We start from the raw sequence: 144,179 nt of genomic DNA on the forward strand, positions 1-144,179 counted from the left end.
CATTCATTCATTCATCAGGAGCGCTAGTTCCAGCAGGCGTCGGGTGCTGCGGTGCGAAGTGCAGCGGTGCGGCGTGCGGTGCCCTCTGGTCCCGGTGTGAGCAGCGGCTTGGTGGCGGTGTCAGATGGCATTGTCGGTGAGACCAGGGTCACGGTGTGAGGTGAAGGCGGTGCTCGTCAGGGTGCTGGCAGGTCACGGTGCAAGCAGCGGCGTCGTCGTTGCTAAAGCGCTGTCATTGGCTGACGAACGGGTGTCAATGGTGCCGGCGTCGGTAGGCCAATGCTGCGGTGAGGGATGAGGGCGGTGCATCGTGTAACTTTACAAGCAGTGCCTCCGTACCATGGTGCAAGCAGCGGCATCGATTTTGGCATAGAGCGGCGGCGTTGGGGAGGCCAAAGTGTCACCGTGAAGCGAGGCGGTGCAGAGTGCGGTGCCCACAGGTTGCGGTGCGACCAATGGATCGGTGGCGGCGTCAGCAGGTATCGTCATTGAGACCAGGGTTGCGGTGCGGCGGTGCTCTCTGCGGTGCCGAGGCTTCAGCATGAAGCAAGGCGGTGCAGAGTGCAGTGCCCACAGGTCGTGGTGCGAGCAGCGGCTCCGTGGCGGCATTAGCAGGCATCGTCGGTGAGACCAGGGTCATGGTGCAGCATTGCGGCGGTGCCCTCTGAGGTGCCTTCAGGACACGGAGTCGGCAGCGGCGTCGTAGACGTCGTCGAGTTGCTTTTCTTCTGTTGCAGCACAAAACACACAGTCCCCAGTGCTGAGGGCAGAAGGGCTTGAAGTCTATGCTGTTACTGAGACTTCTTGAACAGGGGGCAAGCTCTACCTCAAGCCCTTGGAGAAACTCACAAAAGTAGATTGCAGAAAGTTCAGTCCAGTCCTTTCACTGCCCAAGACAGAAGCAGCCACTGTAGGCCAACACAGCAAAGCACAAAGCAAAGTGGTAGTCCTCCTTAAAGCTTCTACAGCTTATCTTCTTGGCAGTCTTCTTGATCCAAAAGAGTTCTAAAGTTCAGGAGTCTGGGCCCCAGTATTTGTATCCAAAAATCCTTTGATCCTCTAGGCCATGGGTACTCACAAACTTTCTCTCGGGGGCCAAATTTACAATGTTGTATGTCGCCGAGGGCTGCACCGGTGGGGGCGGGGTCAGTGGGGGAGGGGGCGGAATTAGAGCACCAAAAAAACTGTGACCATGAGGTTGAACACAGGTCCCTGCAGCGGACGCCTTCGTCCACTGAGCCACCAGACCCGGCATACACACATCTCTCTCTTTCTCTCTGTCTCCCTCCCTCTCTCTATCTGTCTCTCTCCCTTTCTCTCTCTCTCTCTCCCTCTGTCCTGTCTCCCTCTCTCGCTGCCTCCCTCCCTTTCTCTGTCTCCCTCCCTCTCTCTCTCTCTCTCTGTCTCCCTCTCTCTGTCTCCCTCTCTCTCCTTCCCTCTGTCTCTCTCCCTCTGTCTCCCTCTGTCTGTCTCCGTCGGTCTGTCTCCCTCCCTCAGTCTCCCTCCCTCCGTCATCCTCCTCCCTCTGTCTGTCTCCGTCTGTTTCCCTTTGTCTGTCTCCCTCTGTCTCCCTCTGTCTGTCTCCCTCTGTCTGTCTCCCTCTGTCTGTCCCCCTCCCTCAGTCTGTCTCCCTCTGTGTGTCACCCTCTGTCTCTGTCCCTCTGTCTCTCTCCCTCTGTCTCCCTCCCTCTGTCTCCCTCCCACAATCTGTCTCCCTCCCTCTGTCTGTCTCCCTCTGTTTGTCTCCCTCTGTCTCCCTCTCTCTGTCTCCCTCTCCCTCCCTCTGTCTCCCCCTGACTCCCTCTCTCTGTCTCCCTCTGTCTCCCTCTCTCTGTCTCCCTCCCTCTGTCACCCTCCCTCTGTCACCCTCTGTCTCCATCTCTCTGTCTCCCTCTCCCTCCCTCCCTCTCCCTACCTCCCCCTGTTACCCTCCCTCTGTCACCCTCCCTCTGTCACCCTCCCTTTGTCACCCTCCCTCTGTCGCCCTCCTCCCTCTGTCTGTCACCCTCTGTCTCCCTTCCTCTGTCTTTCTCCCTTTGTCACCCTCCCTTTATCTCCCTCCCTCTGTCTGTCTCCCTTTGTCTCCCTCTCTCTGTCTCCCTCCCTCTGTCTTTTTCTCCCTCTGTCTCCCTCCCTCTGTCTCTGTCTCCCTTCCTCTGTCTCTGTCTCCCTCCCGCTGTCTCCCTCCCTCTGTCTTCCTCTCTCTGTCTGTCTCCCTCTGTCTCCCTCCCTCTGTCTGTCTCCCTCTGTCTGACTCCCTCTGTCTGTCTCCCTCTGTCTGTCTCCCTCTCTGTCTCCCTCTCCCTCCCTCTGCCTTGCCTGACTCCCTCCCTCTATCTCCCTCTGTCTCTCGCTGTCTCCCTCCCTCTCCTTCCCTCTGTCACCCTATGTCTCCCTCCCCTGTCTCCCTCCCCATCCGTCTCCCTCCCTCTGTCTCCCTCCCCTGTCTCCCTCTGTCTGTCACCCTCTGTCTGTCACCCTCTGTCTCTGTCCCTCTGTCTCCCTCCCTCTGCCTATCTCTCTCTGTCTCCCTCCCTCTGTCTGTCTCCCTCTGTCTCCCTACCTCTGTCTCCCTCCCTCTGTCTCTCTCTCTCTGTCTACCTATCTCTGTCTCCCTCTGTTTCCCACTCCCTCTGTCTCCCTCTGTCTGACTATGTCTCCCTTCCTCTGTCTGCCTCTCTCTGACTCCCTCCCTCTGTCTCCCTCCCTCTGTCTCCCTCCCTCTGTCTCCCTCCATCTCCCTCCCTCTGTCACCCTCTGTCTCCGTCCCTCTGTCTCCCTCCCTCCATTTCCCTCCCTCCCTCTCCCTCTGTCTCCCTCCCTCTGTCTTCCTCTCTCTGTCTCCCTCCCTCTGTCTCCCTCTGTCTGTCACCCTCTCCTTCCCTCTGTCTCCCTCCCTCCCTCTGTCTGTATACCTCTCCCTCTCTCTCTCTCTGTCTCCCTCTCTCTCTCTCTGTCTGTCTCCCTCTCCCTCTGTCTCCCTCCCTCTCTGTCTCCCTCTCTCTGTCTCCCCCTCTCTCTCTCTCTCCCTCCCTCTCCCTCCCTCTGTCACCCTCTGTCTCCCTCCCTATTTCTTCCTCTCCCTCACTTCCTTTCCCTCCCTCCCTCTCCCTCTGTGTCCCTCCCTCCCGCTATCACCTCTCCCTGCTTGTGTGTCAGCTCGGGCTGAGACAGCTTCCCGGGCACCCACACAGCCGTACCTGAGTACTTCATAGGTCGTAAAAAGTCCATTTACTTGTTAATGAGGCTTTGTTGTATTTCACCTCTTCTTAGCGCCCCTGCATCTCCACCCCGACTATGGCTGGAAAGGTCCAGCCCCCACAGAGTAGAGTCTCTCAGCGTTGCACTGCTGCAACCGGCAGTGTTTGCGGACACTCTTGAATAAAAAAAAAAAAACACAGGTATGATGTCTGCAAGGTCCGCAGGCCGCCAAGTAAGGTTTGCCGGGCTGCAGGTGGCCCGCGGGCCATACTATGAGTGCCCATGCTCTAGGCAGAGGGTGTCTGTCCCCAGCCAGAACCAGTTCTGCCTTCTCTGGTGTGATTTCCCCGCAGGGGGTGGAGACTGCATTGTCAGAGGCAGACCAGGCGCTTTGAGGTGCAAGGAAATCTCCTCCCTCTTCCCCCATCGCAGCCAGGTCTAATCAGACCGTTCCTGACCTACCTAGACTATCTGGAGCCACTCCTGCTCCCCAGCCTTCTGTCATCCAAAACCCAGACAGGCAATCCACATTCCAGCAGAGGCATACGGGATGACTGAGCAAGAAAATACCTACTTTTTAAAAGTAGTATTTTTAAACACAGAATGTAAAAATCACCTTTACTAAAAGATGCATCGTTAAATTCTGAGTTTAGGCATACTAAATTTTAATTTCCAACCTAGTTCCCAGGGCCAGTTATGTTTATAAGATGTTATAAACAAACTTCCCATTCTGCCCTATGGGGAATAGGTAGCCTTGCAATAGTGACAAGCATTGGCATAGCCAATAGGTCTCGCCTTTGGGATCTTATAAGTGTTTAGCCATGCAACAGTTGATGTTATTGCAGCAAGGATATTGTGCTGCGTAACTAAATACTTATAAGGTCCCAAAAGTGAGACCTATTGGCTATGCCACTGCTTGTTTTCTAAACGGGTTGGTCAGACAGCTCCAGAGGCTGGCCTTTGACTGTTGAGCTCTAGACACTCATTGGCTTTAGAGCGGAGGTAGCTTAGCAGTTTTCCTTGAAAGACGAGTAAATGTACAGGATTGAGAAGGGGAATACAGAGCTGGAGACAACTGCTATGAAAATTTCAGTCACTCCCTTCAAGACGATTGCTCATTTTCCATAAACGTCAAATGTCAGTTTTAAAAACCAATAACAAGGCTCTGTTGGCTAGAGGCGGGGAGTGCATTCACTGGAACAATTTTACCTTGTGATTTCTTCAGTCTCCGAAAGGCGCTGCTTTCTAATCTCGGCGATACCCAGTGGCCGTGAGAGCTCGGAGTGCTTGTGTTTCTGCTGCGCTGTCAGCAGTTCTGAGTTTGAAACAAGTGCAGTTATCAACACGACTGTGTGGATTATAAATTCAGGGCAAAGACAATTAAATATATAAAAAGGGAGATACAAAAAGATACCACTGTTTTTGACATACATTGCAGACAGGTGTGAACAGCTGAAATCACACGTGGGGTTTTGCTTGAACATTTTATCACTTCCTGCGATCTTCTGGTGAGAATAGGGCTTTGGGGGGGGGCGGCCGACCAGCGGGAGGCTGGCCAACTGGGGGGTTTTGGGCCGGGGGGGCAGCTGGAGCACAGGGGCGGGTTGGGCTTGATTTGGGCTACTTGGGCCAGTTGGGCTCTGGTTGGGCTCCTTTTGGGCTGGTGGGCTATGTAGCCGGCCATTTTGTGTGGCGACCCACCATTTCGGTGGATCGTGACACAACGGCCGGCTCGGTGGTTGGCACGAGCTTTGTCGCGAGCTTGGTTGGGCCTAGGCGGTTTGCAGTTGGCGCTTTCTGGGCAATTGTCCTGCGAACGGAGCGACGCCCGGAGGATACGGAGGCGGCAGAGTGACAGGTCGAGTCAGCGTGTGGTGCAGCGGTATGGTGCGTCAGGACGACCCGAGGGTGGTGGAGGCCCTCCGCCTCCTTGGTGAAGCGGGCCGCACTGATTTGTTGCGGCCCGACGCGAAGGTGAGGCCTCAGCGGCGCGCGGCTAGCGAAGTTGCCGCGTCGATTCTCGCGTGTGATCTGCCGCGCGCCGGGAAGCGGGTGGCGGCGGGGGGGCGCGGCCGCGTGGGGGCGGCAGCGGCACCGGCACGATAGAAGCGGGGGGCGGAGGGGCACCGCGGCCCGTGCTGCAGTTTGTTCGGGGTGGGGGGGATCACCGTGCGCGTGGGGGGCAGGCGTTGGCAGGAGAGGTGGTGCAAGCGTGCGCGTGGGGGGCAGGCGTTGGCAGGAGAGGTGGTGCAAGCAGGGGGAGAGGGTGCCCGGGATGAAGGCTTGCGGCTGGGGGGGAGGGGGGAGGGACGGCGGTGGGGAGTGGGGGTGGGTCCTCACTATTATTGATAGAGAGCTCAGAGGAGAGGGAAGGGAGGAGCGGGGGGAGCCCTGCGGCCAGCGGGGGGGTGCGCGGGTGGCGAGGTTGCAGAGCCTGGGGGGAGGAGCAGGATGGGGGGTGCCGGGGGGGCTGGTAGCAGTGGTAGAAGGGTGGGGGGTGGGGAGAGGCAGGGGGGTGGTCCCGGAGGTGTCACGTGGGAGGGCCGGCGGGGTGGTGGGGGGGAGGGACCTGGAGTGGAGTGGGGGGTGCTTGGGGGAGTGGCCTGGGGGGTACCGGCGGGGTCGGCGGGGGCCGGGGGTGGGGTGGAGGGGCTGGATGCGGTCTATGGGGGTGGGGCAATACGGCGGGAATGGGATTCACTGGAGTGGAGTGAAGGGAAGGAGGGTGCGGGAGGGTGGGGGCGGGGGGGATGCTGGTGGCGGGGGGTGGGACGTGGGGGCATGTCGGTCATCTCATGCGCGGTGGGGGGGTCATTCATCCTGGGTCGGGAGGGACGGGGGAGCGTGGGGGGATGCGGGAGGGTGGGGGGCGGTGGCGGGCCACTTTAACCCCGGCATGTTGGACTCCACCTATTTGTTTCACAGGACAGGTTGGTGAAGTGCTTGGGAGAGCTGCATGCGGCTCCAATCCGCCGAGGGGATGGGCCGGCTCTGCCTTATGCGGGCGGTCGCGCTCCAGCGAGGGACCTGGCAGCAGTGGCACAAGAAAGGCGGGGCGGTAAGTCCCCGCCAGCCCCACCCCAACGGGTAGATGCGGCCACTGGGGGACGGGGGCAGCGGTCCGTCTGCTTAGATCGGGACGCCGAAGAGTGGCATACCAAGCGGCGGAGGGAGAGTGTGGATCTTAGTGAGCTGCTACACACATGTAGGGAGCAGGCTGGTTTGAGCAGGCTGGAGCCCGCAGAGGGCGGCGTATGGCAGGACCCCGGGGTAGATTATGAGGATGGGGGAGTGCCACTGGATTATGAGGAGGAGAGTGAAGAGGAGGGGGAAATACGCGAGCGGGGGCGGGGGAGGAGCGGGGGGAGGGGAGCGGAGTAATGCTTTGTCTAGTACCTTAAAGGAGGCGCCCCGTCGGAGCAAAGCAGCGAGAGTGACGGCCCCCCCTGTTCCACTGGTGAGGCGGCGGGATCCGGTGCGGACGCCGACCTTGATGCCAGGTAAGGCAGAGAACGGGGCAGGAAGGGGTTCAAGTGGGGACATGCGCACAGTCTCGATTGGCACGGATGCGGGGGGAGGGGGGTGCGTCTGAGTAAGGGCACATACGTGTGTGACGCGGGGGTGGGACCGGACGGCGCGGATTCGGGGGGGGGCTCAGCGGCTCCGGACAAGGATGGGGAGAAGGGGAAGGGTGGTAAGGAGGGGAAAGAGAGCCATGAGCTGCCGGTGGGCAAGCTGCCTTATATGGGCATTACGAAACCTTTGGAGCGCATTCGTCATTGGCCACTAAAGAAAAGATCTGGAAAGGGGACTACGTGGACATCCTGAAGCTCCTGCATAGGGAGCTGATGACGAAAGAGGGGTCCAAAGAGGAGGAACAGGAGTTAGCCAAGCGTCTGATGGTGCCCCTGAATATAGAGAATTGGTCCGCGGGGTTTTTGATTTTCGCCAGTGTTTACTGCGAAAAATATCCAGAACGGTCCGTCGCCCTTTTTAAGTACATGGATGTGGTCCGGAGGGCACAGGTTACCTATGGGGGTTACGCATGGTCCCATTACGATGAGGAGTTTCGGGCGCGTTTGGCCTGGGATCTGGAGGCGAAATGGGGGGAAATCGATTCGGATCTGTACCAGCAGACCATGGGGGGGCGAAGGTTGGCAAGACAATCTATAAGGCGAGCGGGCTGCCCCTTGCGCCCCGCCCCTTTCCCAGCCGCCCCACCCGTGGGGGGGGTGGGGCAAGGTGACAATACCGGGGGACCCCCGGTGGGGGCATGCTGGGACTTCAACAAAGGCCTTTGTACGCGGCAATATTGCAAGTTCAGGCATGAATGCTCCAAATGCGGAAAACGTCACCCGGTGGTGCAATGCTGGGGGACGGGAGGCAACCAAGGGCAGCAGTCCGCTCCGGGGGGACATCAGGCAGGCAGTCGGGGAGGTCTGGGGGGACAAGGGACTGTGGGAAAGAGCTCGTACGCCGGTTAGACAGGATCGGTTGGAACCCCTGCTGGCGTCTTATCCACGGACCAAGGACGCGGGGCTGATACGGCGGGGTTTCCAGGAGGGTTTTCGCATAAGTCGGTGGTCCGGGAGAAATTGGACAGGGAGGTACGGGAGGGGCGGATGGTGGGGCCGTTTGGGGAGGCGCCGATCCGGGATCTGATAATCTCGCCCATCGGATTGGTGCCAAAGAAGGAGCCGGGACAGTTTCACCTGATCCAGCATCTGTCCTGGCCGGAAGGGGCGTCGATCAACGATTACATTGCGGCGGAATTGTCGACAGTATCTGTTGGACAGGCCACATGAGGGGCTTGCTCCCCCCCCCGCATGACAAGGCCCGAGCCCCGGACTCCCAGGTGTTACCCACAAGGGCAACCCGCACCCCGTCTCCCAACGGAACTCCTGCCCCCGGACATCCATGTATCATGGGGCCGAACCACTACCGGCTCCCCCGGCCGGATCAGCCGCCATCTTGGACACTGCGCCACGAGGCCGCGTGGCCTCAGCCCGACCCTAACCCTGGGCCTGGCCCGGCCCCGACATCCCGGCACCACCATCCACCCAGGAGGTGAACGGACCACTTGGCAGGTCAATGGGAGAAAGAAGTGTCGATGGCTCTCCCCCGCCAGGTGCCGATCGCCCTCCAGCTCCCCCAGGCGCTAGCTCCACCCCCTGCTGGGTGTCTGGACTCCCTCATCCCGGACCCCCCGACCTCCAAGTGCGAGGGTCCGGACATCAAAGGGCGCCAGACCTATAACTAGGGCGGCTCCAGAGCAGGAAGGCAGTTGTATCCTGGAGTCGAGAGACACCGAGAAGAACTCAGCCTTGACGGACTACCGGCGCTGCCGTAACCCTACCTTGTGAACTATCGTCCTGCCTGCTGGCGCTGCCGCGGCCTTCTGCATCCTCCTTCCTCGTCGGGACCTGCTGGCGCTGCCGCGGACCGTTGCAACAACACCTTCATCGGGACCTGCTGGCGCTGCCGCGGACCGTGTAACGACCACCTTCACCGGGACCTGCTGGCGCTGCCGCGGACCGTGTAACGACCACCTTCACCGGGACCTGCTGGCGCTGCCGCGGCCCGTCCAAGCTAGAACATCGAGCTCAAGGATTGTGAGCTATCCACCATTCCATCTCAGCTACCAGATTGGTAATCAGACTGTCCCGCTACCCCCTTTCCCCAACCAAGAGACTAGAATCGAGGGGACCCCTGAGTCCAGACCTCCTTGTACCATTCCATCGTACCTTAAGAAATCGCTTATAAAGAACGTTAAATCCTATCCTTGTGTGGTGTATGTCTGTGGGGGGGAAGTTACTCATCTGTACGATCGCTGGAGACGGCTCTCCCCGGAGACCTCTCCCCTTGTCCTCGGCCGACCCTCCCGGTCCGTCTAACATTGGTGGCCAGCGGCGCGATCCGAATCAACGCGTAATCGTACAGAGAGTAGCTCACCCCACGACAAAACCACGATGTCAACCAAAGAGAGCGGATCCACCGAGAAATTCCAGATGGATAAATTGGAAGAGTATAGCCATCGCGAACTGAAACAATTCTGCATGGAACTAGGCATTGCTACCACCGGCCTGAGTACCAAAGACGATCTTAAGCACGCCATTGAGTCGTGGGCGGAAACCGGGGTCGCCGGATCCCCAGACCAAAACGGTGCAGCATCGGAGAGGAACGCCACGGCTCCCGAAGAACGAGGAACGGGCCTCTCGCAGGAAGAGATCCAAGAAAGAGAAAAAAACAGATTACATGAATTGGAAATGGCACGACTCAAAATGGACGGTGAACTAAAAATAGCCGAGCAAAAACTGAACCTAGAACATCTGCGACTCCGAGAAGAACGGGAAGAAAAACAGAGGCAGAGAGAGCTCGAAGAAAAAAGACTAACATTCGAACACGAGCGCAAACTGGCAGAAATAGAACTACGGAAGCAGAACAAAGAACCGGAGGTGCCCGAGCGACCGCGCACCCCGGGAGCAACCGAAAAAAAAGTCCACATCCCCAAGGATGTTGTCCGAGAGTATGTCCGAGAGGACGACATACAACAGTGGTTCAAAGCCTACGAGATCGCCATGACCTCCCACCGGATCGATCGGAGTGACTGGGGAGCCGGCCTATGGGGGAGGTTCGTCAACGAAGGCCGCGATGCCCTACTGCAGCTCCCAGACCATCAGATGTCATCCTATGACCACATGAAGGCTGCCCTCCTCACCCGATATGGGCTCACACCCGAAATTTACCGCCAGAGGTTTCGGGGCTGCACCCGGATCCCGGGTACAACGTGGGTGGAATATGTCAACTATTTCAGCCGAGCCTTCGAGGGTTGGATCAAGGGAAGCCACGTAACGACCTACGAGCAACTTTTCAACCTCATGGTGTGGGAGCACCTGTCTAACAACTGCTTCGTTGAGCTCCGGCAGCACCTCCTCGACAGTAAATTAACTGACCCACGGCAACTCGCCGCCGAAGCTGACCGGTGGGAAAGCACCCGAGTGGGCCGGAGAGGGCCACACGAGCAAAACCGGAACAACCAAGGTCAGCACCGTCCCCGAGGAGGAGGAGGAGGCCAGGGGCGAGGGAGAGACACCGTCCCGGCCACTCCCGCGGCCAGCACCCCGCCCCCGGCCGGCCGGGGCAACCCCCCGATGCGCCCGGGGTTCCGAGCCAACGTCACGTGTCACCGATGCCAGCGAGTCGGCCACTACGCCAATGACCCGAACTGCCCGCAGAACCAAACGCCAAAACCCCGCCAGGTAGCTGCCGCCGCCCTGGGGGGAGAACAAATCTCCGAGGAACAAGAAGAATATGAGCAGGCACAACAGGAGTGGGAACCGGCCGCCATGGTTCTAGCGTGCCTAGGGGGAAAAGACATGGTCCCGCGGGCTCCCCTACCCGCCAACACCAGAAAATATAGCCAGTGGGTGAACATTAATGGGCGCCGGGCCGAAGCCCTACGTGACACAGGGGCCAGTGTGACAGCTGTCCGCTGTCACCTGGTAAAACCAGAGCAGATCCTGCCGAACATTCTCTGCCCCGTCCGCTCAGCCGACAATTCCGAGAGTCTATGTCGGATGGCCTGCGTCCCCTTCGAATGGGGAGGGGTCTCCGGCATGTTGAAGGTGACGGTCCGGGATGATGCCCCCGTGGACTGTCTCCTGGGGAATGATCTTGAGAGTTCCCCGTGGGCCGCCGTCGAAAGAAGAGAGCACCTGGGGATGCTGGGCCTCCCGGACTGGGCGTGCGTAACCACCCGGTCCATGGCCGCCCGTGCCATCCCCCGACCAGAAGAACCAGAATGGCCTGCACCTCCTCCACCGATCGCTCCAGTAGAGGACACCGACGATACCGACCCCCCAGAGCCAACCCCCGAAGGGGTCGCCCAGCCCCAGGACCTTCCCGACCTGGCTCAGTGGCGTCAAGAAGGGGGGCCCACCCAGGAACAGTTCCGCCAGGAGCAGAAGACCTGTCCCTCCCTCGAGGGACTCCGCCAGCAAGCCATCGCCCAGAGCGCAGGGGACTCCACCGGAGCCCATTGGGTCTATTGGGATAACGACCTGTTATACAGTGAACAAAGAATCGCGGAGTTAGGGGCCAGTCGAGTGCTGGTGGTGCCCCTCCGTTTCAGAGACTTCCTGCTAAATCTGGCCCATGATGTCCCCCTGGCTGGACACCTGGGCCAGGACAAAACCTACAGTCGCCTGGTGACCCACTTTTTCTGGCCGAGGATGCGAAACGACGTCCTCAACCACTGCCGGTCCTGCCCCACGTGCCAGGCCAGCGGGAAGAGCGGCCGCAAGCTCAAAGCACCTCTGCAACCCTTCCCAGTGGTCACCACCCCGTTCGAGAGGGTAGGAATAGACATTGTGGGGCCCCTGGACCCCCGCACAGCACAAGGACATCGGTTCATCCTGGTACTGGTGGACCACGCCACCCGCTACCCCGAGGCTGTGCCCCTGCGAACTGTAACAGCTCCGGTGGTCGGCCGGGCCTTAATGGGGATCTTCTCCCGGGTGGGCTTCCCCCGAGAAGTCGTCAGCGACCGAGGCACAAACTTTATCTCGAAATATATGAAGTCCCTCTGGCAACAGTGCGGGGTCACCTACCGATTCACGACCCCCTATCATCCTCAAGGGAACGGACTAGTGGAGCGATTCAACCGCACCCTCAAGGGAATGATTGGGGGATTGGAAGAGCCCCTCCGTCGCCAGTGGGATGTATTACTTCCGTGCCTCCTCTTCGCCTATCGGGAAGTTCCCCAGAAGTCCCTCGGATTTAGCCCTTTCGAACTCCTGTACGGGCACCCTGTGCGAGGGCCCCTCAGCCTAGTCAAAGAAGAGTGGGAGATGCCCCCCCTAAAGACCCCTCCAGACGTCTTCAAGTACCTCCTGGCCCTACGCAATCAGACCCGGCGATTCAGGGAAATGGCAAAAGCAAATCTTGAGGCCAGTCAGGAGGACATGAAAAAATGGTACGATCAGAATGCCTCCTCCGTCGAATTTGAACCTGGTCAACAAGTGTGGGTGATGTCCCCCACCGAACCATGTGCCTTGCAAGACAAGTGGACGGGGCCCTTCAAAGTGGTCGAACGCAAGAGCCCCGTCACCTATCTCATCGATATGGAGTCTCCCCGGAACCCCCTCCGGGTCCTCCACACCAACAGACTCAAACCCCACTTAGTGCGCTCGGAACTCAGCCTCCTGATGGCTACAGACAGTGGGGCAGAAGAAGACTCCGAGCCTCTCCCTGATCTCCTGAAGACTCAGGAGAAAGACGGTTCCGTGGACGGAGTCCGGCTCTCCGATGCCCTCACCCCAGAGCAACGCCAGGGCTGCCGGGACCTCCTGCTGCAGTTTGCTCCTCTAATTTCCCTCACCCCAGGGGTCACCCCCTGGTGCTTGCACGACGTGGACACTGGGGACAGTCCCCCTATCCGACACCGGGCCTACCGCGTACCAGATCGGGTGCGGGCCTGCATCCAAGCGGAAGTGTCCAAGATGCTCACGCTCGGGGTCATCGAGCCCTCGGACAGCCCCTGGGCCAGCCCGGTCGTGTTGGTCCCCAAAGCCGCTGCCCCCGGCACCACTCCTGAACTCCGATTCTGCGTCGACTATCGGGGCTTGAACGCTGTCACCAGGACCGACGCTCATCCCATCCCCCGAGCGGATGAATTGATCGACCGAATGGGGGCTGCCCGCTACCTCAGCATCTTCGACCTGACAGCGGGCTACTGGCAGATCGGTCTCACACCCCGAGCCCAAGAACGGTCCGCCTTTTCTACCCCCGATGGCCACTACCACTTCAAGGTCATGCCCTTCGGCATGAAGAATGCCCCAGCTACTTTTCAGCGACTAGTGAACCAGGTCTTGGCGGGGCTCGAAGAGTTCAGCGCCGCCTACCTGGACGATATCGCTGTGTACAGCCGCCACTGGTCCGACCACCTCCACCACCTCCGAGAGGTCCTGCAAGCCCTCCAGCGGGCCGGCCTCACAATCAAGGCCGGCAAGTGCCAAATTGGTCAGGGGTCCGTGACCTACCTCGGACACCAGGTGGGAAGCGGTCTGGTGGCCCCTCTGCAACTCAAAATTGCTGCCATCCAGTCCTGGCAACCCCCAGTCACGCAGACCGAGGTCCGAGCCTTCTTGGGACTCACCGGCTACTACCGGCGGTTCGTGAAGGACTATGGCAGCATTGTGGGGCCCCTCACGGGTCTCACGTCCAAAAACCACCCAAAGAAGATTAACTGGACCCCCGACTGTCAAACGGCCTTCGAGAAGCTGAAAACCGCCCTGTGCACCGCCCCGGTGCTCCAGGCCCCCGATTACAGTCGGGAGTTCATTGTGCAAACGGACGCCTCCGACCACGGCATCGGGGCGGTTCTCTCCCAGCTGAACCCCGAGGGTCTTGACCAGCCGGTGGCCTTCATCAGCAGACGCCTCCTGGCCCGAGAGCAGCGCTGGAGCACAATCGAGAGGAAGGCCTTCGCAGTAGTGTGGGCCCTCAAAAAGCTCCGGCCCTATCTCTTCGGTACCCACTTCCAGGTGCAAACCGATCCTCGACCCCTGCAGTGGCTAATGCAGATGCGGGGGGAAAACCCAAAACTATTGCGCTGGTCCATCTCCCTGCAGGGGATGGACTTCACTGTGGAACATCGACCGGGCCAAGACCACGCCAACGCAGATGGCCTGTCACGCTTTTTCCGCCTCGACGAGGAGAGTCCCCAAGAGGATGGGTGACTCTCCCCGCCTTCAGCTGGGGGGGACGCATGTTGGACAGGCCACATGAGGGGCTTGCTCCCCCCCCGCATGACAAGGCCCGAGCCCCGGACTCCCAGGTGTTACCCACAAGGGCAACCCGCACCCCGTCTCCCAACGGAACTCCTGCCCCCGGACATCCATGTATCATGGGGCCGAACCACTACCGGCTCCCCCGGCTGGATCAGCCGCCATCTTGGACACTGCGCCACGAGGCCGCGTGGCCTCAGCCCGACCCTAACCCTGGGCCTGGCCCGGCCCCGACATCCCGGCACCACCATCCACCCAGGAGGTGAACGGACCACTTGGCAGGTCAATGGGAGAAAGAAGTGTCGATGGCTCTCCCCCGCCAGGTGCCGATCGCCCTCCAGCTCCCCCAGGCGCTGGCTCCACCCCCTGCTGGGTGTCTGGACTCCCTCATCCCGGACCCCCCGACCTCCAAGTGCGAGGGTCCGGACATCAAAGGGCGCCAGACCTATAACTAGGGCGGCTCCAGAGCAGGAAGGCAGTTGTATCCTGGAGTCGAGAGACACCGAGAAGAACTCAGCCTTGACGGACTACCGGCGCTGCCGTAGCCCTACCTTGTGAACTACCGTCCTGCCTGCTGGCGCTGCCGCGGCCTTCTGCATCCTCCTTCCTCGTCGGGACCTGCTGGCGCTGCCGCGGACCGTTGCAACAACACCTTCATCGGGACCTGCTGGCGCTGAGGCGGACCGTGTAACGACCACCTTCACCGGGACCTGCTGGCGCTGCCGCGGACCGTGTAACGACCACCTTCACCGGGACCTGCTGGCGCTGCCGCGGCCCGTCCAAGCTAGAACATCGAGCTCGAGGATTGTGAGCTATCCACCATTCCATCTCAGCTACCAGATTGGTAATCAGACTGTCCCGCTACCCCCTTTCCCCAACCAAGAGACTAGAATCGAGGGGACCCCTGAGTCCAGACCTCCTTGTACCATTCCATCGTACCTTAAGAAATCGCTTATAAAGAACGTTAAATCCTATCCTTGTGTGGTGTATGTCTGTGGGGGGGAAGTTACTCATCTGTACGATCGCTGGAGACGGCTCTCCCCGGAGACCTCTCCCCTTGTCCTCGGCCGACCCTCCCGGTCCGTCTAACAGTATCGTACTCATCAGTGGACGTGGCGCGGCGTTTGGTGACGGCGGTGGGGCTCGGCGCACTCATGGCAAAGTGCGATATCAAGTCGGCGTTCCGGTTCTTGCCCGTCCACCCGGATGATTATCAACTGTTGGGAATACAGTTCGACTGCGCCATTTTTGTGGACAAAGCACTGCCAATGGGGCGTTCGATTTCTTGTGCTTTGTTTGAGCGCTTTAGTACCTTCTTACAGTGGGCATTGTCATGGCACACGGGGTAGGCAATGATGACGCACTACCTGGATGACTTTTTCCTGGTGGGACTGCCCGGTTCGGCGGACTGCCAGCAACAGCTGGACAGTTTTACGGAGCTCATGGGCTACCTGGGTGTGCCCCTGGCACCAGAGAAGACACAAGGTCCCAGCACGGTGCTGTCATTTTTGGGCATTGAGCTAGACTCGGTGGCCATGGAGTTGCGGTTACCGGAGGAGAAGAAGTTGTGCATGCTGGATTTGGTGGACGACATGCTGGGGCAGCGGAAGGTGACGGTGCGGGAGGTGCAGGTTCTTTTGGGACATTTGAATTTCGCTTGCTGGGTGGTGCGGGCAGGGCATACGTTTTGTAAACGGCTGGGGCGGGCCCTGGCGGGAGGTACATTGCCGCATCATCATATGCGATTGTCAGCGGGCACAAAAGAGGATCTGTGTATGTGGCGGGCTTTCTTGGCGCATTTTAATGGGATCCCGATGGCGCCCCCAGAGGACTGGGAGTGGGATGTCACCATCTCTTTGGATGCGGCGGGAGTGGGTGGCTTCGGTCTCTTTTGGCAGGGGAGGTGGTGCTCGGAGGAATAGCCGCCGCATTGGCAGGGCGGAGGGAGGAGCATCGCGTTTTTGGAATTGTTCCCGTTGGTGGTGGCAGTGATGGTGTGGGCGCGGGAGCTGGCACACAAACGTGTGATTTTCAAGGTGGACAATATGTCAGTGGTACATGTCGTCAATCGGCAGTCCGCTAGGGATCTGCAGGTGCTCAAGTTGTTGCGGGTGTTTGTGCTGTGTTGTTTGGAGCATGATATCTTGTTTCAAGCACGGCAGGTGCCGGGGGTGGACAATGACATTGCGGACGCTTTGACTTGTTCACAGTGGCAGAGGTTCCATGGGCTAGCCACGGAGGTGGACGAATGCAAGATGCCAGTGCCAGCGGGGATGTGGTCGGTAGGAGGGAAAGGGTCGTACAACTGGTAAGAGGGTCGGTGGCCAGGTCAACGTGGAGGGCATACGAGCAGGCGTGGCGGGAGTTCGTAGATAGTGGGGCGGGGTGGCAGGGTGAATGGGGGGTTCGGTGTGAGCAGGTTGTGCAGTTCATGTTGACATTGATGGACAAGGGTATGTCGAAGGCGACGATTGCTGGAGAGTTGTCGGCCATAGCGTTTATGGGGAAGTTATGGTGGGGCTATGCGCCGTCAGCGGGGGAGTTGGGCGCACGCTTACTGGAGGGCTGGGTGCAAGAACGAGGGGCCACGGCTCATCAGCGTCGTACTATCACAGGGCGCATGCTAAGGGATGTGCTATAGCGCCTGCCTGGTTTCTGCCATAATCGGGAAGAGATTCTTTTGTTTTCCACTCTTATGTTGTGGATGTATTTTGGGGCCATCAGGGTGTCCGAGCTGGTGGGGCAGAGGGGGAAGCCAGGGGTGTGCTGGGAGGCCGTGGAGTTGCGGGCCGGGGAGGTGGCGGTTCGCTTGCAGCGCTCGAAGACAGATCAGCGGGGCGAGGGGACCTGGGTGTTTCTGGGGCCCGCGTTGGAGCAGGACATCTGCTCGGCGGTGTGGGGGGGGGGCAGTTGGCATCCTGGTTGCGGTCGGTGGAGGGTGAAATATTTCGCCGGGTCGCGGGGGAACGGGTGACGGCGGCCCAACTGTTGTGGGTCCTGCGGCACGCCCTGCTCGGCATGGGTGAGGAGCCAAAATTTTTCTGGACGCATTGCTTTCAGATAGGGGTGGCAACGGATGCGGCTCGCCAGGGGTGGGGGAGGGAGGACATTATGCGTTTGGGGAGGTGGAAGTCGGACTGTTACCAGACATACGTTCGGTCGCAGGCTTCAGGGGGGGGAAAGTAGGCGGAGTACTTACTTTGTGCTGACATGTGTCTCTTTCCAGGTGTGGTGGCGGGGCCGGACATGGCTGGGTTGTCCATCCTCATCCTGGGCCACTCTTTCGTCAAGCGAGCGGAGCGATATGAATGGGACAAGAGCAGGAACCTTAATTTAGAATTGGATCCTAGGTTGTTTCGATGTCAGTGGCAGGGCCAAGGGGGTATGAGATGGCAGGAGCTTTTTCCGGTGCTGAACAGGGCTGTAAAGGGGGGAGCGTGTCTTGATGTTTTGGTCATACATTTAGGGGAGAATGATTTGGTGCAGTGCAAAGGCCTGGCGTTGTTGAAGCAGATGAAAAGGGATCTGCAGGAGATTCGAACACAGTGGTCAGGTTGCTACGTTATTTGGTCAGAATTCATTCCGCTGAGAATTTGGAGAGGGGCGGCGCGCCCGGCGGCCATAGATAGGGCACGCTGGAAGATTAATAGGGACATGCTGGTTTTTTGTGACAGGGAGGGGATAGGTAGGATGGAACACCCGGAATTACGCTATGCGGCAGTGTATTTTTTTTAGAGAAGACGGGGTGCGTTTGTCTCGGTATGGCATGGAGTTATATATTATTCAGCTGAAGGAGGCGTTGGACAGGGCAATGGGTGTGTGCAGGTACCCGAGGCGTCAGGAGGCCTAGAGGGGGGGTCGAAAGCCGGCAGTTCCGACTTTCGAGTGGCGTTTTTCCTAGGTCATGGGGGACATATACTGAGTTATGGTTACGGTGGGATAGAACATAAGAAGTTACCTAGTTAGGTAGGGTAGGAAAGTTAGGAATTGTAAGTTGTGTTATGATTGTTCCAGGGGGGGAAACAATTTTAGGGGAGGGGGTGGGGGGCCAGATAGGAAGGCTATATTTAGTGAGGATTAGTTTTGTACGGCACAGGCCAAGGTATGTTTTATGTAAGGTGCACCTGTTTCCAATAAAGAGGCCTTTTTCACACCAACAAGCTAGCCTTTGGTCTGTGCTGCCCCCGTAGGGCCCAATAGGGCTTTGGGGGGGGGCCGACCAGCGGGAGGATCGCCCCCCCGGGGGGTTTTGGGACGGGGGGGCAGCCGGAGCACGGGGCGGGTTGGGCTAGATTTGGGCTACTTGGGCTGGTTGGGCTCTGGTTGGGCTCCTTTTGGGCTGGTGGGCTATATAGCCGGCCATTTTGTGTGGCGACCCACCATTTCGGTGGATCGTGACACAACGGCTGGCTGGGTGGTTGGCGCGAATTTGTCCCGCCCTCCCTCCCTAAGAGTTTGTGGGCGCCCCACCCCTCTTTTGGGGGTGGGGGTGTCGGTTCTGGCTTGGCAGTCGGGGTGGTTTTCTTGGGGACAGGTGCATTGGGGGGGATTCTTTGTTTGGGGTTGTCGCTGGAACAGGTGCTGGTGTGGTGCGCAAGGATTTGGGGGGCGTTTTTCCTAGGTCATGGGGGACATATACTGAGTTATGGTTGCGGTGGGATAGAACATAAGAAGTTACCTAGTTAGGTAGGGTAGGAAAGTTAGGAATTGTAAGTTGTGTAATGATTGTTGCAGGGGGGGAAACAATTTTATGGGAGGGGGTGGGGGGCCAGATAGGAAGGCTATATTTAGTGAGGATTAGTTTTGTACGGCACAGACCAAGGTATGTTTTATGTAAGGTGCACCTGTTTCCAAAAAAGCGGCCTTTTTCGCACCAACAAGCTAGCCTGTGGTCTGTGCTGTCCCCCGTAGGGCCTAAAGAGAAAACACACATAAACAACAACACACCTCCTTATATTATAAATGTGGTAATACAGGTTGGATTTCTCACTGGCAAGGAGTGCAAGGCAGTAAAATTGTACGGAAAATGGTCACGTTGTAATTAGAAACAAGTCAACAATGTCGTTCAACTCGGATATTTAATGATTTTTTAGCAGTTGTCAACATATTTGAAAGAAGCAAAAAACACACTGTTTTCTGCAAATACCGAAGAGCAAACAGTTCTGGCGCCTGTGGGTGCCCTGCGAGACACCTCATGCTGCGGCTTCCCAAGAGCAAACAGTTAATCATCTCAGAGAACAATACAAAACAAGAAAATAAAAGTAAAAATGAAACACAAACCAAAGAAGCGCCCAGTTGCTAAATAATGTCTGTGTTTCTTCTAGGCAACCTGCGCTGCCCTGCTGTTCACGCCAAGCCGGGCCAGAGAACCATGCTGGGTGGCTAATTAAAACAATTACAGACACAAAGGGGGTATCAATGGCATTCCAAGTGGCAAACAAGGGGATATTGGCTGCGCGGGCGCCGAATGTTAAAGTGATCGCGTTCGCGATGCACTTAATTACCCGTGACGGAGAACAGACGGATGGCGGCTGCGCGCGTTCACGCTCACATGCACGCAAGCTTGAGGCCAGCAAAAAGCCTCTGGCAGCACTTTGAAATCCCCCTTACTATAAGTCCAGCAAGCTCGACCTAAAAAACGGAATGGGCTTTAATTCACTATCAGGATATGCCACACACATCAGGGCATGTCCTACTTTTCACATACACTGCACCCTGCCCACAGGGGTACTAAGGGCCTACCTTAGGGGTGCCTGACATGTAAGAAAAGGGAAGGTTAGGGACTGGCCAGTGCGTACATGTTCCAAGTCGACATGACAGTTACAAACTGCACGCCGACTCTGCAATGGCAGGTCTGAGCTACCTTTTCTAGGCTACTCACGTGGGTGGCACAATCCGTGCTGTAGGCCAACGCACAGCATTTGATTTCCAGGTCCTGGCACACTCAGTGCACTTTACTAGGGGCTGAGAAGAAACCAAACAGCCAATCATGGAAACACCAATCCATAACATACTCTACCACAGGAGCACTTGCAGTTTACCACTGATCAGCAGTGCGAAAAGTGCGCAGAAACACCACGCCAGCAAAAACAGAGTCAAAACCAGGAGGGCAGAAAGCAAAAACTCAAGGGAAACATGCCAAAAGATTCCAAGTCTAACATCACCCAAATGTACAGAGCCACATTGTGGCCTATGCCAGCCGAAGCCTATCTGAAACAGAACATGCCTACTCTTAGCCGGAGCTGTGGTGTGGGCCTGCGCACATGTTCATGTATTCCTATATGGGAATAGTTGCTCACTAATTTTAAAAACCTAAAGGCCAAGATGCCCCCTCGCATCTAGAGGAGGGGTTCAGGTTGCAAGCATACAAATATGTCATCATCATCATAATCTTTATTTGATTTTATAGATGAAATCACAAAATGCAGATCATTTAAAAACAACATACAAAATATCGGTGCGATAGTCATTCATATTTTAAAACTCCCACCAGAAAGCACACATGAAAAAAGCAGGTAAAAGGTGAATTCAGCAGCTGTAAAAAAAAAATAGGACTGACCTAACTTGGTTAAAATTGAGCGGTAATAAAATTGGGCATATGAATTTTTGTGTGTATAACACACGAAACACAGGGGGTCTAACAGCCAAATTTGAGAGGCTACACTGTCGATACTGAGTCAACAAGATCTCAAAATATCTTTATCGCACACACATAACGTATTAATAAAGATAAAGAAGGAAAAAAGGCTAACACTACATGCATAGCGGAGACCGGTACATCATCGATTATTCGTAAAATGGCTGATTAATCCACAACAGATTGTAAAGGGTTTCCATCAAATTAGACTCAATGATCAGTCCTATCATTTGGCCAAACCCATGTGCAAATGAGGCTGGTCCCCTGATCAGTGGGACACTCAGCTCCGCACCTTATTGTTGTATCAGGATTTGGTCCACCAAATACACAAACCGTCCATGATGTAACGTAGCATGTTGTAAGGGAACTGAGACATCATTTCCATAAAAATTTAAATTGAAATTTAGGGGGATTTGTGGTGATGTTTTGCGTGCCTGCTGGGATGAAATGGTAAGTATTATTGCTTTAAATGTTGCTATAAGCTAGGAAAATACTAATATATAAAGGGATTAGTGTGGGTTTAAACATTAAAATCTTCATTTCCGTATAGTAATTATTCTTTATGTTTATTTCGCTTAAGTTGGTATTCGGGCCTACTAGGCCGCGACATCCAAAATGGAGTTCGGAAGTGGCCACCGTCGTGTGAGCGCGATGTCTACTGCGCAGACTCGGATGGCACTGAAGATCTCCAGGCGTCCTTTGACCGAGTCACAGTGTTCCTCGTCAAGGATAGGAACGTGGAGGACTGCCAAAGCCCGACTAGTGTGACTGACAGAGAAGACAAAGGACACCTGTCTCTAACAGCCGAAATATTGATACTTCGGACCCTTTCGCATGAGAACTGTCCCAACCATGGGATGACATCTTCAGTAGAGCATGAGAAACAAGGAACTTTGTGAATACGGTCTGAAATTGCAAATTTTGATGGCTTGGCCGATCAGAGCCATTTCCAATGTAGCAAATGTGGCATGTTACCCAAAATTCATTATAAGAGGGGGTTACTAGAAGGGGTGGGTGGTTGCGTTCCAGGAGTGTGATCCGAATCCCGTTGACCGATTTGCTTGCACGAGTGCTGGGTCCCCGGAGAGCTTTGGGACTGCGTCGTGCTGAGCGAAAGAACTTGTTCCCGGACTGATTGGGGTTGTAGCCTGCATTCGATTGGAGGGTTACACCGGAAGAGATTTGATTTTTGCAGGGCTGATAGGTTGTGGGAGAATGGTCGCCAAAATCAGAGATTAGGTCAAAATAATTGTCATACTGATTTATGCCAATGTTATTAAGATTTTGATTGATTATAATGACGATCATGCCAATGAAGGTGAATTGATTAGATAAACCAAACATTTATTAATAGAGAACGAGTTTGTGATTCTTTGAAGGGTATTAATTAAAGATTCTGAGACTTTAAATGTGTTTTAGGCGGTTCTAAATCACCATCAACCAGTCCAACTAATTGGTCCATCGACCGAGTGCTGGAGTGCCTTGATGCTAAGGTTAGGATTCTAGAAGTGCAGATGTATAATATGTAAATACTGTAAATATTTCTTTCTATAGGTAATAAGGTACCCCCCACATGTCCAGCGCTTCTCTTCTCCTGTGTCCAGATTCGAGTGAGACGTATGAGTGTTGGTGTTATGGGCCCCACCATTGGATGCGTGCGTGAATGAGTTAATGTGTGCAGATTCGAGGGAGACGTATGAGTGTTGGTGTTATGGGCCCCACCATTGGATGCGTGCGTGAATGAGTTAGTGTGTGCAGATTCGAGTGAGACGTATGAGTGTTGGTGATATGGGCCCCACCAATGGATGCGTGCATGCGTGAATGAGTTAATGTGTGCAGATTCGAGGGAGACGTATGAGTGTTGGTGTTATGGGCCCCACCATTGGATGCGTGCGTGAATGAGTTAATGTGTGCAGATTCGGGTGAGACGTATGAGTGTTGGTGTTATGGGCCCCACCAATGGATGCGTGTGTGAATGAGTTAGTGTGTGCAGATTCGAGGGAGACGTATGAGTGTTGGTGTTATGGGCCCCACCAATGGATGCGTGCGTGAATGAGTTAGTGTGTGCTGATTTGAGTGAGACGTATGAGTGTTGGTGTTATGGGCCCCACCATTGGATGCGTGTGTGAATGAGTTAGTGTGTGCATATTCGAGTGAGACGTATGAGTGTTGGTGTTATGGTCCCCACCAATGGATGCATGCGTGAATGAGTTAATGTGTGCAGATTCGAGGGAGACGTATGAGTGTTGGTGTTATGGGCCCCACCATTGGATGCGTGCGTGAATGAGTTAGTGTATGCAGATTCAAGTGAGACGTATGAGTGTTGGTGTTATGGGCTCCACCATTGGATGCGTGTGTGAATGAGTTAGTGTGTGCAGATTTGAGTGAGACGTATGAGTGTTGGTGTTATGGGCCCCACCATTGGATGCGTGTGTGAATGAGTTAGTGTGTGCAGATTCGAGTGAGACGTATGAGTGTTGGTGTTATGGGCCCCACCAATGGATGCGTGCGTGGATGAGTTAGTGTGTCCAGATTCAAGTGAGATGTATGAGTGTTGGTGTTATGGGCCCCACCAATGGATGAGTGCGTGAATGAGTTAGTGTGTGCAGATTCGAGTGAGACGTATGAGTGTTGGTGTTATGGGCCCCACCAATGGATGTGTGCGTGAATGAGTTAGTGTGTGCAGATTCGAGTGAGACGTATGAGTGTTGGTGTTATCGGCCCCACCAATGGATGCGTGCGTGAATGAGTTAGTGTGTGCAGATTCGAGGGAGACGTATGAGTGATGGTGTTATGGGCCCCACCAATGGATGCGTGCGTGAATGAGTTAGTGTGATGACGGGTCTGTGACGCAGGGAGGATATGTAAATGTACCCTTTCCCGCTGGAGCAGAAGCTAAGACTTCCGATCAGTAACAAGTGGCCTGTCTGGGGTCCATGTGTCAGGTTGGTTTGCGTCCTTCCATTTCTGGAGTGTAGCAGCAGTTTTACGATCTTTTTAGAGTTTCTTGTTGCTCAGATGGGTCTAATTTCTAATATTTATATGTTTCAATCGTCTTCATTGCTCGGTTTTGCTCGCAGGAAAGTGTCACTCGTAGTCATTGAAATGTCACTCATAATTGCACTGAAATTATGAAAATGTCACACACAGCAAATCTGAACCCTTGGCAGGTATGCTTTACAGAATGTAATCACAGCGCCAATGCTTGTTTGTATCCTCTTCTCACAGCCAGGAGTATTGGACTGTCCGTGGCAGAGCTGCAGCTGTGAGAGGGTAAAATATCCGCATCGGGAGCGCTCTCTGGGGGCTGTTTTCAGCTTTTCTTGTCTCTGTTCCCCCCGAGCAGCCGCCGAACATATCTCTGTTTCTCTTTTAGAAATGACCCGGGCTCACTCACGCCTGTCAATCAGAGAGTGAGGGGGGCTGGGGGCGTGTTAGGAGATCTGCCTTAATGTATAGAATGTATCTTTAATGACACCTTAACGCTTATTCCTGAATTGTTTTAATAACGACAAACTTGTTTGTAGGCTCCGCCTCTTATCCTCCGTCCTGAAACCTGTTACCCGAAACGGGTGGGGGTGGTTGGAAGGTGTGCTGAGGCTGCCCCCGTCTGACCCCTCCCCATGCCACACTCTGACGTCACTGGTAATGGCAGGGGTGGGGCGACCACACATGCCCTGGATGCCAGCCATAGAGTTACTTTCATCTCGAAGTGCTGCGTGAAGTGCGCGCGCCGTGTGATCTGCTGCAGGTGAGTTGTGGTGCCGTGTGAAGAGAGCGCGCCGTGTGATCTGCTGCAGGTGAGTTGTCGGTGTGGGAGGACTGGAGCCGGGGAAGGTACTGAGTGAGAGGGGTTTTGTTTCCCCCCTTCTGTCTGCGATGTAATTGTGGCGTAAGGGCCTGACCTGCCGACTCTGGAGCTGGGAGACCAGGTTGGAGTTTCGGCGTCTGTTCCATCTCCTGTGATTCTGGGCAAATCACTTATCCTCCCCCTAAAAAAAATGAATGTACCCTTGTGTAATGTAACTGATGCTCGTGGCGGCTGGTATTAAGGGGCGGAGGGGGCATTGCCTCACCTACGGAGAAAACGAATGGGTTTCAAAGGGGGCGATAACCAGGGCGCGGTGAGTGGAGCGGCATTGAGGGCAAGGGTCAGGGCAGGGCGGCTGGCAGTGCAGGGAGGGGAGGGGAGGGGGGGGGGTAACACTCGCCGCACTCCTTCTCATTTCTGGCCCGGGAGTGCCTCTCCCTTTAGTGTGTTTGGCCGCAGCTCCTCTTTCCGGCAGGGCTGGGGTTGTTGCCGGAAGAAGGCGCCCGCAGCCCTGGTTTCAAAGGACACGACACCGGTGCAGGTGAGCCTTTTCCCTTATCTGAACCCCAGGACTCGGCAGACCTGCTGTTAAAGGTCGGACCCGGAGTCCGGAGCCCCTCACTGCACACGAGAGCCCCTCACTGCACACAATCTACCCAGGAGCCCCTCACTGCACACGAGAGCCCCTCACTGCACACGATCTACCCAGGAGTCCCTCACTGCACTCGAGCCCCTCACTGCACATGAGAGCCCCTCACTGCACATGATCTATTCAGGAGCCCCTCACTGCACACGATCTACCCAGGAGCCCCTCCCTGCACACGAGAGCCCCTCACTGCACACCATCTCCTCAGGAGCCCCTCACTGCACACGAGAGCCCCTCACTGCACTCGAGAGCCCTTCACTGCACGCGATCTATTCAGGAGCCCCTCACTGCACACGAAAGCCCCTCACTGCACACGATCTATTCAGGAGCCCCTCGCACTGCCTGCTTCTAAGCCACACACTGTACTCCTGCTGCTCTCACTGTACACATCCTCAGCGTGTAATCCAGAGAACCTCACTGCACACGAGAGCCCCTCACTGCACATGATCTGTTCAGGAGCCCCTCACTGCACACGAGGGACCCTCACTGCACACGAGGGCCCCTCACTGCACACGATCTGTTAAGGAGCCCCTCACTGCACACGAAAGCCCCTCACTGTACACGATCTATTCAGGAGCCCCTCACTTGACACGATCTATTCAGGAGCCCCTCACTGCACACGAGGGCCCCTCACTGCACATGATCTATTCAGGAGCCCCTCACTGCACACAAGAGCCCCTCACTGCACACGATCTGTTCAGGAGCCCCTCACTTCACACAATCTGTTCAGGAGCCCCTCGCTGCACACATGATCTGCTCCAAAGTCGGAGCCCCTCCCTGTGCTATGACGTGCTCTCTCACTGCACAGAGTGCACACACTGCCTGCTTCTAAGCCGCACACTGTTCTCCTGCGGCTCTCACTGCACACATCATCATCGTGTCATCCCAAGAACCTCACTGCACACACAGTCTACTGCGGATCCTCTCACTGGACACATAATCCGGAGCCTCTCGCAGATCACGTGCACTGGCTGATCTGAAGCCTTTCACTGCACACATAGTCTACCAAGCCTCCTACTGTATCCACCTACTCCCGGTCCGCTCACTGCACATACCTACCATCTGGTCTTCTAACTGCCAAAGCGCACCTCTGCCCCTCTCCCTGCCCATACAAACTGTGGCACCACCCTGCCAGTGCCACAGCCACTTCAGCATGAACTGGCATCCCTCCCTGCACACCCCGTCATAACTCCCTGCGCATGCGGTGCCTCTCCCATCAAACGCCAGCATCAGCCAGTGGCGTGTAAAGGAAGGGAGAGGCACCGACCTGTACGGAGGGCTCAGCCCCACAGGGCCCGCACTGGTGATGGTGTCACTGGGGGTGCCCCTGTTGGCACAGCTCCGGGACCGTTCCTGCAGCTCCTTAGACTGGTGGGGCCGTGCACTTCCTGCAGTGACATATCGGCTAGAACCAAGCTGCTTCCCGAAAAGCATTTGAGATTCAGGCAATAGTCAGGGGTGGATATGAATGCGATCTGTGATTGTGTCTAGATTAGAGTGTCCTGCTCAGGAAAGCATGACTTTTCTAGCGGTCCTGGGAAGGGTAGGAGACAATTCCTTTTTTACTAACGGACGGGTCTTCAGATTTCAGTCCCACTTGGATCAAAGCATCATCTCTGAAAGTGTGTAAGGTTTTCATTTGGATGACTCCATCTGTGACACTGTGATACATAACGGCAAGATTGGGGTGGGTGGGTGCGGGGGGGGGTCACACTTAGGCCTATCCCGTAGAAGTCTTGCCAACATTACTCAGGCAGTCCTAGAAGCGTTATTAGGGAATGAAGTGCCCTTTGGAGCCTGTGGAAAACTCAATAATCCTGAATCCTTCCTGCTCCAGAGACTTCTATCGAAGCATCCTACAGAAATAGTCTGCGGCAGCTTGATAGGAACACCCTGTAGTTGGCATTTTGTGATTTCTGATATAAAGCACACAGCGTAAGAACAATTTCACTTGTTCTGCTGCATCTCCGGAGAGGTTTGTAACATTAGCTCTTTCTGAGTTTCTTAGCTTCTGTAGGACCAGGTTCTACACCATCGCGCGCTGTGCTTACTTTAAGACGTGTTTGTAATTTTAAAATCCCCTGTTTTGTATTTTCGTTGTTTTTAGGTTAGCCTAGGTCCTTTTCCCCTGTTTTTATTCACCCTCCGCACTGCTGCACTGTAATTGTGTCCCTCACCGCTTTTTGGCGGCTCTGGCCCTCGCGTTCTGATCGTATTGGGCGCCATTTTGGGTTGGTTTCAGGGAAGCTCTCTCCTTCCCCGGCGCTCTAGCAGTCAGGTGGTTGGGGCGGAGCCCTATTTGTACTGGTCATTATGACGCGCAGCGTTAGCGCGCAGCGTGAGCGCCACAGTGACGCCAGAGTCACGCCAGAGTCCAGCCCGTCTGCGCCCGTCCGCGCTGAGGACGGGCTGTCCGGCTGGACATCAGGTCAGTGCAGGGAAAGTTTTACATCCCGTTCATACTCTATGAGTGACTTACTTAGGCTAAAACCCCCCAGACTCCCATGTTCCCATAAGACCACACCGGATAAATTTGTACTTCCTTTGGGTTGTGGCTGTTCACTGGTAGGATCGGGAGATTTGATCCTCCCTCCTATCTCCCATGTGTCAACACATAACACCAAGGTTGAAATCAATTTGATGGGAGAAGACTGCATTCTTATCAATGCTCGCTCATTGATAAAAAACAATACGTCTTTCAAGGAGCTTGTATTGGACAGGAAACCCTCATGGGTCTTTGTTACGGAAACATGGGCTAGGGACTCCTCTGGTCCTGATTTGGTGGAAGCGGTCCCTATGGGCTATTGTCTGTCTCGGCAGGATAGAATTGGTCGTGTTGGAGGAGGTCTGGCGATTTTGTATAAAGACACTTTCTACTGCCACACTTTATCTTTATCAGACCCTAAAGATAATTTTCAGGCTATGTACTTTTACCTAAAGGCTGCTCATGAGTCCACTTTCAATGGGATTTTGATTTATCGTCCCCCTGGTCCCAGAGGGGACTTTGGTCATCAGCTACTCCACATCTTAGAACCCTATTTCGGTCGCAAAAACCTTACGGTTCTGGGAGACCTAAACTATCACTTAGAATCACTGGAGTCTACCGATACTCTCTCCCTGCTGGAAGTTATGTCAGCCTGTGGATTGACGCAATTGGTCAGAGGCATTACCCATCGAGCGGGTCATACGCTTGATGGGATCTTCTCGAACGATGAGCGGTTGGGAGTAAGGGACCCCTTTTTCCTCTCTTGGTCCGATCATCTGGCTGTCCCGTTTGTGGTGTCTTGCCCGACTATGAACAGGCATGATAAAGCTCCTAGCAGGATGGAACTCCGTAGGGATTTTAGGAAAATTACGGATAGCTCCTTTGCTCCTTGGGCTTCCAGCCTGGCTGTCTCTCAAGAGGAGAATGTTCAGGGGGCGGTAACGCTATTTGAAAAGGCTGTTACTGACGCACTGGATGAGTTGGCGCCTATCCGGGTGCGTTATTCAGCGAGAAAAAAGCCTTCTGCCCCTTGGTTTTCGGAGCATCTAAGATCTCTCAGACAGGAAGTTAGGAGACGGGAGCGGCTCTGGCATTCTAGTTGGGATTGGAGGAACAAGGAAGCCCATAGAATCTTGATGAGGAAGTATAAGCAGGAAGTGATAAGGGCTAAACAGGAATACTTTACGGCCCTTTCCTCCTCTCTTTCCTCTCCTAAAGAGCTTTTTAGGATAGTGGACTCTCTTATGTCCCTTCAAACTCCGGACCCTGTTACTGCTTCGCAGCAACTCTGTGACAGTATAGCTGTCTTTTTCCAGACAAAGATCTCTGACATTTATTCCACCTTGGAGTTGCAGAGGACTTCGACCATTGAGCCCCCGGTATTCAGGGATGTGGCTCAGGTTCCCATTGCTCTAATGGATAATCCTTCTCGGGGACATTTGGAATCCTTTCCTCTTCTCTCCCTCCAAGATTTAGAGATCCTCCTGACTAATACTAAGTCTGGTTCACCTCTGGATATTTGTCCCCTTAAGATTCTTAAGCAATACAGGGAAACCTTCTTGCCTCCCCTTGTTGACATCATGAATAGGGCCATAAGGGATGGTATCTTCCCTCCTCAATGGAAAAGGGCTGTAGTGAAGCCCCTACTCAAGAAACCATCTCTTGATCCTGGGGTCTTAAAAAACTTCCGCCCCATCTCACTGCTCCCTGCCCCTGCGAAGATGTTAGAAACTCATCTCAATAAACATCTCGCAGCTTTTGTAGAAAGCTCTGGCTGCCTGGATCATTCCCAGCATGGCTTTAGGAGGGAACACAGCACCGAGTCGGCCCTCACCATAGTGCTAGATAATATCCGCACTCGGGTAGATGGGGGTCAGACCACCCTCCTTATCCTACTGGACCTTACGGCAGCCTTTGATACCCTATCTCCCTCAGTCCTGTCATCTCGTCTGAGGGAGATTGGGGTTGATGGAGCAGCTTTGTGTTTATTGACCTCTTTTCTTGGTCAAAGAGAGCAAAGAGTGAAGCTGGGGGAGTTTCTATCTCCATCCACGTCTGTGCAATGTGGGGTCCCTCAGGGGTCAGCTTTAAGCCCAACCCTTTTTAACATATATGTGACCCCCCTTGCCAGACTTATAAGATCTTTTGAGATGGAGGTAGTCTCCTATGCAGATGACACACAGATCCTCGTCTCTCTCTCCCAGTCAGTTATGTCAACTGCCTCCAACTTTAGATCTAGTATGGAGGCTGTAGGACAATGGATGATTCACAACTCACTGAAACTGAATGGGGAGAAGACGGAGGTGATGGTGTTTGGCAGAAAGGAAAAGGTCTGGTCACATGATTGGTGGCCTGATTCATTGGGAATGTGCCCTGACCCCACCTCGTCGGCCAAAAATCTAGGCGTTCTGATCGACCCTACCCTTAACATGTGTCAACAAGTTAATAGAACGGTCTCTACCTGCTGGGGCATTCTATACAGATTGAGAAAAATTAGACACTATCTCTCACAACAGGCAAGGAAACAAGTGGCTGTTGCTCTTATCGGTTCTCGGCTGGACTACTGCAATGCGCTTTATGCGGGACTTAATAGAAGTCTGCTGCAGCGCTTGTAAGTAGCCCAGAACGCAGCAGCTAGGTTTGTCCTTGATCTGCCTAGGTATGCCTCGGCTACCTCTGCCAGAAAATTGTTACACTGGCTGCCCATAGAGGATCGCATACTCTTTAAGACCATGTGTATGACCTATAGGGCTCTAGCTAGGGGCAGCTCTTCTGGTGTGGGTGCTATTCTGTCCCATTATAGCCCCTCCAGGAACTTGCTTTCCTCTAACAAGCTTCTCCTACTGGTTCCCCGTATCCGGAAAGTGAGATGGGGAGGCAAAGCCTTTTCCTTTCTGGCACCTAAGTGGTGGAATGATCTCCCAATCGAACTTAGGTCTCTTCCCACTTTACAGCTTTTCAGAGCTGCCTTGAAAACTCATCTTTTTGTAAAGTCATACTTGTAGTGGTGTTTTGTTTTCTGGTTTTTGATCTGTTTGGTAGGCGCCTTGATGCCTTCGGGTTTTAGTTGCGCACTATAAATTTATTTCATTCATTCATTCACTTTCTACATTTAGTGTATTCACTTGCTTTACACAGGATTACTTTCCAACGACAAAAAACAAGCAATCCTTCCTCAATGCCTCGGGGCACAGACCATATCTCTGTAGTGCCATTTCAAGCACCGCTCTCTTGCAAGATGTAGCTGTAATATAGAATCCAGGGTAGAGAAGGCCAGCACAACACAAAGGACAGACTTCAAGGCCCAGAGGGGCATTTACAGCCTGACAGCCACAAGTCATGCTGCTGTGAAGCAACAGAGGGCCTCCCCAACCTATCTACTCTAAGCAGGATTTATTTGGACACATTTACATTACTATGTTCGCTTTACTCTGTGCACTTTTAAAAATCCCATTTCAATGCATCGCATAAACACACTCTCCAGCCATACGTGCACCTTTATTTATTTACCCCTTCCGGTACATTTGAGGTAACCATTCCACAAACCTGCCTTATCTTAGTGTGCAGTGCACCAGGCTCTTGTAGGAATGTGGCTTATCAGCTTCAAATGAGGGTACTGAGCCTCTAACCCAGACTCACCACCACTTAGCCACATTGTGTGATCCTGGCAAGAGTTTTATTTTTCTGGTCCTCCATTTCCTAATCTTGCAAGATTAGTAGTGCTCACTTAAAGGTTAACTCATTTTAACAAGAGCTACCTAAAACAACAGTAAGTTGCAAAACAGCACAGGAGCACTGTTATTAACCCTAACTTTAATAGTGTTTGCAGGGGGTAGTAGGGACAAGAAAAGCTTTCAGAGACTTCCGTGTTATTGTTGTAAATTAGGTAAAATGTGGGATATTGAAATGGCTGCAAGCACGCCTGTTGTCAGTCACACCAGAGCTATAGCCAGGGCCACTGGAATTATGTGGCAAGAGAGGACAAAATGATGTGGCAAGGTTGAGTAAATTATGCAGCAAGAAAAAGCAAACATAATGCAGCACATTTTGTAATAGTATTAGTTCATTATTCCATCATTTTTAAGCTTGGTGACACCCTGTGGGTATTGTTTGCAACTCATTAGTATTGGTTGAACATCCAAATACAGCAATAAGCAACAGAAAGGTGACCAGTCCAGCTTTGCAAAGAGGCTTCCACTGCGCAGCAAAACGCATCGTCGCTTTTTTAGTAACTTTTTTAACCGTTTGAGCTAGAAACAAATATTTTTTTTTAAATCTGGGTATTATGCAGCCGATGATGTATTATGTGGCAGATGCGGCAAATATATAATTGTGTGAAAATCGCCGCAGACGTTCAATCCCATAATTCCAGTGGCCCTGGCTATAGGCTCTGTGACGGCGTGAGGTCGCATCACGTAGCAGATGTTCATGGATGGCTTTTGTCCTGACTTAAAAAAAGACCCTCAGTCTAGCGCCCAGTGCTGCTTTTAATTCATGCTTGGCGCTGCACAGAACAGTATATAAAGCCTCTCATAGTTTCAAGTGCAAGAGTTTGGTGATATCGTATCGCAGACAGTAAGGCTTAGGTTTTTAGTTTGTGGTAAATATATCCCTGCAATCCTGCCTTCTAGTAAACTTGCCCCTTCTGTTTTCTTTTTCTGGCCTCCGATTCCTGGGTGCTTGTGAAGGAATAAATGCAGAGCCATAGGGGGGAGAAAAGAGCGTAGTGCAGGCACTGGTTTAGAAATTAGAGGCTCGTGAAAATGAAAGCAATAGGGGTGGGTCTGTGGGATGCACGACAGCCCTACAGGGAAAGTAAGGGCTTTGATGTAGACTTGGTTGAGACAGTAGAGACGGAGCCATCAAGCACAGACGGCAAGCAGTGTGTGAAGGGAGGGGCCCAAGAACTGCATGACAAGAAATCCGAGTACTTTACTGCAAGCGTGGGGGGGGGGAGCGACCTGGGTTCAGCACGAGAGGCCCAAGGGTGGAGGGCAGGATCAGAAGGGTGAATAAAGTTAAAGTCTGGTAGAAGCAAGAAGGAGAGAAGCCAGTTTCCTACCTGCCATTGCTGGGAGTGTTCAAAGCTCCATGTCCGCCCCGTGATCTAAGGAAATACTACAGACCATTCGCTCTTGAATGTGCTGGTTTTGAAAATTCCGAGCTGCACAAACTTCAAGCTGTGCTTTTACATTGTGAACACACTGCACTTAATTGAAAAAGGTCTCAGATCTTTTGTGTAGTTGCGTGGTTTACCCCGCACGCACAAGAGACAGAGCTCGAATTTTTAAACTCCCTGTGCACTCTCGTCACTGTGATTTCCTGAGTATTAGACCCAAAAGCTGTGTCCAATGTACTATAAGCGGTAAACAATCACCGCCTGCATCACAACTCACCATTTACTACAGTCGGTACCTGTGGTGAGCAGAGACCTTTATCACTCATTTCACCTGGCTTCGCTCGATAGCCCAGGCGGGCTCCGTAATCGAAAACAGGCTTTCTGCACCCTGCTGTAAATTGTGTCATGTGTGCGTGGGTTACATGATTACACTGTGGGCGACACACACTGACAATTTGAAGAGGTCTCAGTTTAGCATAATTTACTGCCTACTTGTCCTTCGGACAAAACAGTAATGAAAACTTCTTGCCCTTGCAATAGATCTTAATGTCTCGGGCGATATGAATTACCCACCCCTGCATTTTGCCACCTCTGTGCATTATGATTTTATTTTTCCTCACTGATGGAGGTTTACTGGGCGGGGTGAGACTGTAGTCATAGCCAGCAGGGGAGGAGTGATTGGGGCATTCAAGTGCGCATGATGATGTGGCCGGCCGTCTTTGGTGACAGAAGCGTTGTGATTGGCTTAGGGGAGCCTGTGTGTGCTTCCTGCTTCCGGGAGGAACAGACGAGGGCGGAGCTCGACTGAGGTGGCGGCTGGCAGCCAGATAAGTATTGTTATTGATTTTTCTACCCCCGCCCACCCGTACTTTTCGGTGGCAGCTGCCACTGCATTTTTGCATTAAAAAATCTTTCCCTCTGAAATACATTCTGAATGAAGCTAGATGTGCTTGGAGGATGTATACAAGGAGAGGAAGCGTGCATGGGTCGTTCCTGGATGTAAAACAAGAAACAGAACTACTACAAGCATCAGAAAGCACCCTATACCCGGCACTAACCTTTGGAGACACCTTGCAAATCTGCATATGGTTGATTTATCTGACAGGTCTGCAGGTCTTGGGTAGTGAGCTGCAATCTGCCTCCATCTCTGGCAAACTGTATCTTTACAAACCCAGGTCTGTTTAGGATCGAGAGAGATATATCTGTATATACGTTAGTATTGCGCCACCCACATTTTTTTTTGGGGGGGTTTCCCAACTCCTTTCCTGTGGCGCACTCCACCACTGTTATGGCAAAGAGGCATTTCAACCCCTTAGCTGCTGAGGCTTTCCTGCCCCAGTGATTGGCTCTTTTTTTATATTTGGGGTAATTTGCGCTTACTCCTTCATAACTCTTTTTTTCCACATAAAGTATCCATGCCAAATATGCTTCCTTTTTTTCCAACATCCTCTGGATCATAAAGATACTCAGGGTTTGAACATTCCTCTCAAGTCCACTGTGAAAGTAGCCAAAATAAAGATGCTTTTTGGTTTCTTGGGGAGCAGTGGAATGGGGGAATGTGTTGGATAAGGAAACAGTTTTGTCTAAAAATGGCATCAATTAAATATTTCATATTCCTACTTCCAGGAACAAGCAGTGTTGTATCAAAAACATTTTTACCACAGCTTTTGTATTTTTCAAAGAGCTAATCAATTTCCCTAATCTTAGTGGTTTTAAACAACTTGCATTTCGGGATGGAAACAGATTTAAAAAACATGGGTGATCTTGGAAAGCTATATATTTCTGAAAAGAAGAATTTAGATTTTTTTTGTATTTCTTTATTGATTTTTACAAATTAACAACCAAGATGTTTGCACATCATTCAGGAGGGAGAGGTAAAAGAGACATCATTTTTATCACCAACAACTTAAATGGTTAAATATTCAATACTCCGTTAATCATTTCAGGTATATGTGTGTTTCCAGGTCATAGTAGTGGTAATCTGGAAGCATGCAGGTACATCTCATATAGGACATTAGTCAGTCTAGTGCGGTCATGGAGTGGGGCCTTACTCAGTAGTTTCTGACTCTATTGACCGTAGGAAGACATGGAAAGGTGACCAAATATCCCCAGGGCACGCGGCGAGAGACTGGCAGTGTGCATAATCGTCGCCCACTCTCTCACATCGGCTCATGCTCCCAAGCCATTCCAAGACAACCGGGGTGCAAGCGCTTCCCCAGTACAGTGCTATCTCCCGTTTACCCAGCAGTTATGCCAGGGAGACCAGTCAGCGATTAGAACATGATATATTGAGGGTGTAGCACAGCAGTGCCACCAGGGGATTGGGCACGAGTTCAATGTCAGTCATGGCAGAGTTATGTTTGAACACTGCTACCCATTAGGCACGTACAATCGGACAAGTCGAAGTAAGGTCAGCTCCCTCCCCCTTGCACTTCATGCAGTTATCAGGTCTAGTGTGGTTGAATGTTGTAATAGCATCAGGCAATAGGTAGTAACGGTGCAGAAATTTAAAGTGTAAGAGATTGTGTCTCTGACATTGATGTGCTCCGCGTTTGTGTGCAACAGTATGTCCACATTTTATCAATTATCGTCACCCCTAGTTCCGCTGCCCATATCCCTCGCACCCGCCCTGTAGTGTCAGGCCTCAATGAAATACATGCTCGATATATTCTTGAGGTCATATGGTCTCTCAAGTGTCTACCATGGTCAGTGTTCACGGAGAGAAGTCTTTGGTGGGTAGTGGATAGATGGGTACCAGCGATCTCAGAGTGTTACAAAGGCGTCTAAAAATTAAACAGTCCATATATGACATGTCCCCCTCCCATGGGCCCTCCACCAAGGGCGCAACATGCCTATATGGGAACAGGTCCCCTCTGGTGTATTAGTTATGCCGGTGTAGTGTACATTGTACTAGTTTCTCCCGGGTGAGCGGGAGCCAAGGATTGTCATGTATCGTAATAGCATTGGAATAGTGGGGGCCGCCCCCCAGCATACGTCGCAGGCACCGCCATGTCCAGCACGTGGGTGATACAGTCTGTATGTCTGCAGTGTCTAGTGGTATGCCTTGGATAAGATCTGAGAGTGTAATATTCCCTCCAGCAGCGCCCGCTCTGGGCGCAGGTAAGGTATCAGGGCATCTGAGTGGTACCAGCGATACGTGTGGTGGCATTGGGCTGCTAAGTAGTAAAGGTGTAAATCCAGGGCTCCAAGGCCGCCTCATTCCAGGGGGAAGTGTGAGTGTATCCCACCGAATAGAGGGGCGAGCTCCTGCCCAGATCAGTCGTATTAGGATTCTGCAGAGTGTATGGAAGAAGAGTTGTAACCGGGGTACTGGGATGTTAGTGAAGAGGTACAAGAAGGGGCCAGGACAATCATTTTTAGGTCTCGCAGACCTGCGTTGTAGCGCGCATGCAAGGCTTCTTGTAATCGAGCTGATTTCAGAAGTGGAGTGTAGGCTCCGCCCCTTTTCATTGGCTGCCGTCATAGTTCATGCTAAACGCTGGCTTTCGATTGTGAGGCTTTTTAGTCCCTCCTTATTACCGCCCTGTCTCCTTTTGACCCCACCCACCCAGACTGGATCTTTCACATGTGGGTAAGCACTCTGTTTGTGTTCATTCCGCGCTTCACGGGCCACCATGTACCGCGCCCTAACACAGCGCTTTAAAAAAAAAAAAATGTTTTTATATTGTGTAATGCTTTTTATTATTTATTTATTTACTTTCTTTTCACTTTGGCCATGTTAAGCTAAAGTGTGGGTGCCACGATTGTTGAAAAAGTGAACGAATAGATGTTTTTCTATTTGTTTACTTTTGCTACAATTGTGGCACCCGCGCTTTACTTTAACATAGTTAAAGGTAAAGCGCGGGTGCCGCGATTGTAGCAAAAGTAATTAAATAGAAAAAAAAGAGTGGCCTGCCATTTTTTTCTATTTGTTTACTCTTGTTTATAATGCAATAGGTTGCAAACTCACAATTGCGACACCTATAGCATTGTAAATGCTTGTTTCTTTTGCCTACGTCTCACCACAGGGCAATATGCACCTAACCAATGTACAGTGGTAGGATTTGATTTTGCGAAAAACTTTCTACTACTCCTCCTCACCCCACTTTGTTAAAGACTTCTGCTTTACCCAAGCTTGACTTCCCACACTGACTCTCTACCTGCAGTAGTGCCTGCCCCAGTTTGCCTAGTACCTCTATGCCCCCCACAAACATTAGCCCTCCTTACCCCTTTTCCCCATGTTATAGAAACCACCCACCAGACCTCCAAACCAAAATTATTTTTCCTAACTGGCCCTTCACTTTTCATCACAATGTTCTACCCATGGCCTGACAACTGCCTCCATTTCCCCTTTCCCCTCCAAACCCCCTGGTTACCCCGCTGTCGTCTTCTCACAATCGCCAGCTTGAATTTTGCAGCCTTTTGGTGGCTTAACCCCGTGCCATTCTCTGACATCCTACAGGAGGCTTTAAGCAGGCTGTAAAATATTCATAGGCCAGAAGCAGGCCGCCTATGTGATCTCCAGAGCTGATGTCATCTGACATCACTCTGAATACGGAGGCTGTAGCCTTAGCTCTGTGCTGCTTCTATTGGTTCAATAAAAGATTCCCAGGACGGCGGATCTTATTTTGCCACGCTCCTTGTAAAACGCCTGACTGTGTTTATGGTGGCAGCGGCGGGCCCCAGGGGCCACGGTCTGTCCAGATGATTCAATTGCTGTTTCGTGCGTCGCTGTTTATACATATTATATATAGTAGAGAGCTTGTCTTTACTGGATGATTTTAATATTCGAACCTTCCAGGCTTACATGCGAGACGAGATAGCTTCTACTCCCAAACGGTTTTTTAATTTTTGGGGATGTGTGAGGTTTTCCCTCGCGTGACGGAAGAAATGAAGTCCGATCTTTCCATAGAATGATGTACCATTTTCTTTATTGAAAGTCAAGAGGTTAGGTTTGGACAATTGTCCTTGTCATTTGATATATATTGGTCAGACTTTGCTACCAATTAAGGTGCGGGTCAGTCAACATCACAGTAGAATAAGATGCAGAGTACTGAACTCACCCTTGGTAACACACATTCCGACAATGGGCCACACTGCTGATGAGATCAAATGGCAGGTGATCGACGTGGCCACCATACCGGAAAGAGGTGATAATATTAACGAGATTCTCCGAAGACTAGAATGCCGCTAGATAGAACGGGTGGATTCTATCACCCGTTGACTCAATACCGTTGAATTGTGTGGTTTTGTGACCACTCTGAGCAATTAGATACATTTACCAGATGGACAATTCCAAATCATCATGTACCTCCCCTTCTCTCTCACTCCCTTTTTTTGCCCTTTTTCTTCACCTCTTCCCTGATATGGATCCAACGATGTGGCAGAAGATTTACGATCTGATAAGTATGGCTCATACTTGGTGTTCACAACCTGCCTAAAAATAGCTGTACTCTGATACGCAATATGTAAATTATGACAACAGCAACATGATAAGCCTTCTCTGGTCAAATGCTGTGAACACAATATTGTAGCGGAAGATTCACCGTCTGAGAAGCATAGCAAATACTAACTGTATACAACCTGCTTATAAACAAACATACCCAAGTATTTGAAATATGCAAAATTCTGATTAAGCAAACACACTGGCTGTCATCATCATATGAAAACTACATGATGATGTTTTAAACATGTATATGTTTTGTAATATACAACTAAACATAGTGTTTCTTTTGATTTTATAAGACATATTGGCCCCACGCCTCCCCCTACTATTCTACCACAGCTTCGTCTATCTAGACGAAACTCTTTTATACAAATATTGACTTATGGGTCAAGACTTTTTACTATATACTCTACTCATTTTTCTATGCTTCCTTCTTTCTGGGTTCTGTATAGAATTTATCCCATCCCCACACCGCAATGGATGGTGACACTTCACTCCACAGGGGCTTTTTGGCGCGGCTTCCTAATTAGTGAGAAGCGCGCGCGCTCCGGCAATTGACTCATTGCAGCATCCTCTGCGGGGGAGAAAGATGCATCACCGCCCTCCTCCCTCATGACCGGCTGACATCTGCTGCCGCCCCTGACATGGCATATCTGCTTAATCAGGCAAGCCCCTTTAGGTCAGATTTCCAAATGGCATCTACACGCCTCTCATTCCTGCTTGGGTGGGGGGGTATCTTGTATATCAGGGGGATTCGCCATGTTCTATATTCTTTCCACTCAGGCATCCAGCGAGGCTGACGTCTACACGCCGGTCGCCTGGTTACATGGCGGGAGCGTTTTTAACATGGATGTAACAACGCGTTGGGAGCAATGCCCCGGGTTGTGATTGGTTTTATTTCTTTAGCTTAAAGGCACACATAGAGGTTTGCGATCTCGGACCTCTATTCCCCCTTTGAATAATTGCCTCACCACCAATGGTTTTACCAGCCACATAGCGTCCACAAGTGGACAACGGGCAATCATAATAAATACAATTAATGGGCCTATATGGATCCCTTGATCTGTACTCTTCAACGGCTGCGCTGCTCATGGATACTGTACACTTTTAGAGCCCTTTTCACCAGATACCTCTATACATCATTAGTATGACTTCTTGCAGCGACGGTGTTTGTGTTTATTATTAAGCTGCTAACGACCCCCCTACCCATGAGAGATGGCTGTGGTTGTTTCTCCGCACCTCCATCACACAGCTTATCAACCACAATTGTGGTAGAGATGGTCACTCCCTATATCGCCTTTCACATAGGTCTGAATCCGGTGACTACTGCCCGTGCAGTGCTGACCCTTCGTATCTATGACCAAGGTGGGACTTTCCCTGGTTGGGAGGTAACCAACCCCGTACCACGATTGGAGGGACCTTACACAAATACCGAACATGACTGCTACTCCCCCCTCACCATGAGTGAGTACCTCCGATAATATACATCTGCATGCGTCATCCAATGTAATTCCTATACTCAACTGTTGCTTTTCTCTCTCTTACTAACAGTGCCCGGCTGTGCCCCACTGTGAGTACTCATTTTTCTTCTCTTTCTCACTCCAGTCTTGAGCCACTTAAATCTGCTGGTGTTTTCCACTGAGCACATTGGCAGTCCGATGGCACGACTCAGGTATTTTTCAAATAAGCGCTAACTGAGTTATTCACCCCCCCCCCCCCCCGATACTGTTTTGTCAGTTCAAGTCATTCTCCCTTATCACTTTACTCCAGGTGTTCCATATCATAAGGTCCTGATGAGACCCCCTCATTGCTCGTGGGGTCGAAACGTCAATACTCTACAAACGACCCACCTTCACAGACCCTTAGCATTGCTCTAGAGGACTGATTGATGATCTGAACATATTGTATTGTGCTTGTTTGTTGTACATAGAAACCTTCTTACCACTCAGTCACACCCCGTTCCCTTTATAAGGTTCTATTTCACTTGGGGAATCCGCGCACTTATATGTGTAAATGTTTTGTGAAAAATATTATCACTCAGTAAAATTGTCTGTTTTGATAACTGCATCTGGTGTGTGATCCTGATTCTCCTTCTGACATTCACCGCCCACACAAATATTTGCCATTGGGCGTCCTACCTATGAAGTATCCAGACGCATAGGCCACATAATCTGTTGTTCTGTTTTACAATACTGATACCCTGGATCCTTGTGAGAAGGGTAACCCTTGTTTCAGATACATTTGACCCATCTAAAGCATCAATTGCTTGTATTACTACTTCCAAAGTTAGAGGTTCACACATGAATTGCCTCTAGCTGTCTGGATGCCATACCACTGCGATGTCTGCGAGATATGAAGATTTTGCATCGGGGTCATAGGAGGTACGAGAAGCGTAAAATTCCTGGTAATATGACCAGAATCTAGCCATAATGCGCTCCCCACCCGTGACAGTCTCCCTGTCCTTAGTTCGGAGCTCCACCACATAGTTAAGTGACCAATTGGGGTGCATTATACGTGCCACGGTGCAACCTGGTCTCTCTCCTCATATCGACGCACTTGAGCGAGTTTGCCCATGTATGCTATTTCTCTCTTTACTAAGTCCTAGTATTTGGCCAGGGGCTCCACCCATTTATGCAACTGGTGATCCCCCGTCGGCTATTGCCTCAAGCTCTAGGTCCGGTATTTTCCCCTGAACTCAGCTGAGTTGTGTGCGGATATCCCTTAGGATACCCACATGCTTGGAAATGCACAAGTCTCCCTCCCCCGGACATATGCCCTGAAGGCCTCTCACATGGTGGCCTGTGTGGATGCAGTTCCAGCGTTAATCTCAAAGTATTCAAGGTTGGAGCTTTGCAGTTCGCTATGGAACACCTGGTCCCAGAGCGCATCGCTATGGAATCGCCAGCTATATTCAAGGCAACAGCCGTGTGGTATCCGGAGTTTCAAAAGGACAGGGTTGTGGTCTGAAGGTGTCTGTGGAAGCACGGTGATCTGACACCCACATGTGGGAAGTGGCCGACAGGAACCACTAATCTAACCGTAACCAAACAGAGCGGGGCACCCAGTAAAATGTGAAGCTGGGGGTAGTGGGGTGATGGGTCCACAATATGTCATATAGTGCATAAGTATCAAAGCTATGCCTAAATACCTCCCTAGCCCAAGGTTTATCTGTTGGTTTTGTGCTAATGGAGTCAGTTCGCAGGTGGTGTGGCATATTAGGGTCCCGTCTATTATTAGATGCTTCACTTCGAAACCATCCAGTCGGGTATAGAGGTCTCTGGAAGAAATTGAGGTCATCAGCGTTTGGAGCATAAATGTTTACGATCAAAATGCTTTAGTCCCAGAGTGTTCCCTGCAATAACAAATATCAGCCTCCTGGTTCTGAGTACTGGGAATGACAGAGGAATGGTATTGTTCTGTGGATTAGAATACAGGTACCTCAGGAGTATGTGCTATAACATGAAAAATAGCGGTGTGTGCCCCAATCCTTGGCGAAGGTGTGCTCCGAGCTGGAGAAAATGTGTCTCCTGGAGAAAGGCACTTTTAATGGAGTGCCTATTAAGATAGGACAGTACTTGCTTCCCTTTTCGCTGGTTATTGATGCCACGTGTGTTCCATGAGATGACTGATAAGTCCATTGTTTTAGCCATACTATAAAGCAGATTTTTAGAGATGTATCTCAGGCCTTAAGCCCGAGCAGTATGTGGCGATGAGGGCATTGTGTATAAAAACGTGATGTGCATCGTCCGTTAACCTGTCAACCCCAATGAAGTTACCCTCTAACAGTCCCCCCCCCTCCCCCCCCCACCCACAGCAGATTTAAGAACATCCAATGAATCCCATTTAACCGGTTAAAAAAGAAAACGTAACCCCCGAGTAATAAGAGTTGGTAAACACCATGAAGGCGTGGTGACAACACGGACATCGGCAGTACCAAAAAGAAAAGTTATATACACTAGTAAAGTGTAGTCCCCGTTGTAGGGTACGTTAACTTTGGCTGGGTGCAATATCGTGAGCAACAGTGTCTGACACGCGTGTCTATATCTTCAACATTCCCAGTTTCTCAATATAGAGTCAGGCCGTTTCACGTAGCTTCATCTCGAGAGGTCGATGGAGGGCTCTCACATCTCCCGGGTTCGTCACAGCCACAGGTCGCAGGGTATCTAGCACGGATAGATGTACAGAAAGACTCTGCAGCAGCTGGGGTATCCAGGATCTTAACACGCCTCTCGTGTTCAACCCTTAAGCGAGCCGGTTAGAGCATGGAATAACGAACCCCTTGCTTGCAAAGTGCATATTTCACATTGTTGAATTTCCTCCTAGCTTCTTGTACAGTTGGGGTGAAATCAGGTGACATAGAGATGTTTGAGCCCTGCTACTGCAAGGGCCCCTTTTCCCGGGCCATCCGGAGTGCGATATCTCTGTGTCTATAATTAAGGAGGTGGGCTATAAGATATCTAGGAGGTGCTCCTTCAGGGGGCGCTGCCCCAAGGAGCGATGCATCCGCTCTACTGCAAAGGTTGCCGAGAAGCTAGAGCGCTTGAAGAGGGTAGTTAGGAGTCGCTCCACAAAGTCCTCTGGTCTTCCCATGTTGGTAGTTTCCGCTATACCAGAGATTTGGATATTGTTTCATCTGGAGCGGCCCTCCAAATATTCATTTTCTGATTGCTACCTGTTTCAGGATCCGCTCCATTTTATCTAGGCGTTTCTGTAGCATTGTGGTGTTATCTTTCAGGCTGGAGATTCTTTCCTCTGTGCCATCGATATGGGCCCCCTATCTGTCCATCCGCTCACCCATCTTGTCCATGCGGCCCGCCAGTGTGTCAAACCATGCTTCAATGGCACCAAAGCCAGCCCTTAGTTCAGTCATTACTGCGGATATGTCACACGGGGGCCTCTGCAGTGTCACGGCTATAAGCCTCTTCAGAATCCGACTGGCAACACAGGGTTCCGACAGAGCCCGCGTGGTCGAAAGTGAGCCTCGTCTGAGTAGGGTCTGAGCAGCCAATTCTGGGGTCCCAATGAAGCAACGCCCTCACAGTACAGGCAATGGCACATGAGTAGTGTCAGGTTTTTACTCTCCTCTCCTGCCCTCCCTATGCAAAGAAAAGGATTGGGGGACCAGGCTGTGAGCCTAGCCCCGGACGTTCAAAGGAGTGCACCTCTGATGAGCAGCTATCCTGCCCGGGGGTTCAACTGTCTTGTACCCCCAGTTGGGGCGGTGTTAATGGAGAGTGGGCAGTAGGTAGATGCAGCGTGTATTGCACTTGGTCGTATGTTTCAGTCAGCAGGGGGCAGTAGAAAGTTCACTCTCATCCAGTGCTGCAGCACGGTAGCCGAGGCCATGAGGGCCTTATAGCACTGGGCGGGCCTCAGCGGGTAGTGGCGGTCCGCCACAATCTCATCCTTGCCACACTCACCCCAATTTTGAAGGTGTTGCTCTGTCCACACAGCTGTCTCTCTGGGGCCTGGTGCGTCTGCAGAGAGTGGGTCTTGGCTTCAAATTCTGGCCGGTATTGGGCAGCCCGCCACTCCCACATAGGGCCCGGTCGCATCCGGCTCCATCTCCCTGGTAGGCTGCAGCTGTCTCCCACCTCGTGGGCCTCGAGAGGGCAGTTCTTGTGCCCCGAGAGAGGGGCTGCCTGTTCGCGCAGCTCAATGTAGAGACTAAGGAGGGAGGGTTCCAGCGACTTACGAGGTTGGGTGACGTCTGCCTCAGACCTGCTGCCGCGGAGCTTCCGACGCTGTGTCGGCCGTGCGTGGCCTGCCTTTCCCCTCTCCTTCAAATGCAGTCCTTTGACCCGGCACAATTTCCACGGTCCTCTGGTCCCTGGCTTCCTAGCTAGTTGGGCATGCTGATATGTAACTGCTTCTGCAGCAGCAAACGGCAAGTAGGTAAATGCCCGAGCCGGAGCCTCAAGTTGTGGCCATCTTGGTAGCGGTTGTGGCCTCGCCCCCAGGTAGACAAAATTCTTAATTCAGAAAGGGGTCATTGTGTAGATTGCTCAAAACTTTCCCAAAGAAACTAGTTGTTGAATTAAAAACCTATTGAAAATAAGTGAAAAAAATATATAAACAATTGATGACCATGTTTTCATCTGTTATTTTTTCAGCACAATGGCAGATTTACAAAAGCAATATAATATCAAATCTATCAGACCCTACTTTTTGCAGGGATATATAGGGGTTCTAGGTTTTCCAAAAACACAAGATACGCAGAGCCAACAACACAGCTGCAGCTTATAATGATTTTTCATTGTGTACCAACAATGCAGCAATTCATCTGGCAACATCTAATCAAAGAAAAATGGGTTTGAAGGAAAGCTAGTTTTTTCGGAAATGTGCTCAAGTTGTTGAGTTTACGAATAGTGGTTATTAACAGACCATTGATTTTGGGGTAGCAAAATTATCATGTGGTTCAGGAGCAAAATGTGTTCTCCAATTGGTGATAACAAAACTTCCACTACTCTATGTTCGCACACAACTCCTGAATCAAACACTTGTGTGACTGGGCCTAGTACACTAGAGATACAAGTATCCCAAAACGACAAGTAACGATATTCCATTTCACAAATCAAAACTGAGCTTTTTTGTTTTTTGCAAAGTGTGTACCTGCAGAATTTGGGCCCTTGCTCACTTGGCACCCATCCACTAACTTACCAAACCCAGACATTTTGGAATGTAGACACCCTGGGGAGTTCAGGGAGGTGTGATTTGCATTGATTCCATGATGCTTTTGTACCACAAAGGCCTTGCAAACCTCAAACATTGGCTGCAAACACCCATTCTCCTCAGATGTCTGTGAGAGACCTTACTGGGAGCTGCGGGGACCCACAAACTTCCTACCTCTTTTTGTTCCCACACATCTCCCGATAAAAACAGTACCCCACTTGCTTGGATGGAGCTAGCACCCGCAACTAAAAATGCCCCAAAAAGCAATCTGAAGAAATCACTTTTTGCCTTTTTAAAATCCACGCTTTTTTTGTGGAGTGTAGCTGTGGAATTTGGGCCCTAGTTCAGATGCCACCCAGGGAAACACATCAAATGCAGATATTCAAGAAACGTAGATACCCTGGGGAGTTCAGGTTGGTGTGACGTGTGGATCCCACTGTGTTTTTCTTTTGTTTGCTCCCCCCCCCCCCCCCCCCCCCCCCCGAAAGGCCTTACAAACCTCACACTGAGCTGAACTGCTTGGAGCTCAAGCTTTAGTAAATTCTACCACTTACCCTCCCTCCCCAAAAACTTATATTTTTTTATTTCTATATTTCCGAATTGGAGATCTACATCAAAAGAATATATAAGGAACTACTATTCCTTGAAAATAGCTTTTTCTAAACATGCCCCAATGATTATCAGATTTGGTGCAGGAAATGCGCATCTGAATAATCTTGTGGCCATGGATAAAAAAAAAAAAAACAAGTTAACACAATAATAATATTATTGAGTGCCATCTGCACAGATGAATTTTCTTCCAAACTAAATGGATGCCTTTTGATTTTTTGCAGCAAGTCAACATGTAAAGCTCACAGCATACAATCACCAAGCACAGGATGCAGTGCACTTACCTAGAGGAGTTTATCGGAAGCATTAACAAGCGGCATACTTTGTTAAACAAACATTTCCAGAAGTGGTTCAGAAATTCTATCCTGTGCTGGTGTCTTAGGACAAGACACGTTATCTGTGAGTGGCTGGGTGCTAGAGAGGAGAAAGAAAGAGAGGGAGAACGGGAGAACGGGAGAGAGGGAGAGAAAAATAGAGAGAGAGAAAACTAGAACATGGTATTTGTTATACAGTGTTTTAAATTGTCTGCTTTGCCTGTGGGCTGGAAACATATGTAGGGTTATTTAGTGAAGTGAAGAGCATAAACCAGCGCGGGCAGACAAGAAAAACAATTTTAAAGAGTGAAAACTGCTAAAACACCACTTGACCTTTCTGGGTTGAAAGCTCTTTGCATGTTTGTGTGTTGAAAGGCGGCTGCTCCATTTGCCGCCAACTAAATGAGGGTGATGTTGCAAAGGACTGTGGGTAGTCAGATTAATCTGACATTATACAAGGAGGCCTAAACCTGCACCTAAAGACCCTACAATTCAAGCCCTATTCACCCTCCTGGAAGCGAACAATCTTATCCAACACTACAACAAACAAACGCACAATAAGGGCTCGAAACTTGACGCCGTCATCTCTAAACACAACACTCTAGTCCTCCCCTCTATCCAACCATCCTACTGGACTGATCATCATCTAATTCTATTCAATCTCCATACCAACCAACCAAAGGCCCCCCAATCTAGACGTCCCAAGCACTGGGTGAGGAACATGCGTCGAACTCCACATACTGAATTAGAAAAATTGGTCCGTTCCCAGATCACACCTTCACCCATCTTCTGTTCTGCCGAAGACCTTACAGACGACTACAACAATATAGAAACTTGTCGAGGCATTCGCCCCCCCCCCCTAAAAGTCATGAAACCAAGAAGCATCCCCTCCAGATCTTGGTTCAACACAGACCGTAACAAGGAGAGACGACAACTCCAATTAGTCAAAAGAAATTGGAGACCGCAGCCCTCGCTAAACAATCACTTTGATCCTACGGGCAGAATGCCTAAAATAACAAAAAATACATCTTCAGTAGGGGTGGCGGAGATACACTATGCGGAATTCTGCGGAGTTGAATAAAAACTCCTTGGAATTCTGCTCCACGTAGGTCTCAGAGGCCCTGCTACATGAATTTAAGAAGGCTTTCATGACTCTGTTTTCCTGCCTTTACTTCGTCCCTCTTGCTGCTCCAGGTGTGTGATCTGCTCCCGCTGTGGCAGCCAGTGGACGGCGCTTGCTGTTCTTTCCCTACCATAGCCTGTTCCTCGGAGGTCAGCTGTCCCTCGCAGTGCAACAATGAGTGAGGGAGGGACTGGCCTCATGCAGCCGGTCCTCCGACCACCAGCTCCGTCCGGTCTCCCTGCAACGACAGCTCGTCTCGATGCCTCCCTCAGCAGGCCTGGGTGAAACAAGCGCAATGCCCCATCAAAACAAACACAAACCACAAGCACAATCTGTGAAAAAAGACCAAAACAAGGCCAGCCCTGCACAAAATTAATGTAGATTACAAAATTAAACATGGACATATGCAAATGACTCACTGTGACAAACCATGTTTGTAACTTCTAACAAATTTAATGCCTGGGAAACTGCCATAGTGTGATGTTTTGGGCTGGCGCCAGTAAACTCCGTTCCGCTACGCAGGAGGCAGAGTTTTTCCCTGAACTCCACATTTCAAGTAGAGCGCAGAGTAAAAAAAACTTTGCACGCTCTGTCAGTGGAGTGGAGTTCACCTCCTATCCCTAAGCTTCAGAGAAGAAGCCTTGTTTTTCTGAGACCAACTTGACCGGTCTAGAAATAGACCCAAAGACCTCTTCAACATCAAAGACCAAATCTCCTCTCTGTCCCAACACTCAACTAATGACTTCTACGCGCTGCAAAGAATTCCTAAAATATTTCTGCTGAAGGAGGAGTCGGGAAGAGGAGACAGCTGCGATCACCGCCAAGCAGCCTGGTCCTCGCAGTCCCGGTTTAGGTTGGTTGAGGTAAGTAGCACCCCCCAAGCAGCGTAGCGTCCTCGTGCAGAGCCCACAATAGTCCAGCAACAGTGGCAAGCCTGCGAGCGGCCCCCGCGAAGCGGGGGCCGCGAGGCGTCAAGTACCTGCTGAAGGAGGAGTCGGGAAGAGGAAACAGCTGCGATCACCGCCAAGCAGCCTGGTCCTCGCAGTCCCGGTTTAGGATGGTTGAGGTAAGTAGCACCCCCCAAGCAGCGTAGCGTCCTCGTGCAGAGCCCACAATAGTCCAGCAACAGTGGCAAGCCTGCGAGCGGCACCCTCTTTTGTAGAAAGTAGGTTTCTGGTGATGGTGCACACCAACATTGAGGAGGAGCAGTCCCTTTATTACTCGGAAGGTGTCCATGTGTCCTTTCGAGGTCATTGTATTATTTGTATTGGAGTTCTGTTTCACTGGTGCCTACTCTTTATTCTAGCACTGTTCTGCCCTTCTGTAGTTTTGTTGAAGCGCTATACAGCGAGTGACAGCAGTGAATCACCAGGGAGGAGCGGGTCACCTCGGAGAGTATCCCAGAGAGCAGGGGCTCTGTCCTAGGGCCGCCTCGGAGGGTAGCGCTTTCAGCGGCGTCGGAGCGTAGGCTCTGCACATTCGGCGGTGGAGCGGGCGAAGACCGTGCGCTGTCCACTGTCACCGATTATGATTTTATTTTTCCTCACTGAGGGAGGTTTACTGGGCGAGGTGAGACTGTAGTCATAGCCAGCAGTGGAGGAGTGATTAAGGCATTCAAGTGCGCATGATGATGTGGCCGGCCGTCTTTGGTGACAGACGCATTGTGATTGGCTTAGGGGAGCCTGTGTGTACTTCCTGCTTCCTGGAGAAACAGACGAGGACGGAGCTCGACTGAGGTGGTGGCCGGCAGCCAGATAAGTATTGTGGTTGATTTTTCTACCCGTGCCCTACCCGTACTTTTCGGTGGCAGCTCCCACTGCATTTTTGCATTGAAAAATCTTTCCCTCTGAAATACCTTATGAATGAAGCTAGATGTGCTTGGAGGATGTATACAAGGAGGGGAAGCGTGCATGGGTCATTCCTGGATGTAAAACAAGAAACAGAACTACTACAAGCATCAGAAAGCACCCTATACCCTGCACTAACCTTTGAAGACCTGTGAGAAGTTGGCCTGGTATATGATGTTCACTAGTTAAAGTGACCACCTTGTACCATGCCAAGCAACCCTTATGGTGTGGTTGTAAGTCAACCTTTTCGGACTAGCTGCCCTAGTGGTAGCGTAGGCTAAGCAGTCTTTGAGGCTAAACTCGTGAAGTGTGTTAAGCAGGCTGTTTTACCAAATGTAACCCCCTTTTATACCAATGAAAGGACACCACACAGATATATATTCAAAATATATATGTATTTATTTCTCAAAGTAACCCCTAGTCTCTTTATGAGCACAGGAGCACAAATCGTCAAACAAGATTACAGTAGAATACACAGAAGTTGCACTTTATATGGATAGGCCCTGGTGGCCGCTCAAACCATATACTAAAATAGTGGTATAAGTACCACGAACAGAAAAGGGAAAAGGCCTAGGGCCTCTAGAATCGCTGGGCCTACAAGGAGCTAACTTCAGTTAGTGACCAGGAGGTCCACGGGTTGCGTGTGCAGAGCCAATAGTCACACGTGAGCTCCCATAGGTTTTCAATGGGTGCGTAAAAAGTACAAAGTTACTGCAAAAGGAATCTTCCGGATGGACTAGGAACTTAAGATTGGAAACACAGACACTAGAGATGATTCTCTACACTTGGGCACCGGAGTGCCAGCTTTACCTCACCCACAGGAAGCGGGTGCATAGGCGTCGAAGTGCGTCGGGTTTCTTCTATCTGTTCAATGGAGCCTGTAGATAAAGATGCTGCAGGCAGTCGCCCCGGAAGAGATGCGGTGGATCCAAGAGTGGATCGGTGATGTTGAAGACCTGTAAGCAGAGGGGACAGTGTTCACAGTCACTAGCCAGTGACCAGCGTGGCACCAGGTGGGTACCAGGCGATGTCGGGTGCAAACAGGAAGGAAGGTGTAGCTTGTCTCTGCAGCCACCTGGTCCCTGAAGGTCGACGACGTCCAGGAGCTGTCCCACGCAGGCTCTCGCTGTCGGCGGTGTCGGCGACTTGATCGAAGCAAACAAGCCTTGGCAAAAACAACTGTTGTAGGAGATGAAATAAGCTGATGGTTCTGACCAGCAAGGTCAGAGGGACTGCTCCTTTGGAGGGGAGCAAGGGCCAGTCTGGAGCAACCAGACCAGCAGTGTATTTCGTGAAGTTCGTCGCCAAGATGGCCACTAGCCAGCGGGCCAGCAACCGGTTAGGCGCGTCGAGTGGCAAAATGCAGAAGGGCCCCACGCAGATCGTGGAGATGCTGGAGGGCTCACCTTTGGTGCAGATGCTGCTCGAGGGTTGGGCTTCTCAGATCCCAAAGCACAACTTGGAGGGAGCCTCGGTTGTTGCACTGGTCAGCTTGTCGTGGTCGTTTCAAGATGGCTGGCTCCACGTGTCTCGGTGCCTCCACGGGTCTCCTCTTTTCAGGGACTGTGGATCGGGCGGTGAGAGGTCTGGAGGTCCAGGTCTTGTCAGTCTCTGGGCTCGGGCTCCGGCGGGAGGCGGCGGCTAAGCAGACGTTGATTCGCTGGATGGTGCTTGCGTTAGCAAGGTGGTCACTCCCTGACCACAGGGGAGATAGGCTTCAGTCCTCTGTGCGGAAGAGCGTCGAAGTTCCCGTCTTCTTCTTAGTTTCAAGTTGATTCCAGGATGTCTGAAGTCTTAGGACACAGCTCCTACCTTTAAGCGGATTCTAGGGGCCGGACTACCTGCTAGGTCCCTCCCTAAGGGTGGGACCAGGAAGGGGGGTGGTTACACCCCCAATCCTTTGTCCAGCTCGCCCCAGGCCCGGGACTGGTGTGCCCCAGGACCGGATTGAACTGGCATATGCACCGAGGCTCCTTGTGAGCCTCAGGCATGTCTGGTTTCTTTCAAGCCCTACCTGACCAATACACAAAATCCTGTCTGGGGTGGTGCACGCACCTCCCCTGGCAGGAAACCCTTTGTCCACACCTCCCAAGCTGGAAGGACTCCCAGCAGCAGGAGGGCAGACTTGTGTCTGTGGTGGCAGCATCCATTTTGTGGAGCTGAGGCTATGTCTGATTTTACCCGGGTTTCAGGTACTGTACATGTCGTGTCCCTCTAGAAGGGTGGAATGCTAACCCCGTCGCCAGAATTGGCGAGGGGTTAGTATTCCAAATCGTATGACACCTTACTCGACATGTTTTGATAAAGCCAAACCAAAGTTAGCATTTAACCGCGAGGTTCATAATGCACTAAAGAGTATATGGTATGACGATATCTGGAAACAGTAGAAGGAAGTTGTTCCGACCACTGCAGACAGGCTCAGCTCATGCCAGAGCACCATCTCACATGGAACCAAACACTCTGCCTTCAGGATTGTTAAGGCCTGCCATAGGAGTGACTTATAGGTTAACATGTGTTCCATTTAAGGTTAGGTATAGGTATACTACACCTAAGTAAGAGGTGGTTACACCAACTTACCCCAGCTGAGTGATCAGCCAGTTGTGTCAAATTTGTTAGGCCAAGCCTGGGGTGGCATAATACATGCTTCAGCCCCTGGCAGGCCTTAGATACACCAATGCCCTGGGTACCTAGTGTACACTGGTACAGGGGCTGACAGGGTGATCCACTTCCAATTGGTTATGCACCTAGGGTGCATAGTTTTAATTTAGTAGAGAGAACAGCAGGCTGGGGGTCTGATTGGCAGGCCCACAGCCTCAATATGTCAAAAACCAGTGAAGCAAAAAGCAAAAATTTGGGGTGACCATAGGATAGCAGACCCTACTCTCCTACACACCCCCCCCCCCCCAAACGCTGGGACATTAAACTAGCCTTGACCAGTCTCGTCTTCATGTCCTAAGTGGAAGTACCTGGAGAGACCATCTGCATTCCCATGGTCAGTACCTGGCCGGTGCTCCACTGTAAAGTCCATACCCTGTAGGGAAATGGACCACCTAAGCAGTTTGGGATTTTCACCCTTCATCTGATTTAGCCACAAGAGGGGCTTATGGTCGGTCTGAATCTTGAAGTGAGTGCCAAACAAGTATGGCCTCAGCTTCTTCAGGGCCCACACCACAGCAAAGGCCTCCCTCTCAATAGCTGACCAATTCTTCTCTCTGGGGGTCAACCTTCTGCTAATAAAAGCAATGGGTTGGTCTTGACCATCTACATTAAGTTGTGACAGCACAGCTCCCACACCCAACTCAGAAGCATCTGTTTGGACAATAAACTCTTTGGAGTAGTCAGGACTTTTCAGGGTAGGTGCAGAGCACATGGCCTCCTTCAGGTCATCAAATGCCTTTTGACAGCTTACTGTCCACTGAACCTTTTTGGGCATCTTCTTGGATGTCAGATCATTAAGAGGAGTCACAATGGACCCATAGTTCTTAACAAACTTCCTGTAGTACCCAGTCAAGCCCAAGAAAGCTCGAACTTGAGTCTGGGTGGTTGGAGGGGACCAGTCCTTTATGGATTGTATCTTACTCTCCAGTGGTTGAACTTGGCCTCCACCTACAAGGTGGCCCAAATATACAACCTTACTCTGCCCTATCTGGCACTTAGTAGCCTTGATAGTGAGGCCTGCCTTTTGCAGAGCCTCAAGTACCTTCTTCAGGTGGATCAGGTGATCCTCCCAGGTGGAGCTAAAGACAGCAATGTCATCAAGATATGCTGCACAAAAGTCATCCAACCCAGTAAGGACTTGGTTCACCAACCTTTGGAAGGTGGCAGGTGCATTCTTCAGACCAAAGGGCATCACCACAAACTGATAATGCCCACCTGGGGTTGAGAATGCTGTTTTTGCCTTAGACTCCTCAGCTAATCTGATTTGCCAATAGCCAGCTGTTAAGTCAAATGTGCTCAAAAACTTTGCAGAAGCTAGTTTGTCTATGAGCTCATCTGCCCTTGGAATAGGGTGTGCATCTGTCCTGGTGACAGCATTGAGACCCCTGTAGTCCACACAGAACCTCATCTCTCTCTTGCCATCTTTGGTGTGAGGTTTGGGAACCAGAACCCCTGGGCTAGCCCAGGGGCTCTCTGAGGGTTCAATGACACCTAATTCCAGCATTTTATGTACCTCAGCCTTTATACAGTCCCTGACGTGGTCAGGTTGTCTGTAAAGCTTGTTCTTTACAGGCAGACTGTCACCAGTGTCCACCACATGGGTACACCAGTCAGTTTGACTAGGTATCAAGGAAAACATATGTGAAAATGATTGTAGAACCTGTCTACATTCAGTCTGCTGATGGGCAGTGAGGTTGCCTCCAAGGGTCACTCCTTCAACTGAGCCATCTTCAGGGTTCTGAGACAACAGGTCTGGGAGAGGGTCACTCTCTTCCTCCTGTCTCTCATCTGTAGCCATGAGCAAGCCCATGTCTGCCCTGTCAACATATGCTTTAAGCCTGTTAACATGGAGTACCCTGTGGGGACTCCTGGGAGTTCCTATAGGTCTACCAAGTAGGTGACCTCTCCCTTCTTTTCCAGGATTGTATGGGGTCCAGACCATTTGTCTTGGAGTGCTGCTGTGGCCACTGGCTCCAACACCCATACCTTCTGTCCTGGCTGAAACTCAACCAAGACAGCCTTTTGGTCATGCCAAGCTTTCTGTAAGGCCTGGCTTGCCTCAAGGTTTTTGGATGCCTTCTCCATATACTCAGCCATCCGGGAGCGGAGACCAAGTACATAGTCCACTATGTCTTGTTTAGGCTTTTTGAGAGGTAACTCCCATCCTTCCTTCACTAAACACAGTGGGCCTCTTACAGGGTGCCCAAACAACAATTCAAAGGGGCTGTAGCCAACCCCCTTTTGTGGGACCTCTCTGTAAGCAAACAGAAGGCAGGGTAGAAGGATGTCCCATCTTCGCCTGAGCTTTTCAGGTAATCCTTTGATCATACCCTTTAGGGTCTTGTTGAATCTCTCAACAAGCCCATTGCATTGTGGGTGATAAGGGGTGGTGAACTTGTAGTTGACACCACACTCCTTCCACATAGCTGTCAAGTATCCTGACATGAAGTTGGTACCTCTGTCAGATACTACCTCCTTAGGAAACCCCACTCTGGAGAATACTCCCAGCAGGGCCCTGGCCACAACAGGTGCTGTAGTGGTCCTAAGGGGAATTGCCTCTGGATACCTGGTGGCATGATCCACTACCACCAGTATAAATCTGTGCCCAGATGCAGTGGGAGGATCCATGGGACCCACTATATCTATTCCCACTCTTTCAAAGGGGACCCCCACCACAGGTAGTGGTATTAGGGGGGCCTTTGTTGTGCCACCTGATTTGCCACCGGCTTGGCAGGTCACACAGGAGCGACAAAACTCCTTTGTATCTTCATTCATATGAGGCCAGTGAAAGTGAGGGACAAGCCTGTCCCAGGTCTTGTTCTGGCCTAAGTGTCCTGCTAAAGGAATATCATGGGCCAAGGTAAGAAGGAAGCCCCTAAATTGCAGAGGTATAACCAACCTCCTGGTGGCACCAGGCTTGGGGTCTGTAGCCTCTGAATAAAGGAGCCCTTCATCCCAATACACTTTATGGGTACCTTGAGCATTTCCAGCAGCCTCAGCAGCAGCCAGCTGTCTGAGGGGTTCAAGAGAGGGACAGGATAACTGAGCCTGCCTCAAGTCAGCCCTTGAAGGTCCCCCTGTCCCCAGAAACTCAACCTGATCAGGTTCAAGCTCTTCAGGGACAGTTCCTTCAGGGTTCTCTAGATCAGCTTCCTGGGAAGGCTGATCATCACTCTGAGGCAGGGGGGAAGGCACAGCCTTGACCCTCCTGTTCTTCTTCTTGGTAGGTGCTTGGTCCATTGTTCCAGGATCCAAGACCCGAGGTTCAGTAAGGCACTTTTTGGCCTGTGACCTGGTCACAGCAAGGACATGTGGTGATATACCTAACATCTCTGCATGTGTCCTGTACTCCACTTCAGACCATAGAGAACTCTCTAGGTCATTGCCCAACAAACATTCTACTGGGAGGTCTGCACTAACCACAACCCTTTTGAGGCCAGTTACCCCTCCCCATGAAAAGTTAACAACTGCCACACTATGAGAAGTAGTGGCATTGCTGGCATTGGTCACCAGGTAATTCTCACCTGGTATGTACTGTCCAGGATCCACAAAGCCTGGTGTCACCATAGTGACACTGGCACATGTGTCCCTGTAGGCTTGAGCCACTTTGTCATTAATTAAAGGAGTCTGTCTGTACTTGCCCAGGTTACTGGGGCTCACAGTCAGGGACAAATCAATGTCCCCATCACAGATCAAGACTGCCTGTGTCAGGGTTCTGTCTAGGTCAGAATCTCCTTCAGTTCCCATAGTGATTCCCACTACACCCTTTGTCTGGGGACCAACACTGCTAACAGTAGTACTGGGAGCAGGTGCCTTAGGGGGAACAGTGTTGGGGGCTCCACCCTTTTTGCAATCACTAGTCCAGTGAGTTGTATGCTTGCAATGATTGCACCAGGGTTTCTTTTGACCTTCTTTCTTCTTTTTGGACTGTTGGGACCCACCCTCCTTAGCAGTAGTTTGGGGCCCTGTTGAAGACTTCTGGTCTTTAGGTTTCTGATCTCCACCCTTTTGGTCTGTTTTCTTCTGATCACCCCCTTGGCCCTGGTTCTGGTTCTTTTGCTTAACCCTGGTTCTGACCCATTTGTCTGCCTTCATTCCCAATTCTTGGGGAGAGGTCAGATCAGAGTCAACCAAGTGTTGATGCAGTTGCTGGTTTTGACAGTTATTTAAAATCTGTTCTCTCATCATCAAATTATACAATCCTGTAAAATCAGATACCTTACTTCCCAGCAACCAACCCTCCAAAGCCTTAGTGGCACATTCAATGTATTCAGACCAGTCCTGAGTCTGTGTCTTTTGGGTGTCTCTGAACATTAACCTGTACTGTTCAGTGGTTAAGCCTAACCCATCAACTAGGACACTCTTCAGGACTCTGTAGTTTCTGACATCCTCTTCTCTAACAGTGAGGAGTCTGTCTCTGCCTCTTCCTTCAAAGGAGAGCCAGAGGATTGCTGCCCACTGGTCTTCAGGAACCTGCTGTACTTTGCAGGCTCTCTCAAGAGCAGTTATCCATTTGTGGATATCATCCCCACTTTTGTAGGGGGGCACAACCTTAGACAGGTTCCTATTATCAAAGACCCTATTTTTGTCCTTAGGGACAATGCTGCCACCAGTGGGTATAGACCCACTCTCTCTAGGTTGCCTAGCTTTGTTCAGTTTCTCTTCCATCAGGGCTACTTCTAGCTCCTGCTTCCTGATCCTCAGCTGGGCTTCCTGCATTCTGGCCTCATGTTCCCTCCTCTGAGGGGTGGTCATCCTTTTCCTGGAGTGACCTTGAGAGCCTCTAGAGCCATGAGAAGCATTGGATTCACCTGAGCGATTCCTTTGCCTCCCAAGCCCTGTGTTAAGTCCACTGGGGAGATCCAATGGGGTAAACCCACTGTCAGTCCCCAATAGCCTTAGTTTAGCTGGGCCAAGTATAACACTTGGCACTGGGCTAGTTCTCCCTTCATCCTCACTCACATCTGTATCCCCACCACTTTCCTCCTCTGTAGTATGGTGTTTATCTAAGGGATGGTTATTGGCAAGGGGTACCTCAGTGGCATCTTCAGAAGGGGGGCCTCCTGTTCCTGTCCCTAAAGGGGCTAACTGGGAAGCTTTCTTGAGCTCTCCTTGATTTTCATCATTCTGTAAGAGTTCTCTGAGCTCAGCAGAGGTAGGGTTCTTGGGCTGTTTAAGGCCTCTAAGAGTTGCCAAATGCCTGAGCTCATTCTGATTAAGGGTAGCAAAGATGGATGGTGCCCTCTGGGGGTCACTCTCAACAGAGATGGGTACAGTGGACCCCTCTGCCCCAGCCACTGCTCTTAAGTGTGGGTGGATGTGTTGCAATCTACCTACACTTGGGTTTACCTACTAAACCTATCTAGTAGTTGTAGTCAGGGTGTGCTCCTCCCTTTGCTCTACAACAACTAAGTTCAGTAGAACTTAAGTATATCTAATCTTGTTTTATATGTACCTACAGGTACCTATGTGATCTTTCAATTGGTAACCAAGAGATTACAATGGTAAAACACAGCAAGCTCAAATCCAACCGCTGCTCACCAATGTGAGAAGTTGGCCTGGTATATGATGTTCACTAGTTAAAGTGACCACCTTGTACCATGCCAAGCAACCCTTATGGTGTGGTTGTAAGTCAACCTTTTCGGACTAGCTGCCCTAGTGGTAGCGTAGGCTAAGCAGTCTTTGAGGCTAAACTCGTGAAGCGTGTTAAGCAGGCTGTTTTACCAAATGTAACCCCCTTTTATACCAATGAAAGGACACCACACAGATATATATTCAAAATATATATGTATTTATTTCTCAAAGTAACCCCTAGTCTCTTTATGAGCACAGGAGGACAAATCGTCAAACAAGATTACAGTAGAATACACAGAAGTTGCACTTTATATGGATAGGCCCTGGTGGCCGCTCAAACCATATACTAAAATAGTGGTATAAGTACCACGAACAGAAAAGGGAAAAGGCCTAGGGCCTCTAGAATCGCTGGGCCTACAAGGAGCTAACTTCAGTTAGTGACCAGGAGGTCCACGGGTTGCGTGTGCAGAGCCAATAGTCACACGTGAGCTCCCATAGGTTTTCAATGGGTGCGTAAAAAGTACAAAGTTACTGCAAAAGGAATCTTCCGGATGGACTAGGAACTTAAGATTGGAAACACAGACACTAGAGATGATTCTCTACACTTGGGCACCGGAGTGCCAGCTTTACCTCACCCACAGGAAGCGGGTGCATAGGCGTCGAAGTGCGTCGGGTTTCTTCTATCTGTTCAATGGAGCCTGTAGATATAGATGCTGCAGGCAGTCGCCCCGGAAGAGATGCGGTGGATCCAAGAGTGGATCGGTGATGTTGAAGACCTGTAAGCAGAGGGGACAGTGTTCACAGTCACTAGCCAGTGACCAGCGTGGCACCAGGTGGGTACCAGGCGATGTCGGATGCAAACAGGAAGGAAGGTGTAGCTTGTCTCTGCAGCCACGTGGTCCCTGAAGGTTGACGACGTCCAGGAGTCGGGTCACGAGCTGTCCCACGCAGGCTCTCGCTGTCGGCGGTGTCGGCGACTTGATCGAAGCAAACAAGCCTGGGAAAAAGCAATTGTTGTAGGAGATGAAATAAGCTGATGGTTCTGACCAGCAAGGTCAGAGGGACTGCTCCTTTGGAGGGGAGCAAGGGCCAGTCTGGAGCAACCAGACCAGTGGTGTATTTCGTGAAGTTCGTCGCCAAGATGGCCACTAGCCAGCGGGCCAGCAACCGGTTAGGCGCGTCGAGTGGCAAAATGCAGAAGGGCCCCACGCAGATCGTGGAGATGCTGGAGGGCTCACCTTTGGTGCATATGCTGCTCGAGGGTTGGGCTTCTCAGATCCCAAAGCACAACTTGGAGGGAGCCTCGGTTGTTGCACTGGTCAGCTTGTTGTGGTAGTTTCAAGATGGCTGGCTCCACGTGTCTCGGTGCCTCCACGGGTCTCCTCTTTTCAGGGACTGTGGATCGGGCGGTGAGAGGTCTGGAGGTCCAGGTCTTGTCAGTCTCTGGGCTCGGGCTCCGGCGGGAGGCGGCGGCAAAGCAGACGTTGATTCGCTGGATGGTGCTTGCGTTAGCAAGGTGGTCACTCCCTGACCACAGGGGAGATTGGCTTCAGTCCTCTGTGCGGCAGAGCGTCGAAGTTCCCATCTTCTTCTTAGTTTCAAGTTGATTCCAGGATGTCTGAAGTCTTAGGACACAGCTCCTACCTTTAAGCGGATTCTAGGGGCCGGACTACCTGCTAGGTCCCTCCCTAAGAGTGGGACCAGGAAGGGGGGTGGTTACACCCCCAATCCTTTGTCCAGCTCGCCCCAGGCCCGGGACTGGTGTGCCCCAGGACCGGATTGAACTGGCATATGCACCGAGGCTCCTTGTGAGCCTCAGGCATGTCTGGTTTCTTTCAAGCCCTACCTGACCAATACACAAAATCCTGTCTGGGGTGGTGCACGCACCTCCCCTGGCAGGAAACCCTTTGTCCACACCTCCCAAGCTGGAAGGACTCCCAGCAGCAGGAGGGCAGACTTGTGTCTGTGGTGGCAGCATCCATTTTGTGGAGCTGAGGCTATGTCTGATTTTACCCGGGTTTCAGGTACTGTACATGTCGTGTCCCTCTAGAAGGGTGGAATGCTAACCCCGTCACCAGAATTGGCGAGGGGTTAGTATTCCAAATCGTATGACACCTTACTCGACATGTTTTGATAAAGCCAAACCAAAGTTAGCATTTAACCGCGAGGTTCATAATGCACTTAAGAGTATATGGTATGACGATATCTGGAAACAGTAGAAGGAAGTTGTTCCGACCACTGCAGACAGGCTCAGCTCATGCCAGAGCACCATCTCACATGGAACCAAACACTCTGCCTTCAGGATTGTTAAGGCCTGCCATAGGAGTGACTTATAGGTTAACATGTGTTCCATTTAAGGTTAGGTATAGGTATACTACACCTAAGTAAGAGGTGGTTACACCAACTTACCCCAGCTGAGTGATCAGCCAGTTGTGTCAAATTTGTTAGGCCAAGCCTGGGGTGGCATAATACATGCTTCAGCCCCTGGCAGGCCTTAGATACACCAAAGCCCTGGGTACCTAGTGTACACTGGTACAGGGGCTGACAGGGTGATCCACTTCCAATTGGTTATGCACCTAGGGTGCATAGTTTTAATTTAGTAGAGAGAACAGCAGGCTGGGGGTCTGATTGGCAGGCCCACAGCCTCAATATGTCAAAAACCAGTGAAGCAAAAAGCAAAAATTTGGGGTGACCATAGGATAGCAGACTCTACTCTCCTATAAGACCCCTTTCAAATCTGCATATGGATGGTTTAACTGAAAGGCCTGCAGGTCTTTGGTAGTGAGCTGCATTCTGCCCCCCATCTCTGGCAAACTGTATCTTTACAAACACAGGTCTGTTTAGAATCGAGAGAGATATATCTGTATATACGTTAGTATTGCTCCACCCACGTTTTTTTTTTTGGGGGGGGGTTTCCCAACACCTTTCCTGTTGCGCACTCCACCACTGTTATGGCATAGAGGCATTTCAACCCCTTAGCTGCTGAGGCTTTTCTGCCCTTGTGATTGGCTCTTTTGTTATATTTGGGGTAATTTGCGCTTACTCCTTCATAACTCTTTTTTTCCACATAACGTATCCATGCCAAATGTGCTTCCTTTTTTTTCCAACATCCTCTGGATCATAAAGATTCTCGGGGTTTAAACATTCCTCTCAAGTCCACTGTGAAAATAGCCAAAATACAGATGCTTTTTGGTTTCTTGGGGAGCAGGGGAATTGGGGGAATGTGTTGGATGAGAAAACAGTTTTGTCTAAAAATGGCATCAATTAAATATTTCATATTCCTACTTCCAGGAACAAGCAGTGTTGTATCAAAAACATTTTTACCACAGCTTTTGCATTTTTCAAAGAGCTAATCAATTTCCCTAATCTTAGTGGTTTTAAACAACTTTCATTTCGGGATGGAAACAGATTTAAAAAACATGGGTGATCTTGGAAAGCTATATATTTCTGAAAAGAAGAATTTAGATTTTTTTGTATTTCTTTATTGATTTTTACAAATTAACAACCAAGATGTTTGCACATCATTCAGGAGGGAGAGGTAAAAGACATAATTTTATCACCAACAACTTAAATGGTTAAATATTCAATACTCCGTTATCATTTCAGGTATATGTGTGTTTCCAGGTCATAGTAGTGGTAATCTGGAAGCATGCAGGTACATCTCATATAGGACATTAGTCAGTCTAGTACGGTCATCGAGTGGGGTCTTACTCAGTAGTTTCTGGCTCTATTGACCGTAGGTAGACATGTAAAGGTGACCAAATATCCCCAGGGCTCGCGGCGAGAGACTGGAAGTGTGCATAATCGTCGCCCACTCTCTCACATCGGCTCATGCTCCCAAGCCATTCCAAGACAACCGGGGTGCAAGCGCTTCCCCAGTGCAGTGCTATCTCCCGCTTACCCAGCAGTTATGCCAGGGAGACCAGTCGGCGATTAGAACATGATATATTGAGGATGTAGCCCAGCAGTGCCACCAGGGGATTGGGCACGAGTTCAATGTCAGTCATGGCAGAGTTATGTTTGAACACTGCTACCCAATAGGCACGTACAACCGGACAAGTCGAAGTAAGGTCAGCTCCCTCCCCCTTGCACTTCATGCAGTTATCAGGTCTAGTGTGGTTGAATGTTGTAATAGCAGCAGGCAATAGGTAGTAACGGTGCAGAAATTTAAAGTGTAAGAGATTGTGTCTCTGACATTGATGTGCTCCGCGTTTGTGTGCAACAGTATGTCCACATTTTATCAATTATCGTCACCCCTAGTTCCGCTGCCCATATCCCTCGCACCCGCCCTGTAGTGTCAGGCCTCAATATAGTACATGCTCAATATATTCTTGAGGTCATATGGTCTCCCTCAGTGTCTACCATGGTCAGTGTTCACGGAGAGAAGTCTTTAATGGGTAGTGGATAGGTGGGTACCAGCGATCTCAGAGTGTTACGAAGGCGTCTAAAAATAAAACAGTCCATGTATGACATGTCCCCCTCCCATGGGCCCTCCACCAAGGGCGCAACATGCCTATATGGGAACAGGTCCCCTCTGGTGTATTAGTTATGCCGGTGTAGAGTACATTGTACTAGTTTCTCCCGGGTGAGCGGGAGCCAAGGATTGTCATGTATCGTAATAGCATTGGAATAGTGGGGGCCGCCCCCCAGCATACGTCGCAAGCGCCGCCATGTCCAGCACGTGGGTGATACCGTCTCTATGTCTGCAGTGTCAAGTGGTATGCCTTGGGTAAGATCTGAGAGTGTAATATTTCCTTCAGCAGCGCCCGCTCTGGGCGCAGGTAAGGTATCAGGGCATCTGAGTGGTACCAGCGATATGTGTGGTGGCGTTGGGCTGCTAAGTAGTAAAGGTGTAAATCCAGGGCTCCAAGGCCGCCTCATTCCAGGGATAGTGTGAGTGTATCCCACCGAATACTGGGCCGAGCTCCTGCCCAGTTCAGTCGTATTAGGATTCTGCAGAGTGGATGGAAGAAGAGTTGTAACCGGGGTACAGGGATGTTAGTGAAGAGGTACAAGAAAGGGCCAGGACAATCATTTTTAGGTCTCGCAGACCTGCGTTGCAGCGCACATGTGCTGCTCGCTCTGCAAGGCTTCTTGTAATCGAGCTGATTTCAGAAGTGGAGTGTAGACTCCGCCCCTTCTTTTCATTGACTTGCGTCCTAGTTCATGCTAAACGCTGGCTTTCGATTGTGAGGCATTTTAGTCCCTCCTTATTACCGCCCTGTCTCCTTTCGGCCCCACCCACCCAGACTGGATCTTTCACATGTGGGTAAGCACTGTGTTTGTGTTCATTCCATGCTTCACGGGCCACTATGTACCGCGCCCTAACACAGCGCTTTAAAAAAAAAAAAATGTTTTTATATTGTGTAATGCTTTTTATTATTCATTTGCTTTTTATTATTTATTTACTTTCTTTTCACTTTGGCCATGTTAAGCTAAAGCGTGGGTGCCACGATTGTTGAAAAAGTGAACAAATAGATGTTTTTCTATTTGTTTACTTTTGCTACAATTGCGGCACCCGCGCTTTACTTTAACATAGTTAAAGCTAAAGCGCGGGTGCCGCGATTGTAGCAAAAGTAATTAAATAGAAAAAAATGGCAGGCCACTCTTTTGTTTCTATTTGTTTACTCTTGTTTACAATGCATTAGGTTGCAAACTCACAATTGCGACACCTATAGCATTGTAAATGCTTGTTTCTTTTGCCTACGTCTCACCACAGGGCAACGTGCACCTAACCAATGTACAGTGGTAGGATTTGATTTTGCGAAAAACTTTCTACTACTCCTCCTCACCCCACTTTGTTAAAGACTTCTGCTTTCCCCAAGCTTGACTTCCCACACTGACTCTCTACCTGCAGTAGTGCCTGCCCCAGTTTGCCTAGTACCTCTATGCCCCCCACATACATTAGCCCTCCTTACCCCTTTTCCCCATGTTATAGAAAACCACCCACCAGACCTCCAAACCAAAATAATTTTTCCTAACTGGCCCTTCACTTTTCATCACAATGTTCTACCCATGGCCTGACAACTGCCTCCATTTCCCCTTTCCCCTCCAAACCCCCTGGTTACCCCGCTGTTGTCTTCTCACAATCGCCAGCTCAAATTTTGCAGCCTTTTGGTGGCTTAACCCCGTGCCATTCTCTGGCATCCTACAGGAGGCTTTAAGCAGGCTGTAAAATATTCATAGGCCAGAAGCAGGCCTCCTATGTGATCTCCAGAGCTGATGTCATCTGACATCACTCTGAATACGGAGGCTGTAGCCTTAGCTCTGTGCTGCTTCTATTGGTTCAATAAAAGATTCCCAGGACGGCGGATCTTATTTTGCCACGCTCCTTGTAAAACGCCTGACTGTGTTTATGGTGGCAGCGGCGGGCCCCAGGGGCCACGGTCTATCCAGATGATTCAATTGCTGTTTCATGCGTCGCTGTTTATACATATTATATATAGTAGAGGGCTTGTCTTTACTGGATGATTTTAATATTCGAACCTTCCAGGCTTACATGCGAGACGAGATAGCTTCTACTCCCAAACGTTTTTTTCATTTTTGGGGATGTGTGAGGTTTTCCCTCATGTGACGGAAGAAATGAAGTCCGATCTTTCCATAGAATGATGTATCATTTTCTTTATTGAAAGTCAAGAGGTTAGGTTTGAACAATTGTCCTCGTCACTTGATGTATATTGGTCAGACTTTGCTACCAATTAAGGTGCGGGTCAGTCAACATCACAGTAGAATAAGATGCAGAGTACTGAACTCACCCTTGGTAACACACATTCCGACAATGGGCCACACTGCTGATGAGATCAAATGGCAGGTGATCGACATGGCCACCAAACCGGAAAGAGGTGATAATATTACAGAGATTCTCCAAAGACTAGAATGCCGCTGGATAGAACGGGTGGATTCTATTACCCGTTGACTCAATACCTGTCAGGATGTCAGCAGGCCAAAAAAGAATATATACAGCCCACTAACCTCTGCGTAGCAGCCAGCAGGGACGATGTCGTGAAGAATAGGATTCCTTCGCCCCCGAATACCTTCACCCCAAAGTGTAATGATTTTACAGCTCTGAGGGAACGCGCCCGGGGGACAAGGAACAGCACCTTGGTCTTTAGGGTCTGAGGGCAGGGGGTCTGGTCGGGGAGGCGCTGCAACTGCCTGAAAGAACAAGAGGAGACTCACCATTAGTGAAGGGGGAAGGCACCCTTCCTTCTCAATTTCCCTCTTGACAGTAACGTACCTGAAAGGGATAACCCTTCCGCGCACCTGTTTCCCAGACACTGTCTCGAGTGGCTCCTCTGTATGTCGTCTCTGTTGAAGTCACAGGGACCGGCAATAGTTCGCCTCAACTTCCCCAATGTTTAGGAAGCCGGCCGAAAGTGCTGAACTCGGGAACATAAACAATAGGGCAGAGCAGAGTAACTCTGCGGGGATTTGCTCTGAACTCGGGGATAATATCCGGGTCTGGGGAGGTCTAAGGAAGACACGGGATTCCCAATTGTACTCACGTCTCCACTGGAACAGTAGGGATTGCCAAATGAAGGAAATCGGAGGCTCCGGGGGGAAGGTAGCCCTCCGCTCTTTTGAAGTCCTCACGGGATAACGGGAACAGAACGAGACTGGAAAATCGGAGGTCCCAGTTGGAATCCCTCCGCTCTTTTGAAGTCCTCACGGGATAACGGGAACAGAACGAGACTGAAAAATCGGAGGTCCCAGTTGGAATCCCTCCGCTCTTTTGAAGTCCTCACGGGATAACGGGAACAGATATCCGATGTTCGCTTCCTCACACCGTCGTTTGCGGGAAAGAAAGCGTCCGCTTGAAGCCAGGGTCCGGAACGGATTGTCAAGCGCCGTTCCTAGGTCCCGGAAGTGTTTTTATGTGCTTCCGACGCCGCAGAGTCCTGCCCCCTCGGAGACGGCTCTGCCTCTGGGAATTGTAGTCTTTTTGCCTTTGTGGCGACGGAACGGGAGGAATCGACCTTCGCATCTTCGTCTTCCGCATAGTGAGTACAGGAGCATGACAATACCGTTGAATTGTGTGGTTTTGTGACCACTCTGAGCAATTAGATACATTTACCAGATGGACAATTCCAAATCATCATGTACCTCCCCTTCTCTCTCACTCCCTTTTTTTGCCCTTTTTCTTCACCTCTTCCCTGATATGGATCCAACGATGTGGCAGAAGATTTACGATCTGATAAGTATGGCTCATACTTGGTGTTCACAACCTGCCTAAAAAATAGCTGTACTCTGATACGCAATATGTAAATTATGACAACAGCAACATTTTAAGCCTTCTCTGGTCAAATGCTGTGAACACAATATTGTAGCGGAAGATTCACCGTCTGAGAAGCATAGCAAATACTAACTGTATACAACCTGCTTATAAACAAACATACCCAAGTATTTGAAATATGCAAAATTGTGATTAAGCAAGCACACTGGCTGTCATCATCATATGAAAACTATATGATAATGTTTTAAACATGTATATGTTTTGTAATCTACAACTACACATAGTGTTTCTTTTGATTTTATAAGACATATTGTCCCCACGCCTCCCCCCTACTATTCTACCACAGCTCTGTCTATCTAGACGAAACTCTCTTTTATACAAATATTGACTTACGGGTCAAGACTTTTTACTATAAACTCTACTCATTTTTCTATGCTTCCTTCTTTCTGGGTTCTGTATAGAATTTACCCCATCTCCACCCTGCAACAGCCGGTGACGCGTCACTCCACAGGGGCCTTTTGGCGCGGCTTCCTAATTAGTGAAAAGCGCGCGCACCGGCAATTGACTCATTGCAGCATCCTCTGCGGGGGAGAAAGATGCATCACTGCCCTCCTCCCTCATGACCTGCTGACATCTGCGGCCGCCCCTGACATGGCATATCTGCTTAATCAGGCAAGCCCCTTTAGGTCAGATTTCTAAATGGCATCTACATGCCTCTCATTCCTGCTTGGATGGGGGGGGTATCTTGTATATCGGGGATTCGCCATGTTCTATATTCTTTGCACTCAGGCATCCAGCGAGGCTGACATCTACACACCGGTCGCCTGGTTACATGGAGGGAGCGTTTTTAACATGGTTGTAACAACGGGTTGGGAGCAATGCCCCAGGTTGTGATTGTGTTTTTTTTTTTTTAGCTTAAAGGCAGACCTAGAGGTTTGCGATCTCGGACCTCCATCCCCCCTTTGAATAATTGTCTCGCCACCGATGGTTTTACCAGCCACATAGCGTCCACAAGTGGGCAACGGGCAGGCTAACCATAATTACACTTTTAGAGCCCTTTTCACCGTATACCTCTATACATCATTAGTATGACTTCTTGCAGCGATGGTGTTTGTGTTTATTATTCAGCTGCTAACGACCCCCCCCCCTACCCATGAGAGATGGTTGTGGTTGTTTCTCCTCACCTCCATGACACAGCTTATCAACCACAATTGTGGTAGAGATGGTCACTCCCTATATCGCCTTTCACATAGGTCTGAATCAGGTGACTACTGCCCGTGCAGTGCTGACCCTTCGTATCTATGACCAAGGTGGGACTTTCCCTGGTTGGGAGGTAACCAACCCCATACCACGATTGGAGGGACCTTACGCAAAGACCGAACATGACTGCTACTCCCCCTCACCATGGGTGAGTACCTCCGATAATATACATCTGCATGCATCATCCAATATAATTTCTATGCTCAACTGTTGCTTTTCTCTCTCTTACTAACAGTGCCCGCCTGTGCCCCACTGTGAGTATTCATTTTTCTTCTCTTTCTCACTCCAGTCTTGAGCCACTTCAATCTGCTGGTGTTTTCCACTGAGCACATTGGCAGTCCGATGGCACGACTCAGGTATTTTTCACATAGGCGCTAACTGAGCTATTCACCCCCCCCCCCGATACTATTTTGGCAGTTCAAGTCATTTTCCCTTATCACTTTATTCCAGGTGTTCCATATCATAAGGTCCTGATGAGACCCCCTCATTGCTCGTGGGGTCGAAACGTCAACACACTCTACAAATGACCCACCTTCACATACCCTTAGCATTGCTCTAGAGGGCTGATTGATGATCTGAACGTATTGTGCTTGTTTGTTGTACATAGAAACCTTCTTACCACTCAGTCACACCCCGTTCCCTTTATAAGGTTCTATTTCACTTGGGAAACCGTGCACTTATATGTACATTTTTTGTGAAAAATATTATCACTCAGTAAAATTGTCTGTTTTGATAACAGCATCTGGTGCGTGACCCTGATTCTACTATTGACATTCACCGCCCGCACAAATATTTGCCATTGGGCGTCCTACCTATGAAGTATCCAGACACATAGGCCACATGAACTGTTGTTCTGTGTTACAATACTGATACCCTGGTTCCTTGTGAGAAGGGTAACCCTTGTTTCAGATACAATGGACCCATCTAAACCATCAATTGCTTGTATTACAACTTCCAAAGTTAGCGGCTCACACATGAATTGCCTCTAGCTGTCTGGATGCCATACCACTGCGATGTCTGCGAGATGTGAAGATTTTGCATCTGGGTCATAGGAGGTACGAGAAGCGTAAAATTCCTGGTAATATGACCAGAATCTAGCCATAATGTGCTCCCCACCCGTGACAGTCTCCCTGTCCTTAGTTCGGAGCTCCACCACATAGTTAAGTGACCAATTGGGGTGCAGTATACGTGCCACGGTGCAACCTGGTCTCTCTCCTCATATCGACGCACTTGAGCGAGTTTGCCCATGTATGCTATTTCTCTCTTTACTAAGTCCTAGTATTTGGCCAGGGGCTCCACCCATTTATGCAACTGGTGATCCCCGTCGGCTATTGCCTCAAGCTCCAGGTCCGGTATTTTCCCCTGAACTCAGCTGAGTTGTGTGCGGATATCCCTTAGGATACCCACATGCTTGGAAATACACAAGTCTCCCTCCCCCCGGACATATGCCCTGAAGGCCTCCCACATGGTGGCCTGTGTGGATGCAGTTCCAGCGTTAATCTCAAAGTATTCAAGGTTGGAGCTTTGCAGTTCGCTTTGGCACACCTGGTCCCAGAGCGCATCGCTATGGAATCGCCAGCTATATTCAAGGCAACAGCCGTGTGGTATCCGGAGTTTCAAAAGGACAGGGTTGTGGTCTGAAGGTGTCTGTGGAAGCACGGTGATCTGACACCCACATGTGGGGAGTGGCCGACAGGAACCACTAATCTAACCGTAACCAAACAGAGCGGGGCGCCCAGTAAAATGTGAAGCTGGGAGTAGTGGGGTGATGGGTCCACCATATGTCATATAGTGCATAAGTATCAAAGCTATGCCTAAATACCTCCCTAGCCCAAGGTTTATCTGTTGGTTGTGTGCTAATGGAGTCAGTTCGCAGGTGGTGTGGCATATTAGGGTCCCGTCTATTATTAGATGCTTCACTTCGAAACCATCCAGTCGGGTATAGAGGTCTCTGGAAGAAATTGAGGTCATCAGCGTTTGGAGCATAAATGTTTACGAACAAAATGCTTTAGTCCCAGAGTGTTCCCTGCAATAACAAATATCAGCCTCCTGGTTCTGAGTAGTGGGAATGACAGAGGAATGGTATTGTTCTGTGGATTAGAATACAGGTGCCTCAGGAGTATGAGCTATAACATGAAAAATAGCGGTGTGTGCCCCAATCCTTGGCGAAGGTGTGCTCAGAGAGCTGGAGAAGATGTGTCTCCTGGAGAAAGGCACTTTTAATGCAGTGTCTATTAAGATAGGACAGTACTTGCTTCCCTTTTCACTGGTTATTGATGCCACGTGTGTTCCATGAGATGACTGATAGGTCAATTGTTTTAGCCATACTATGAAGCAGATTTTTAGAGATGTATCTCAGGCCTTAAGCCCGAGCAGTATGTGGCGATGAGGGCATTGTGTATAAAAATGTGATGTGCATCGTCAGTTAACCTTTCAACCCCAATGAAGTTACCCTCTAACAGTCCCCCCCCCTCACCCCCCCTCCCCACCCACAGCAGATTTAAGAACATCCAATGAATCCCATTTAACCGGTTAAAAAAGAAAACGTAACCCCCGAGTAATAAGAGTTGGTAAAAACCATGAAGGCGTGGTGACAACACGGACATCGGCAGTACCAAAAAGAAAAGTTATATACACTAGTATAGTGTAGTCGCTGTTGTAGGGTACGTTAACTTTGGCTGGGTGCAATATCGTGAGCAACAGTGTCCGGCACACGTGTCTATATCTTCAACATTCCCAGTTTCTCAATATAGAGTCAGGCCGTTTCACGTAGCTTCATCTCGAGAGGTCGATGGAGGGCTCTCACATCTCCCGGGTTCGTCACAGCCACAGGTCGCGGGGTATCTAGCACGGATAGATTGACAGAAAGACTCTGCAGCAGCTGGGGCATCAAGGATCTTAAAACACGCCTCGTGTTCAACCCTTAAGCGAGCCGGTTAGAGCATGGAATAACGAACCCCTTGCTTGCAAAGTGCATATTTCACATTGTTGTATTTCCTCCTAGCTTCTTGTACAGTTGGGGTGAAATCAGGTGACATAGAGATGTTTGAGCCCTGCTACTGCAAAGGCGCCTTTTCCCGGGCCATCCGGAGTGCGATATCTCTGTGTCTATAATTAAGGAGGTGGGCTATAAGATATCTAGGAGGTGCTCCTTCAGGGGGCGCTGCCCCAAGGAGCGATGCATCCGCTCTACTGCAAAGGTTGCCGAGAAGCTAGAGCGCTTGAAGAGGGTAGTTAGGAGTCGCTCCACAAAGTCCTCTGGTCTTCCCATGTTGGTAGTTTCCGCTATACCAGAGATGTGGATATTGTTTCATCTGGAGCGGCCCTCCAAATATTCATTTTCTGATTGCTACCTGTTTCAGCATCCGCTCCATTTTATCTAGGCGTTTCTGTAGCATTGTGGTGTTATCTTCCAGGCTGGAGATTCTTTCCTCTGTGCCATCGATATGGGCCCCCTATCTGTCCATCCGCTCACCCATCTTGTGCATGCGGCCCGCCAGTGTGTCAAACCATGCTTCAATGGCACCAAAGCCAGCCCTTAGTTTAGTCATTACTGCGGATATGTCACACGGGGGCCTCTGCAGTGTCACGGCTATAAGCCTCTTCAGAATCCGACTGGCAACACAGGGTTCCGACAGAGCCCGCGTGGTCGAAAGTGAGCCTCGTCTGAGTAGGGTCTGAGCAGCCAATTCTGGGGTCCCAATGAAGCAACGCCCTCACAGTACAGGCAATGGCACATGAGTAGTGTCAGGTTTTTACTCTCCTCTCCTGCCCTCCCTATGCAAAGAAAAGGATTGGGGGACCAGGCTGTGAGCCTAGCCCCGGACGTTCAAAGGAGTGCACCTCTGATGAGCAGCAATCCTGCCCGGGGGTTCAACTGTCTTGTACCCCCAGTTGGGGCGGTGTTAATGGAGAGTGGGCAGTAGGTGGATGCAGCGTGTATTGCACTTGGTCGTATGTTTCAGTCAGCAGGGGGCAGTAGAAAGTTCACTCTCATCCAGTGCTGCAGCACGGTAGCCGAAGCCATGAGGGCCTTATAGCACTGGGCGGGCCTCAGCGGGTAGTGGCGGTCCGCCACAATCTCATCCTTGCCACACTCACCCCAATTTTGAAGGTGTTGCTCTGTCCACACAGCTGTCTCTCTGGGGCCTGGTGCATCTGCAGAGAGTGGGTCTTGGCTTCAAATTCTGGCCGGTATTGGGCAGCCCGCCACTCCCACATAGGGCCCGGTCGCATCAGGCTCCATCTCCCCGGTAGGCTGCAGCTGTCTCCCACCTCGTGGGCCTCGAGAGGGCAGTTCTTGTGCCCCGAGGGAGGGGCTGCCTGTTCGCGCAGCTCAATGTAGAGACTAAGGAGGGAGGGTTCCAGCGACTTACGAGGTTGGGTGACGTCTGCCTCAGACCTGCTGCCGCGGAGCTTCCGACGCTGTGTCGGCCGTGCGTGGCCTGCCTTTCCCCTCTCCTTCAAATGCAGTCCTTTGACCCGGCACAATTTCCACGGTCCTCTGGTCCCTGGCTTCCTAGCTAGTTGGGCATGCTGATATGTAACTGCTTCTGCAGCAGCAAACGGCAAGTAGGTAAATGCCCGAGCCGGAGCCTCAAGTTGTGGCCATCTTGGTAGCGGTTGTGGCCTCGCCCCCAGGTAGACAAAATTCTTAATTCAGAAAGGGGTCATTGTGTAGATTGCTCAAAACTTTCCCAAAGAAACTAGTTGTTGAATTAAAAACATATTGAAAAAAAGTTTAAAAAAAAATATAAACAATTGATGACCATGTTTTCATCTGTTATTTTTTCAGCACAATGGCAGATTTACAAAAGCAATATAATATCAAATCTATCAGACCCTACTTTTTGCAGGGATATATAGGGGTTTTAGGTTTTCCAAAAACACAAGATACGCAGAGCCAACAACACAGCTGCAGCTTATAATGATTTTTCATTGTGTACCAACAATGCAGCAATTCATCTGGCAACATCTAATCAAAGAAAAATGGGTTTGAAGGAAAGCTAGTTTTTTCGGAAATGTGCTCAAGTTGTTGAGTTTACGAATAGTGGTTATTAACAGACCATTGATTTTGGGGTAGCAAAAGTATCATGTGGTTCAGGAGCAAAATGTGTTCTCCAATTGGTGATAACAAAACTTCCACTACTCTATGTTCACACACAACTCCTGAATCAAACACTTGTGTGACTGGGCCTAGTACACTAGAGATACAAGTATCCCAAAACGACAAGTAACGATATTCCATTTCACAAATCAAAACTGAGCTTTTTTGTTTTTTGCAAAGTGTGTACCTGCAGAATTTAGGCCCTTGCTCACCTGGCACCCACCCACTAACTTACCAAACCCAGACATTTTGGAATGTAGACACCCTGGGGAGTTCAGGGAGGTGTGATTTGCATTGATTCCATGATGCTTTTGTACCACAAAGGCCTTGCAAACCTCAAACATTGGCTGCAAACACCCATTCTCCTCAGATGTCTGTGAGAGACATTACTGGGAGCTGCGGGGACCCACAAACTTCCTACCACTTATTGTTCCCACACATCTCCCGATAAAAACAGTACCCCACTTGCTTGGATGGAGCTAGCACCCGCAACTAAAAATGCCCCAAAAAGCAATCTGAAGAAATCACTTTTTGCCTTTTTAAAATCCACGCTTTTTTTGTGGTGTGTAGCTGTGGAATTTGGGCCCTAGTTCAGATGCCACCCAGGGAAACACATCAAATGCAGATATTCAAGAAACTTAGATACCCTGGGGAGTTCAGGTTGGTGTGACGTGTGGATCCCACTGTGTTTTTTTTTTTGTTTGCTCCCCCCCTCCCCCCCGAAAGGCCTTACAAACCTCACACCGAGCTGAACTGCTTGGAGCTCTAGCTTTAGTAAATTCTACCACTGACCCTCCCTCCCCAAAAACTTATATTTTTTTATTTCTATATTTCCGAATTGGAGATCTACATCAAAAGAATATATAAGGAACTACTATTCCTTGAAAATAGCTTTTTCTAAACATGCCCCAATGACTATCAGATTTAGTGCAGGAAATGCGCATCTGAATAATCTTGAGCCATGGATAAAATAAAAAAAAAACAAGTTAACACAATAATAATATTATTGAGTGCCATCTGCACAGATGAATTTGCTCCCAAACTAAATGGATGCCTTTTGATTTTTTGCAGCAAGTCAACATGTAAAGCTCACAGCATACAATCACCAAGCACAGGATGCAGTGCACTTACCTAGAGGAGTTTATCGGAAGCATTAACAAGCGGCATACTTTGTTAAACAAACATTTCCAGAAGTGGTTCAGAAATTCTATCCTGTGCTGGTGTCTTAGGACAAGACACGTTATCTGTGAGTGGCTGGGTGCTAGAGAGGAGAAAGAAAGAGAGGGAGAACGGGAGAACGGGAGAGAGGGAGAGAAAAATAGAGAGAGAGAAAACTAGAACATGGTATTTGTTATACATGAAGAGAGTGTTTTAAATTGTCTGCTTTGCCTGTGGGCTGGAAACATATGTAGGGTTATTTATCTAAGTGAAGAGCATAAACCAGCGCGGGCAGACAAGAAAAACTATTTTAAAGATTGAAAACTGCTAAAACACCACTTGACCTTTCCGGGTTGAAAGCTCTTTGCATGTTTGTGTGTTGAAAGGCATCTGCTCCATTTGCTTCCAACTAAATGAGGGTGATGTTGCAAAGGACTGTGGGTAGTCAGATTAATCTGACATTATACAAGGAGGCCTAAACCTGCACCTAAAGACCCTACAATTCAAGCCCTATTCACCCTCCTGGAAGCAAACAATCTTATCCAACACTACAACAAACAAACGCACAATAAGGGCTCAAAACTTGACGCTGTCATCTCTAAACACAACACTCTATCCCTCCACTCTATCCAACCATCCTACTGGACTGATCATCATCTAATTCTATTCAATCTCAATACCAACCAACCAAAGGCCCCCCAATCTAGCCGTCCCAAGCACTGGGTGAGGAACATGCGTCGAACTCCACATACTGAATTAGAAAAATTGGTCCGTTCCCAGATCACACCTTCACCCATCTTCTGTTCTGCCGAAGACCTTACCGACGACTACAACAATATAGAAACTTGTTGAGGCATTCACCCACCCCCCCCTAAAAGTCAAGAAACCAAGAAGCATCCCCTCCAGATCTTGGTTCAACACAGACCGTAACAAGGAGAGACGACAACTCCAATTAGTCAAAAGAAATTGGAGACAGCAGCCCTCGCTAAACAATCACTTGATCCTACGGGCAGAATGCCTAAAATAACAAAAAAAATCTTAAGTAGGGGTGTGTGGACATGGCGGAGATACACTATGCGGAATTCTGCGGAGTTGAATAAAAACTCCTTGGAATTCTGCTCCACGTAGGTCTCACAGAGGCCCTGCTACATGAATTAAAGAAGGCTTTCATGCCTCTGTTTTCCTGCCTTTACTTCGTCCCTCTTGCTGCTCCAGGTGTGTGATCTGCTCTCGCTGTGGCAGCCCCTGGACGGCCCTTGCTGTTCTTTCCCTACCATAGCCTGTTGCTCAGAGGTCACCTGTCCCTCGCAGTGCAACAATGAGTGAGGGAGGGACTGGCCTCGTGCATCCGGTCCTCCGACCACCAGCTCCGACCGGTCTCCCTGCAACGGCAGCTCGTCTCGATGCCTCCCTCAGCAGGCCAGGGTGAAACAAGCGCAATGCCCCATCAAAACAAACACAAACCACAAGCACAATCTGTGAAAAAAGACCAAAACAAGGCCAGCCCTGCACAAAATGAATGTAGATTACAAAATTAAACATGGACATATGCAAATGACTCACTGTGACAAACCATGTTTGTAACTTCTAACAAATTTAATGCCTGGGAAACGGCCGTAGTGTGATGTTTTGGGCTGGTGCCAGTAAACTCCGTTCCGCTACGCAGGAGGCAGAGTTTTTCCCTGAACTCCACATTTCAAGTAGAGCGCAGAGTAAAAAAAACTTTGCGCGCTCTGTCAGTGGAGTGTTGTTCACCACCTATCCCTAACCTTCAGAGAAGAAGCCTTGTTTTTCTGAGACCAACTTGACCGGTCTAGAAATAGACCCAAAGACCTCTTCAACATCAAAGAACAAATCTCCTCTCTGTCCCAACACTCAACTAATGACTTCTACGTGCTGCAAAGAATTCCTAAAATATTTCTCTAATAAAATCTCTAACATTGAACACTCCCTTGAGCCTCCCAACCCTTTACCCTGCACCAAGGATGCCCCCTTCACACAAAGGGCCTAACCAAAGCCCTACATTCAAAGTGCAGCTGTCCCCCTCTCAGCAGCACAGTCCACCAACGCCAATCCCTTGCAATTGGAAAATAACGCAACCTGGACCAAATTCAACGTTATCCCGGAAGAAGAAAGCCCAAGTTACTCGCTAGTATAAAGCCGACCGCACACATCTCCGACCGCTTCACTGCGGCGCTGGTTTAAAAATCTCAGCTACATCATCTCTCCTATTCGGACTAAAATCATTAAGTCTTCCCCCTCAAATTCCTCCAAGTCCCCCCTCATCAAAAAAAACAGACGCGGACCAGACCGACCTTAATAACTACAGACCTATAGCTAACCTTCCTCTCCTCGCCAAAGTCATTGAAAAATGTGGACTTGCACAACTCAACAGCCACGTAGAAAAATACAATCTGCACGACCGCTTCCAATCGGGAGTCAGGAAAGGCTGCAGTACAGAGACTGCGATGCTGAACATCATACACAACCTACACAGATACCTAAATGATGGTCATGCCTGCCTTCTAGTCCTCCTGGACATATTGGCTGCCTTTGACACCGTCCGCCATGGCACCCTCATAAGCATCTGTGCACCATGTGCAGGCATCAATGATAAGATCCTTAAATGGTTCACATGTTTTCTTGAGCCAGCGCTTACAGATAATCAAACTTAACATCTTGGCTTCAAAGAAACACCAGTCCCACAAGGAGTGCCCCAAGGGTCAATCCAGCCCTATGCAACCTCTATACAGAACAATGATCCTGCAACAAGCCAACATTGCTTATCTCTATGCAGACGACACCCAACTCTACCTGAAAATCTGGTCATTTAAAGACATCCAGCACGTAAATAGCACCCTTACCACAGTTTAGTCCTGGCTGCCAACCAACCACCTTAAACTCATCCACAACAAAACCGAATTCCTTTTCATTCAACCCAAATAAAACTCTTTCCCGTAGATCTCTGGCCCGACAACTTCACCGCATTAAACTGAAAACTATCAAACTCCAATTCTATGAAATCCCTGGGGATTACACTTGAGCGTCATCTGAGCATGAAGGAGCATATAAACGCCTCAGCCACAAAGTACCTCTTGGATGCTAAAATCCCTATAAAAAGTCAAACCCTTCATCCCCTCAGTAGACCTACAGACTGTGGTGCAATCCTTCGTCCTCACAAGTTAGACTACGGCAGCGCAACGATCATGGGCACCCCCAAAACAGACCTTGAACCCCTGAAAGTCACACTCCACGAATAGGCCAAACTTCTGTCCAGGGAGAATCGCTTCGACCACATCACTCCTGCTCTCAGGAATCGTAACTGGCTACGAACTAAGGCAAGAGCTAAATTCAAAACTGTGTGCATAACCCAGAAAGCGCTCTACACTGAAAACCCAATCTACCTTACACATAAATTAATAAAAGCTGTACAAACGAGAACCCTCCGAAGCTCTGTCTACTCCTGATTCCACCAAAATTTAAGAGAGAGAAATCCTGCACACGTTGTTTCTCCGGAAACGCCCCCAGAATTTGGAACTCACAACCTCAAGATTTACGGGACAATCCGTCATTCCCTCCCGTGAAGAAGAAACTGAAACTGCTACTCTTCGACTAATATCTAAACTCCCCCCTTAAAGCATCAGTTTAAACTGTTTGCCTCCATCCCACACCCTCTAAACAAATCTGAGCATTACTACCTTCGGGTAGGACAAAGCCCCGCTCTCCCCACCTCAACTACACCATACCTTGGTTACCTCAGACCTTACATTGGTCATCTACACTACGGTTCGTCGTCTACAACGAAGATTAAATTCCTCTATTTATTGTTATTATGTAATCTTTTCTACTCCTCATGTAACCTTTGTTATCGCTGCTGGTCTAATTCTGTCTAGCGATTTACATATATATATAAATTCACTGAAAAAACCATAGGTTTCAGGCCTGTTATAGTTAGGAATTAGCATTTAAAAAACCTTAGAAATTCACTGAAAAAACCATAGGTTTCAGGGGCGTTCTAGTTAGCTGGACTTTTCACTCATACAAAACCATTGAAATTCCCCCGTTATAGTTAGTTCAGCTAATTATAACTCGCGTGCCCGCAATGCACTGCTGATGATGTCACATATTACATCACTCATGACATGGTCAGTGACATCACTCATGACATCACTGATGACGTCATCCAGTGAATGTGTGTTTTTCTGAAAATTATGTTTTATATATGTATATCTCAAGGTCGATGGAAGAATAAACGGGTATATAAGTGTCTAAATGGATGATTTGTTTTTGAAAATTGATTGTATAACTGACTGATTAAGTGTATCTTAGTGAATACATGGCTTAGTGAGTAATGTTTAAATGTGTAAATATCTGTATCAGTCTCTCACTTTGTGTATAAGTGGCTGCATGGGTTGGTGAGTAGCTACATGAGTGTCTAGGTTATTAGTTGGTTTTTTGAGTATCAGTATGAGTGTCTGAGTGTCTGTATGGTTCGGTGGGGGGTATTACATAGTGCATAGGTGCATGAATGAGTGACTCACTGTATGTGTTGAAGACAGCATGTGTGCAGGAGTGTGTGCATGGGTGTGTTAGTGAGTGATAGACTGTCTCAATAGTGTCTTTATGAGTAACTACATATGTTTTAAACTAGTATATGTGACTATTGGTGTATATAAGTGAGTATATGTGAGAGTGAGAGATTGAAAGAGTTCCTGTATGAATAAGTATGTCTTTCTATAAGTGATTGTTTAAAAGACTAAGCTTTTGTAAGTTTCTGTAGAAGTAAGTGTGGTGGTGTGTGTATAACTGTATATGCAAGTAAATGGATGTTTGATTCTTTATTAGCATGAGTGACTATGTGTGTGAGTAACTCTATGGATGAGTGGCGTTGTGTAACAGGATGTATAGGTGTGTAAGTACATATGATGAGTGAGTACATGTATGAGTGACTGTATAGGACTGTTGGTGAATGAGTGGATGTGTATGTGGATCTTAGAATTACTGAATATGTTGTTGTAACTGGTATTGGTATGTCCATTGTTTTGAAAATGTTAGATTCTATTTTTGAATGTGTGTATCACAGGTTATATTAGGGGAAGAGGAGGTCTGCCACTCTATCACAAGGATGATGTAATTATTGATGTCATTAGTGATGTCATTTGAGATGTCATGAGTGATGTCATGAGTGATGTCACTGACCATGTCATGAGTGATGTAATATGTGACATCATCAGCAGTGCATTGCGGGCGCGCGAGTTAGTTAGCTGAACTAACTATAACGGGGCAATTTCAATGGTTTTGTACGAGTGAAAAGTCCAGCTAACTAGAACGCCCCTGAAACCTATAGTTGTTTCAGTGAATTTCTAAGGTTTTTTAAATGCTCATTTCTAACTATGCCTACAGAGATAGGACATGTGAAGAAAGAAGAAAAAACGCACAAAGAAAAAAAGAAATGCAGAAAGAAGCAACAGAAGTCCTCAAAGACGAAGAAAAGTGCAGGAAGAAGGATAACGTGCAGAAAGAACAAACAGAAGAGCAGAAAGAAGCCTTGTTGCAAAATCATCCTGTACCCTCAACTTTTTCAGACGGATACTGGTGGTAACTGAGTCTGACTAACCAGTCCTAGAGCCAGTGCTATGTTAAAAGACACTCCGAATACAGTGAAAACACCTACATACACTAGGGAACACTATGCGTTGGGGTCCCCCTGTGATCAGCATGACCTCCTCTGTAAGCCCCTAGTATATAATAGGGCAGGGGATTAAAACTACCTCCTTAAAACGCGCCACAGGGCGTGTTTGCACACGTCACCTCAGGCCCCGTCCCCTCACTTCCCCACTGTGTAAACACACCCTGTGGCCGTTTTAAGTTGGGACATTAAGTCCCCTTGAATCCTTAGGGTCCCTAGGGTCCAACTAGACCATTAGGTACCTCCAGTAAGTGCCACAGAGCTGCGTTGCAGAGAGATGTAAAAAGGGGCACGGCCTAGACCTCCTGTCTGCAACGCAGCTCCCTGGCGCATACTGGAGATACCTGTTGGGCTAGTTGGCCCTCAGGGACCCTCAGTATTGAAGGGGAATTAATTCCCCAATTTACAACTGGCCAGGGGGCGCGTTTGCAGAGTGCTGCAAGGAGGGGGCGTGGCCTCCAGCGCGATGCCGGTCTTTCATTTATTTTATGTTTTTTTAAGAAGGAGGGCTGTGTGGCCCCCCTTCTTTTTCTATTTTACTGGCCCTGGGGACCCTATCCCCCAGGGCCTGCACCCTAATTTTTTGTTGTTGAAAAAAATTAATTTGGCCCTCCCAAGGCCTTAATCGGCCCCGGAGACCCCAACCCCCGGGTCATGGCCTTTTTTATTAATTTAAATTCTTTAGGAGGGGGCTGCGTTGCCCCCTCCTCAGGCCTCTTATGGCTCCGGGGACCCCATCCCCCGGGGCCGGCCTTTGTTTTTTATTATTTTAAAAATATATATATTTATAGAAACACCCAAGACATGCTGGACAAACCGTATGTACCTATCACCATGACGATTTGCGTGATATTCATTAAAAGGCGACTATGCATAGAATGAATCCACATGGAATGTATTTACACCGCTAGTGAAGCTCTGACGTGTCTGACGCCCTACCGTGCCAAATCCCGGGGCCCCCGCCGGTGGGTACTCTCCAAGTAGACACCCTTGTCATTTATTTATACAAACATGGGTAGCTATTGACGGGCACATTTAATATACACGCACACCAAGCCATTCAAAGGGGACTCGACAAAAATTCGACCACACTATGCAAGAAACCCCCCTCACAGTTAATAAAAAACACATCCACCGCCGGATGTGTAATACTTTTTATTTTACTCTCTGGCACGGAGACGAACCTCACTTGAGAGTCACAGCGTGCTCCTGGCTGAGCCCACTGCTGTGTTACACCCACCAGTGCCCGCCGATTGCCTCACACCTCTGTGTTGTATTCCACCAGCTAGTGCGTATGCTATGACACTCTCTAGCCCATGTGCACTGTAACACCACCCCGTGAATATGTCATGCCATACTTGCCTTCGCACGGGTTATATTGCCCCATCTAACGTGCCTTCCTCGATGTGTATGTTATAACGCACAGCGCTATGCCATACATATTACAATCTGGGATCCATATCTTTGTCACAGTGCATATGCAACGTTACACTCCCCAGCACATATTTTATATTACAACTTTAGAGACTAGTTATGTTACACAACACTGCCCTGTGCATATTACACTCCAAGGCGCATATCGCATAGCACGCGCTAGTGCCTGTGCTATCTCGCGCTCTCCAATGAATCTGTCATTGCGCACAATGTATTGCATATTATATTTCACGCCCGGTTCATCTTATCACACTTTTTGGTGCATAGTTTATACCATATACTACATCTAGTTTTCATTTTCAATCGTGCTCTCAGGACTATGTTCTATATAACACTGTGTCCACCTACCCTTTTCACGAGCATTACATTTTGCGATGGGGGTGGAGGGTCAGGGGGTGTTTCTGCCAAGTGAGCCCGGAGTCACAGTCACAAACGTCCTCTTCTTCCTGAATAAAAGTGAGATTATGCTGCATACTTGTTCATATATTAAGTAGTTCGCACAGACACACATTTTAAAAACAAAGTTCCTAATACCCACCTTCTCTGAACAGTTAGCTTGCTGCCCCATCCACCTCCTCCCTATCCTCTGTTGTCTGAATCCATGGACTAGCCTCCTCCCTCCTGCCATGCATGGTCTGATGTGCTGCCACTGCCCTCCATTTAGCATGATGTACCAGTCCACTCCTCCTGCCCACCATTGCCCAATTCTATGGCCCATCATTGACCTCCTGCTTAGCCTCTGTGCTTTGCTTGCTGCCCCTATTCTCCTTCCCCCTGCCCTCCGATGTCTGTGTGCATGCTCCTGCTCCATCCTTTTTGCCCACTATGTTCCATGGGCCTGCCACTCCTATCTACTCTGAGTGTTCTGTTGAGCTGCCACTCCCCTCCCACCTGTCTAGCATTGTCAGATGACTGTAACCTGTCCCTTCCACCTCCACCCTGCCTGTCCACATGCCATGCCCCTATCCCCTTCCTCCTGTCCTCCATGGTCCATTTTACTGCCACACTGTGGTAAATTTAAATTACCTAGACTTAATTTATGCGGTAAAATTCAATAAGAATAACTCAGTAAAAATAAGAGGCAGAATCCGTGGTATTTGAGGTTATAAAAGGGATTTTATTCCTTACAAAGGAATTGGTTCGAACCAGGCAATCGGATTCCGTCACCACGAAGGTTCAGGAAGGGATAGGCAATACATTATTGACAGGTTATCATATATATAGTCAATGCATTACAGTAAGACAGATGCAGGAGGCGTAACAGCTGATAGGAAAGATAAGAATACACATACGTAATGAAAAAGGCGTTACAATAGGCGTGCATAAGGGCGTATACTAGAAACGTCATTATGAGGATGTCACAGGTAGGTGGATCCATAAGAGAATCCTGCAATGTCAGCAGAAATATATGGCAGAGATGCGCGCACAGCTGCATGACGTGTGATTGACGTGTAACTGGAGGGTGAAGAGGACTTGACATTTAGCCCTACATGAGGAGACAGAAGTCTGGGATGTCAGAACAACCTAATCCCAAATCGTATCTAATATCTTGTGTTTAAAGAACTGTATTATCTGGAAGGAAAGGTCTCTCGGGCAAGAGCTATTCTATACTGACTGCTAGTGCGTGTATAAGCGTCTATGTGTCTACATGAGATGCGAGGGGGCATGGGCCTACCATGGTAACAGGAGCTATGAATTACTTGCACGGAGACAGTGAGGCCGGGCCCTTTGCTCTGCAGCTAGAAGGATGTTTACCTAAACTACTAGACAGGAATGTATTGGTTGAAGAGCGGAGCAGATAACTTGAAGGCGAAATACAGTCTTGGCAGGCAACAGGCCGAGCCAGGCACCGTTAGCCGCGCAGGGAGAAAAACAAAGGTCATGGATACAGATGCAGGCTCAGGCTGGAGCTTTCAGAGGCAGAAGGCAGGAAAGGGCTTGATGGCAGAATTCAGGGCCTACTCGCCAGAGCTGTAAAACGTGAAAGGTGCACCATATAAAGTCGGTGGCCAAGCATACTTAGGAACGGAATATCCGACCCATTCATGGTGGATCTGAAAGAGGGCATGTTAACGTTGGACGCACATGTATTTGCGTCTTCATAGCTGGAAGTGGAGGGAACATACATGTACATGTAGCACGTACATGGAGCCGTTGGGGTCTAAGATAGGGGACACAATTGATCATAAAAATCCATATTTCCTCATTCCCTCCTTGTCCCCTACGGACCCTTCATGAAATATCGATCTTCATTAATCCATCAATCTGTTCATATAACATCATTTGCTCTTCTTTCTTCTTACGGGATCTTGAATGAAAACTTGAATGTGGAATACACGATGTGGCACACAGACCACAAATCGCTGGCCCACATTGTAGACACAGGCAACAGCTGAATATTATGAGAAGGCCAATACCTAGGAAGGATAGGACCTTCCATCCCCAGGCTGACAACACGCTCCAGAACCAACCGGACCAAGTCCAGGTGCCTGGATTTTGGTGTATCTGGCTTACAATCTTATGAAGACGAGTTATGGCTTTATATACTGATGGCGCGTGTTCTGGAATGAAAACACAGCAACTCGATCCGATGACTCTACAGGCTCCGCCCCTATCGGCCAGGATGACGTCAAGGACAAGACGATTTTGAAGAACAACAATCCGCATCGCAGACTGCTCCTCTGTTAAGTTGCCTAGGGCGGAAGTAGTTTCATTCACTACTGCTTCAAGGGTTCTGGTTAATCTACGTATCAGTTTACTATTAGTGACAACACCTATGTAGGGAAAGAAACCTTTATTGAAATCTGTGTATTGCTCCCATGCCGTTTCAGTGTAGTCGACAATCGGGAGATCCCTTTGGGGTCTATTGTGTACTAGATGGGTATTTCTATGATAATCAGGAGGGGCTAGGAAAACAGGTGGCAGAAGGAATGCAATGTAACAGGTACCATCCCAATCTAGAGGTAAGCGTATATATGCGGTATGACCACATATGAAGTAGGAATGACGGGAAGCTCTAAATGTAGACTTGCCTTGATCACTGAATTCGATCACAGTAGTACATTTACTATGACCCATGTGTACTGAACCATTCTTTCTTACACATAATTCACCTTTAACTGGAAATACTGACATAGCAGGCAAGACTGGTGCAGCTTCTGATTCAACATTCAGAATCATGAGGTTAAGGGTAAAGTTACCTAATCCATATACTTCATTTTCTAGATCAGTTCCTGTTCTTTTAGGAAGTCCCTCCGTGTTAGGATAGCAGACTTTAAGCAAAACTAAGTTCAGGTTTCCCCATACCCAGTTGTCCTGGTAAACTACGGAATTTGAATCTAAAGAGTTAATCAAACTAAACCATGCTCCACAGGAGCCATTGTGTGTGAACGGGTACGGAAAGAGGGGCAGAACTCCCTTGTATTTCTGGTAGGGAGGGAGTCGGCCACATATCCAACAGTTTGTAGCGTTGCTGGTCTGATGGGAGTGATGTAACATACTAATGAATGTGTTGTTGCGCAGCGCAAATCTGTAGGACAACTCATGCGGAGGTAATTCACTAAAAGAGTGTTCAGCAGTAACATTGAAAGCACGCTTGGAAATAGGGTAGTATATGTGCAACAGTATACTTGCAGCAATAATCAGAAGACTTAGAAAAAACATAATCAATAATGTCACTACACAGTGACTACGAAGTGATTTACAGTATGCATGTTTCTTGAGCTGTTTCTGTCTATTTCTCTCTCTATTTCGGTCTAGAGGATACATGTCAGAGACTAATTTAACCGATTCACCTTGGAGAGGACTTAAACAATCAAATTGTCTGACTTGCTAGACCTTAGTTTCAGTTTGCGATGCAGTTTTTTTCAACCAGGGGGAGTTTTGAGTCAGTCTGTGAGGGAAGGCAGGGCTGAGAGTTCAAACCAGAAAGTGGTCCATGAAATTTCTTGATATGGCTCGAGTGTAGCCAACCCTTGCGACCCTCAATCTTCACTGCTGTCCTCGTGGTCAGAAGTACTAATTTCGGCGTTTGCCAGCGAGGCTCCAGCGGGCTCCTCCTGTCGAAATTTCTTATGAGAACATAATCTCCGGGAACCACTTCATGGGGCTTCACCTCGGTGTTGTCGGGAAAGGCTGCAGCTACCTGTGAACGGCAAGATTGTAGTGCAGACATGAAGGAAGCAAGGTAATCTGTCAGCATATTACAATCAACATCAGTGATTTTTCGAGGTATAGGCGTCCCCCACATATTTGGTGGCCTACCGAAGACCACCTCGTACGGGGATAGCCCTGTTCAAGAATGTGCTACCATTCTCATGTAAAAGAGCGCAACTGGTAAGGCTACTATCCAGTCGACACCTTTCTCTCTGCAGATTTTAGAAAGTAGAATTTTCAGAGTCTGATTATGACGTTCCACGAGACCTGCTGCCTCGGGATGTCGGACACAGTGAAATTTCCATTGATAGCCTAACAGGAGTGAAATGTGTTTCATTAGCTCGGATGAGAACGGCTGGCCGTTATCTGAGTATACGATACGGGGCAAACCATACCATGGGAAGAATTCACGAACTAACTGTTTGGCAGTGGTCGGGGCAGTGTAATCTGAGACGGGATATGCTTCTGTCCAACGGGAAAGCGCACATACAACTACGAGGACATATTTGAATCCTCGACAACGTTCCATCTGGATATAATCCATCTGGAGGGCTTCAAAGGGGTGATCGGGAGGTTGAAATCCACCTTGCTCTACAGGAATGCTTTTACCTGGGTTGAACTGACAACAAATCATGCAAGTACGCACTTTCTGTTTGGCTGCTGCTCGTAGGTGTTTGTTGAACCAAATGTGTTGAATACTATCTAGCATAGCCTTTTCTCCTAGATGCGCTGGACTATGTATTGTGTTAATGATAACTTGAACCATGGAGTCGGGGAGAAACCATATAGATTTTCCCTTCGTCATCCATCCCTGATCTGTTTGGATCCCTCCTAGTTCAGTCCATTTCTTGATTTCCTCTGGTGTAGCATGTGTCTGTATGTCAATTACATCAAGGGCGGGATCCTTAACTGTCATGCAGTGTGTCGATGTCGGAACTATTGTCTTTGTCAAGTCAGTTGCATGACTCCGATTCTGAGCTGTCTGCTTAGCTGTTCGGTCTGCTAAGTCGTTACCCTGGGAAACGATGTCGGTGACTTTCGTATGGGCCTTGCACTTCATAATAGATATCGCAGTAGGCAGATGTATTGCATCTAATAGAGCTTGAATGAGGGGACCGTGTTGAATGTTGGCACCATGAGAAGTTAAATAACCTCTCTCTCGCCAAAGAACTCCGAAGTCGTGTACAACTCCGAATGCATAACGTGAATCTGTGTATATGTTAACTTTCTTATGTTTGGCTTGAATACAGGCTTGTGTCAGAGCGATGAGCTCTGCTGCTTGAGCTGACAAGGTATCAATACAATTCGTTTCAATGACTTCAGTGTCTGTTGTGACTGCATAAGCGGCCACTAACTCTCCTGTACTTGTTCTCATGCACGAACCATCTACATAAAGTGTCAAGTCTGGATCTGGTAATGGAACGTCAGTCAAGTCTTGTCTGGGTTTCGTCGTAATAGTAATGACTTCAATACAATCATGTGCCAATGGATCTGTTCCACTTAATGGCAAAAGTGTGGCAGGATTTAATGTACTACACCGTCTGATTTCTATGTGTGGCTGAAACAATGTTAATTCGTAACCTGTCAGTCGTGCTATAGTCAAGTGTTGTGTTTGTGTCCGGTTCAAGAGAACCTCTACTGCGTGTGGTACTTGTACTGTCAATTGATGTCCTAATACTATGGAATCGCTTTGTCTGATCGCTAAAGCTGTCGCTGCGACTGATTTCAGGCACGCAGGAAGAGCCTGGGCTACTGGGTCTAATGTGCTAGAAAAGTAAGCACATGGTTTGTGTGAACCTGCTTGTTCCTGGGTGAGTACTGACAAGGCAGTACCTTCACGTTCTGTAACAAAAAGTGTAAAAGGTTTACTGTAACATGGTGTCGCTAAAACAGGTGCTTGGCATAAGGCTTTCTTTAAGTCTTCAAAAGCTTGTGTATGTTCTTGAGTCCAAGGGAGAACAGTCGATGTCGCTGCCTCCTGGGTTGTCAACTGAATGAGTGGTTTTGCTAAAAAATGCGTATTGGGGAATCCACTGCCTACAGTACGAAGTGAGGCCTATGAAGGCCCGTACCTCTTTTTGTGTCTTGGGTGGTGGCATGTTTACAATTAACTGGATGCGGTCAGGTGTGAGCTGTCTCCCCCCTTGGACAGCAAGTGCCCAAGGTACACAACTTGCTGAACACAGAATTGCAGCTTTGAAGGGGACACCTTGTGCCCCTTGTCGGCCAGAAAATGTAAAACCGTCAGTGATGCTTTTTCACATTCATGTTCGCTTCGGGCGGTGATCAGTAGATCATCGACATACTGAAGCAGAGCAGTGTTAACAGGCATGTGGATACTGTCAAGTTGTCTTTTCAGTGCTTGGCTATAGATGCTGGGGCTTTCTGTGAATCCTTGAGGTGCGCGTGCGAATTTAAAGCTTCGTCCATTTAAACCGAATCCGAACAAATATTGGCTTTCCGGATCGATTGGGACGCTAAAGAAGGCGTTCTTGAGGTCAATTACAGTGAAGAACGTTGCTTCGGAATCAATGGCTGTTAGTAATGAAGAGATATCTGGGACCACGGGATATTGTGATACAATGCATTTATTCAATTCGCGCAGATCAATAACTAATCGATAAACTGGAGGTGCTTTTGGATCAGTTCGTTTAAGAATTGGAATAATCGGAGAGTTACATACATTGGAGTCAGTTTCCACAACCACTCCTTGTGCAATGAGCTCGTCAATGATTTGCAGCAAAGCCACTACAGCATCTGGAGGTAACTTGTATTGTCGAATTCGTGGTAATACCACTCCTGCTTTGAGTGTGACTCGATATGGTGTAATGTGCATACAACCTACATCAGTGGGGCCTTGTGCCCATAAATGTGCAGGTACATTCTGTAACCGGTGATCCATGTCTCTTAACACGTAGTGACCTTTAAATTCACGCAAAAATAGTCGTACCCCGTCCGGAGAACAACATATTATAGCTCCTAGAGCTTTCAGTGTCTTTATACCTAACAAGTTTTCTGGACATGATTTTGTAAGCAATAAATCTGTAGTCCGTGTCAATGGACCAACTGCTAGTGGAAGAGGTTGCGATACTTCGTTAATAATAGGCTTTCCTGAAAAACCAAGGGAAATATTCTGTGAGCCTGAGAGGGGTGCCCCTGGGACTTCGTCATGACTTATGGTTGTTCTGCTTGCCCCTGTATAAATTAAAAACTTTCTATCTTTCCCTAATACTTGACTATGTACATAAGGACCTTCCTGATCTACAGGAACCTCAATAAGGGGTAAGCCAACTTCCTTCTCTAGGCTATTTCATGTGTATCGCTGATAATCGGGATAATCACTTTGTGCATACTGGTACATCTGTTGTGTCGTGTTTTGTGTTGCAGCAACAGGCTGTGGCTGTGATACTGCTACGGTCTGTTGTGGAACTGGCATAGGCTGTACATGCTGAGGTACTTGTTGTTGGATCTGATCCTGTCTAGGTGGACGTGGTCTCTCCTTTGTTTTACCCGTAGAAATATTGTGTTTCAGAACCGTACAATCGTTTATATAATGACCTGGCTGTTTACAATAGTTGCATGTCCCTTTAACAGGAACCGCTGAATTACTGGACTGTGTCGCACCCTTTTTATGACCGTCAGCTGGAATTGACTGGGCAACGAGCATTTTCATTTTCGTGTCTTTCATACGTCTTTGTTCGTGTTCTTGTTCTTCTCTAATTCTATTCTGATGATACTGTAACATTTGTAACATCTGTGAAGGGGTGTTAGCTTGCCAAGTGCTCTCGACTTTCAATACTCTGTTCTTAACTTGGGGCAGGGAATTCTCGACTAGTTTGGTTACAAAAAGATGTGGATATGACTCGCTATTTGCCTTTAGGCCGCTATTAATACCAAAACATTTTTCAAATCGAGAATAAAAATCACTAGTGTCTTCATCGGGTTTCTGTTTACAGGCTGAGATTGCACCCCAGTCTTCCTTTTTCGTAGTTAATAGACGTGGCAATACTTGTACTAACAATCCTGGTAATGCTTTAGTTTTGTCCCCAAGCCCTCGTCCTGCAGTTCGGGTGTTCTCTTCGTTTTCTAATGCGGTCCAATCAATCTTTTGGTCTCCCACCTCCCATTCTTTTTCTTTGAGTTTCTCGTAAATACCGGCAGGCAATAATACTTTTAATATCTTCATAATGTCAGGATAGGTATAATCACCCATGAGTAACATGTCCTTTATTTCACGGTGAAAACCTGCTGGATCTTTGTCATGGCTGGGCACTAATTTTTTCATTTCCAATAGTTCTATTTTAGTTATGGGCGTGTACACAAACACGCGTCTAAAAGTATCATCATCATTTTTAACTGGGTGTACTTCACGTAGGGGATTCTGTCTGTCTATGTAATACATTTTTCTTTCCATGGAGGGAGCTGAATCATGCTCTGGACATAGGAAGGCACTGTATCTATGCCGATGTTCTAGAATTTCTTTAATTAGATCGGTACCCCGACCTCTCCATTTATTCATGAGTAATTCTATTAGTATATCAGGTAGGGGACCAGGATCGGAGTGTTGGCTTTTATACAATATAAGGAGGTGTTGTATCATGTATATACCAGCTAAACGCTGTTCGTCTGGTGTAAGATTCAAAAACGTGTGTGCTAGCGCATCATCACTGTATTTTTCAGAACTGTCAGCCCATTGTACTGCTGACCTTGCTAATTCTTGTTCATCCATAGAATCGAGCACATGGTACCCCATTCGTTCTCGAAGTATTTTATCAGTAGCCTGAAATAAGTGTTCAGGGGACCTTGGATTTGACATAGTTGCTTGAAAATTTCTGTTACATTCTGGACGTATCGGATGCATTTGATTATTAAAAGATCTTCCCTTACCTACATAAGCTATCATTTCTCTAGCTGGTAATTGTAATTGTCCAGTTGTCATTTCTGATTGTTCCTCCTCCTCTCCCTCTGATTCAGTTTTATCTGCCTCTAATCCTCTTTCATGTATTCGTTCCACTTCTTTTCGGATCTTTCGGTACATAACTTCTATACTCTTCTGTTTATCATGTTTTCCGTCTGCTATATTCTGACCCCATCTGTTAAGTACTTGCATTTCATCCGGATCTACCTCAGGCCTATCTCTGTTTCTGATCAAGCAGTTTATGAAGAAGCGTAACAATAGTTTTTGCATGTCCACTTTCTGGTATTCCATGGCCTCGCCAATACTTTCAGGACCTTGCCCTGTTTGGATAAAATGATATATTTTGTCTAGATGACCAATCATTCCTGGTAGCGTCATTAGATAGTTCGAAACTCGTCGTAGACGTACTGACGATAGCATCATTCTGTCATTTTTACCGGGTACTGGATCATATCTACAATCTGTAAGAGGCTCATTAAATATATTGTGATTAGCTGTTTGAGGTGTACGTTGGTGTGCTAAATCCCTATAAGTCAATCTAGGTGCTGGCGGTGGCGTGGAAAAACCTCCTATCGCACCTCCTGAGGTGCCGAGTCCAAAAGGATTTGTTGGATGTAAGGTAGAGAGTGTAGATGCAGGAAGGACTGTAGAAACAGGCGGAACGTTTGGAATGTGAGGAGGAGTTTGTTGCTGCGGAGGGGGGAGATGATCTTGGGGTTGAGCGTCGTCAGCAGGTGGTGCGCGTTGATGCGCAACATTAACATATTCGGGGGCTGCATCGTCTAAATAGGAAGAAAGGAAAATGTCCTTTGCGGTCTTGGGATGTACTTTAATCGGAAGTAATGGAGGTGGCAGATCTTTTGGTACCTCCAGGGTGGCCTTAGGTAAACCCTCGGCCAGAAGAGGATACATACCATTCATAAGAGTGTTTCGTTGTCTGTCTACTTGTTCTGTTTTTACTCGGCTACCTTCCTCAATTAATATGTTTTCTCGGGCTTTGTCTGAATTCTCCCTACTTTTCTCTTCTTTTCTGAACGCTTTCTCTGCGCGTCTATGCGATTCTTTACGCCATAATTCAATGGCATCTTTCTGTGACTGTCTGGCTTTCTTTTTCCATAATACTACTTCTACTCTCATGATGCAATCTGCATCCCATGTCCCAGCAGCGGGCCATCTCTGACTCTCTGCTAAATCCTTGGTGTAGTCCACCCATAAATCAAGATATAATACGGCATCTAGGCCATGTTTATGGTACATAAAGTACCCTGGAGTGTCCCTAGGTGGAATGGGAACGGCTTCTTCGAGTATCCCTTTTCTAGTTTTTATCTGTCTTAATTTTGAAAAGAACGGCATCTTTAAACCTTGCTACTTGATTCTTACTCGAACTTGAACACAATTAATACAATAAACACAATAATGAAGATCGAACAATCACTCATACCACAATTTTTGAAACATATTAAAACATTTAACATTTAAAACGAACAACGATAATTAGAATAGAATTAGTTACTGACATAATACTAGATATACTGGATGTACTGCTAAACAGTACAGATACACTGCTGAAACAGTGCAGACTGGATCTGTGTACCCAAACCCATCTTGACCGGCACAAACTAATGCGCACGTCTAAATGCGTCCCCAGCAACGGTACTCACCGGGAAGCACGGAACGGAAGGCCTCGGAACTGAACTGGACTGGATCGGACTGGACTCGACTCGACTCGTGACATAGGTACTTCGTAACCTGGTGGGCCTCTGTATACCTCGGATCTTGCTCTCTCAGCTAGGCTCTGGTCGGGATCCTCCACACTCCTCACCGCCTCGTCTGGGTGTTGATCGCAGCCTCAGTCACCTCCGCTTGGCCGGAGGGAGATACAGGAAATCCTGCGGGTACGCGTAGTTGTCCGTCCGGCTGTGGCAGGAGACCGGGCCTGCAACGCACCTCCGGCGCGTGAGGTGGGGAAGGTGTCCCTGTTCGGGCGCCAATTATGTGGTAAATTTAAATTACCTAGACTTAATTTATGCGGTAAAATTCAATAAGAATAACTCAGTAAAAATAAGAGGCAGAATCCGTGGTATTTGAGGTTATAAAAGGGATTTTATTCCTTACAAAGGAATTGGTTCGAACCAGGCAATCGGATTCCGTCACCACGAAGGTTCAGGAAGGGATAGGCAATACATTATTGACAGGTTATCATATATATAGTCAATGCATTACAGTAAGACAGATGCAGGAGGCGTAACAGCTGATAGGAAAGATAAGAATACACATACGTAATGAAAAAGGCGTTACAATAGGCGTGCATAAGGGCGTATACTAGAAACGTCATTATGAGGATGTCACAGGTAGGTGGATCCATATGAGAATCCTGCAATGTCAGCAGAAATATATGGCAGAGATGCGCGCACAGCTGCATGACGTGTGATTGACGTGTAACTGGAGGGTGAAGGGGACTTGACATTTAGCCCTACATGAGGAGACAGAAGTCTGGGATGTCAGAACAACCTAATCCCAAATCGTATCTAATATCTTGTGTTTAAAGAACTGTATTATCTGGAAGGAAAGGTCTCTCGGGCAAGAGCTATTCTATACTGACTGCTAGTGCGTGTATAAGCGTCTATGTGTCTACATGAGATGCGAGGGGGCATGGGCCTACCATGGTAACAGGAGCTATGAATTACTTGCACGGAGACAGTGAGGCCGGGCCCTTTGCTCTGCAGCTAGAAGGATGTTTACCTAAACTACTAGACAGGAATGTATTGGTTGAAGAGCGGAGCAGATAACTTGAAGGCGAAATACAGTCTTGGCAGGCAACAGGCCGAGCCAGGCACCGTTAGCCGCGCAGGGAGAAAAACAAAGGTCATGGATACAGATGCAGGCTCAGGCTGGAGCTTTCAGAGGCAGAAGGCAGGAAAGGGCTTGATGGCAGAATTCAGGGCCTACTCGCCAGAGCTGTAAAACGTGAAAGGTGCACCATATAAAGTCGGTGGCCAAGCATACTTAGGAACGGAATATCCGACCCATTCATGGTGGATCTGAAAGAGGGCATGTTAACGTTGGACGCACATGTATTTGCGTCTTCATAGCTGGAAGTGGATGGAACATACATGTACATGTAGCACGTACATGGAGCCGTTGGGGTCTAAGATAGGGGACACAATTGATCATAAAAATCCATATTTCCTCAACACCCTTCTACCCTCCCTGATCTGTTGTGCTGCAACTGCTCCTCCTGCCTGCCCCGCGCGGTCTGTTGTGAGGCCCCTTCCCCTGAACTCTCTTGTCTGTGCCCAGGTCCTGACCCTCCCTTCTATCCTCCATGGTCCTTTGTGCATGCCCCTGCACCCTCCTTCTTGCCCATCATAGCCATTGTGCTGGCACTAACCCTCCCGCTTGCCATGCATGGTCTTCTGTGCTGCCATGGCCCCTCCCACCTTCCCTGTGTGGTCAGCTAGCTGCCCCTGACCCCCTCCCACCTTCCCTCCATGGTCTGTGTGTATGCCACCATAGTCTCATTGTTGCTCTCCATGGTGTGTCTTGTTTCTAGTGCCCATCCTGCCTGACCTCCATGGTCATCTTGCTGCTCCTGCCCTGCCACCTTACCCCCAGCCCTCTGTTTCCATGTGCAGACCCCCTATTCCCTCCCTCCTGGCTTGTCTGTTCCATTGTAATGCCCCTGATCCGTCCCTCCTGCCCTTTATGGTCTGTTATGCTGCAGCTTTCTCTCCTGTCTGTCCATTATGGTCAGCTAGCTACCATTGCCTCTTTCCCCTCTGTTCTCTGTTGTCCATGTGCATGGTCCTGTCCCCTCCCTCTTGCTTTCTATGGATTGTTGTGCTGCACTCCCCTCCCGCATGCCCTGTGTGGTGTATTGTGCTGCTGCAAACCCTGATGCCTGCCCTGTAGGGTCAGATTGTTGCACCTCTCCATGTCCCTCCTGTCCTCTGTTATCCAAGTCCATGTCCCTACCCCATTTCCTTCCATGATTCAATGTACCGTACTTGTGAACATTTTGAACTTGGTAAGAGGGAGATTTTGGAAAAAAACTGGGGTATTGATTTTCCCCTTTGAGTTACATTGAAAAAGAGGATATTGTAGACAGGAGATAGATCAAATAAAGCCCATTTGAGCTTAAAAACATTGGACGTTTCCTGGCTGAAACGGGTCTGTTGGTATGTATGGTTGTACTACCACTGCCTCTTCCTTCTGCCCACAATGGTCTATTACATTGCCACAGCCTCTCTTGCAAGTCCTGTATTGTTGGTTTGTTGCTCCTGCCCCCTTTCCACTGCCCTCCATAGTCTGTTGTGCTGCCACTGCCCTTCCTGCCTGCCCAGTGTGGTCAAATTGTTGCCTCTGCACTCTCCTACCTGCCTTCAATTTTCAGAGTCCGTGCCCCTGGCCTCTGCCTCTCAACAGTATCCCAATGAACAACTAGATTGCTAACATTCTATATTTATTACAAAAGTGTGGAACGCCTGACGTCATCTTGATGTAATCAAAACTGTAATACCTAGAGTATTTCCTTTAGAAATTACATATATGAGAGGGTCTTATTTGCAACAAAATTATGGTTAGTGCTCTAAAAAACTAAAATGAGGACATATTTTCTGAGTTTTCAAATAGCGACAAAGAATTAAATGTTGCACCTTGGCGAGAGGATGTGGTGTTACTTCCAGAGCTGCAGACTTTGCAACTGGGGAACCAGGTTGGAGTTTCTGCTTCAGCTCAACATTCTGTGTTTGTGGTCAAATCACTTAATCTCCCCATGTCTACAACCAAAATGAATTTGATCTTGTGTGATGTAACCAATGCTCATGTAAAGCATTCCAATACCTGACAAGTCTGCACTATATAAAACTGCAAATACACAAAACATAAGTGTTTGCACACTTCTGTCATTGGGCTACATGTGGGCTACATCTGGGTGATATTTGGGCTACATTTGGGCTCTTTTGTCTCTGGTGGCCATTTTGGGAGACTTATTTGTTATGCTGTTTCCTAATTTCCTCATTTACTACAGTCTCCTCAGTAGGAAATACTTTCAGTTTTTTACTTTGATTCCATCAAGAAGGCATTCAGATGTGTCACAAATTTGCCATAAATTCTGAATGTTAGCACTCTAGTTGCTCATTAGATCACTGTAGTAAAGCTACTGCTCACCAGGGAAGTCTGCTGCTGGTATTGAAAGTGCATGTTTCAGTCTGCATGTCAGAATTTTTAATGAAATAGAAGAGGATTTGAGAAGTCACTCAAAATGTGCCCTAATTTTTCTTTCCGCAGCACTAATCCTACTTTCTATGGCAAAATGAACCCCCTCATTTTGTTCCTTTTTAAATTAAATGTTTTAAGAATTACCACTTTATTCCAACCAAGATGGCTTCAGGTGTGCCATACGTTTGTCATAAGTAGGACTGTTAGCGCTCTAGTTGTTCTTTAGAACACTCTGGGAAGCTGCAGTAGAACACAAAGGAATCAACTGACAGTCTCTGCCCTTGTTGGATGTACATGTTTTACTGAGAATGTCAGACTTCATTCTCACATGACTGAGAAAGATAATGTGAATTTACAGAAAATATGCTCTCAGTTAGCTTATAGATCACCTTCCAAACCTCTGTGGGAAAAGCATGAGAAAATAGTTTTCTCTCAAACATGATTCATGATATCACAGCAGAAGGCTTTTTCACATGGTAAAATCACCTTAGAACACACCACAATTCCTAAAATGAGTATGGTACCATCAACAAATGATTTATAATGTAACTAAAGTCTTAAAACCTTAACTGCAATGCTTTTTAATGAGGTGCTATCATGTATATTGGTCCCAAGATGGCTGCCAACACTTCTTGGATGAAGTGTTGGATGAAGTGTTGATAGCAAATCAGATCTCACGATGAGATGTGTGGTTAGGCTCCGCCCAGATATATATGTGATTTTACTTTTGACTTTCTCAGGAACTACTGAACGGATTTACACCATTTAAGCAAAAGGCACATGCCTGACCTGAGGACTACCTCTTTGCCAAATTTCAAGTAATTCTGTGGTGCCGTTCGGGCTGTACCTTCGACTAAAGGTCCTATGGGAAAATGCATGGGGAAAACGTGTTTTGGGACCCTCCTTTTTTCTCAACCCCCGCTTGACGAATCACCCCGAGACTTTCAGGGTAGGAGCTGAGCGGAGCGCCCCATTCGTTTTTTAAAATTTCATGAAGATAAGTCAACCGGCGCCAAAGTAATTCAAAATAGAATTTTCAGATTTCCTATGGGAACTCTGTCCTAACTATAACTATCTACTGGCGACCGCTAGTAGATAATAAATAAATATAAATATATATATATATATACCTTACTTACCTCCAAGAAGTGTCATCAACGTAACTTCATGTCTACTGTGCACGCCCTTTACATATTGCCACTGTGTCTTTATCCACACCTAATACAGCTCACGTCATGGATTCTATGCCAATTCTATGAAGCCCTCTAATGCCTTCAGCTCAAGTCAGAATGTGACCTTACAGCCAGAGCGGTCGACCTCGAAGCTGGGGAACCGAGTTAGAGTCTCTGCAGCAACGCTCAACTTCCTGTGATTCTGGGCAAATCACTTAATCTCCCTTGAATGTGTCCACCTGTAATGAAACTGGTGCTCATGTAAAGCGCTATGATACCTGATATCTTCGGGTCGAGTTCAAGCTAGATTATTAAAAAAAACACTACAAAATAACTTTCAAAAAATTTGACGCAAACACACCACAGTACCAAGGCATCGACGTGTCCCACCCCTGGGGAAGTCAGAGTCCGCCATGGGCCGTGCAGCTCAACCCCACTCCACCAAGCGCTCAGTGCCGCAGCCTGCAACCTCCTGAGCGCTACAAAACCCCACCTTCTAGCACTACATTGAGAATGTATCCACACACACACACACACAGACACACACACTCTAAGGCGACAGAAGAAGGGGATGCAGGGGCTGGGAGGGGGCCCTTCCCACGGGGCCCGCGGATGAAGTGCCAGCCTCACAGGTGGGATGACCAGGCATCCTGGATTTGCCCGGACAGTCCCGGGTTTTCACCAGCTGTCCTGGCAGATTTTTGCAATTTTTGCTCCTGTCCCGTGTTTTAAAGGGGGTCGACTGAAACTAGTGAGAAGTGACATTGTGTGTTCTAAAGTTGTGCTAGTTAACAGCTGTTAAAAGGAAGCAATTTAATTAACAGGTATGCTGCTGGTTTTAGAAATTACATTTTATTTTTTTCTTAGTGCTTCTTCTGTGTTCCAATGTTGTTGATAAGAGTTGTCATTCTGCGCAGAATTGTTGATGTAAAATTGTAGTCCTATCTTTGCAAAATGTCCTGGTTTTTGGTTCTCAAGATCTGGTCACCCTACCCACAGGCCTTCTCTGGTGGGCGAGCACCAGTCCTCGAGCTGGCACAGCCCAGGCACTGATGCATCGCTGCCCATGCGGGGGCATGGATTCTCTTTTCATACCTCCCTCACCCCGCATGGCCTTTCCTCCAACTCCCTCCTCCCTCCCCTCTGTAGAAGAGGGGGGGCCCGTCCCGCGTCTGTGGTTAAATGCCCCCTCCTCCCCCCGAGCCACAATCCTGTGATTAACTTTATGACCAGGCAGAACCCAGTGTCCTTCTGCCTGTCCCTTCCCCGCCTTCACTTCCCCTTACCCCCGCCCAGTCCAGGCTGGTTCTGCTGGGGGGGGTGTGTGGGGTGAGGTCCAGTAAGGTGCCCGGTCCAGCCACATCCCCCCCCTCCCTTGTGGGAGGGGCGCCAAACCAAGGGGCATAGCAGTCGGCCATTAACATCAATTATCTGTCGGGTGGGAGTGACTAGAGGGTGTTTGGATGACGCACTTCTGACGTCACTGGTAATGACGTGGCGACCACATAAGTCCTGAGTGCCAGACTCCGGCAGGTGAGTTATTTTCAGCCCTGAGTGCTGTGAGGTGAGCGCGCCGTGTGATCTGCTGCAGGTGAGTTGTGGGGTGGCGGACACAAACACTCTAATTATTTTCACCCGGAAGTTCTGTGGTTGTACGTCATGCAGTTTTCAGCTGTATGTTCCAAGCCAAAGTGTGATGTTTTAAGTAATAGACGTGGGCAGTGGGTACATAAAGACAGTTATAATTGTAGTTAAACAGACAGTCTGTACTACGGCAAGACTTGCTTTGTTTTTAACCTGGCTAGTTAGGACCTTGTCTCTAATCCGGTGCTAGTAGCGCGCCTAGCCCTATGAGAACAGTTCAAGAGTATTATTAAACAGTAACATTCCCAATCTCTCTCGTATGTCTATAAACAATTTAAGTTGAAAAATATCAACGCTCAGACTGTCACTCCTGTTGTGTACTCGGGTTGAAATGGAAAAGTGGCCCCCAGAGCCCCCAAAAATTGTGACCCCTGGTATACCACGTGATGAAGTTGAGGGCAGTGCCCCTGGATTATAACTAGGCTGTCCGGAATTCGGTTTAAACCGAATCTGACTGACAGTACCATACCGACTGAAAATCAGCTGACCCGGTTTAAACCGAGTGTCACTGATTTTCAGAGCTGACGGGGGACAGGAGCTGTTGTGGACTGCCGTCTCTCTGACTGCGGCCGCACCCGAGTACTTCACAGGTCTTTAAAAAGACCATTTAGATAACGAGGCTTTGTTGTTCTTTCGCCCCTTCTCAGAGCCCTTGTGGGTGGGGCTGAGCGCAGAAAGGCTCTTCATTGCCAGGTTTATGCAGTGTGACCAGATTGAGTCCTGCCCCCAAGTAGCGGTGTGTATATATCCAGAGGCAATACAAATCTGTGACGCATTTTTTTTCCAAGTATATTTTGGCATCTTTCCGCGCAGGTTAGAAATCGCCTAGAGTTGTTGTACCCCTCCCAGAAATTCTAAAAGGGCTGTATTTAAGCCGTCGCTGCAGGTGGAGTGCTCCTAAACTCATTTTTGGGGCCGAGACTTTTTTCATCCACAGGCTTTGATCTAGAGCGAGAGAGTGAAATGCAGAAAACTGAGAAATAAGCAATTAGAATAATGCGAAAAGAGTGACCAAGAGAGAAAGCAGTGTTTAAAAGCACCTATTACCGTGAGATCAATAGACAGGAAGTGTATGGAGGTGGCAGAAATACGCATGACGTGGAAGCAAAACTAGGCAGGCTTGGTATTCAGCAACCCTGCCTTTCGGAAATAGCTCAAAAGAAACCATTCTGACTCGATGTAGTAACAATAGTTGTTATAATGTTAATTAACAAATGTAAGGAAGAATCCGGTCAGAAAGGAAGGAGGCATAACAGGGGCCAGCGAAGGGGGCTGCTGTAAATATAGACTACCCCTGCTACCGACACTGACTGAGGTGCCATGATGGAGGCTCAGCTGAGGCGCGCTGGGCCGGACACGCAGCACCTCAACATAGAGTGACTCACACTGAATCACCAGGTCACATGATTGTGTCAGTGGCAGTCATGGGTGAGATCCGTGGGGCAACAATGCAATGGGGCACTTAACTGAGGGACGCGAGGGTGCAGAGCCCCATGTGGCAGGACGCAGAGAGAAAGTGTATGGGGTGAAGAGAGCAGGAGACTAGCACTTAGTTATTAAGACTCACAAAGGGGGCGGCTCAGGAGGGGAATGTGCGTGAGAAAGAGCTACTCATGTCCTAAATATATATCACTTAGGCTGCTCCGTAAACATTCTGGATAATTATACTTAGACATGCCAACACTCCCGATTCAGGCGGGAGACTACCGATTTCATGGCTAGTCTCCCGCCTCCCGATTCCTGCAAGCAAAACCCGATTCCTCGGGTTTCAGCTGTCAGGGCTTGGTAATGTGTAACGTGCTAATTCTTCCAGCAATAGTCAGAATTGCGATGCAGGAGGTCTAGAAGAGGTGAAAAACCAACAAAGCCTCATTAACAAGTGAATGGTCTGTGAAGTACTGCAAGGGGGGGGGGGGGGGGGGCGGTGGCTGTGTGTGTGCCCGAAGCTGTTTCAGCCCGGGCTGACGGGGGGGGGGGGGAGGGAGGGGGGGGGTGTATGCACTGACCGCAACCTGCCAGGCCAGTGCAAACTCTTGCATCCCCCTCTTTCTCTGCCTGCTCCATGCTTCTGAAAGTTGATACAAAAAACACGTGAATTTGCTTTCAAATGTCCGATCCTGCAGCAGCCACTTCCAAAGTCCATACATGACAGAAACCCGATTGAAGGCCCCGTTCTCCCGATTATTTATTTATTATTTTTTTTTTAAATCTCCGACTTTGCTTTTCTGAAATGTTGGCATGTATGCTTAAATACAACCAGGTCAGTTTAATTGTGTTCATTAGCTTGGAACTAACTTGATAAACTGTGAAAAACATTTTCTTTTTCACTTCGTAATTGTGACAGGTTAGCCACAACTTTCTAAAAACACGTTTCTGAATATATTCCCATATTTAGAGACCATTCGACTGCATCTACATATACTATTGACGCAGAATAGATGGCACCTCTCAAAATAACATGAGCGTTTCGAATTGCTGTATCTGGTTGTAAAATGGCGAGTCCACATTTTCCTGCCTGGATCTAAAGTAAAAGTGTGTGGTGAATAAAAGACGCCAACAATTCATCTGGTGCACCACAGATTCTTTGGCAGCAAAAAAGCGCTATCTCCCAACCGAAAGGCCCATTTATTTCTGAAACCTTGTCAGGCTACTGCAAATTATGAAATCAACAAACAATTATGAAAGAGTAAATTCAGAGTAGAGGTGACTCAACGCAAAACATTAGAAAACATAGTGAGCGCTTTCGAATGCTGACTGGCGCCACGCATTCTGACGTTCAGTGGGGACTGTAAACAGTACTTAATATGTAAAGTATTATTACGTAAAAGCGCCCACAGTATTTATTAGGCGCTCACTGCTGGGGCTACCGAATTCTTGATGATGCAGCATGACTCTTTCTTCCACCTCTCTACACTTCCCATCTCTTTATTTATACCCACGTAGGTTCCCTTTTAATCTCTTCTTTCACCATATCCTACTGTGGAGAAGTGTGGCTCAATGATTAGAGCGGCAGACCCTGATGCAGAGGTCTAGCCCGGGACCAGGGTTCAATTCCCCGCCTCGGCGGGTCTTGGGCTCAAAAATTCCATGGCCCTGATAATTCTCGCCTCGGTGCCTATTCCAATCATGGAGTCCCACTCTGCAACTCTGGGCAATAGCTTGCTTAATCTCCACAACGGCCCCCACAACGCTAAGGATGCCTGGCCTCCACCTTCGGGGTGCCCAGGAGTGGACGCCTCACAGGCAAAGCCAGGATGGGTTCCACAGCGGTATTCGTACAAGCGCCTTGAGACCCTTGCGGGTGAGTAGTGCACTATACAAGTATCAATTTACATTACATTTACATGTCTTTGTATTCCCCATTCGCCCATTCTCTCTTTGGATGAAGATCCTATTATAATAAATACGTCCAGAACCGCCGATGCCCACCACCTCCAGCCACTGGCGCAAATCAAGCTAAGTGCTCAGGCCTTGCACTGGGGCACGAAGAATGTTAAGCGGGCACTGCGCCTCGTACAGTAGATATTTTGCAGTACTAATACAAACAGATATTAATGGATTGTATGTCCTACAACAAATAAAACCCGCTGCGTTTGTTCCAGTCAGTGCCCATGCCATGCACTGGATAGGGTATGGAAAACATCCCAAAGACCCGGCAAGCACGAGAAGGCGCGTCACCCCGGAGGCAAATTAATACTGGAAGTCTCAGAGTGAAGGCTGCAGCAGCGGGAGGAGGCTTCGATCTCGGAGTGAACCCGGTGCACACTCAAAGCAGGGCCAGTTTCAGCGAGCCCAGTGTATGCACTTACTCCAATGTTTGTATGAATGGAGTTAGAATAGTAAATTACAACCCCTCTCTTATAAATGCACTTTCCTAAATGTTTCTTAGAATAGAGTTGTATGCACTTTCCACAGTGGTTGTTAAACTGGAGTTAAAATAATGTATTTGATTCCGACACACCCAGTTTGCTATACTTTCTCCAATGTTATTTAGACTACAGTTATAACATCAAATCTTAACCCCACCCCATGTATGCGCTTTTCCCAATGCTTGTTAGCCAGGAGTTAAAATAGTACATTTGACTCCCCCCCCCCCCCCCCCCCGCCCCCCAATCTATGCACTTTCCTCAATATTTGTTGGGCTCTGTCCTCACTGAAATGTACACATTTTTCCCAATGCCTGTTAGATCAGATTTAGAACAGTAAATCTGCCTTCCCCCACTCAAAATAATGCATATCTCTTCCTCAGTGTTTGTAGGGCTGTGGCTAGAGTAGTGTATTTGAGTTGTTTTTGTTTCTTTCTTTTTTTATTGTTTTCATTTGGAGTTTGGTCACTATTTTTTCTTCCACCTTTATTTTACATAAGATATTTTCAGAAAAATAAAAAGTCTGCATTTTATACTGTGTAATTTTATAAACTATATTAATTGCGTGTTTCTTTAATTATTTCCCACTTTGTAGCATTTCGTTTAGTTTAAAAATCTTTATTCGATCTGTTTACAAATAGATCATAAAAGCAAAGTTTCATCATATCAAACAAATATTGTAAAAAGCCATAAAACGGTTTAAAACCATAAATGAGTTTAAGTGCCCCTTACAATTTTCGAAGACAGCGCATCCATCAACTTTCTTTTTCTCATGCAAGCTCACAGAAATGATGCTACCGAGAAGCAGACATTCTTAAAATAGGGAGGATAAGCGTTTCTCTTTCACTCTGGTAGAATTTACAAAACAGTACCAGGTGTAAATCAGACTGGGGCAAAGAGTTGTCACAGGGACATAGACCCAGGTGAGCATGCTTGAACTTCCTCTCTGGAAACCCAAGCATCAAGGGAATGAAGTTCAAGCGGAAGCTCAACAAAATAAATCTATGCTGGACTATAGTGATGTGTGAGAGGTAAGAATAATCTTCCCCAGATCTTGGCGGGACAAGGGCGTAAGCAGTGAGTGCTATTTGATGGCGATTCTTTTTCCTTCGAACAAGACTGGCCCTCTGCATATATAGCTTAATTATTTTCTGTTTAGGGACCTTTCTACAAGAGGCAGGATCTCTGAACAAATCTTCCTGCCCAATAGCAGTTAGTTCTGCTTCTATGTATCTGAGCCATTCAATCCTGCTACGACCCTCCAGTTTCAGGCAGTCACCAATTATATGCTGGGTTAGGTTAACCGTCGACCTTCGCCAAATAGAGAGCCACTGCAGGATCGGCGCCAGTCTAATAGAGCCAGACAAATAGGGAAGCCCCTTCCATTCTCTGCAGTTGTTCAATGTGGGCCATCCCCCAGACTCCCACCCCGTAGGTTGCTACCGCCTTTGTTTTAGCTTGGTAAATGTTTTTAATCGTGTCCACGGGGCTGGCTCCCAGCTTCTTAATAAAACCTTTTATAGCTTGTAGGCTTCTTTCCACACCCAGGGCTCTTGCTGCCACCTTTCTCTACTGTCTCATCACCAAGCCTAATTTTTTAAGCTCTTACCACTTACTTTTTCATCTCTTTCTCTCAGGGCCCCTGTACTTTCATTAGCTCAAAGTGTCCGCCTTTCTGCCAGCAAATTCAAATGATTCTTATTGACATTACCAGTTATACCAATGTTGCCAAACTCAACACATGACGCGTTTAAACTGACTTCACAGGGATATTGATACACAGTTTCGGTTTTGAGAGAAAAGTATAACTCTATGCCCCCACATATTGTGTCCATGATAAATTCAGCATGAATTATTTTTGTAGCTAGGTTAAATTTCATCCCTAATCACGACTTGTAAAAATGTATTTGGACCTCATATACACTGTATGTACACTGTCTATATCACATGCATCAATGAAGAAAGCAAGCAATAATAAAAGCAACGCGTTCCATAAACACCGGTAAAACACCGTTTCAGTTGTTTTTTATGGGGCGAAAATGAGTAACCACTGAAAAGCACTGTTTTTTTGAGGTTTTGAAATCACTGGAAAACACTGAAAAAACACCACCAGAATTCACCAAAAATAGAAACTGAAAACAGGAAAGCCTAATTATAACACATTGGTGTGTTTACATAGACCGTAGCTTAGAAATGCACAGCACCTATAGAAATACTGTGCAGTGAAAGTACAGTAAACATAAAGAGCAAGGTACATTGGATTGTTCGACGCTAATCGTAAATGATATGTTTAACAACATGGCTGTAATGTTGGGGTTGGTTTTGTCATTAAGCATCAGAGCAGCGTTCATTTGATAATCAAGCAACTGCGTGACTGTCAGAGTGCTTAACACTGTAGGTTGTGTGGCCTGAGGGTGATGGGCGACCCTACTCCCGGTCAGCGTACCTTACTCCCACTCTGAGCACATATTGGGTGTACCCTACTCCCACTCGGAGCACATATTGGATGTACTCTACTCCCACTCGGAGCACATATTGGATGTACTCTACTCCCACTCGGAGCACATATTGGATGTGCCCTACTCCCACTCGGAGCACATATTGGATGTACCCTACTCCCACTCGGAGCACATATTGGATGTACCCTACCCCCACTCGGAGCACATATTGGGTGTACCCTACCCCCACTCGGAGCACATATTGGGTGCAACCTACTCCCACTCGGAGTACATATTCGATGTACCCTACTCCCGCTTGGAGTACCTTTTTTTTTTTTTTTTTTTTTTTTTTTTATATAGCGCGAACTAGACCAGAGAACTTTACATGTGCATCAGTTTTGTTACAGAAGGACACATTCATTTTTTGGTCGGCATGGGGAGATTAAGTGATCCACATATTTTGATGTCAGACTTTTTTAATGGAGTTCCCTCCACCCAATATATTTATTGCCGGAGTAGTGTACATTAATCGTAGCAGTAGGTTGGCTGTGAGGACCAGGGGTGTGTTCTTGTCGGGGCTTGCATGCATTCTCTGCTGTTTGTCGTTGGGCAGTTGTCCATCACCTGGCTGGTTGTGTGCACACTCCATTGTCCACCACCTGTCTCTATGCTTAGGTGGGAGATGGTCTGATTGCCATGTTCTGTCAACTGTCCATGGCATGGTGATGAGGCCCCTGTTTTAATATTGGAGGCATCAATAAATCAGGTGTCTGTTAAGCACAACTACTCACCCGTAAGGGTCTCAAGGTGTTGGGGGTGGGTGGGTGCTGGGGGTGGGTGGCTGGCTGGGTGCAGGTTCCGGTCCATCAAGGAAGGGGTCTGTCGAAAAGCCAGGTTTTGAGGTTTCTTGCGAAGATTGGGAGTGATGTTTTCTGTCTGAGGTGCAGCGGAAGGGCGTCCAGGCTCTGGCCACGAGGAAGGAGAAGGAGCGGCCTCCCAATCTGGTCTTTCTGGTGTGGGGGACCACGGCATAGGAGAGCTGGGCTGATCGTAGGGTCCTTTGGGGTGCGTGGAATTTGAGTCGGCTGTTCAGGTATGCTGGTCCGGTGTCGTGGAGGACCTTGTGTGCATAGGTGAGCATCTTGAAGGTGACTCTATCTTCGATGGGGAGCCAATGGAGTGTGCGCAGGTGCTGGGAGATGTGGCAGTGTCTTGGCAGGTTGAGGACCAGTCTTGCGATGGCGTTCTGGATGTTTTGTAGCTTGCGGGTGAGGTTTTTGTTTATTCCGGTGAAGAGTGCGTTGCCGTAGTCGAGTCTGCTGGTGAGGCATCACTTTGTGACCTTTTTAGTTAAGTCAAGTTTATTTTGAGTTTGTTTACTTTAAGTAGGCTCCCATCCTCACCCCCAGTGAAAGCTTGTTTATTGAAAATTTTAAGTGAAATCATAGACTGTCCTGTTTATCTATAATGAAGAATCAATACTAAATGTTATTGCCAGAACGAATAATTTTAGACCAAGTTTCCTTCATTAATTACCCACCCCTTATTTAGAAGGGAGAATTTCTCCCATCTGTTTCCCGCAAGTTGTGCTGATTGAGACTAGAGTTTTAAGGTTTTGATTAACGGAATGTTTATTGAACAGGAAATCTCATCAGAATTATGAGGAATGGTCATGGCAATGAAAGCCGTATTTCTTGAGTTCCAGTGAAATGTTTGTTTTTAGGTCGAGCCTGGGCAGCGCATGCGCTGCTCTAGGAGACATGCTGTATTGGAGTATGTAATTGAAGCCCCCCCATATTTGTCATTGGCTTGTCATTGTCCTTAGTAAATATGGCTTCTGAGTGGTTAATAGGCTTGTTAGTCCCTCCTTTGTCCTGCCTTGTCTTCATTTGTAACCTCCCACGGTAACTGGCCCTTTTACTTCGGTTGTTACATGTATGCTTTAATTAGAGCCTGGGAGCACTATTTTCTTAATTGGTTTTCTTCTGCCTGATGTTGCAGGCAGGACACGCTCTCTCAATGCTTTTTTTAGGTCGAGTTAGAAAGCGCAGCTGTCTCTTCGAGAACTGCTTAAATCGGTCTGTGGACATAAAGTCCATCCCCTTTCTTGACATTGCTTTTCATTTGTCTGTCAGCGTCCTTCAAAAATCCCTGCTTGCTAGTGGTCAGTCCTGCCTCTTTGTCCCTCCTTTCTCTCTTCTGTTCCTCTCACAGAGCAGGGACATAGTACGGTCTCATTCCACTATGGTTCTTTATCTTTTCTTGAGGGACTATTTTTTTTTGCTTGGATTCCTGCTCTGTTATTGTTTGTCTGGGTTGAACTTCAGCTCTCTACCTGCTTATATTTAAATATCTGTTAGTCCTATCCCCTCTCAATTCCACAGTTCCATTACTGCTGCCTCCCCTGCCGTGCTTCCCGCTCTGTTGCTTGCATTTTACTTAGCTTTATTTAAATTGTGGCACTTTTAGAAGTTCACTGTCCGTTGGTTTCATTTTGGTAGGATAGCTTGGTTTGGGCTTCCTTCTAAGGTGGGATTGGTTAAAAAAACAAAACAAAAAAAAATTCCTGCCTGCCTCTGCTCACTTCTCATACGCATCTGCACTTAATATTCCTGTGCTCTCCACCCCTTCCCACGATAGTGCTTGTGTGGGCCCCCACCACCCACTCCAATATCGATCAATGCTTTTTAGTTGTTTTTTAGTGCACTTTAGGGCGTTCTCTGAAGTGGGCTCTTATACCTTACTGGTTTGTTAAAAACTCAACTTTGTAAAATGAACCCTCTGTAGAGTTGTCATACGCTAAATCCCTTCGGGTACTTTTCTATTAGTGGCGAGCCGTGTGTGACACTTGAGGAGGAAGGAATAACCAGCACTCTTGGCAGGCAGCTTGCCTTCCTAAAATACTTGTATTTTTAATAAGACAATAATCTAGTCATTCAATACATATCAATAACACATGCCTTCCTAGTTAGAGCATTTTTTTAAATGTTTTTTTTTATAAAAGTGAGTTTAATTTTAGATATGATTATTAGCATCAAAAAGAGGCCTGTTCTTGTGGAAGCATTGTGATAATGCTTTCTAATTGTTTATAAATTAGGCTCATCCAACGAAGGTTGACGAGGGCCAGACTACACACCCATTCTGGTTCCCATTTTCATTAGCGCATGTAAATAAGATTCAGGTGGATATTGTGAAAACCTGACCTGGCTCCACCCTCAAAGGCTTTATTGACCAGGTAGGTTTACATGATAACTCCATGTCATTGAGAATGCGATTCACCAGCACTGGGTTTTTCTTTTACAATGTCCTTCCTTTGAAGCAATCCCCACTGCCCCTTCTCCCCGGAGCACTTTCTTTGTCTCCTTCACCTGAAGCACTCTGCTTGCCTAGCCTTTCCCTCCTTTCAGGCACTAGCCTTTGCCCCCTCTCCTAGTCCCACCAAGGCGCTCTATGCATCTCTATCACCAAGGGTGACCAACTGGCATTGGTGTAAATTTAGGACGGTGATAGTAAAAATTCAGGACACTTCTTTGCTACCTCCTAATGGGTTCACGCAGAGATACATCACTTTGTTTTTTCCGCAGTTGTATGTGCTCACTATCCCTGCCTCCCTGCAATATGCAAGCTCTCACCAGTCCTCTTCGCTTCCACTGTGTCCATTGCATGCACCCCCAGTCTCTGTGCCTTGACAGGTGTTCATCCTCCTCCTCTTCTTACCTTATGCCTGGTTGATACCCCGAGCTCCAATATGTGTCCACCCCCCCAAATGCCGCGCCTTTGGTTTATGTATCGCTGCCTTCATAACCTGTAATTCCTGTGTCTGCTTCAGTTCACATTGTCTCACTGTAGCCCTGCTCATCGTGTCTTTGCTCCCCATGCCTATGCATCCTGTGCGTCCCCAGTCTGTCTCCATGCTCATCCTATGAGTACAATCTCCGGCTATGTTTCATTAGTCTGTGTGCAAACCTACTAGTTACAACCTGGAATTTTCTCTTTATTCTGCTCGTTGTGGGCCCCTAGGGATAATCACATCACATTCATAGCAGCCATCCAACGGGGTGTTAAAAACAAGGTAAAATTAGCACCATCATACTGCTTAACGTTATTAAATACCCACAAATAAAATAATCGGGTGACTCTTATTCTCTTAGGTTCAATATGTCCATACCCAGCATTTCCATTTATGTAATAAAGCATTCTTGTTGTGTCCTTAAAAACTGCATAGTATTCATTTGCTAAAATAAATCCAGGATTGGTTGATACTGTATCCCGTAAGCCCTATACACCAGAAACACAATCGATACGCTTGCTTATAAATTAATTGTATAACACACAATTGCCATCAGATCCATCCACTACTAAACGCATAAGTAAAAAATAGTTATATTTACACTAATAGCTCCAACTCTAACAAATGCGCGACCTTTTGCGTTGCAAATGCTTGTTCTTTCTTGATGTTGTGCAGCATTGGGAAAGCCTATATGTCTAAAAGTTGAGACTTCTTGACTTTGCCAATGTGTGTTTATTGTGGTTGTAAACCTCCTTTTTCTTGTGTAGCTCTGGTCTGAGCTTCTCATCTCTGGAGTTACACTATGTGAAAGATGCTCAGATTATTGTCTGGGTCCTATCACGGGCTCTCTGATAGTATAAATGACTCCCTTGCAGCAATTGATTATATTTCCCGCCGTTATTGTGATGCTCTTTGTTGTGTGGTCCATTCACTGGAAAAGACTCTTAGACCTGACAGCCTTAGGGTGGTCTTTCCCCAACGTTTTACCTGCCTCCCTCCATTTTCTGTGCTTGTTTTTGCTGGCTTTAGGACTCTGCAACCGTTACCACTGCTAATCAGTGCTAAAGTGTTTGTGCTCTCGCCCCTGAACATGATAACATGGGCTCATAGGGCTCCTACTCAGTTGGCATATTTAGTTTGCTTATAAGTCCCTAGTAAAGTGCCCTACATGTGCCCACGGCCTGCAAATTATTTGCTACTAGTGGGCTGCAGCACTGACCGTGCCACCCACTTATGCAGCCTGAAACTATGTCTCAGGCCTCCCACTGCAGTGCCTATGGGTAAAGTTTACTGCCACATCGAGTTGGCATTTAAAGCTACTTGCCAAGCTTAAAACTTCCCTTTTATTACATATAAGTCACCCCTAAGGAAGGCCCTTGGTAACCCAAAGGGCAGGACGCTATGTGAGTAAAAGGCAGAACATGTACTTCTATGTTTTACATGTCCTGGTAGTGACAAACAGTTAAATTACTTTTTCACTGCTGTAAGGCCTACTCCTCTCGTTGGCTAGAACCGGGAAATACGTAGAATACTTTAAAGCTGTAATTCCTGATTGGAAAGGAGTAGCCTTTTCATGTTTCATATCTTTGCAATGGTAATGATAAATCCTCTTTACTGGTAAAGTCGGATTTAACCTTACTATTTTTGAAAAGCTGCTTTTAGAAAGTGGACTTTTCTCTGCTTGTACTACTCTTTGTGCCTTACAGCCTGTCTCTAATACATGTCTGGGCTAGGTGACCGACCCCTTTGTGTATTCCTTTTAGAGAGCTACAGACACTGCAAGGGTTGGGTGTGATTTAGCACTTCTCTGCATCCCAATGGGTCTTTCAGGGCAGATGGGAGGAAGGGGCCCACTCTTACCCCTCACAGGGTAGTAGACTGACCCCATACGAAGGAAAGATAACTCCCTTTGGTAGTCTGGAGTGAGTGCTGGGATTGGAAGAGATACTGGTGCCCTTCAAAACCACTCTTTGAAGTTTCCCTCACATCAAAGGCACATTTGGACCTAAATGCTGAGTATCTGGCCCCATCAAATCCGACACGTATAGATCTTCACAGAGCCGCTGTCAAAAAAACTGTGGTGCTGCTGCACAAAAGACTCAACTGTAGTCTTGGTTACTCCTTGAGTCCACACTCCGCGATTAGGAGGGCATCAAGAAGGATCGTATGCCCTTGCTCTGCCTATTGCATCTTTACATTGAAAGTGTAATCTAGAATTTCTTCAGCGCACTTGTCTATGTGGTCAATTAAATGTCTCATTAAATGCCAATAGATTTTTGTGGAGGACTCACCATTTAAGCTTATCCAGTGTTTTTTTATTATTTTTCTAACAGGTGCAATAAAAGCAGTAATGAACAAAAAAGAAGAATGCATTAATCACTTGTGTAGAAAGTGATGTAAAAACAATACACCTCGAAATGTCTTCCCTTGAAGGCTAATGCCTCGCCAAAGTCTTTTTCAACAGCAGAAAACCCAAACTGCCCAATGTGGTCTGAACCTGGCTCTTAGCGATCACCTGATATACATTGATGGAATAACACACTGACTTACAGAAGCAAGTCTGATAAGGTTCTCATTACAAAGGAAGAGCTAACCTGGATCAGAAAGAACACACAGAAGAGAAACCGTATGAATATCTAGAAAGTGACAACACATTTATTAGGGAGAGAAAGAGCAAGTGCAACATCAGAAAATCATACTGGAGAAGAACCATATTGATTGACTGACTGTGGAACAGTTTTCTTTGCAATGAAAGACCTAATGCAGCATCAGAGTGTCTACGTAGAGGAGAAACCATATAAATGTACAGAATGTGATAAGGCATTTATAACACTTGGAGAGCTAAAGCAACACCAGAAAACCCACACTGGAGAGAGATCATATCAATGTACAGAATGTGACCAATCATTTATAAGAAATGGAGACCTAAAGCGACATCATAAAATCCACACTGGGGAGAAACCATACCAATGTACAGAATGTGACAAGGCATTCATTAGAAAATCCCATCTAATGGAACATCAGAAAGTCCACACTGGGGAGAAACCATATCAATGTACAGAATGTGACAAAGCATTTATAACAAATGGACAGCTGAAGCGACATAAAAATATCCACTCTGGGGAGAAACCATATCATTGTACAGAATGTGAAAAAACATGTATAACAAATGTAGATCTAAAGCTGCATCATAAAATTCACACTGGGGAGAAACCATATAAATGTACAGAATGTGATAAAGCATTTAAATCAAATGGAGACCTGAAGCTACATCACAAAATCCACACTGGGGAGAAACCATATGAATGTACAGAATGTGACAAAGCATTTATAAGAAATGGCAAGTTAAAACGACATCACAAAATCCACACTGGGGAGAAACCATATAAATGTACAGAATGTGATAAGGCATTTATAACACTTGGAGAGCTAAAGCGACACCAGAAAACCCACACTGGAGAGAGATCATATCAATGTACAGAATGTGACCAATCATTTAAAACAAATGGAGACCTAAAGCTACATCATAAAATCCACACTGGGGAGAAACCATATAAATGTACAGAATGTGACAAAGCATTTATAAGAAATGGAGCGCTAAAGCGACATCATAAAATCCACACTGGGGAGAAACCATACCAATGTACAGAATGTGACAAGGCATTCATTAGAAAGTCACAGCTAATGGAACATCAGAAAGTCCACACTGGGGAGAAAGCATATCAATGTACAGAATGTGACAAAGCATTTATAACAAATGTACAGCTGAAGCGACATCAAAATATCCACTCTGGGGAGAAACCATATCAATGTACAGAATGTGATAAAGCATTTATAAGAAATGGAGAGCTAACGCGACATCAGAAAATCCACACTGGGGAAAAATAATATCAATGTACAGAATGTGGCAAAGCATTTCTCAAATATAGTCAGCTAAAGGAACATCAGAGTTCACACTGGGGGGAAACCGTATGAATGCACTGAATGTGACAAAGCATTTATAACCAATGGAGAGCTGAAGCAACATTTAGAAAATCCCCACTGGAGAGAGACCGTTCAACTGCACTGAATGTGAGAAGTCCTTTATTAGAAAGTCGCATCTTATGCAACATCAGCTAGTCCACGTAGGAGAGAAACCCTATGAATGTACATAATGCAACAAGACATTTATTACTAGGCAAAGTTAAATACTACATCAGAAATCCCACACTGGTGAGAAACTATATGGCTGTACTGAATGTGACTTAGCAGTTATTACAAAGCAAAGTTTAAAAATACATCAGAATGTTCACACATGAAAGAAACCATATAATTGTACAAAATGTGACAACACCTTTATTCCTAATGGAGGGTGACCATTTAACTGCACCGCATAACAAGGTATTTATTATAAAGGGAGAGGTAAAGCAATATCAGTGTCTACACTGGGGAGAAACCACATGAATGTATAGAATGTGACTAGGGATTTATTACAAAGAAAAATGTAATACAAGATCATGAAGTTCACACAGGGGAGAAAATATATGTATGTACTGAATATCACAAAGCATTCATAATAAATGAAAAACTGAAGCGACATCTGAAAATCTACATGGCAAGAAATCCAATGTATGGACAGAGTTTAATAAAGTCTTACACAGGAAGAATAAGCTAATGGCGTATAAACAAATCTACACTAGGGAGAAACCCTATTAATGAATAGAATGTGACAAGGGATCGAAAACAAAATATATATCGGAATGTTCCCATAGGAGAGAAACTCCATAAATGTATTGAATGTGGCCATGCATTCGTAAATGGAGAGCTAACTCGACATGAAAAGTCAACCCTGAAGACCATACTGAATTTAGCAAGGCTTTTATTGGCAAGGGAGAGTTAAAACTGCATCAGAAAGTCTCCACTGAGAAAAATCTATATGAATGTACAGAATCAATCAATGGGTATTAAGCATGGCAAATCATCCGTGAGGTTCTCAAGGTGCTGGGTAAGGAGTTGTCCAGAGGGGCCGATCAGTTGAACAGGGGCACCTGTTTTAGGATCTCTAGGATATTCCTGAGTAGGCCAACCTATTGTAATTTTAAGTTCTGCCCATAGATCTGCTGGCACAATTATGTCAAATAGACTGTTCAAATCAATCCACAGTACTTTTGATAATTTGACAAACCTATCTACCTGCCTATACCATTCCACCGGCTTCTCGCGAAGATGGGGGAAGTCATTTGTAAATGATAAAATGTCCTGTCTGGTCCAGGGAACATGCACGTAGCCTCCTCCTGGGATCTCTCTCATGGGACACTCAGTTACCACTTTTTCCTTTTCTCTTACTGGGAAAGCTGCAAACGTTTTGTCTGTTGCATCATCTCGTTTCCGAAACCACCTGCTCTTCCATTTATATAGATCGCCCCATTTACTTAGTAAAACAATTAGCTCTTTAATTTGAGTTAATCTTCCTGCAGTATTCAAATTCTCAATGTCTTTTTCAGCAAAGTCTACTCTGTATGGTTTCTGTAATGACTTTATTTTCTCAAAATCGATACCCATTTCAGTTGCCGCTTTTTCCAATTTTTCATGCAAATTTCTTGCTCTCAATGTTATACTTTGACATAGAAACATTTAGTTCTTCATCCTGATATGCTTTTAACTTTTCTGTTGGAATAGTTCCTTCTATTAATTCTTCCAAAGTTATTTTTAATTTTGCCACATCTATAGGTCTAGGTTTGGTATCTTTTTGCTGTAAACTTCTTAACCATTCGCTTAGTTCATCAGAAGTGGGACCTACAGGAATTGTTTCATTCCTCACTCATTGTAGACTCTTTGGTGATCCTGGTACTGATTCTGTCGTCATTAGTGTTTTATTCTTTGGACTCTGATTTACTGTCAAATTTTTAGGAGTCCTTAATCCAGAAGTTCCTACCAATTGTCCCCATGGATTTTCTCCTGAATTCCTTTTTCCTGTTTCAGCTTGTTTATTACTGTTATAAGGGATCGTTAGACAATGCTCACTATCCTTTTGCTTATCAAAAACAGGCATCACTGGTCCTATTGTTACAGGAACAGTTACAGCTTCCATGTTTTTGGTCAATTCCCTAATCTTTTCAGTTAACTCCAGGGTAGTTCAGGCTAATTCAGCTGAGTTTTCATTTGTCATTCTACCGGGCTGTGTATTTTCTGATTCTCCAAAGGGATTATTTTTCCCTACCTCAGGTGGCGTTGGCTCAAATTTTATATTTTGTGGTGCCTCTTTTACTGGCGCATTTGGTGTCAACAGCGTAGAATTTGGTTGGTACGGGGGAGGATTTTTATAAAACATGTCCTCGAGTACATCATCCTCCGACTCATTCATACCATACTTGTAGCCTTCTGATCCTGTATTGTTTCTTTTTTCTGTTCACTTTCTACTACTAGTCTCCTCAGCATTTCTCATAGGGAACATCCCATCAGCCACATTCGCACTCCACCATCTCCTCATTCTGTCATCCTGATTTTCCTGTCCACACGGTCTACCAAACATGTATTTATACCTTCCGCCACTCCGCTGTCGCTCTCTTTCATACATCTCATCTTCCCATTCTATCAATGTGTCAAACTGAGAAGGTCTAGGCCCTAATCTCATCATCCTTTCTCTTAAATTCCTAATACCGCTAAATTAAATGAATCATGTTCTGGAAACACTAAAACTCCATCATCTTTTGTATACTTTGCCCAATTATCTAGCCAAATACATGTATGATACCCATATTTCGCAACCATGAAGGATGCGGGTGATTTCGGTGGAGGAAGCAACTGTCTCGCTCTAGTCACAATCGGCTTATCCTTTTTAAATACATTCTTAATCTTCCCAAACCAGGACTTTTTTTCATTCTCTGGTGGATCGTAATACATCATTTTCTTTATTTTGTATCGTTAGATTTCCTCTACGACTATTCTGTGGTCTTATCCAATCGTAACGTGACTCATACTAACGCACCAATCAGGGGTGTCTGTCACTTTTGCAGCTCTGCAATCTCAGCGCGACTTATACTAACGCACCAATCCGGAGCGTCTACGTCACTCTAATTCTTCAATCCCAGCGCAGTCTTTTGGACGTCAGCTTGTCTCGCTACTCCTGCTGACCCCTCCTTTACAACATTTATCGGAAACATTTCTCTTACACACTCTTTCACTCAAAATCTGTTAGTAACAACATAACACCACCATTGTCCGTTTGGCTAACCAAAGAGATAGTTTTGACCTTTTTTACAAGAATTCCGTATTTCTCGACAACAGCGCTTACCTCTGCCCTACCACGGAATTATTCCATTCGCCGATAAAGTAGCACTTCCCTCTACCTTACCCTTCTAACAAGCATTAGCTAACCATTTCTCTGGAGAGAAGACACATGTGGAGACTACACTGCTCCTGAGAATTAGGGCCAGAGTTTCACGATAAAACCGAATGCTATTTCACTTACACACATTCATACGGAAAAATGTAGTTCTTTATTTCTCGAGAACAGCTCTTATCTCTGCCCTTCCACAGAATTATTTTGTTTGTTGACAAAGTAGCACTTCCCTCTACTTTACCCTTCTTACAAGCTTAGGTGAGACCTATTACCTTTCCACTGATAAGCGTAATCAAAGCTCACAATTGACTCCTGTTCTTAAGACCGAAATTTCACAGGTGGCCTTCGCTACCCATACACCACTTTCACACAGAAATGTCCCTAACGATAACACATGACGATGTTACTAATTCGAACCCAGACAATGCGTCGTGCGACTCTAATCATCGCACGCTTTCCCCGTGTACCTACAGGGCATCCAACTTCCTACAGCCCAGAAGTCTTCAAAAACAACATAGAATGCAACGCAACTCCACTTAGAATGTTAGAACATAAATTAATTATCATCCAAACATCCATCAATAACCAATAATCAGAAATCAAAATCAATAAGCGATAATCACCAAACAATAAAACCATCAATCTGCTACCAGAAAAGCTGATCCAGAGGAAAGGGGCAAGGGCGGGCAAGCAATTTTACCGATCCTCCCTACGTCACAGATTCATCAACTGCACTTATTCATTCGCACACGCATTCATTGGTGGGGCCCATAACACCAACACTCACACGTTTCTTACACTAAATCCGCACGCAGGAGGACGATGTATCCACTAGACATGTGGGGAGGTACCTTATTACCTATAGGGAAAGAAAATTTATCACAGAATATACATTTTTACATCAACACCTATAGGATCATAACTTTATCATCAAGGCACTCCACCACTTGGTCGAATGGACCAATTAGTTCGACTGGTTGATGGTGATTTAGAACCAGTTAAAACACATTAAAGCTTCAGAATCCTTTTAGCAACCTACTTGAAGAACCACAAACTCATTTTCTGTTAATCAGTATTTAGTTTATCTAATTTCTTGCTCGCAATTATATAATTAGCATTTTGGTCAATCAAGTTTGAATTTCAATCAACTCAAATTGCATGACATTTTATATTTACCTATTCTTGCTATATGGGTTCTTTTCTAATTCAATTGGCTCTGCCTAACCCAAATTCTTTGCTCAATCGTCCCAATTGAAAGCAGGACCCGATTCAATAAGTCCGAAAAGTACTCTCGCTCAGCACAGCACAGTCCCAAAGATATCCAAAGGACCAAGCAATCGTGCAACCGAATTGATCACGCAAGTTCTGTACACTCTCCTTCGGACACAATCTCTCTAAGGTGGCCCTTTCAAACGACTAACGATGAGCACCCCACACCTGTATTCACCTCATCAAGCTACCCCTCCCTATTCTACTACCCTTTTTATAATAAAATTCTGGGTAACATGAAACATTTATTGAACTAAGAAGAAATGTGATTGGTCCATTTTGCAAAAATTGTTATATGGTCCAGGTGTCTCACTGTCTTGGGTTCTCAGAGAACTTGCTTGGTCACATCCTCAGTCTATGTCATGCTCATGCAACATTGTTGATTATAGCTGACTATTGTTTTCTCCGGGTAATTTCACTGACTGAAATCTGGCAGTCTTCCATGCTCCTATCCTTGGCCAGGAACACTGTGCTCTGAATTGAGGATGCCTGGAGGTCTTCGGAGCCATCCGAGTCTGCGCAGAAGACATCGCTCTCACAAGACGGTGGCCACTTCCGATCTCCATTTTGAATGTCATGGCTTGGTAGGCCCGAATGCCAACTTAAGCAAAACAAACACAAAAGAATAATTAATATGCGGAAATGAAGATTCTAATGTTCAACCCACACTAATCCCTTTATGTATTAGTATTTTCCTGGTGTATAGCGACATTTAAAGCAATAATACTCACCATTTGGCATCAACAGGAACGCAAACGTCACTAAAGCAACATAAATCATGAAATATTCTATCACCACACATACTACTATTAATAGGCTTACCACAATTAGTTATGAGTTATTCTGCTATGCAAATAGCAATGAGTCCTGCATGTAATTTGTGTTTACCAAAAATGCGCGTTGTTGGTTAATATATCACAGCACACAGTTAATACAAATTAATATATAAATTGATTACGTCATTAGTATTTTCATGCAAAATAGAGAAGGTATATAAAATTTCGCTTTACCTGCTCCATCACCGGCATAGAGGGGATTGCTCCCGACTGGATCACATCCTTCCTACAAAACAGAAATAATGTCATCCACTCACCCCTTTCTCATCCAAGCCTTACTTCACAAAAGCAGGGGTCCATCAAGGCTCTATCATCTCACCCCTGCTTTTCAGCATCTACATGAAGTCATAACCAGCACTGATCAATGAGTTTCACCTCACAGGCTATAACTATGCAGATATCACACAAATACTCCTTGAACTGGAAAGCCCAAGACATTGAAGCTCACAAATTTTCAGCTGCTTCAGAGCCATTGATCAATTTATGAAATGGCACCATATCAAATTGAATGCTTCCAAAACAGAAATACTCACATGTGGCAATTAAAAATATGATGACCTACTCGCCTCCTGGCCTGACAATTTGGGAACACAGCTTTAAGTATCTAAGGAAGTAAGAAACCTCAAAATTACCATTTACTCCAAGTTATCAATGAATACCCAAGTGGACAAACTAGCAATATCAAGCTTCATTACTATAAAAACTCTGTAACACATCTTTCCCCAGTTGGGATTTCCACACAGGGTCCAGGCTACTATCTCTCTTGTACTGTCTAAACAGGATTACTCCAATAGCCTCTAACACGGATCATTATTAACAACAATGAAAAGATTACAACGGATTCAGAACTCTGCTGCTAGACTCCGCCTGCGTGTAAATCCACAAGCCCACAACTCCCCTGCCTTGCGGGCCCTACATTGGTTGGATCCACATTCAAGCTGCTTTTTATCACCCAGAAGGCGATACGTGAAACAAGGCCGCTCTTCAGGAATACAATCATCAATACCATAGACCTCTTCAACGTCATGAAGCAGCAAGTCTCCTCTCTCCGTCAACACTCATGCAATGATTCTACCAAGTGCTGCGGACAATCTGCAACATTCTTCTCTTAAAAAATATCTAACATTGAACTCACTCTTCTGCCACCCTCCCCCCTGCCCTGCACCATGATTACCCCCAGAACACTGAGGATCCACCTAAGGCCCTTCATCTAAACAACCGCTGTCTCCCCAATCTCTGCCCATCAGCAATCCAGAACACCAACCACAAACTTTTACAACTGAAACATTATGCAATTTGGACTGAATTAGACTGTTTCCCTGAAGAAGAATTCAGAAAACGACTCTCCTGCATGAAGCTAACATTGCACATCTCAAACCACCTCCCTACTGCACTTGTCAAAAGTCTTAGCTACATCATCTCCCCCGTATGGACTAAAATCATCAACTCCACCCTATTGAGTTTCTCAATGTCAGCCTCACCTTAAACCTGGACAAATCACCCCATCATCAAAAAACCAGATGTCAACCTGAAAGACCTTAATATTTACAGACAGATAACTAACCTCCCTCTGCTTGGCAAAGCCATCGAAAAATTTGTGTTTGCACAACTAAACAACCACATTGAAAAAATACAACTTTCCAATCCAGATTCAGGAGAGGTTGAAGTACAGAGACTGCAATACTGAACATCACAGATGGCCTTCACAGATCTCTGGATGATGGACAGACGTGCCTCCTAGTCCTCCTGGATCTCACGGTGGCCTTTAATACTGTCAACCATGGTATCCTCCTGAACACCCTATCAGCGTGCAGGCATCACTGGAACTGTCTTTCGGTGGTTTGCTTCTTTCCTGAACCAGTGTTCACAGCTAATCAAGCTAAACAGTTACACCGCCAAACAACACCACTCTCACATGAACTCCCCCAAGGATCAGTTCTGTCTTCTGCACTATTCAATCTCTACATGGAACCCATCATTATGGTCCTCAAATAAACCAGAATTGGGTATCATCTGTAAGCAAATGACGCCCAACTCTACATTACAATCTCCTCAATTAAAGACATCCATTGCTTAAACTTTAATCTCTCAATGGTTCAATCCTGACTAACCAGTACCATCTCAAACTCAACCCCAACAAAACCAAACTCCTCCTCATCCAATGGAAAGACAAGTCCTTTCCCACAGCTATTTAGCTCGACAACCTCACTGCATTAAACTGCAAACTATCAGTCTCTAACTCAATCAAATCGTTGGGGATTACACTTGACACAAACTTGAACATGAAAGAGAATATTAATGCCTCAGGCTAAAGTGTGTTCTACATGCTGAAACACCTTAAAAAAGGCAAACCCTTCCTCCCCATCAAGGACCTAAAGACAGTGGTGCAGTCCTTATTCCTCTCCAGGCTGGACCACGGTAACTCAACATCTCACAGCCACCACTAAAACACACTTCGCAACTATGACAGGTACACTCAACTGAGCAGCCAGGCTACTTTCGGGGGAGAGTCGCTTTGACTACATCACTTACACTCAAGAAACTCAACTGGCTACCAATAGAGTCAAGATGTATACTCAAAACTGTCTGCATAACACACAAAACTCTCTACAGGGAACAAACGCTCTACCACACAAACTTTCCAAAGCCGGCCTTAAGAGACCTCTTCATAGCTCAAGCAGCCTACTCTTGATTCCACCCAAACTGAAGAAAGAAAAATCTTGCACCGGCTTCTTCTCCCGGAAACGCTCCAAGACTATGGAACTCGCTGCCACAGGATCTATGTGACATTCAAACATTCCAACACTTCAGGAAGAATCTTAAACTTTTACTTCTCAACAAGTTCCTAAACCTCACCCCCCTGCCAAGCCACCGCACCCTCTAAATAAATCTGAACTTGACTATCTACTACCTCCGGAAAAACTGTACGTCCACTCCCAACCTTCACTATACTCTACCAGAACTATCTCAGAACTGTTTTGTTCAACAGGCCTGTGAAATTCCACTCATCAGGCATTAAACTATTGCATTCCAGTGTGGTGGTCCGCATCACCGTACTGAAATGCATTGTCACGCCTGATAGCGCCTACTCAGATTCCCAGCCAGAGAGCTGCTTAAGTACTACTGACTGGTAATTTGGTTTTAGCTGACCGCGCATTGCTGCGGCAGGCTTTGTGGCTTGGGGGTTTGGTTCAGGCAACTCGCTCTGTCCAGTCAGGGTTGGCTACAATGTGCGTCAGTCACTCTGCGGCTAAAGTCAGTGACTTGACATCAAGTCTTGTGACTTAATTTGGCCAATCAACAGCCGAGGCCCGAGCCGTGCGCAGATTCAGTTTGCAAAGCCAGGAGCTTGCAGGTGCTGCTGAGCTGAGCTCACAGGGCCCGATTCATGGAACTAACTTAAGACAAAATCCTAAACTTACTACCATTTTGGTATTCACAGAAGGCACTTACTCATTTTGGTATTCACAGAAGGCACTTACTTACTCATTTTGGTATTAAGAGGTGTGGTGCAGCGGCCAGGGCAGCTAACTTCGGAGCACAGGATTCACGGTTCGATCAGCACCATGTGACTCTGGCCAATAGCTCACTTAATTTCCATGACGGCCCCCAGCGCCTTGAGACCCATAAAGGTGAGTAGTTGGCGCTTTACAAATACGGATTTACATACGGATTTTGAGTAACTTACTCATTTTGAGTAACTTACTCATTTTGGTATTCATAGAAGGCACTTACTCATTGATGAGTAAGTGCCTTCTGTGAATACCAAAATGAGTAAGTGCCTTCTGTGAATACCAAAATGGTAATAAGTTTAGGATTTTGTCTTAAGTTAGTTCTGTGAATCGGGCCCACTGTGCGGCCCCCATAAGATCATTAGGACCTGCGCAGCCATTGAGGGAGAGTCAGTGGTGCAGCCATGAATGCAGTCGGAGTGCGACCGCTGTCGCTGCTCAGACCGGCGGACGGGACGCAACGGGCAGCACTTGCTGAGAGTCTTGAGTGAGTGTCACTGTGTCGATTGGGCTGCTGAGATCAGAAGCTGAGGCCAAGTATTCCAGTATTCTCAGATTTTGAAAGAGACCAGCTGCTGTCTCTGCTGCTTGTCGTGTTGCTTCTTTGAATCTCCTGCAGCGATAAGGAGGAACCGGCGCCCCTCTGCACTTAGCTGCAGTGGTGCAGAAGATGCCCTTTTCTGAGCCACAATGCGCTTGGATACTGGTGCCCAGGACTTGAGACCCCCTACCCTGTTCTCCGGGTGTGCTTCTCAACTCAATAACTGCCTCAGAAATGGTAGGGTCTATAACACTTTGCTGCTGTCTGCAGCAAGCTACGTTTACTTTATATATGCATGAAAGGCCCTTTCCCCCTTACTCTGTTACGTGCAGGCTGCAGCCACATGAACGTAATCATTCCCGGGCCCCTAGGTGTTGACTGGCAGGGCTGCAGTCTATTGGGCATGATTAGAAAGTTGCATATTGTGTGCTTGCTGAGCAATTTGAAAGCCCCATCATCTGTCCTCTCTCCATTCCTGCACCAATGTCCTTGAACGTCCATGCTGGCTGTATGAAAAGAGGCATTTAAAAGTGCTGCCAGCCCAAGGCCTCAGAACCTGCAGCAGCGATGGATCGCCCAACTGGCCGAAGCAAGGTAGGTAATGCATGCTGCAATCATCACTGCAGAGCACCGCCTGTCCAATCAGCCCGGCCCGCCCAATGAAGACCCCCTGGCTCCCATCCTGGCAGTAAATCATTGGGCAGCACTTCTCCCTGGTGAGTTGTGCTGTGAATGGGTCAAGGTGGAGTGAGATAGGCTAGAAACCTCGCCACATTTCCAAGTAAATTAGGTTGTAAAATGTTTTAAAGACCCGCACATGATATCGTGGAGTTCATACAAGATAATCTGTATTCATTTTTAACACTGCTTTGCTTCATTTGTTTACTTTATCAGCCAGGGACCATTAAAACAGCTGTGGAACACATTTTATGGAAAAAGTATCTTTAGTTCGATCTGTTAAGCTTCGACACAGCTCACGCCTACAACCATTGGCCGGCAGCGTCTGACATGAGTGAAGTGGTAAACAGTCTTATGCCTACAACCCTGGGGCAGGCGGCGTGTCTCCCAGTTATGCGTTTTATATATGAGATAACAACTAGGAAGTGAACCAATCGCACAGAGAGGCCAAATATGTCAGTAAGTGGAAAGTCACAACAAAGGGATGAACACCCACCCCAATCTCCTCTGCACCTTAGTGGCTTCATCCCAGTGTTTGCTGGGACATACGGGCTTGTATCAAGAATAAGGATATTGTTCGTTCAGACAGCGGCCTAAGTGGACTCCCTTACCTTTTGTGACTCCAATCGCAGGATTTGCAGGTATTATGGGCAGGTCACTTCTCTGAATTCCTTCGATTAGATCGTAATAAACAGGGCCCATAATTCTGTATATTCATCTGTCGTATTATCTATCGCAATTGACATGCACTCCATCGCCAGCACCACACACAGTTTTCTTAACCATGCGGAATGATCAGGCATCACCTCTGCGCCCCAGCATGCTGGACTGACCTTTCATGCGGTGTTTAGAGCAAGAGCTATTTGTCTGCCCCTAACTAATCACACGGGGAAGGTTAGGGGGTTGGAGAGACCCAAGATTGTGTATGCAGGAAAGAGGGGGATGGCCATGTTAAAAGCTTGATCGTTATTATTCAGGATCTGCTCCCAATAACGGACTAGCTTGGGACACTTCCAGAGAAGATGAAGAAGTGAGCCCGTTTGCCCACATCCCTGCTAGCAAAGTGCTGAGCGATTCCTGTTCCAACTTTGGACTCGAGCAGGTATTAGGTACCAATAAAAGGCAACTTTATAAGCCAACTCCGCGCCCGCCATATTGTGTGCTGTGTGTTGGGGTCTGAAATGGACGTCCTGCCATTCTTTGCTGGAAAGTGAACACTCCAGTTCCTCCTGCCACCTAAACTGACCCTTGAACCTGGAGGGTTTGGAGTCTGCCGATGTGAAGGCATAAAGCTCAGAGATAATACGTTTGTCCCCCTCTTTGGATATGACCCATTTTTCAAAATGGATCATTGGGCAAGATGTCCCGGGTCCAATGCCAGGGGAGGACACCCAGTGTCTCACCTGCGTGTATGGGAACAAGTCCGTTGCTAGTAGCGAGTAGTACGGTCGCAGCTGATCGAAGGGAATGATCCCATTGGGGTCGAATAGCGAGCCCACCCGTATGCAGCCTATTTCACGCCAGCGCTGAAAGACCTCTGATCTACACCCCAAGGGGAAGTCCAGATTGTCAACTATTGGTGTCGTCGGCGAGGGAAGTGTTGTGAGGTTGTGCCGAAGAGCTACAGCATCCTAGATCTTCAGAGTCCTGGCAGTCACCTGTGAGGAGTAGAGCTCCTACCCCCTATGCTTGCAAAGTAGCCATATCTTCCGCCAGACATTGATTCCCACAATAGTGTGATCCATAAAGGACCAATGCTTTTCTGATAACGGGAGGTTTAATTCCACAATAAAGCATAAGTGCGTGCCCTGAAAATAACATGAGATCAGGGGTAGCCCCATACCACCCTCCGCTTTAGGTTAAGTGATGAGCTGTTGACTATGGTGCGGTTGTTTGCCGCTTCAGACGAACCGATTAATGGCAAGTTGTATGTTACGTAGGATCGATGGAGGCAATGTCAGAGGTATGGTCTGAAAAATGTAGAGGCTACGCGGCAGAACCATAATTTTGATGGCTGCGATACGGCCAGCCCATGACAGGCTGGGGCGTTTCCAGGTAGCTAGCGTCTTGGTGGTCTGATCTAAAAGGGGGCTATAGTAGAGCCACCATTGTCCTCGCTGGCGTGGAGGCCAAAAGGATATCCAGATATGGGATCGTGTCTGTTGCCCACTTAAAGGGGAACTCTGATCGCAGTGCAGCAATTAGGGCTGGAGAGACTGAGACGTTCATGATCTGAGATTTGGGGAGGGTCACCTTGAACCCGGAGATGACACTGATTTTCACAAATTCCTCCATGAGAGATGAAAGTGAGGTCATTGGGTTTGTCAGGGACAGAACAACATTTTCTGCATACATGCTAATTGTGTGCATGTCTGCTCCAAGCTGAATCCCTGAGACCCACAGGTTGTCCCGTACCTTTTGCGCCATGGGCTCTATTTAAAGCGGGAAGAGGAGCAGGGAACGGGGGCAGCCCTGGCGAGTCCCACATGCTATGGGGAAAGACGCAGACCCTAACTGTCACCCTGGGAGGGCTGTAGATGCAGAGCATCCAGGAGATGAACCAAACCCAAACAGACAGAGCGTAGCACACAGATACGGCCAATGGACCCTGTTGAACGCCTTTTCAGCCTCGAAGGAGAAGAGAATGGGTTCTCTCTGCGATCGCTGGATGAGGTCCGTGAGGTGGATGAGGCGCTTCCTATTGTCTCCTCAATAACAACGGACGCCTCACTAGAAGGCTGGGGAGCAGTCTTACAAGACCTTCAGGTAAGCAGTCGCTGGCTGCCCCAGCATCGCCTACTCCACATCAACCTGTTGGAGCTCAGGGCGATTCATTTAGCCTTACAGGCCTTCCTTCTGCGGATTCAACGATCCTCTGTCCTGGTCCGTACGGACAACGTGACAGTCATGCATTACGTAAACAAGCAGGGAGGTACAAGGTCTCGTCGGCTATCCAAAGAGGCTCAGGAAATTTGGGACCTCGCAAAAGCATTACGTTTAGCAACTAATTGGGGCGACCAGGAGGACTGATCGTCAAAAATAACCCCCAAGTATGGAAATCTTGTTACCCTGGAGAGAACATTCCCTTCACAGTGCATAGTCTTAACTTTTTTGGGCTTACTGCCCACAGTCATGACATGCGATTTCGCAAAATTTACACTTAAGTCCAGTGTTTTCATAAAGTTTGTAGGGAATCTGGCGGATGAAAGGGTGAACATTCCTGGTTCATTTTAGGACAAAAGAAATAGTTGTGGTGAGGGTACTGATCTTATTTTTGAATATCAGTTTGTCATAAAAAATGAATCCTAGGTTTTTTACCTTTTGCACTGGAACTGGGAGGTCGCCCAAGCTGGGGGGCCACTATCTAGGTTACCAAAAGGAGGTATCAGTACCTAGCAAAAGAACCTCTGTCTTTATTTATTTATAGGTTTTATAATGCTCTTGAATCACCCCCGGAGGGGTATCTCAGTGGAAAGGGCACGGCAGGCTAAGCTGAAAGACCAAAGGCTAGAAAAGAAAGGTTTTAAGACGTTTTCTAAAGCAAAGGTTATCGGGACATTGTCAAAGTTGTATGGGAAGCTTATTCCAATAAGACGGGGCAAGGTGAGAAAGGCCTTCCATCCTAACCTTGTTCTCTTAATCCGGGGTACCTTGAGAAGGGATTTGGTGCCAGAGCGGAGGGTTCTAATAGGGGAGTATCTGGTGAGTTTTTCAGCTAGGTAAGAGGGGCCTTTATTATGAAATCTTCTACACCGTGCTGCATATCTTAAACTGCACCCGCTGGCGAACTGGAAGCCAGTGGAGTCGGCGGAGAAGAGGGAGGGATGGAGCCCTAGGGGGAGCGTTGAAAACGAGGCATGCAGCGTTTTTTTGAACCACCTGCAAGCGCTGCAAAGACGACTCATTCGCCGAGATTAATAGCGCATTACAATAATTGATGCGACTCAGAACCATCGCCTGCATAAGTGTTCTACATGACGAGACAGGGAGAAGTGGAAAGACTCTCCGTAGTAGTCCCAATACATGAAAGCAAGAGACGACCTTAGCAGTCACATGCACCTTTAAGGTCAGAGCCTGATCAAGACGGATGCCTACATTTTTAACACAAGTCTTAGGTTGAGGGGGAACGCCGAGATCTTCTGGACACCACTCGGGTGTCCACCACAAAGGAGCATCATCAAAGAGCATTAGCTCCGTCTCTCCGGCATTGAACTGGAGGAAGTTGTCCTTCATCCAGATAGAGATTGTGTTTATCCCTGAAGCAAAGGAGTTTTGAACTGAGGGAGTGAATTTATTAAAAGAAAACAGCAGTTGCTTGTCAACCACATAGGATATGGGGGCAAAGCCCAATGTCCTCAAGAGGTTAGCCAGGGGAGCCACATAGATGTTGAATAATGTCGGGCTCAAACATGAGCCCTGGGGGACTCCCCTCTTTATTTCCCTAGTCTGTGAACAGTAAGGGCCAAGATTGATGGTCTGAGATCTAGAGGAAAGAACGCTGGACATCCACTGCAAAGCTGCACCTCTCAGTCCTATCTCCTCCAGTCTTCCCAGCAAGATCCGGTGCGAGACCGTATCAAATGCAGCGGAGAGGTCCAACAACACCAGAATCGTGGAGTGGCTGCTATCTAGGGTCATTCTGATGTTATCCGTGACCACTAGTAAGGCGGCCTCCGTGCTGTAATTAGGTCTAAACCCAGATTGTGAGGGATCGAGGCCACCCGTGGCTTCCACATAGTCAGACAGCTGCTTATTAATATGTTTCTCCACGACCTTTCTCAGGAGCTGGAGGAGAGAGATAGGGCGAAGATTCGAGAGATCTTCCATTGGGGCCTTAGTATTTTTTCAGATCTGAATAATCTGAGCCGCCTTCCATTCAGGTGGTAGTCAACCTTCCTTCAAAGACAGATTAAGAAGTGGAGTGATATATGGAACCAAATGAGTGGATAATGAAGCAGCAGTTTTAGCCGGAATGATGTCCAGGGGAGATCCTGATTTAGCCGATCTCAAAGCTGCTTCTACTGCTTCAAGAGTTATCGGGAGGAAATTATCTAGCAGCTGCGTGCTACTGGGCACCCTTGAGAGGACAGCTGGGGAGGCAAATGTGCCCCCTGATAAGGTAATTTTATCATAAATCAAATCTATCTTCTGAGTGAAATACCTATCAATATCATTGCATGAAGTTTGGGACGGAGCCTCTACCGATTCGCATGCCTTGGGATTGGTGAAGGTTTTCAAGATTAGAAACAAGGTTTTGGACACATTTCCTGCCTGTGCTAGCTGTGAGGCTAAAAAGGTTTTCTGGGCAACTTTTATATTTTTATGGTAGACAATAAGAGCTATTTTGAAATTTTCCTTGTCCCTAACTTCATGATTTCTACGCCACCGTCTCTCTAAATGTTTACATCCCCTTTCTGCCGTTCAATTTGAGGCAGTTGAATCTCATCCACATATTTACCTGTGTCATGCAGCTATTAAAACGATCAGCTGTCTCTTCAACGTTGCTTGAAACTGACATCACTAACTGGGTGTCGTCAGCATCTGAGACTACTGAGAAGCCGAACTATCTGATGATTGTAGTCAGCGGGGGGACATATAGATTGAAAAACGTGTGGCTCAGGGATGAGAACTGTGGCACAACACAGGGGAGTTTAAATTGCTCGGACGAAAAAACTTAGTACTCTACTGAAAGAGTCCTATTGGAGAGAAATTATGTCAGCAGCTTAAAGGCGGTGCCTCTGATCCCTAGCTCAGATAACCTGTTGGTTAATGTTTTGTGGTTTACTGTGTCAAAGGCTGCCGATGGAGCTAAGAAAATCAGGGCGGCCTTACCCCCAGTGTCCAGCATTGCTCTTAATACTTCTGCCGCCACGACCAGAGCTGTCTCAGTGCTATGCCCCTCACAGAACCCATATTGTGAGGGATCTAGGAGGTCCATGGAAGAGATGAATGCCGTGAGCTGTGCATTTATTATTTTCTCCAGCACCTTAGCTGGAAAGGGTAGTCTGGAGATAGGTCGATAGCTGCTAGGATCTTGACAATATTTACAAATGGCAATGGTGGTTCGATTGGTAGCACATCTATTCTCTTTGTGCATTAGAAATAAACATAGAAGTATTGGTGCCCCTCGAGATTAAAATAACTGCACCCCACTGCCTAAGGTGCCAAAACTCCGGAGCCCAATTGGACCCAGTGAATACGTGAAAACAAAAGTTTAAACCTTGGCACTCTTATTCTGTTTTCTATTGATTCACAAAATTGTTTAGAATGATTACTCCAAATATCAGCACGACATGAGTATAATTCTTGCTGAATCCATTTAATATAAGTATATAGCAAAATCTAAACTCACAAAGTTAAAAAACAGTAGCAACATAATCAGGATTAAACAGCTTGATGTGATGTGAAGAGATCGTCTGTCCCTATTGATTTTTATAAAGACAGAGAGGAGGAAAAGACTGAGATCGTTGTGGCTCAAGAGACAAAGAAATATATTGTCCCATATATGATAATAGTTAAAAAAGATTTTTTTTTGTATTAAAATACCTCGGTATATTATAGTACTATGTAGTAACACTCGACTGCGTCTCGTATTATTCGTATAAGTACACTGGTTGTTTTCTCTGTCAAAAGTCAAAATTAATTTCAAGGTTTAAAGACCCTATTTGTTATTCTATACATATCCTAGTCCTTGTAGGTATAATTATACCCTTGTAGTATTATATCTCACTCAATCGTTCTAAATCAGTATTTAATCAAGAGTCATATAGGACATAGGGAGCCCCCCAGTGCTAGTTGTTTTCAAACGTTTAGCGTTTATTTTGCTAAGTTATTTCTAATTACAACCTGATTTATTATGATTATGAGCAATTTTAAAATAAAAAACTCTGTTAATGAGAAAACCAGTGCTAAAAAAGGAAATGTAGAAGGAACAAGCAAGCGAAGTTACAATTTTGGTAGTCACATAATTTTATGCTATGATATGCCCCTAAACGCCATAAGGGAAAGGAAAAAGAAAAAGAATAAGAATATGTAGGGATTTGGTAATATGGCCAAAGGTTTGTTTGAAGTATTAATTCATTCCTATATATTATTGCAACCTCCAAATTCTGACAATATTTATACATTTCCCTTGTCTTTCATGGCATTCTTAAAGACATAGAGCTTCATCTATTTGGGACAACTCATGGTCCCAAGCTCATATGTCTGCCAGAAAACAAAAAGAAGTCAACAATTTACCTGGAACTATGTTTTTCCATATTAAGAGTACTCGTTCCAATCAAAGAGGCCAAGAATGCTAGACCTCCAAATTTCATTGAAATGAGATAGAAATCACTAAACTATAGTGCAATATCGTTTGAAAACAACTAGCACTGGGAGGCTCCCTATGTCCTATATGACTCTTAATTAAATACTGATTTAGTACGATTGAGTGAGATATAATACTACAAGGGTATAATTATACCTACATGGACTAAGATATGTATAGAATAACAAATAGGGTCTTTTAACCTTGAAATTAATTTTGACTTTACGTGTCTTTCAACCTGACAGAGAAAACAAACAGTGTTCTTATACGAATAATACGAGACGCAGTCGAGTGTTACAACATAGTACTATAATATACCGAGGTATTTTAATACAAAAAATTTCCTTTTTTATCTATTATAATATATGGGACAATATATTTCTTTGTCTCTTGAGCGACAACGATCTCAGTCTTTTCCTTCTCTCTGTCTTTATAAAAATCAATAGGGACAGACGATCTCTTTCTACAAAACTTGGACAACTTCTATACAAAGTTACTTGGTTGCCTATGCAAATACAGATTAAAGGTAGCTATTGAGCTAAGACCCATAGAATCTTTGATTCATTTTATCTAATAACTTTTCACTTTATAGTTCAGCTCTATTCTGGATAATGAGCACCGCATGTTTTTTATATAATTCTCACTACTGTTTTTTTTGGGTCAATCTGCACCTTTTCTTTTCATTTTATATTTTTTGCTTCTAAATAAATTCACACGTTCTAATGAACATGGTTGTTCTTTGGATCTCAATAAAATTAAAAGTGTATTCTTCTTGTTTCCTTTAAGAGATTTTAAAGATATGAATTTTGAAAATTCTCTTTATTATGACATTATTTGCAGCCTTGAAAAAGTTTAAAGAAACGAAACACGTGTCGGCTGCCAGTTCAACGTATGGATTGTCACATAAAGCTGTTTAATCCTGATTATGTTGCTACTGTTTTTTAACTTTGTGACTTTAGATTTTGCTATATACTTATATTAAATGGATTCAGCAAGAATAATACTCATGTTGTGCTAATATTTGGAGTAATCATTCTAAACAACTTTGTGAATCAATAGAAAACAGAATAAGAGTGCCGAGGTTTATACTTTTGTTTCCAGCTGCTAGCATCTGCTGGATCGAGATTAGGGTTTTTTACGATTGGAAGAATTGATGTTTTCCAGTCATCAGGGAAGGTGCCTGAGCAAATTATCTCATTGAATACTACACCTAGTTGTTCACTAATGATTTTGGGAATCAGGTGCAGTATTTTGGGAGGACAAGGGTCGAAAGGAGCCCTCGATTCGGATATTTTTACCATCTGATCGATCTGTTCTACGAGAGGAGAGGAAAAGAAGGTAAGCAGTTTGGATGAAAAAAGATATGTGACTGCTATAGAGTTCCCAGAAACGGTATTAACACAATCCCTAAAGGATTTATACACCGTCTCTACTTTGTCCTTAAAAGGCTGTGCCAGTAAGTTGCAGACCTCCACGCTGTTATGCATCCTAGGTAGTTCTGGTAGTTTAGCTACGCTTTTAACTGTTGAAAAAAGCTCCTTGCTAGAGTTTCTTGCCTGTGAGATTTTTAATGAAAAGTATTTACTTTTTTCATCCAGTATCAATTTCTTATAGTCTGCCAGTGCTTGTGCATATTTAGTTTCTAATATAGGGTCGTAGTTTGCTCTCGACTGCAGCTAGTGCATCAGCGCCAGGGTTCGGGGGGACATAGTGTGATTACCCCTTCCTTCTCTCTCCACATTCGAACTCTGAGTGCTGTTAAGGGCTCCTTCCTTTTTGTGGGGCACTGGGAGGGTGCTTAGCTATTAATCTACAATACTTGGGTAGTGTTGGCATGATGAAACACAGGGAAGGGCCGCGTTGCTCAGCCGTGACTTTGATGAGGACTCGAGGCTTTCGTCTACCTCTGCGGCTAGGCCTCCTCGCAGGTCGTGGGTCCCTCGTTGCTGGACCCAGAGGCGCGGGCCTCTTTCTTCCTCCCCCGGTTCTGGGGAGTGAAGACTTGAGGGGGCTTGAGGTGGGCCCACACTGTCCCTTTGCGCCTTCCTTCTTATTGTAGGTTCCGCAAGTGTGGTAGTGCCTCCTCGCGGGCTGCAGGGACTCAGTGTATGTCTTTTGTGGTGAGGGCTTCTCCTCGGCACAATGGAAGAAGGGTATGATCCTGGGCCAATTCACGGCGCAGTGTGACTCCCAGTGCTCTCACCTTCCAGGTCCCAGGGCAGTTGTCACACCCGCTGTGCCGTCTCTCCAAAGGCAGAGGAACCCGCTAGGCCATCTTCACCAGAGCTTCTGGTCTCGGGGAGGCCTTGACCGGTCTCCGCATCTCCATGCATCAACAAGGAGAGCCCCCCGTGTCGCATTCGGTACATTCCTGGGCCAAAGCGGCACTTCCCCTCTGGGCCGCAGACTCCTGGCTTTCTCGCGGCAGCTGCCTCTGAGGAGGTCGAGCCCGCTCCGGGAGTCTGCTTCACAGTGAGCCGCTCATGAGTATCTGGTCCTCCCGCTCCGTCTTGATCAGCAGCCGGTGTCCCAGGCTACCTCACCCACCGCAAGAGAGCACTTCGTTCTCTGCTTCCAATGAAGCCATCTTAGGGTCGCGGGCGAGGGTCCAACAGGCAAATTGACAAGCTTATGTCTGCGGCGCTTCAGAGAGACCACGAAAGACGTCTTAGCCGACCACCATCTTGGACACGCCCCATTGAACACATTTTAAAGTTCTTTACTTTTATGTTATCCATTTTAAATATGCGCCAACAGGTAAAAATACAGGCTATAAGGGATTTAAAAAATGTATGCTGTGACATTAATATTCTAGTCAGGCCAATAAAAGAACACCCTGTTAGCAACCTTATTGTCTGGTTCTTCGCGATGTAAGTGTAGCTAGAATGGCTTGATCTGGATGGGTTGTGTGACTATTAATGGCGTTTGAACAGAACTGCACAGGGCTGGATGGTTCAGGCTGGCAATAGGACTGGACAGGACCAGGCTGGTTCTGTTTGGGGTTATTGGGGCTAGAATGGACCTGGCAGGGCCACACTGGATTTAGTAAATGTGTCTAGAATTGCTTTAAACTGGATGGGCTGGCTCTGAACGTTGACGTAAAGGGTCACAGTGCATTGAGGAGGGGTAAACCTGCTGAAATTGTGCATGGTTTGAATACTGGGTTGGACCAGCTGTTTCTGATGCTGAAAGACCTGATGCTGTCAATGGAGTTAGGATTTGACTGGATTGGAACGGGCTACTTCGAATGGGTGCTTCTCATTGCTCAAAAGGTGGGAATTTGAGATATTAAGCTTTTTATTGGGACTTCATTGATTAGTTTTCCTGGCAGTAAAGTGTCACTCGTGTCAGCAGAATGTCATTCATATATTTACTAAAACCATGCAAATGTCGCACATACGCAATATGAAAACTTTACAGCTAGGAGACTCCTGTTAGTGCCCTTCCATTTCTTGTGCTTTGCATCAGTTTTAAGATCTTTTTAGCGTTTCACGTTGCTCAAATGGGTGTCATTTCTGATATTTATATGTTTCCCTCATCTTCAAAGCTTGAATTTTGCTCGCCTGAAAGTGTCACTCATAGTCGTTGAATGTTACTCATAATTACAATGAAATTATGAAAATGTAACACGTAAGCAATCTGAAACCTTAGCAGCTATGGTTCACTTATCCCACTACTTAACCCATACTCTTTGTATACACTGTAACTATGTACCTGTATCTATTTAATGAAACTGTGTTTATTCCATATGTCACTCGTATTACCTCTATTTCGTCTACTCTGTAAAACGTTCCGAGGACTCTGGGTCAAGTTTGCGCTATATAAAATCCGATAAATAAATACATTCAACAAAGGAACCTCTGGTCTAGATTGGCACCTCGCCTCAAAATCCCAACATACAAGAAAAACAATAGGTGGCACATCCTTCTCTGTTAGTCTGTACAAGTTTAACTTGTATATAGGTTAATGCATAAATAACTACATTTTTATCGTGACTATTTATCTAAAATTGTTAGAATTCAGCATCAACGATTGAAAGTCTGAGTTTATTAAATATAACCTAAAATCCACAAATATTACCTTTCTTACACATATATACCTTCTATAAACTTATCTTTATATGTATTACTTTACTCTTAATTCAGTATCTCCAATGCACTAACCTATATCTCAGCCTATACCTCTCTCAATATATCTTCCAACTTCACTCCATGACTCATCCCAAACCCTATTCTACTACTATGATCTCCAAAATAACCCTTACTAGACTCTTCCCTCCTCTACCCTGTTGCAACATCTCTCGTTTACTATTCAGATATCCCAAACAAGCCTTTCTAAACCATTTCCTCATGTACCCCTCCTAGACTCATCTGATACCTCATCTTTCTCCTTAATCCACTTCGAGACTCTTCGCCCTCCATCTCTCGTTACTCATCCCAAACTTCCTCCTACTGTTATAATCTCCAAATAAACAAACACTTTCTAGACCCTTCCCTCTTCTATCCCTCCACAATCCTTTTCAATCCAACTAACAGACTCACATGCCTACCGCTAAAATTATTTTCCTATTTCCCTATACTACTTCACCACTAATCCTTTTTGGGTTCCGAGGTAACGTGCTACTCGCCAAAAAATACTTCGATGCCTCGTCATAGAAAAATAAGCACTAAATAAATGCAATTAGAATTACTCCCATTCCCTGTATGTCTGAGCTGGTGTCTGGAATGTTTGTTGTATCTTGTGCTCACTTCACACAGGGAGAGTGAGGGAAGACCAACCTAGTTGCAATCTCCCAAAGTCATATCTGTACACAAAACAGCAACCAGGCTCCAAAGTAGAAAAATATAAGGATACCACTTAGAGATCCTACCGGGAAATCCAAAGATTTAAAAATAGATGCCTCACCCACTAAATAGTGGCATGCTTCTTCATCTGCGCTTATCCTCACCCTGGTAGGGTAATAACACCAGGGCAGACTGAACCACAAATGGAAGTTCTTATATAAAATATCCATCTAGATAAAGCAGGGATCCAGTTGAAAGAAGAAAAGGTTCCAAAAAAACCTCATGGTTATACCTGTTCTGAATTGCTATTTATTAGTAGGGTACCGTGGGTCTATTAAAATAGAGGTACTGGGTTCTAGTTGAGCATTATCGTCTCAATCACTTCAGATTCTTGCCAACATGTTTCAGCCCTCACAAAGAGCCCATACACATCTGGGGCCTTCTTCGGGGCTGTATGTAAGTGCCTCTGCCCTTTTTGCATGCGTTCCACGAATCTTAATGATGCATACGACTCTCACCTGAACTTGGATTCTTCTGTATTTCAGGGGTACCCTAACTATTCTTTTTTTGGGGGATCATGCGTGTCTGGCAGAGGGACCATCCTGTTGTGACAAGACGTACTGCCCAGACTGCCACTGATCCTGTTTTTCGTAGCCTAAGCTCCCATTCCCTATATGTCTGTGCCGGTGTCTGGAATGTGTGTTGTATCCTGTGTTCCCATTCCCTGTATGTCTGATCTGGTGTCTGGAATCCTGACAGTGAAGGATGTAATAGAATGTTGGTGTGTGGTTGTGAGAAAATGGGTTGTATTATATGGTATGATTGTGCAACCTTACCATGTAATACACTAACCAACCCCTTTTAGGACCAATAGATTTCATTTGTTAAATGCTTGCTCACGCCTGGGTAGCTGTGGCTCTGAGCAGCATTTAAAAAAGCACCAAAATAATTGGATTACATAACTGAGACACAAAATCTGACCCCAATTTATAAAAAAAAAGAACATTTTTATGTATTTCTACAAACCATATTGAAAAAGATCCTCTCGAGGGTTCCAGCAGACTCGGGTGCAACTTCTGACAGTAGGGTCCTTCTCCACTGTGACGAGGCACAGAAGTCTGAGGATCGGGGCTATCACTTACCCTTAGTAGACTTTATCTGTTGCGTTCCTGTGTTGTGAATAGGAGGTCAGCTGACTGATCCTTGGAGCCTCTTGCTTTGGCTGGGCCCAGAAAACAACTTCTCAATGAGTCGGACACAGCAGGTAAAGTCCTTTCTCCTTTGCTAGGCACCAAGTACAGTCCACATCGGTGCAGCATACCTTCGCTGGAAACTGGGTGCAGCAGGGCAATCCTTTTTCCCATCCAGTCGCGATCTGAGTGGAGTGTGCTGTGGGGTGCTCTAATTATCTTCGGAATATGCCCTCAGGGTCGGAATTTATTGGTAGCCAATGGACTACCATGTTTTCTACTATCTGAAAACCACTTTCTGGGAAGTGTGGCATCTGGCTACCCTAGGGTGCACCATTCTTCCCACTCCCAGTATGGCAGAACTCCCCTCTTGTCTCCCAGCTCTTCTTAGCTCAACCCAGATTTGTGGCTACACTCCCCTGGAAAACTGGTTTGAAAACTGTTTTCCCCTTTTTCTGTCCCTGGTGTCAGCCTCTCCCCCAGACAATACAGCAGCCTCTCTCCCAAGTGTTTCCCATTTGCCCTTCAAAAGAGGCTTCTGCTTTGAAGCTCACCTTTTGGGCAGACATCCATGTGGCTTCCTGAAGGAGGGAGAAAACACCTCCTTCTAGTGAAGATCCCTATTGTATCCATTTCTGGGAGTTGTTAACACGTCTCCCCAGAAAAGCAGAAAGCCGACACAATGACAAGAACTGATGTGCCACTGTTAAGGGCTCAGGGGATTAAAAGCAACACAGTGGTCTGAAGAACTCCCATATTCTCACTCTAGCAATGATAACTGTATCTCACAGCAAACCTAATATCCCATGACTTTTAGAAATGTATTCACCCCATATCACTTTTTAAACACTTCCCACAGCGTGGCCACAGAGGTAACAGAGCCCTGGTCCAAATCACTTGGTGGGCTTGTTTAAAGACTTGGTCTGACAGCTCAGATGGTCGCAGCCGCTACATTCTATGTATCCTCGCATAGTTGGCGAAGGTCAAAACCATCAGAATCAGAGAATGATCAGACAAAGTCCTAGGTAAATGTACTATAGTTTCACCCTAGCCAATCGCATCTCTAGATCCTAACCAGTGATCGATCCTGGAAGATATTCCATGTACTACAGAATGGAATTTAAATACTCTGGATTTGGGGCATTTAACACGGTACAAGTCTAGCAGTTTGTACTGATGCATTATATTCCATAGATCTCCCTGCACTTGAGTGTGTCGGCTGGACCCGCTTCTGGTGCTATCCAAATCAGCTTGTAGCATTAGAGTATTCTCCACATATTACAGAGCGAGGGGGAGAGGTTACAAGCCTGTTTCTAACTTTAGTGAAGAAAAAGAAACAAAAACAGTAACAGCAGAGTTCGGCCCATATGTGTTGACCAATGTAATGCGTGCTGAACCCAACAACCCCTGAACAACCACGCACCGGTCCTCTCCATCACATAATGTGTCCAGAGGCCTGAACCGTAAGCCTCGTTTAACCAATATGGCCATTTCCCTCAAATTCTAAAACAGTTATACCTTGGCACTCTAACCGTTAATGTACACAAGTTTATTATAATAATCTACTACATAAATGGCCAATTAGGGAACCCAGTTCATTTACTTTTTACATGTAATTGTCTCACAGGGGAAAAAGCATCAAATGCACGAGCGTTATGTCAAAAAAGAAGAGAGCATCAAAAGGACATGTTTTCTATAGAACTTTGTCTTTTAATCCAAAGTTTTCAAAACAATGCAAAAAGTTTATAAAAATAGAACATAGTAAGGTGACTAAAGATACATTGAAAAATGTTTCACCTGTGTTATTTCTTATTTTAAAAACTGTGAACAAGTACAATTGCCAAAGCGAAGGTCTTAATCCTAGACCCTTTAAAGTAGTGGCAGTATGGAAGCAGCCAGATCAGCCAACACGTGTTTCGTTACTATACATAACTTTTTCAAGGCTCATTCATTATATTGATTCCTAGTCACTTTGAGAAAATTAAATTCAGATACTGGATAAGGCAACAAATTTATCGAGGTGATCCTGCAAAGAGTGAAGAGATTCCGTTTGCCCCTTAAGTAGTCGTAACTCGTTTGTGAAAAGTTGGCCTTAGCCCTGAGAGATAGTTGTGAAAGGCATGTGAGTTCAACCTTTAAAGTCTGTTTTTGTCTCAGCGAGGGCTCTAGTATGCCTTTTCAGCACGGTGGAGTTTTCCGAGGCTCGGGCGATCTTAGTACTTAGTACTTTCCCTAGCGACTGAGGAATAGAAATAGAGGTATGGGCTCCAAATTTTGGAAAAATGATTAACCGCAACAGAAGCAGCATGCACCGCCTGAATTAATGCAATATCCACCTTATTCTTATTTAGTTATGCAATCACCAGTCGGGCCTTCTGACGGTTCTTCACCCATCTCACATTCCAGGGGGAGAGCGTCTAATCTTACATCCCGGGCTTACCCCAGTCAAATGTGTTGTGTCTGCAGTTTGACCCTCCTCTTTCCATAAGCTTTTCTGTCAGATCAGAAGTATTTTAGCTAACAAAACCCTGTGTCACACGTGATCTACTAATAGTCGCCCAAACAGCACTCCCAACAAACCCCTTGTTGTAAATTGAAACAACGATGTGATTAAGCATTTACTAAAGACATTAATTCCCCTCTTATAGATCATATTTTCTCTGTTATGTTGACCGAAGTTCGGACTCCATCTTGTATTGTCATGCTTCCACGTGTTCCCCACGAGAAGAGTCCAACCTCTGTGTTAGTTGCTCTTGTAATCTGCCTAGTAACAGTCTATAAATAGCTCCTTTGTCCATCTGGCACATGCCCAGACTTGACCACATCTGTTATCAGTTAGTCTTGCTTGACCATGTTTTCGCGGGCTCAAGGAGTGTGTTAGCTCCGCCCACATATTGATTCAGTATCGAAAATGACCATAAATGGTAATGTTCTTCAGCCTCATGTTGTATCCACCCACTTATGAGCCCCTCTGTTGTGTATAAAAGGGGACCATGTACGAAGGTTCTTTGTGCTACTCTATGCAATACTGAAGAGTGTTGTGTGGATTGTAGGACCACCCTTAAGGGTTAATAAATGCTGTCTTTGTACTTTGCAGTTTCCGTGCCAACTTCCTTATAGATTCCATTACAGGAGAGCGAACCCTTGTGTCCTGCGGGCCTAGCTGGGGCCTGTATTCATCAATTGGCGCCCATCACGTGGGGCTCATCGGCGACTCGGATGCTCGAAGGACTGGTCGCGACGAAGGTGAGGAATTTGACCGGGGACGTGATCACTGCCCGCGGCGTCTTAGCCCTGGCATCCCGAGGTTTTTCTTCCTTCCCTTCCGAGCTGACCGTCTGGGTGGCGCCGGTCCTCGACTGAGACCTCTTCTGTCGGTCCTGCCGTGAAAGCCGTTTGGGCGATTGTGGAGCTTGGCAGTTGGAATCTGGACTCTTGATTGGTAAGAACCGGTGTACGGTACTTGCTCCGAGTTTTTGAAGCCTGGTCTGGCTATTTGAGTTTGATTTGTGATGACTAGTCATATTTTGTATTTGTCTTTGTGAATATATATGCGTTGCAACACATATAGGCAGGTAATGTGGAGAGATTTCTCCGGAGCTGTGTAACTTTGAACGGCACAACGATTAAGTGCCATTTTTCTATAATACTGCATATTTTGCATTATTTCTGAGCATGCCTGCTTTCAGCGCACTCCGTAAGTGGTGTTGCTGTTTCGGGAACCGGTTGAACCTCGAGGAATCTGCTCCAGCTCCCCCAGAGGGGACTCCTAATAGGGATATGTATGTGAAGCATGGTCTTTCTTCCATAATGTACAGCACAGTATGGAGGAAATATACAAAAAAAGATCCTGAGTTGCGATGGCCTTTGTATGGATCGTTTGATATACGTAAGATTGAGTATGTGGAACAGTGTATGTGTAAGCGGCGTGCTCGTCAGGATATGTTTGAGTGTGTACGGTTGTGGGTGAAGGAGGTGCGTGAGCGAGAGAAGCGTGAGAAAGCGCTGTTTGATAAGGAACAACGGAAGAATGATCATGTGCGAGCCCAGGAAGCGAAGCGTCGGGAAGACAGAGAACAGACAGAGAGACAAGAGAAAGAGCGTAGGCTGCAAGTTTCGGGTCAATATGCTGTTCGGCAGCCACTCTATCCTGTCCTTAATAATCTTGATGATGATTTTTATTTACTAGATCGCTCTCCGCCCCCTTATGTTGGCGCATCTGCTCCGAGGCCACAAGATTCCGTCCCGGGTACGGGTAAGGTAGATACGCGGTCCATGTTATCGGCTGAGCACATGGCTGAGCTTCGGCAAATTTCCTTCCGTGCACTTAAGGGTAAGGTGTCCGTGGATGAATTGTTCCATACTTGGGGGTCGTGGCAGGATAGAGAGAGATTGTAATTTCTGAGTCATTTCGCTGAGGAAGTGATTGCTGCTTTTCGGAAATATTCTAGTATCTTTGAGCCTGAAGAAGTGACATCGGATGCTAAAGCATTACATGATGGTGTTTTTTCTCCCTCTAAGGCTCCTGATGCGGCTCGGCGGCTATTCGCCTTGCGGGACGCGGTGCTGGCCCATAGAGAAAAGGCGCGCCAACGAGCAGGGGAGGAGACGCAGTCGGATTCGTGTACCGCAGAAGGCCACTCATCCACCTCTCAATCAGATAAGAGCGATCTAGTGCATGCTAAGCCAATGCGCGAGGCGGCGCCTCTGTATGTTCCTCCTAAAGGAGCGGGGACTAGCTCGGACATTTCCTCCGCCGATGCTAAGGGATATTTTGTGTATAATTGGGTTTATACTCCGTGGCATAGAGCTGATGTGATGGCATTAAAGAATGCGCTGCCTGACCCCCGCAAGAATCCAGCGGCCTTCTACGAAGAAGTCGAGGGGGCCTTGAATTCTTGCGTTATGACTTTAGCAGATATCGATTTGTTCTTTGGCCTTATTCTACCACCGGATATGTGGCGATCTGTCCGAAAGGTAGATGATGTAGTTGCCTTTAAGGCTCGGTGGTCTGACCTTGAGGATGAGGACAGGGAACGGAAGCCCGCACAGAAACCGCCCCAGATTATTTTAGATCTTCCTGCTGCTATTGTGGCTAAGCTGAAGACAATTATTCCCCCTAAAAAGATTGACTGGAATATGTTAGCTGCATGTAAACAGAAGGCTGACGAGTCAGTTGCGGACTTCTTTACGCGCTTTGAGGAGACGTTTCATGATTTTAGTGGCCAGTCGCTTACTGATGATACGGGCCGCCACCTTTTTGCGGATAAATATGTGGCTAATCTGCTGCCGGCAGTTGCGGCCCGTTTAAAAGCGAGTGAAAGTTCTTGGTCCTCCGCTACACCGACGGCCCTCCTGACTATCGCCCAGTATTATGAGCGTCAGGAGCAAGAAGCAAAGGGCCAGGAGGAAAAGAAATCGAAAGATTTGAAAACAAAGGTGATGTTGGCACAAGTCTATGGCCCGCCCCGGCGGGGTAGTAATAGAGGTAGGGGAGGATCTTATGGTCCTCCCTCGGGCCGATCTGATTTAAATAGGAACCAATGTGCGTATTGTAAGCAATCGGGTCATTGGGCTAGGGACTGCCCGGTGTTGCATGCATCGCGTCAGGGGCATACCTATGGTGGCCCGCGAGGTAGAGGGGGTTTCTCGAACTTCCGAGGGAATTCTAACGAACAGGCTCGTTTTGACTCTGCTGGGCAGCACCGCGATAGACCAAATGTTTTTGATCGCCCGCATCAGTACCAAGCGTCGGGGATTGACCGGTCAGGGTACCATGACTCTCAGCATGCATAGGAATGCGTTGGATGGGGGTTAGAATCAGTTGAGGTGCCGGTCGATCAGAAGGGCCCTTATGTATCGGCTGAGGTTTTGGGCTCTACTGATCAGTTCCTAGTGGATACAGGAGCGACACGTAGTGCACTGTCTAAGCAATTGGTTCCGGGGGCTCCCCCATCCGGCTTAATGGTCACATCGGTAGGGTTTGACGGTACACTCTCCCGAAGCCCTCTTTCGCAGCCCCTTTCTGCACCCTGTCCGTTTCTGCTTGCCCCGTACACACCGGACAACATTATGGGTCTTGATATGTTAAAGCATTTTAGGGCTACGATCCGCTGCTCCCCTGCTGGTGTACGGGTAATATTGAATGACAATTACCCCCGATCAGAACGGATGTGTACGATGTCTGAGGATGCGCTGTTAGCTACCCTCCTTCGTGCTTTGTGGGCAACTTCGGATACTGATGTGGGACAAATGGTGATTCCACCGGTCCACATTAGCGTCAAGGAGGGGGCGGTGTTACCACGCCTCCCACAGTACCGTATTTCCCAGGAGGGCGAGGAGGCTCTCATACAGATAGTGCAGGATTTGATGGCGGTAGGGGTAGTGGAGGAAGTCCCCTACAACATTTGTAACAGTCCGATTCTTCCCATACTGAAAAAGGATACGGATGCCAGAGTTTATCGGTTTATAATTGATTTGAGAGAAGTGAACAAGATCGTGATACCTCAGTACCCAGTGGTTTCTGATATCACGACGTTGCTTACTTTGGTCCCGCCTACGGCAACCATGTTCTCAGTGATTGATTTGAAGAATGCCTTCTTTTCCATTCCCATTCACCCTGATAGCCGATATCTTTTTGGGTTTACATTAAATAATAGATCTTATCGTTTTTGTAGGATTCCCCAGGGCTACACAGAAAGCCCTAGCATTTACAGCCAGGCTTTGAAACGACAATTGGATTCTTTTGCTCTGCTCGAGGGTGTCGCCCTCATTCAATATGTCGATGACATCTTGCTGGCGGCCGACACCTTGGAGTTGTGTGAAAAAAGTACGTTATCCTTACTTTCTTTCTTAGCATCCCACAATCATAAGGTATCTAGGAAGAAATTGCAATTCTGTAGACCAAAGGTGACTTATTTGGGTCACCTTTTGTCTAAGGAGGGACGTGCACTCACACCGGATCGTATCCAAGTAATTCTGGATACACCGAGACCGTCCACACAGAAGGATGTGCGTGCATTTCTGGGTCTTGTTTCTTTTTGTAGACAGTGGATTTTGGGGTTTTCGCATATAGCTAAGCCATTGTTAGCCCTCTTGACAAAGGACACGCCTATCCCAATCCCTTGGTCAGATGAGTGTGATACTGCTTTTCAGCAACTACGACAGGCCCTTTGTTCAGCACCAGTGTTAGGGACCCCTGATTATGCAAAACCCTTTTCGTTGTATGTGCATGAGAAAGATGGATGTGCATTGTCAGTTTTAGTGCAGATGCACGGCGATAAGCAGCGGCCTTGTGCATATTTTTCGGCTGTACTTGATCCTGTCGCCCGAGCATTACCGGGGTGTTTTCGCTCGGTCGCGGCGACAGCTGTGTCAATACGCCAAAGTGAGGGAATTGTGTTATCCCATAAGCTGTTGGTATTAGTCCCCCATGCTGTCGATGCCCTGCTTAATCAAACAAAGACGCAGCATTTGACCAGTGCCCGTTTAACGGGATATGAGTTGACGCTTTTGGCTCCTCATATTACGTTAAAAAGGTGCGTAACGTTAAACCCGGCAACATTGTTGCCATACCCCGAGACCCAGCCTGAGGCGCGGAAAGCGCATGATTGTATTCTCGTGACTGAGGAACAAACAAAGGGTCGTATTGATCTCCAGGATACGCCCTTTCCAGATGTAGATGGAGAACTGTGGGTGGATGGATCATGCCTGAAGCTACCAGATGGTACGACTTCAGCAGCGTATGCGATTACCACATTGCAAACGATAGTGGAGACAGCACGCATACCACAGAAATCAGCTCAAGCAGCGGAACTGATAGCATTAACACGAGCATGTGAGCTCAGTACAGGACTATGTGTGAATGTTTATACAGATAGCCGCTATGCCTTCGGAGTAGCGCATGACTTCGGCCTACTCTGGAAGGAGAGAGGGTTTTTAACGTCACATGGAGTACAGATAATGCATGGAGAGTTAGTTCACAATCTTTTAACCGCCCTGACATACCCAAAGAAAATTGCTATCGTTAAGTGTAGCGCCCATAGGAAAGTAGTTGACAAAGTTGGAGAAGGGAATGCGTTGGCAGATCGAGTAGCACGGGAAACTGCGATGCAGCCCGGTACTACTGCCGTGTATGTAGTAAAGTCACAGGTGGAAAGATGGCATGATGCGAAGGAGGAAGTGCGAGAAATGCAAAGGACCGCTTCTGACAAAGAGCGGGAACAATGGGCTAGTGAGGGAGAATTGGATGATGAGGGTTGCTGGAGAAATAAGCAGATGGATAGATGGAAATTACCTACGGCTTTTGTACAGCCTATGGTTCAGATGGCACATGGGCTAGCACATGTTGGAGCTTCCGCAATTGTGAAATTGCTTACCCAAGTCTGGGAGCATCCAGAGATTGCTAGCACAGCGAAGAGGGTGGTGCAGACCTGTATGATCTGCCTGAGGTATAACCCAGGAAAGGGTACTCGAACTCCAGCAGGAGGGTTTGTGACACCTACTGCACCTTTCGAGGTTTTGCAGATGGATTACATCCAGCTTGAGCGCTGTAACAACCTGAAGTATGTTCTAGTAGTGGTCTGCGCTTTCAGCAAATGGGTTGAAGCGTACCCTACGAAAGACAATACTGCAATGACTACTGCGAAGTTGCTGCTGAAAGAGTTCTTCCCTCGATATGGCGTCTGTAGACTTCTGTGGAGTGATAACGGCCCTCACTTTGTAGCGGATGTTATAAAGTATGTCTTGAAGGGCCTAGGCATCACTCAGAAGTTCCACGCCGTGTTTCACCCTTAGTCTGCAAGCCTAGTCGAGAAGTATAATGGTACACTGAAGCTTAAGATCGCTAAAATTCAAGCTTCGACGTCTTTGACTTGGCCAGACGCTCTGCCACTGGCGTTATTGTCAATTAGATCGGTACCACACTCTCGAACTGGCCTTACACCTTACGAAATCGTTTTTGGACGCCCAATGAATATTTGGGGTCCACCAAGACCTAAGGCTGTGTATGATGTACCTTGTGTAATGATGAACGATTATCTGGCACAGTTAACGGATAACTTGGTTTCTATCCATCAACAGGTCCGAGAGGCACTCCCTGATCGGTCTACCGGTGAAGGACATGGTCTCCGGCCTGGGGACCACGTGATGGTGAAAGTTTTCGACAGGACGAACAGCTTGGAACCGAGATGGGTGGGCCCTGAGCAGGTCCTCCTCGCAACGAGGACGGCTGTGCGAGTCTCCAACCGAAAGAATTGGATCCACTCTCTGCACTGTAGGAAGGTGCCGCCCGGATTGGTGGAACCTGCCGTGCTGACCGATCAACGAGAAATCTTGGCTGCAGAGACAGGCCGTGCTGCGGAGCCAAACGCCACTGAGAAGCTCTTTCCGGACCACGCGACTCCTGGAGGAAGGCGATATCATCTTCGACCAAGGAAGTGAGTTTTCCAGTACCGGGACATACTGTCAGAACGGCCCTTGGGTTAGTGAAACGGAGAGCCGATGAGGCAAGGGGGGGGGGATCAGCCCTGCATTAGTGTAGCGACACCCGTCTTGGCCCGCTGGTGAAGAAATCAACCGCTGCCCAAGGGGAAGAGTTCTGACAGACTTTTAGTTTCAGGAAGATATTGGGTTTCATTTTTACCTTGACATGGAGAAAAAGAAAATCCTTTGTGCAGTAGGGTTCATGTTGACAGTAGCCATTGTTGGGATAACCACATGGTTCGT

At 47.6% G+C, this 144,179-nt stretch overlaps 1 protein-coding gene across 3 annotated transcripts; it reads left to right on the forward strand.

Annotated features, from left to right (window-relative positions):
- Positions 1–24,247: 24,247 nt before the first annotated feature.
- On the forward strand, positions 24,248–111,652 carry LOC146822386 (uncharacterized). Of its 3 annotated transcripts, none has more exons than XM_085613475.1 (2): positions 24,248–24,376; positions 109,347–111,652. In XM_085613475.1, the coding sequence occupies exon 2, from the start codon at positions 109,762–109,764 to the stop codon at positions 110,899–110,901; it is 1,140 nt and encodes a 379-aa protein (XP_085469601.1). In that variant the 5' UTR covers positions 24,248–24,376; positions 109,347–109,761; the 3' UTR covers positions 110,902–111,652. The 3 variants fall into 3 exon arrangements, with proteins under 3 accessions (XP_085469601.1, XP_085469602.1, XP_085469604.1); XM_085613476.1 differs by having other exon boundaries at positions 24,330–24,425; XM_085613478.1 differs by lacking the exon at positions 24,248–24,376 and adding an exon at positions 24,938–24,977.
- Positions 111,653–144,179: the final 32,527 nt, after the last annotated feature.

Source organism: Triturus cristatus, chromosome 6, assembly GCF_964204655.1.
Source record: "Triturus cristatus chromosome 6, aTriCri1.1, whole genome shotgun sequence".
Lineage (NCBI taxonomy): Eukaryota > Metazoa > Chordata > Amphibia > Caudata > Salamandridae > Triturus > Triturus cristatus.

Bases quoted from the DNA above. Each gene is read 5' to 3' on its own strand.
- LOC146822386 (XM_085613475.1), top strand. From the start codon at position 109,762: ATGAAAGACCTAATGCAGCATCAGAGTGTCTACGTAGAGGAGAAACCA.